Raw genomic sequence first — 144179 nt, 5'->3', positions numbered from 1 at the left:
GCAATGAACATAAGGGTGCATATACCTTTTCAAATTAGTGTTTTCATTTTTCTCAGATAATACTCAGAAATGGAATTGCTGGATCATATGGTAGTTCTATTTGTAATTTTTTGAGGAATCTCCATATGGTTTTCCCTATTGGCTCTACCAATTTACACTCCCACCAACAGTGAATGAGGGTTCCCTTTTCTTCACATCTGCACCAGCACTTGATATTTGTTGTCTTTTGGATAATACCAATTCTAGCAGGTGTGAGGTGATATCTCATTGTGGTTTTGACTTAATTTCTCTGATGGTTAGTGATGTCAACCATCTTTTCATGTACCTGTTGGCCATCTGTATGTCTTCTTTGGAAAAATGCCTTTTTATATCCTCTGACCATTTTTTTAATTGGGTTGTTTTTTTGATGTTGAGTTGTATGGGTTCTCTGTATATTTTGGATATATTGTTTGTAAATATCTTCTCCCATTCAGTAGGTGACCTTCTCGTTTTGTTGAGAGTTCCTTTGCTGTGCAAAAGTTTTTAGTTTAATGTAGTCCAATTTGTTTATTTTTGCTTTTGTTTCCCTTGACTGAGGAGACATACCCAAAAAATATTAGGAAGACTGATGTCAAAGAGTATTCTGCCTATATTTTCTTCCAGAAGTTTTATGGTTTCAGGTATAGCATTTAAGTTTTTAATCCATTTTGAGTCTATTTTTGTATATGGTCTGAGAGAGTAGTCCAGTTTGATTCTTTTGCATGTAGGTGTCTAGTTTTCCCAACACCATTTATTGAAGAGGCCATATTTTCCCCACTGTATATTAAGCCTCCTTTGTCATAGATCAATCACCAAAATAAGTGTGGGTTCATTTCTGGGCTCTCTATTCTGTTCCATTGATCTAAATGTCTGTTTTTGTGCCAGCAGCGTACTGTTTTGATTACTGTAGCTTTGTAGTATAGTTTGAAATGATGGAGAGTGATACCCCTAGCTTTGTTCTTCTGTCTCAAGATTCTTTTGGCTATTCAGAGTCTTTTGTGTTTCCATACAAATTCTAGAATCATTTGTTTTAGTTCTGTGTAAAAATGCCATTGGTATTTTGATAAGGATTGCATTGAATCTGTAGATTGCCTTGGGTAGTATGGACATTTTAATAATATTAATTCTTCTAATCCATGAGCAGGGTATGTCTTTCCATGTTTTAGTGTCATCTTCATTTTCTCTCATCAATGTCTGGTAATTTTCTGAGTACAAGTCTTTTACATCCTTCGTTATATTTATTCTAAGATATTTTATTATTTTGATGTGGTTGTAAATAAGATTGTTTTCTTTTTTTTCACATGCAAGATGTATCCTTATTTATTTCTTATTAAAATATAGTTGATATACAATGTTATATTAGTTTCAGGTGTAAAACATGGTGATTCAATATTTTCATAGCTTATACTCCTTTTAAAGTTTTTACAAGACAATGGCTATATTTTCCTGTGCTGTACAATATATCCTTGTTACTTATGTATTTTATACATAGTAGTTTGTATCTCTTAATTTCATACCCCTATTTTTCCCCTCACCCCTTCCTTCTTCCCATTGGTAACTAGTTTGTTCTCTATACCCATGAGTCTCTTTCATTCGCTTTCAGTTTTGTTATATACATTCATTTGTTTTATTTTTGAGATTTCACATATAAGTGATACTGTACAGTATTTGTTTTTCTCTGCCTGACTTATTTCGCTAAGCATAATAATCACTATATCCATCCATGTTGTTGCAAGTGGCAGAATTTTATTCTTTTTTAATGCTGAGTAATATTCCAGTGTGTGTGTGTGTGCACGCGCATGTGTGTGTACACCATTTCTTCTTTATCCTTTCACCAGTTGATGGACACTTAGGTTGTTTCCATGTCTTGGTTATAATAAATAATGATGCAATGAACATGGAGGTGCAGATATGCCCTCAAGATTGTGATTATGTTCTCATCAGATGTATACCCAGAAGTGGAATTGCTGGATCATGTGGTAGTTTTATTTTTAATTTTTTGATGAACATCCATAGTGGTTGCACCAACTTACATTCCCACCAACAGTGTGCAAGTGTTCCTTTTTCTGCACATCCTTGCCAACATTTGTTATTTATAGACTTTTTGATGATAGCTATTCAGACAGGTGTGAGGTGATATTTTATTGCTTTGATTTGCATTTCTCTACTAATTAATGATGTTGAACATCTTTTCATGTGCCTGTTAGCCATCTATATGTCTTCTTTGGAAAAATGTCTATTCAGGTCTTCTGCCCATTTTTTTGATTGGGTTGTTGCTGTTGTTGTTTTGATACTGCATTTTATGAGCTATTTATATATTTTTGATATTAACCCGTTATCTGTCATATCATTTGCAAATATTTTCTCCCATTCAGTAGGTTGTATTTTCATATTGTCGATGGTTTCCTTTGCTGTGCAAAGGCTTTTAAGTTGAATTACATCTTATTTGTGTACTTTTTTTTCACTTAAGAGACAGATTCCAAAAATATTGCTACAATTTATGTCAGAGTGTTCTGCCTATGTTCTCTTCTAGGAGTTTTATGGTTTCATGTCTTACTTTTATGTCTTTAATCCATTTTTAGGATATTTTTGTATAGGATGTGAGGAAATGTTCTTATTGTTTTACATGTACCTGTCCAATTTTCCCAGCACCTAAATGAAGAGGCTGTCTTTTTCCCATTGTATATTCTTGCATCCTTTGTTTTAGATTTATTGGCCATAGGTGTGTGGGTTATTTTCTGGGCTCTCTATTCTGTTCCATTGATATATGTGTCTGTTTTGTGCCAGTACCAAGATGTTTTGATTACTGTAACATTGTAGTATAGTTTGAAATCAGGGAACATGATACCCCCAGCTTTGTTCATTTTTCTCAAGATTGCTTTGGCAATTCAGGGTCTTATGTGGTTCCATAAAAATTGTAGAGTTATTCTAGTTCTGTGAAAATTTGCATGGGTATTTTGATTGGGATTGCATTAAATATATATTTGCTTTGGGTAATATGGACTTTTTAACAATATTTATTCTTCCACTCTGAGAACATGGGATGTCTTTCCATTTCTTTGTTTCACCTTCAGTTTCCTTCAGAAATATTTTATAGTTTTCAAAGTATAGGTCTTTCACTTCCTTGGTTAAGTTTATTCCTAGGTTATTATTATTTTTTTTGATGTGATTTTAAACAGGATCATGTTTTTACTTTCTCTTAGTAATAGTTAATTATTACTGTATAGAAAAGCAGCAGATTTCTTTATACCAATCTTATATTCTGCAACTTTACTGAATTCATTTATTAGTTCTAATAATCTTTTGGTGGAGAATTTAGGGCACTCTATAGAGAGTATCCTGTCATCTGCAAATAGTGAGTTTTACCTCTTCCCTTCCACTTTGGATACCTTTTATTTCTTTTTCTTGTCTGATTGAGGTGGCTAGGACTTCCAATACTATGCTAGATAGAAGTGATGAGAGTGGGCAACCTTGTCTTGTTCCTGAGTTTCAGATTTTCACCACCAAGTATGATGTTGACTGTGGATTTGTTGTAAACAGCCTTTATTATGTAGATATGCTCCCTCTATACCCACTTTGATGAGAGTTTTTATCATGAATAGATGCTGAATTTTGTCAGATGCTTTTTCTGCACTTAATAAGATGATCATGTGATTTTTATCCTTCTTTTTGTCAATGTGGTACATCCCATTGACTTGCAGATATTGAACTATTCTACCATCCCTGGAATAAATCTCACTTGATCATGGTATATGAAACTTTTAATGTACTGTTGGCCTTGATTTCCTAATATTTTGTTCAGTATTTTTGCATCTATGTTCATCAGTGATATTGGCCTGTAATGTGTGTGTGTGTGTGTGTGTGTGTGTGTGTGTGTGTGTGTGTGTGTGTGTGTGTCTTTGGTTTTGGTATCAGGGTGATACAGGTTTTGTAAAATGAGTTCAGAAGAATTCCTTCCTTTGCAGTTTTTTGGAATAGTTTGAGAAGGATAGGTGATAACTTTTCTCTAAATATTTGGTAGAATTCACCTGTGAAGCTATCTGGTCTTGTACTTTTGTTTCTTGGGATCTTTTAAAATTACTGATTCAATTTCATTACTGGTAATTAGTCTGTTCATATTTTCTATATCTCCCTGGTTCAGTCTTGGGAGATTGTACATTTCAAGGAATTTTTCCATTTCTTATGGATTGTACATTTTATTGGCATATAATTGTTCCTAGTAATCTCTTATGATTGTATGAATTTCTTTGGTGTTGGTTGTAACTTCTCCTTTTTCATTTCTGATTTTATTGATTTGGGCTCTCTCTTTTCTTGATGAGTCTGACTGAAGGTTTATCAATTTTGTTTATCTTTTCAAAGAAACAGTTCTTAGTTTCACGGATCTTTCTGTTGTTTGTTTTTAGTCTCTAATTCATTTATTTCTGCTCTAATCTTTGGGATTTCTTTCCTTCTACTAACTTTGGGTTTTGTTTGTTCTTTTTTATCTGGTTCCTTTCGGTGTAGGGTTAAGTTGTTTATCTGAGATTTTTTTCTTTCCTGAGGTATGCTTGTATTGCTATAACCTTTCCTCGTACAACTGTTTTTACTGTGTCCCATAAATTTTGGACTATTGTGTTTCATTTTCATTTGTCTCCAGATTTTTAAAATTTCTTCTTTGATTTCTTCAGTGATCCATTGGTTGCAGTTTTTTCTTTTAGTTGATTTTTATTCTTATAATGTTGTGGTTGGAAACGATGATTGATATGACTTTAATTTTCTTAAATTTACTGAGACTTTTTTAGTGACCTAGCATGTGATCTATTTTGGAGAATGTTCCAAGTGCACTTGAAAAGAATATGTATTCTGCTGCTTTGGGATGGAATGTTCTATATACATCTTTTAAGTTCATCTGATCTAATATGTCATTTAAGGCATATAGTTCCTTATTGATTTTCTTTCTGCATGATCTGTCCATTGATGTAAATGGTGTGTTAAAGTCCTCTACTATTTTTGTATGACTGTTGTTTTCTCTACTGTTTGATATTTGCTTATGTATTAGGTGTTCCTATGTTGGGTTCATATATATTTACAATTGTTATATCTTCTTCTTTGGATTGATCCCTTGATCATTATATAATGTCCTTCTTTGTCTCTTATTACTGCCTTTGTTTTAAAGTCTATTTGGTTTAATTTAAGTATTGCTATCCTGTATTTCTTTTAATTTCCATTTGCATGGAATACCTTTTTCTATCCCCTCACTTTCAGAATATTTGTGTCTGTAGATCAGAAATTAGTCTTGTGTAGGCAGCATATATACAGGTCTGGTTTTTGTATACATTCATCCACCCTATGTTTTTGGTTTGGAGCATTTAGTCCATTTATATTTAAAGAAATTGTTGATTCCTAAGTATTTTTTGCCATTTTGTTAATAGTTTTGGGGTTGTTTTTATAGTTTTTAAATTTCTTCTTCTTATGCTCTTTCCCTTGTGATTTGATGACTTTTAGTGTTATGTTTGGATTCTTTTCTCTTTTCTCCATTCATATGTATTATAGATTTTGGTTTGTGGTTACTATGAGGTTGTATATAACTCTATACATGATGATTTTCAGTTGCTGATCTCTTAAATTCAAACACATTATAATAACCCTGCATTTTTTACTCCCCCCTCAACTTTTACTGTTTTTGGCATCATATTTTACAACTTTTCTCTCATGTATCCATTATCTTCTTATTATGGATATAGATGATCTTACTCCTTTTTTTTTTTTGATCTTACTACTTTTGTCTTTTAACATTTTTACTAGCTTTATACATGGTTGATTTACTAACGTTACTGTATATTTGCCTTTAGCAGAGAGATTTTTCTCTTTGTAATTTTCATATTTGTAGTGGTGATATTTTTTTCCTCTTAGAGATGTCCTCTTCATATTTCTTGTAATGCTGGTTTGGTGGTGCTGAACTCTTTCAGCTTTTGCTTTTCTGTAAAACATTTTGTTGTTGTTTGTTTTTTTTTAAGTTATTTATTTATTTTCTTATTAGTCATCCATTTTATACACATCAGTGTATACATGTCAATCCCAATCTCCCAATTCATCACACCACAATCCACACCCCCAGCCGCTTTGCCCCTTGGTGTCCATACGTTTGTTCTCTACTTCTGTGTCTCAATTTTTGCTCTACAAACCAGTTCATCTGTACCATTTTCTAGGTTCCACATATATGTGTTAATATATGATATTTGTTTTCCTCTTCCTGACTTCACTGTGTATGACAGTCTCTAGATGCATCCACGTTTCTACAAATGACCCAATTTCGTTCCTTTTATGGCTGAGTAATATTCCATTGTATATATGTACCACATCTTCTTTATCCATTCACCTGTCAATGGGCACTTAGGTTGCTTCCATGACCTAGCTATTGTAAATAGTGCTGCAATGAACATTGGGGTGTATCTTTTTGAATTATGGTTTTCTGTGTGTATATGCCCAGAAGTGGGGTTGCTGGGTCATATGGTAATTCTATTTTTAGTTCTTTAAGGAACCTTCATAGTGGCTGTATCAATTTACGTTCCCACCAACAGTGCAAGAGGGTTCACTTTTTTCCAAAACCTCTCCAGCATTTGTGGTTTGTAGATTTTATGATGATGCCCATTCTAACTGGTGTGAGGTGATATATCATTGTAGTTTTGATTTCCATTTCTGTAATAATGAGTGATGTTAAGCAGCTTTTCATGTGTTTCTTGGCCATCTGTATGTCTTCTATGGAGAAATGTCTATTTAGGTCTTCTGCCCATTTTTTGATGGGTTGTTTGTTTTTTTAATATTGAGCTGCATAAGCTGTTTATATATTTTGGAGATTAATCTTTTGTCTGATGATTCACTTGCAAGTATTTTATCCAATTCTGTGGATTGTCTTTTCATCTTGTTTATGGTTTCCTTTACTGTGCAAAAGCTTTTAAGTTTCATTATGTCCCATTTGATTATTTTTGTTTTTATTTCTATTACTCTAAGAGGTGGATCAAAAAATATCTTGCTGTGATTTATGTAAAAGAGTGTTCGTCCTATGTTTTCCTCTAAGAGTTTTATAGTGCCCAGTCTTACATTTAGGTCTCTAATCCATTTTGAGTTTATTTTTCTATATGGTATTAGGGAGTGTTCCAATTTCATTCTTTTACATGTAGCTGTCCAGTTTTCCCAGCACCACTTATTGAAGAGACTGTCTTTTCTCCATTGTATATCTTTGCCTCCTTTCTTGTGGATTAGTTGATCATAGGTGTGTGGGTTTATCTCTGGGCTTTCTATCCTGTTCCATTGATCTATATTTCTGTTTTTGGGCCAGTACCATATTGTCTTGATTACTGTAGCTTTGTAGTATAGTCTGAAGTCAGGGAGTCTGATTCCTCCAGCTCCCTTTTTTCCCCTCAAGACTGCTTTGGCTATTTGGGGTCTTTTGTGGCTCCATACAAATTTTAAGATGATTTGTTCTACTTCTGTAAAAACTGCCATTGGTAATTTGATAGGGATTGCATTGAATCTGTAGATAGCTTTGGGTAGTATAGTCATTTTCACAATATTGATTCCTCCAATCAGAGAACATGGTATATCTCTCCATCTGTTGGTATCATCTTTAATTTCTTTCATCAGTGTCTTATAGTTTTCTGCATACAGGTCTTTTGTCTCCCTAGGTAGGTTTATTCCTAGGTATTTTATTCTTTTTCTTGCAGTGGTAAATCGAGTGTTTCCTTAATTTCTCTTTCAGATTTTTCATCATTAGTGTATAGGAATGCAAGATATTTATGTGCATTAATTTTGTATCCTGCAACTTTACCCAACTCATTGATTAGCTGTAGTCATTTTCTGGTGGCATCTTTAGGATTCTCTATGTATTGTATCATGTCATCTGCAAACAGTGACAGTTTTACTTCTTCTTTTCCAGTTTGTATTCCTTTTATTTCTTTCTCTTCTCTGATTGCCGTGGCTGGGACTTCCAAAACTATGTTGAATAACAGTGGTGAGAGTGGACATCCTTGTCTTATTCCTGATCTTAGAGGAAATACTTTCAGTTTTTCACCACAGAGAATGATGTTTGCTGTGGGTTTGTCATATATGGGCTTTATTATGTTGAGGTAGTTTCCCTTTATGCCCACTTTCTGGAGAATTTTTATCATGAATGAGTGTTGAATTTTGTCCAAAGCTTTTTCTGCATCTATTGAGATAATCATGTGGTTTTTATTCTTCAGTTTGTTAATATGGTGTATCACATTGATTGATTTGCATATATTGAAGAATCCTTGCATTTCTGGGATAAATCCCACTTGATCATGGTGTATGATCCTTTAAATCTGTTGTTGGGTTCTGTTTGCTAATATTTTGTTGAGCATTTTTGCATCTATATTCATCAGTGTTATTGGTCTGTAATTTTTCTTTTTTTGTAGTATCTTTGTCTGGTTTTGGTGTCAGGATGATGGTGGCCTCATAGAATGAGTTTGGGAGTTTTCCTTCCTCTGCAATGTTTTGGAAGAGTTTGAGAAGGATGGGTATTAGCTCTTCTCTATTTGATAGAATTCACCTGTGAAGCCATCTGGTCCTGGACTTTTGTTTGTTGGAAGATTTTTAATCACAATTTCCTTACTTGTGATTGGTCTGTTTATATTTTCTACTTTTTTCTGGTTCAGTCTTGGAAGGTTATACCTTTCTAAGAATTTGTCCATTGCTTCCAGGTTGTCCATTTTATTGGCATAGAGTTCCTTGTAGTAGTCTCTTAGTATGCTTTGTATTTCTGTGGTGTCTGGTGTAACTTCTTTTTCATTTCTAATTTTATTGATTTGAGTCCTCTCCCTCTTTTTCTTGGTGAGTCTGGCTAATGGTTTATCAATTTTGTTTATCTTCTCAAAGAACCAGCTGTTAATTTTATTGATCTTTAGTATTGTTTTCTTTGTTTCTATTTCATTTATTTCTGCTCTGATCTTTATGATTTCTTTCCTTCTACTAACTTTGTGTTTGGTTTGTTCTTCTTTCTCTAGTTCCTTTAGGTGTAAGGTTAGATTGTTTATTTGAGATTTTTCTTGTTTCTTGAAGTAGGCTTGTATAGCTATAAACTTCCCTCTTACAATTGCCTTTGCTGCATCCCATAGGTTTTGGATCATTGTGTTTTCATTGTCATTTTTCTCTAGGTATTTTTTTGATTTCCTCTTTGATTTCTTTAGTGATCTCTTGGTTATTTAGTAATGTATTGTTTAGCCTCCATGTGTTTGTGTTTTTTACATTTTTTCCCCTGTAATTGATTTCTAATCTCATAGGATTGTGGTCAGAAAAGATGCTTGATATGATTTCTTAAATTTACTGAGGCTTGATTTGTGACCCAAGATGTGATCTATCCTGGAGAATGTTCCAGGAGCACTTGAGAAGAAAGTGTAATCTGCTGGTTTTGGATGGAATGTCCTGTAAATATCAATTAAATCTCTCTGGTCTGTTGTGTCATTTATAGCTTGTGTTTCCTTATTAATTTTCATTTTGGTTGATCTGTCCATTGGTGTAAGTGAGGTGTTAAAGTCCCCCACTATTATTTTGTTACTGTCAATTTCCTCTTTTAGAGCTGTTAGCAGTTGCCTTATGTATTGAGGTGCTTCTATGCTGGGAGCATATATATTTATAATTGTTATATTTTCTTTGTAGATTGATCCCCTGATCATTATGTAGTGTCCTTCCTTGTCTCTTGTAACATTCTTTACTTTACAGTCTATCTTATCTGATATGATTATTGCTACTCCAGCTTTCTTTTGATTTCCATTTGCATGGAAGATCTTTTTCCATCCCCTCACTTTCAGTCTGTATGTGTCCCTAGGCCTGGAGTGGGTCTCTTGTAGACAGCATATATATGGGTCTTGTTTTTGTATCCCTCCAGCAAGACTGTATCTTTTGGTTGGAGCATTTAATCCATTCACATTTAAGGTAATTATCTATCATGTTCCTATGACCATTTTCTTAATTTTGGGTGGTTTGTTTTTGTAGGTCTTTTTCTTCTCTTGTGTTTCCCACTTAGAGAAGTTCTTTTAGCATTTGTTGTAGAGGTGGTTTGGTGGTGCTGAATTCTCTTAGCTTTTGCTTGTCTGTAAAGCTTTTGATTTCTGCATCGAATCTGCATGAGATCCTTGCCAGGTGGAGTTATCTTGGTTTTAGTTTCTTCCCTTCCATCACTTTAAGTAGGTCATGTCACTCCCTTCTGGCTTGTAGAGTTTCTGCTGAGAAATCAGCTGTTAACCTTATGGGAGTTTCCTTGTATGTTATTTGTCATTTTTCCCTTGCTGCTTTCATAAATTTTTCTTTGTCTTTAATTTTTGCCAGTTTGATTACTTAGTGTCTTGGTGTGTTTCTCCTTGGGTTTATCCTGTATGGAACTCTCTGCACTTCCTGGATTTGAGTGGCTATTTCCTTTCCCATGTTAGGGAAGTTTTCAACTATAATCTCTTCAAATATTTTCTTGGGTCTTTTCTCTCTCTCTTCTCCTTCTGGGACCCCTATAATGCAAATGTTGTTGCGTTTAATGTTGTCCCAGAAGTCTCTTAGGCTGTCTTCATTTCTTTTCATTCCTTTTTCTTTATTCTCTTCCACAGCAGTGAATTCCACCATTCTGTCTTCCAGGTCACTTATCCGTTCTTCTGCCTCGGTTATTCTGCTATTGATTCCTTCTAGTGTATTTTTCATTTCAGTTATTGTATTGTTCATCTCTGTTTGTTCTTTAATTCTTCTAGATCTTTGTTAAACATTTCTTGCATCTTGTCCATCTTTGCCTCCATTCTTTTTCTGAGGTCCTGGATCATCTTCACTATCATTATTCTGAATTCTTTTTCTGGAAGATTGCCTATCTCCATTTCATTTAGTTGTTTTTCTGGGGTTTTGTCTTTTTCCTTCATCTGGTACATAGCCCTCTGCCATTTCATCTTGTCTATCTGTGAATGTGGTTTTTGTTCCACAGTTCTCCAGGATCATAGTTCTTGCTTCTGCTGTCTGCCCTCTGGTGGATGAGGCTATCTAAGTGGCTTGTGGAAGTTTCCTGATGGGAGGGACTGGTGGATGGTAGAGCTGGCTGTTGCTCTGGTGGGCAGAGCTCAGTCTCTGTAAAATTTTGCTCTCTATCAAGTCTGAATGAAAGCCTTGCCAGGTAGAGTATTCTTGGTTGTAGGTTTTTCACTTTCATTGCTTTAAACATATCATGCCACTCCCTTCTGGCCTGTAGAATTTTCATTGAAAATTCAGCTAATAGTCTTATCAGAGTTCACTTGTATATAACTTGTTTTTTTCTCCCTTTCTTCTTTTAATATTATCTCTTCATCTTTAATTTTTGCCATTTTACTTAAGTGTGTCTTGGTGTGGTCCTCTTTGGGTTGATCCTGTTTGGGACTCTCTCTGCTTCCTAGACCTGGGTATCTGTTTCCTTTTTCAGTTTAGGTTATTTTTAAGCTATTATGTCTTCAAATATGTTCTGTTTCTTTCTCTCTTCTCCTTCTGGGACCCTATAATGTGAATGTTAGTATGCTTGTTGTTGTCCTAGAGGTCTCTTGCCCTGTTCTGATTATTTTTTCTGCTAAGCTTCAGTGACTTCCACTACTCTATCTTCCAACTCACTGACCTATTCCTGTGTATTATCTTATCTACTGTTGATTCTTTCTAGTGTATTTTTATTTCAGCTATTGTATTCTTTATCTCTGTTGATTCTTCTTTATATTTTTTAACTCTTTGTTAAAAACTTCCAAATCCTCACTGTGTTCATCAAATCTTCACACAAGTTCACTGAATATCTTTACAATCATTACCTTGAATACTTTATTGGGTAGATTGCTTATCTCCTTTTGATTTAGTTCTTCTTTGGGGTTTTATCTTGTTCCTTCATTTGGAATATATTCATCTGTCACCTCATTTTGTCTAATTTGCTGCTTTTATTTCTATGTATGTGGTAGGTTGTTTATATTTCCCAACCTTGGCCTTTTGTAGGAGACTTCCTAGGTGGCCCAGCAGTGAACCCTCCTCTGGTCACCAGGGCTATATGCTCTAGGGGTGACACCTATGTGGGCTTTGTGGGTCCTTGTGTTGTTGTAGGGTGACTTCTGTGGGCAGTTTTATAGTTGTGGCTGGCCCCTAGTCTAACTGGTTGCCAGGCCTTGCCTTGCATGGAGGCTGCTGGTCTCTCATAGGTGGGACCTGGTCACAAGGTGGCTGGCCATGGAGCCTCAGGGGGTCCTGGGCCTAGCACTGGTCTACTAGTGGGTGGATTTGTGTTCCAGGATGGATGGTTGTGGGGATGGGGGTCCTGTATCTAGTATTGGTCTGCTGGTGGGTAAGGCCAGTTCCTGATATTGCTGGCTACAGGATCCAGTGTGTCTCAGGGCTGGTCCCAGCCTTCTGGTGGGCAGATCCTTGCCCCTGGGGGTCCTGGGGCTAGTACCCACCTGTAGGTGGGTTAAGCTAAGTCCCTGGATGAAGGGCCCTTGATGAAGGGCCCTGTGGGTCCCAGTGCTGGTGTCAGTCCACTGGTGGATGGGGCTTGTTCCTGACACTGCTGGCTGCAGGGCCCGTGGTGGTCCAGAGCTGATGTTCACATGCTGACTTACATGGCCTGTGCTCAGGGTGTCCAGGGGCTGGTGCCGGCCTGCTGTTGGGTGGGCTGGGTCCCACCATGGAACACTGTAGGGCTGTGGTAGTCCTGAGGCTGGTGTCTCCCTGCTGGTGTGCAGAGTCATGTCCTAGACCCTCTGGTGGATTGTGCTGTGTCCAAAGGTGGCTATGGGTTCAGGAGGTCTTAAGGCAGCTGGCTTGCTGCTTGGTGGGGCTGTGTCCTTGCCTGGCTAGTTGCTTTGCCTGAGACTTCCTAGTACTGGTACCCACAGGCTGGTGGACATGGCCAGGTCCCAGAGCTAATAAGCTAGGTGGAAGATTCCAAAATGTCACTTGCTAGCACTAGTGTCCTCTTGGTAGTATGAGCTCCCAAATATGGATGCTGCCAGTGTCTGTGTCCCTAGTGTGAGCTCCAGTCTCTGGGAAGCTCTCCAAGATCAGCAGGTGGGTCTGACCAGGCTCCTTTCAAATTATTGCTTCTGCCCTGGGTCCTGGAACTTGTGAGATTTTGTGTGCTCCCTTTAAGAGTGGAGTCTCTATTTCCTACATTCCCCTGGTCTCCCGAATATAAGTCCCACTGGCCTTCAAAGCCAAATGTCCTGGGGTCTTGTCTCCCTTGTGCAGGACCTCCCCAGGCTCAGGAGCCCAATGTGGGGCTCAGACCCCTTGCTCCTTAGGGAGAAGCTCTGCAATTGTAAGTATCCTCCCGTTTGTGTGTCACCCACCGCAGGGTATGTATGTGTCTTACTATACTGTGTCTCCACCACTCCTACCGGTCTCATTGTGGTTCCTTATTCATGTCTTTAGTTGTAGAAGATTTTTTCTGCTCATCTTCTGGTCTTTCTCATCAATAGTTGCTCTGCCAATTGTTGTAACTTTGGTGCCCATGGGAGGAGGTGAACACTTGCTATTCCACTATCTTGGCCACTACTCTTAAACTGATATTTTTTATTAAAGCTTTTGAATGGTCAAGAGGGTGATCAAAAGGAGGAAAGGAGGACTGTTGAAATAAATGTCTAGTCCCAGAATGGGACCACTCCTGCCTGGGGTGCCACATCATCAAAATGAAAGTTTGATAACTTACAGAGGTAAATGCTTTTCTTGACCAGGCATGCAGTGTATGCAGTCAACTAATCCCCAAATGCCAAGTCAGCTCTGGGGCTTCTCACTGCAAATAAGGTTGACTATGTGGCCCCAGCCAATCAGATATTTTCCACTTGTCTCTTCCTTGTTCTTTATTCTATAAAATTTTACAATAGTATTGTGTTTGACTGCTTTGTCTATATTCAAATTTTCAACTAGTCTTGTATCATGTAAATGTACCTATTCAGAGAATAATTACATAGCTTTTTATTTCCCTTACCCATAGTCACAAAGTTCAAATGACTTACTATTAAGATTATAGACCCATATAAGAAATTTAATCTTCTTTTCTCCTAAGTTCACCCTGAATATTTTTAATAAAAGGTGGTAAGAAATCAATAAAGGCATCAAAACATAGATGTTTTGCCCTATTCAAACAGAGAAAAATGAGAAAATAAACTATGTATGGACACTATTTTAATAAAGGCATTTAGTAAAAGCCTATCTTTAGATAGATATATAGGTAGGTAGTAGGTAGATAGAGATGTAAATATGTAGTATCTATCTATCTATCTATCTATCTATCAGTCATCTCTCCTAAAATATAATGGGGTAGCTTGGTTATTTTTCTTGAAGATAATTTTAATACCTTGTCCTGAGATAAGCCTTATAAAGAATGAAAAACACATGTATAATTATATTCCCTAGATGACTAGGTAGACACTCTTGCCCTTTCAGTTCAGTTTCTCATATCCTTATTTCCAAGACTAGAACAGGAAAAAAGTATATCATCTAGGAGTAGCTCAGCCCACATACATGTAAATATACATAATGCACACACATACTTATATGTGCTACCTTACCCCAGCCTAACTCTTCTGAGGAAAAAGAAAAGGTCTCTAGAAAACAATGCTGTTCCTTTTAAAGTTCAGAGATTCACTTACTTGATTTAAATAGATTGTCTTATTTCTTTTTTAACAGAAGAAAACTGAGTGACCTGTTTTCAAAATTTGTAAGATGAGTTTGTAGATGTAGTCTTTCTTCTCCACTGCTATGTTACTTAGTGTCTAGAAGAGTACCTGGAATGTAGGAGACATTCAATAAACAATTGTTCAGTGAATAAATAAATTCCACACTTACATAAAAGATAGCAAATGCTGGCATAAGTTTGTTGCTTTGGCATGCATTTATTGACAGAACCAATTTACCATCCAAGAACTTAGAATGTTTCATTTAAGATCTCTTTTCAGAGAAAAAAAAGGATAAATATTATTACAATTGCCTTACCACCCAAATTGTGATAGTTGAAAGTAATTTAAACACATTCTCTTTTTCAACTCCATCTCTCAAAATTAGCTATGTGCATATAATTATCCTAAATTTTTTCTGGAGTGTCAGAAAAATTGGCTCTCTAGAAAGAAAGGAAGTCCCTTTAAAATATTTTTTAATGATTGTGGGTGAATAAAATATAGTCGCTATGAACTATGAATAAGTTACATCTCTTATTTTGGGCCATTTAACTAAGTAGTAGTCTTTTTTCTCTCTGTGATTCCTCCAGTTAAACCCTATGGAGGTAAAACAAAGTGAAAAGTAGATTTATGTAATTTGACCTTTTTTTTTTTTTTTTTTTTTTTTTACAAAAATCCACCCATCCCTAAGCATAGGCAGATGAAGAATCACGTAAATAGTTCTGTTTGTTTTGTTTTGTTTTGTTTTGTTTTTTAAGGCTGGCAATAAGATCTGTACTCAAAGCCAGTGACACATCTTGTATCCTGTATTGGGTCTCTAGGGAGCTACAGTTTAAAATCAGAGTGCAGGGGAGAAGGCGGAAGATGGCGGAAGAGTAAGACGCGGAGATCACCTTCCTCCCCACAGATACACCAGAAATACATCTACACGTGGAACAACTCCTACAGAACACCTACTGAAGGCTGGCAGAAGACCTCAGACCTCCCAAAAGGCAAGAAACTCCCCACGTACCTGGGTAGGGCAAAAGAAAAAACAGAGACAAAAGAATAGGGACGGCACCTGCACCAGTGGGAGGGAGCTGTGAAGGAGGAAAAGTTTCCACACTCTAGGAAGCCCCTTCGCGGGCGGAGACTGCGGGAGGCGGAGGGGGGAGCTTCGAGGCTGCGGAGGAGTGCACAGCAACGGGTGCGGAGGGCAAAGCGGGGAGATTCCCGCACAGAGGATCGGTGCCGACCGGCACTCACCAGCCCGAGAGGCTTGTCTGCTCACCTGCCGGGGCGGGCGGGGCTGCGAGCTGAGGCCGGAGCGCAGGGAGAGGACTGGGGTTGGCGGCTTGAACATAGCCTGAAGGGGTTAGTGCACCACAGCTAGCCGGGAGGGAGTCCGGGGAAAAGCCTGCACCTGCAGAAGAGGCAGGAGACTTTTCCTTCCCTCTTTGTTTCCTGGGGCGTGAGGAGAGGGGTTTAAGAACGCTGCTTAAAGGAACTCCAGAGACGGGCGCGAGCCGCGGCTAAAAGCGCGAACCCCAGAGACGGGCGCGAGCCGCGGCTGAAAGCGCGGACCCCAGAGACGGGCGCGAGCCGCGGCTGAAAGCGCGGAATCCAGAGACGGGCGCGAGCCGCGGCTGAAAGCGCGGAATCCAGAGACGGGCGCGAGCCGCGGATGAAAGCGCGGAATCCAGAGACGGGCGCAAGCCGCGGCTAAAAGCGCGGACCCCAGAGGCGGGCGGGAGACGTTAAGGCTGTTGCTGCCGCCACCGAGGGGCCTGTGTGCGAGCACAGGTCACTCTCCACACCCCTCTTCCGCGGAGCCTGTGCAGCCCGCCACTGCCGGGGTTCCCGGGATCCAGGGACAACTTCCCCGGGAGAGCGCACAGCGCGCCTCAGGCTGGTGCAAAGTCACGCCGGCCTTTGCCACCGCAGGCCCGCCCCGCACTCTGTGCCCCTCCGTCCCCGCCGGCCTTAGTGCGCCAGAGCCCCCAATCAGCGGCTCTTTTAACCCCATCCTGTCTGAGCAAAAAACGGACGCCCTCCAGCGATCTACACGCAGTGGCAGGGCCAAATCCAAAGCTTAGCCCTGGGAGCTGTGAGAACAAAGAAGAGAAAGGGAAATCTCTCCCAGCAGCCTCAGAAGCAGCGGATTAAAGCTCCACAATCAACTTGATGTACCCTGCATCTGTGGAATACCTGAATAGACAACCAATCATCCCAAATTAAGGAAGTGGACTTTAGGAGCAAGATCTATGATTTTTTCCCCTTTCCTCTTTTTGTGAATGTGTATGTGTATGCTTCTGTGTGAGATCTTGTCTGTATAGTCTTGCTTCCACCATTTGTCCTAGGGTTCTATCCGTCCATGTTTTTTTTAAAATTTTTTTTCTTAATAATTAATTTTAATAACCTTATTATACTTTACCTTCGTTCTTTCTTTCTTTCTTTCCGTCCTTCCTTCCCTCCTTTAGACAACGAATCATCCCAAATTGAGGAGGTGGTCTCTGACAGCAAGATTTAGGATTTTTCCCCATTTACCTCTTTTAGTGAGGGTGTATGTGTATGCTTCTGTGTAAGATTTTGTCTGTATAGCTTTGCTTCCAACATTTGTCCTAAGGTTCTTTCCGTCCCTTTTTTTTTTTTTTTCCTAAATAAGAAGTTTTTAATTCAATAACTTTATTATACTTTATTTTATTTTTACTGTATCTTCTTTCTTTCTGTCTTTTTTCCTTCTTTCCCTCCTTCCTTCCTTCTTCCCTCCCTCCCTCCCTCCTTTCTTTCCTTCTTGCCTTCTTTCCTTCTTTGCTTCTTTCTTTCTTTCTTCCTTCCTTCCTACCCTCCTTTCCTTGTTTCTTTCCTCATACTTCTACTAATTCCCTCTACTTTTTCTCCCTTTTATCCTGAGCCTGTGGATGAAAAGCTTTGGGTGCTCCAGCCAGGAGGCAGGTCTCTGCCTCTGAGGTAGGACAGCCAACTTCAGGACACTGATCAACAAGAGACCTCCCAGCTCCACATAATATCAAACGGCGAAAATCTCCCAGAGACCTCCATTTTAACACCAGCACCCAGCTTCACTCAACGACCAGCAAGCCACAGTGCTGGAAAACCTATGCCAAACAACTAGCAAAACAGGAACACAACCCCACCCATTAGCAGAGAGGCTGCCTAAAATCATAATAAGGCCACAGACACCCCCAAACACACCACCAGACGTGAACCTGCCCACTAGAGAGACAAGATCCAGCCTCATCCACCACAACACAGGCACTAGCCCCCTCCACCAGGAAGCCTACACAACCCACTGAACCAACCTTAGCCACTGGAGACAGACATCAAAAACAGGAGGAACTACAAACCTGCAGCCTGCAAAAAGGAGACCCCAAACACAGTAAGATAAGCAAAATGAGAAGACAGAAAAACACACAGCAGATAAAGGAGCAAGATAAAAATGCACCAGACCTAACAAATGAAGAGGAAATAGGCAGTCTACCTGAAAGAGAATTCAGAATAATGATAGTAAGGTTGATCCGAAATCTTGGAGATAGAATGGACAATAGATTGGACAAAATGCAAGAATCAGTTAACAAGGACCTAGAAGAACTAAAGATGAAACAAGCAACGATGAACAACACAATAAATGAAATTAAAAGTACTCTAGATGGGATCAATAGCAGAATAACTGAGGCAGAAGAACGGATAAGTGACCTGGAAGATAAAATAGCGGAAATAACTACTGCAGAGCAGAATAAAGAAAAAAGAATGAAAAGAACTGAGGACAGTCTCAGAGACCTCTGGGACAACATTAAACGCACCAACATTCGAATTATAGGGGTTCCAGAAGAAGAAGAGAAAAAGAAAGGGACTGAGAAAATATTTGAAGAGATTATAGTTGAAAACTTCCCTAATATGGGAAAGGAAATAGTTAATCAAGTCCAGGAAGCACAGAGAGTCCCATACAAGATAAATACAAGGAGAAATACACCAAGACACATATTAATCAAACTGTCAAAAGTTAAATACAAAGAAAGCATATTAAAAGCAGCAAGGGAAAAACAACAAATAACACATAAGGGAATCCCCATAAGGTTAACAGCTGATCTCTCAGCAGAAACCCTACAAGCCAGAAGGGAGTGGCAGGACATACTGAAAGTGATGAAGGAGAAAAACATGCAGCCAAGACTACTCTACCCAGCAAGGATCTCATTCAGATTTGATGGAGAAATTAAAACCTTTACAGACAAGCAAAAGCTGAGAGAGTTCAGCACCACCAAACCAGCTTTACAACAAATGCTAAAGGATCTTCTCTAGGCAAGAAACACAAGAGAAGGAAAAGACCTATAATAACGAACCCAAAACAATTTAGAAAATGGGAATAGGAACATACATATCGATAATTACCTTAAATGTAAATGGACTAAATGCTCCCACCAAAAGACACAGATTAGCTGAATGGATACAAAAACAAGACCCTTATATATGCTGTCTACAAGAGACCCACTTCAGACCTAGAGACACATACAGACTGAAAGTAAGGGGATGGAAAAAGATATTCCATGCAAATGGAAGCCAAAAGAAAGCTGGAGTAGCAATTCTCATATCAGACAAAATAGACTTTAAAATAAGGAGTATTAAAAGAGACAAAGAAGGACACTACATAATGATCAAGGGATCGATCCAAGAAGAAGATATAACAATCGTAAATATTTATGCACCCAACATAGGAGCACCTCAATACATAAGGCAAATACTAACAGCCATAAAAGGGGAAATCGACAGTAACACATTCATAGTAGGGGACTTAAACACCCCACTTTCACCAATGGACAGATCATCCAAAATGAAAATAAATGAGGAAACACAAGCTTTAAATGATACATTAAACAAGATGGACTTAATTGATATTTATAGGACACTCCATCCAAAAACAACAGAATACACATTTTTCTCAAGTGCTCATGGAACATTCTCCAGGATAGATCATATCTTAGGTCACAAATCAAGCCTTGGTAAATTTAAGAAAATTGAAATTGTATCAAGTATCTTTTCTGACCACAACGCCATGAGACTAGACATCAATTACAGGAAAAGATCTGTAAAAAATACAAACACATGGAGGCTAAACAATACACTACTTAATAATGAAGAGATCACTGAAGAAATCAAAGAGGAAATCAAAAAATACCTAGAAACAAATGACAATGGAGACACAACGACCCAAAACCTGTGGGATGCAGCAAAAGCAGTTCTAAGGGGGAAGTTTATAGCAATACAAGCCCACCTTAAGAAGCAGGAAACATCTCGAATAAACAACCTAACCTTGCACCTCAAGCAATTAGAGAAAGAAGAACAAAAAAACCCCAAAGCTAGCAGAAGGAAAGAAATCATAAAAATCAGATCAGAAATAAATGAAAAAGAAATGAAGGAAACAATAGCAAAGATCAATAAAACTAAAAGCTGGTTCTTTGAGAAGATAAACAAAATAGATAAACCACTAGCCAGACTCATCAAGAAAAAAAGGGAGAAGACTCAAATCAATAGAATTAGAAATGCAAAAGGAGAGGTAACAACTGACACTGCAGAGATAAAAGAGATCATGAGAGATTACTACAAGCAACTCTATGCCAATAAAATGGACAATCTGGAAGAAATGGACAAATTCTTAGAAATGCACAACCTGCCAAGACTGAATCAGGAAGAAATAGAAAATATGAACAGACCAATCACAAGCACTGAAATTGAAACTGTGATTAAAAATCTTCCAACAAAGAAAAGCCCAGGACCAGATGGCTTCACAGGCGAATTCTATCAAACATTTAGAGAAGAGCTAACACCTATCCTTCTCAAACTCTTGCAAAATATAGCAGAGGGAGGACCACTCCCAAATTCCTTCTACGAGGCCACCATCACCTTGATACCAAAACCAGACAAGGATGTCACAAAGAAAGAAAACTACAGGCCAATATCACTGATGAACATAGATGCAAAAATCCTCAACAAAATACTAGCAAACAGAATCCAACAGCACATTAAAAGGATCATACACCATGATCAAGTGGGGTTTATTCCAGGAATGCAAGGATTCTTCAATATACGCAAATCTATCAACGTGATAAACCATATTAACAAATTGAAGGAGAAAAACCATATGATCATCTCAATAGATGCAGAGAAAGCTTTTGACAAAATTCAACACCCATTTATGATAAAAACCCTGCAGAAAGTAGGCATAGAGGGAACTTTCCTCAACATAATAAAGGCCATATATGACAAGCCCACAGCAAACATCATCCTCAATGGTGAAAAACTGAAAGCATTTCCACTAAGATCAGGAACAAGACAAGGTTGCCCACTCTCACCACTATTATTCAACATTGTTTTGGAAGTTTTAGCCACAGCAATCAGAGAAGAAAAGGAAATAAAAGGAATCCAAATCGGAAAAGAAGAAGTAAAGCTGTCACTGTTTGCAGATGACATGATCCTATACATAGAGAACCCTAAAGATGCTACCAGAAAACTACTAGAGCTAATCAATGAATTTGGTAAAGTGGCAGGATACAAAATTAATGCACAGAAATCTCTGGCATTCCTATATACTAATGATGAAAAATCTGAAAGTGAAATCAAGAAAACACTCCCATTTACCATTGCAACAAAAAGAATAAAATATCTAGGAATAAACCTACCTAAGGAGACAAAAGACCTGTATGCAGAAAATTATAAGACACTGATGAAAGAAATTAAAGATGATATAAATAGATGGAGAGATATACCATGTTCTTGGATTGGAAGAATCAACATTGTGAAAATGACTCTACTACCCAAAGCAATCTATAGATTCAATGCAATCCCTATCAAACTACCACTGGCATTTTTCACAGAACTAGAACAAAAAATTTCACAATTTGTATGGAAACACAAAAGACCCTGAATAGCCAAAGCAATCTTGAGAACGAAAGAAGGAACTGGAGGAATCAGGCTCCCTGACTTCAGACTATACTACAAAGCTACAGTCATCAAGACGGTATGGTACTGGCACAAAAACAGAAAGATAGATCAATGGAACAGGATAGAAAGCCCAGAGATAAACCCATGCACATATGGACACCTTATCTTTGATAAAGGTGGCAGTAATGTACAATGGAGAAAGGACAGCCTCTTCAATAAGTGGTGCTGGGAAAACTGGACAGGTACATGTAAAAGTATGAGATTAGATCACTCCCTAACACCATACACAAAAATAAGCTCAAAATGGATTAAAGACCTAAATGTAAGGCCAGAAACTATCAAACTCTTAGAGGAAAACATAGGCAGAACACTCTATGACATAAATCAAAGCAAGATCCTTTCTGACCCACCTCCTAGAGTAATGGAAATAAAAAGAAAAATAAACAAATGGGACCTAATGAAACTTCAAAGCTTTTGCACAGCAAAGGAAACCATAAACAAGACCAAAAGACAACCCTCAGAATGGGAGAAAATATTTGCAAATGAAGCAACCGACAAAGGATTAATCTCCAAAATTTACAAGCAGCTCATGCAGCTCAATAACAAGAAAACAAACAACCCAATCCAAAAATGGGCAGAAGACCTAAATAGACATTTCTCCAAAGAAGATATACAGACTGCCAACAAACACCTGAAAGAATGCTCAACATCATTAATCATTAGAGAAATGCAAATCAAAACTACAATGAGATATCATCTCACACCAGTCAGAATGGCCATCATCAAAAAATCTAGAAACAATAAATGCTGGAGAGGGTGTGGAGAAAAGGGAACACTCTTGCACTGCTGGTGGGAATGTGAATTGGTACAGCCACTATGGAGAACAGTATGGAGGTTCCTTAAAAAACTACAAATAGAACTACCATATGACCCAGCAATCCCACTACTGGGCATATACCCTGAGAAAACCAAAATTCAAAAAGAGTCATGTACCAAAATGTTCATTGCAGCTCTATTTACAATAGCCTGGAGATGGAAACAACCTAAGTGCCCGTCATCGGATGAATGGATAAAGAAGATGTGGCACATATATACAATGGAATATTACTCAGCCATAAAAAGAAATGAAATTGAGCTATTTGTAATGAGGTGGATAGACCTAGAGTCTGTCATACAGAGTGAAGTAAGTCAGAAAGAAAAAGACAAATACCGTATGCTAACACATATATATGGAATTTAAGAAAAAAGTGTCATGAAGAACCTAGGGGTAAAGCAGGAATAAAGACGCAGACCTCTTAGAGAACGGACTTGAGATTATGGGGAGGGGGAAGGGTGAGCTGTGACAGGGCGAGAGAGAGTCATGGGCATATACACACTAACAAACGCAGTAAGGTAGATAGCTAGTGGGAAGCAGCCGCATGGCACAGGGATATTGGCTCGGTGCTTTGTGACAGCCTGGAGGGGTGGGATGGGGAGGGTGGGAGGGAGGGAGACGCAACAGGGAAGACATATGGGAACATATGTTTATGTATGACTGATTCACTTTGTTATAAAGCAGAAACTAACACACCATTGTAAAGCAATTATACCCCAATAAAGATGTTAAATAAATAAATAAATAAATAAAAAAATAAAATAAAATAAAATCAGAGTGCACTCATAGAATTAAGGCATGTTAAGCTCTCATCCTTTAAGATTGAAACTTGAAAAGTTTATCAGACACATTCTTCTATATGTCAGCCTTAAGCCAGTGAGACAGGCCAGGGAAGTTTTGATGAAAAGTTTGTAAAAGTTTTAGAATAGAAAATGCTTCTAGAAAGGTCCTGGGAAGTCTGGGGCAGCATTAACAGATTGTGCATGTGGGCTGGGCAGCAGCAACCAGGAAAAGGGGAAGGGCTGTGTGTAACAAAGTATGAGGGTTAGGAATACCAGCTGGTTCACCTTTTACAATTTTATCTGGCATTTATCCCTGGTTTGTCTTCAAATATTAATTGGTAGCTCTGTGATTGAAAGTTAGAATGAAATTAAGGAAAAAAGGGGAAGTTTTCTAAAGAAAATATTTGTTTCTCAACATTAAAGAGACTTCCCTGTGGCTTAAACAGGCCTCACTTCCTCACATTCAAATAGTTGTCAGAGATTTTATGGCAAACTTTAAGGGAAACCAAAAATCACTCAAACTCTAGAGAGTTTTCACAGATTAGAAATAAATGTAGCCATAACTAGATTGTCTAACTTACTTGGTGTTTATCATTTTATTACTTTATGGGAAAAAAGCAATCACTTCCTTTTGTCATCTTCTGTAACACAGAATCTAGGAAAGCTTTCATCAAGGAACCATTAATTCTACTTTGTGTTTGTATCTGATCACTGAACTTATGGCATGACAATATTTCCATCACTGTCCTGGTTAAAAAATGTCAATGCCTCCTCTTCAACAAGTAATAGTTATCTTTATTATGCAAACACATATCTTAAATTCCTAAAGAGTAATTCATTCAACTCTTCCTTAGGAAATAATACTTATGTGTAGTTGTTGTTGTTGTTTTAACCAGCACTTTCTAAACAGGGCAATGATTATTTCCAAATTTGATGCTCAGTGGTTTTTTTTCTTTTTTTAAACATCTTTATTGGAGTATAATTGCTTTACAATGTTGTGTTAGTTTCTGCTGTATAACAACGTGAATCAGTTATATGTATACATATATCCCCATATCTCCTCCCTCTTGTGTCTCCCTCCTACCCTCCCTATCCCACCCCTCTAGGTTGGTCACAAAGCACCAAGCTGATCTCCCTGTGTTATGTGGCTGCTTCCCACTAGCTATCTATTTTACATTTGGTAGTGTATATATGTCAATGCTATTCTCTCACTTAGTTCCAGCTTACCCTTCCCCTTCCCCATATCCTAAAGCCCATTTTCTACCTCTGCACCTTTATTCCTGTCCTGTCCCTAACTTCATCAGAACCATTTGTTGGTTTATTTTTTAGATTCCATATATATGTGTTAGCATATGGTATTTGTTTTTCTTTCTGATTTACTTCACACTGTATGACAGCCTCTAGGTCCATCCACATCACTACAAATAATTCAATTTCACTTCTTTTTATGCCCGAGTAATATTCGATTGTATCTGTGTGCCACATCTTCTTTTTCCATTCATCTGTCGATGGACACTTAGGTTGATTCCATATCCTGACTATTGTAAATAGTGCTGCAATGAACATTGTGGTACATGTCTTTTTTGAATTATAGTTTTCTCATGGTATATGCCCAGTAGTGGGATTACTGGGTCATATGATAGTTCTATTCTTAGTTTTTTAAGGAAACTCCATACTGTTCTCCATAGTGGCTATATCATATACATTCCCACCAACAGTGTAAGAGGGTTCCCTTTTCTCCACACCTTCTCCAGCATTTATTCTTTGTAGAAATTTTGATGATGGCCATTCTGACTGGTGTGAGGTGATACCTCATTGAAGCTTTGATTTGCGTTTCTCTAATGATTAGTGATTTCAGCATTTTTTCATGTGTTTGTTGGAAATCTGTATATCTTCTTTGGAGAAATGTCTAGTCTTCTGCCCATTTTGGATTGGGTTGTTTGTTTTCTTGATATTGAGCTGCATGAGCTGCTTGCATATTTTGGAGATTAATCCTTTGTCCGGTGCTTCATTTGCAAGTATTTTCTCCCATTCTGAGGGTTGTCTTTTTGTCTTGTTTATGGCTTCCTTTGCTGTGCAAAAGCTTTTAAGTTTCATTACGTCCCGTTTGTTTACTTTTGTTTTTATTTCCATGTCTCTAGGAGGTAGATCAAAAACATCTTGCTGTGATTTATGTAGAGTGTTCTGCCTATGTTTTCCTCTAAGAATTTTATAGTGTGTGGTCGTACATTTAGGTCTTTTATCCATTTTGAGTTTATTTTTGCGTATGGTGTTAGGGAGTGTTCTAATTTCATTCTTTTACATGTAGCTGTCCAGTTTTTGCAGCACCACTTACTGAAGAGGCTGGCTTTTCTCCATTGTATATTCTTGCCTCCTTTATCAAAGGTAAGGTGACCATATGTGCATGGGTTTATTTCTGGGCATTCTATCCTTTTCCATTGATCTATATTTCTGTTTTTGTGCCAGTACCATACTGTCTTGATTACTGTAGCTTTGTAGTGTAGTCTAAAGACAGGGAGCCTGATTCCTTCAGCTCCATTTTTCTTTCTCAAGAATGCTTTGACTATTTGGGGTCTTCTGGGTGTCCATACAAATTGTAAAATTTTTGGTTCTAGTTCAGTGAAAAATGCCATTGGTAGCTTGATAGGGATTGCATTGAATCTGTAGATTGCTTTGGATAGTATAGCCATTTTCACAATGTTGATTCCTCCAATCCAAGAACATGGTATATCTCTCCATCTGTTTATCTTGTCTTTAATTTCTTTTGTCGGTCTCTTATAGGTTTCTTCATAGAGGTCTTTTTCTCTTTAGGAAGGTTTATTCCTCGGTATTTTATTCTTTTTGTTTCAATGGTAAATGAGATTGTTTCCTTAATTTCTCTTTCAGATTTTTTGTCATTAGTGTATAGGAATGCAAGAGATTTCTGTGCATTAATTTTGTATCCTGCTACTTTACCTAATTCATTGATTAGCTCTAGTAGTTTTCTGGTAGCATCTTTAGGCTTCTCTTTGTGTAGTATCATGTCATCTGCCAACAGTGAGTTTTACTTCTTTGTTTCTGATTTGGATTCCTTTTATTTCTTTTTCGACTCTGATTGCTGTGGCTAAAACTTCTGAAACTATGTTGAATAATAGTTGTGAAAGTGGACAACCTTGTCTTGTTCCTGATCTTAGTAGAAATGGTTTCAGTTTTTCACCATTGAGAATGATGTTGGCTGTGGGTTTGTCATATATGGACTTTATTATGTTGAGGTAGGTTCCCTCTATGCCCATTTTCTGGGGAGATTTTGTCATAAATGAGTGTTGAATTGTGTCTAAAGCTTTTTCTGCATATATTGAGATTATCATATGGCTTTCATCCTTCAGTTTGTTAATATGGGGTATCACATTGATTGATTTGCATATATTGAAGAATCCTTGCATTTCTTGGATAAACCCCAATTGATCATCTTGTGTGATCGTTTTAATGTGCTGTTGGATTCTGTTCGCTAGTGTTTTGTTGAGGATTTTTGCATCTATGTTCATCAGTGATATTGGTCTGTAGTTTTCTTTTTTTGTGACATCTTTGTCTGGTTTTGGTATCAGAGTGATGGTGGCCTCATAGAATGAGTTTAGGAGTGTTCCTCCCTCTGCCATATTTTGGAAGAGTTTGAGAAGTGTAAGTGTTAGCTCTTCTCTAAATGTTTGATAGAATTCACCTGTGAAGCCATCTGGTCCTGGGCTTTTGTTTGCTGGAAGCTTTTTAATCAGTTTCAATTTCAGTGCTTGTGATTGGTCTGTTCATATTTTCTATTTCTTCCTGGTTCAGTATTGGAAGGTTGTACTTTTCTAAGAATTTGTCCATTTTTCCAGGTTGTCCATTTTATTGGCATGTAGCTGCTTGTAGTCGTCTCTCATGATCCTTTGTATATCTGCAGTGTCAGTTGTTACTATTCCCTTTTCATTTCTAATTCTGTTGATTTGAGTCTTCCTTTTTTCCTTGATGAGTCTGGCTAATGGTTTTTCACTTTTGTTTATCTTCTCAAAGAATCAGCTTTTAGTTTTATTGGTCTTTGCTATTGTTTCCTTCATTTCTTTTTCATTTATTTCTGATCTGATCTTTATGCTTTCTTTCCTTCTGCTAACTTGAGTTTTTTTTGGTTGTTCTTTCTCTAATTGCTTTAGGTGTAAGATTAGGTTGTTTATTTGAGATTTATCTTGTTTCTTGAGGTAGGATTGTATTGCTATTCACTTCCCTCTTAGAACTGCTTTTGATGCATCCCTAGGTTTTGGGTCATCTTGTTTTCATTGTTATTTGTTTCTAGGTTTTTCTTGAATTCCTCTTTCCTTTCTTCAGTGATCTCTTGCTTATTTAGTAGCTTATTGTTTAGCCTCCATATGTTTGTATTTTTTACAGCTTTTTTTCTTGTAATGGATATCAAGTCTCATAGCACTGTTGTCAGAAAAGATACTTGATATGATTTCAATTTTCTTAAATTTACTGAGGCTTGATTTTTGACCCAAGATGTGATCTGTCCTGGAGAATGTTCCAGGATCACTTGAGAAGGAAGTGTATTCTATTGTTTTTGGATGGAATGTCCTATAAATATCAATTAAGTCCATCTTTTTAAATGTATCATTTAAAGCTTGTACTTCCTTATTTATTTTCATTTTGGATGATCTGTCCATTGGTGAATGTGGGGTTTTAAAGTCCCCTATTATTTTTGTGTTACTATCGATTTCCCCTTTTATGACTGTTAGCATTTGCCTTATGTATTGAGGTGCTCCTATGTTGGGTGCATAAATATTTACAATTGTTATATCTTCCTGTTGGATTGATCCCTTGATCATTAGGTAGTGTCCTTCTTTGTCTCTTGTTCTAGTCTTTATTTTAAAGTCTATTTTGTCTGATATGAGAATTGCTACTCCAGCTTTCTTTTGATTTCTATTTGCCTGGAATTTCTTTTCCTATCCCCTCACTTTCAGTCTGTATGTGTCCCTTGGTCTGAAGTGGGTCTCTTGTAGACAGCATATATATGGGTCTTGTTTTTGTACCCATTGACTGAGGCTGTGTCTTTTGGTTGGAGAATTTTATCCATTTACATTTAAAGTAATTATCAATATGTATATTCCTATTCCCATTTTCTTAATTCTTTTGGGTTTGTTTTTGTAGGTCTTTTCCTTCTTTTGTGTTTCCTGCCTAGAGAAGTTCCTTTAGCATTTGTTCTAATGCTGGTTTTGTGCTGCTGAATTCTCTTAGCTTTTGCTTGTCTGTAAAGGTTTTAATTTCTCCATCAAATCTGAATGAGATCCTTGCTGGGTAGAGTAATCTTTGTTGTAGGTTTTCCACTTTCATCACTTTAAATATGTCCTGCCACAGCCTTCTGGCTTGCAGAGTTTCTGCTGAAAGATCAGCTGTTGACCTTATTGGGATTCCCTTGTATGTTATTTGTTGATTTTCCCTTGCTGCTTTTAATATTTTTTTCTTTGTATTTAATTTTTGATAGTTTGACTAATATGTGTCTTGGTGTGTTTCTCCTTGGATTTATCCTGTATGGGACTCTCTGCACTTCCTGGACTTGATTGACTATTTCCCATATTAGAGAAGTTTTCAACTATAATCTCTTCAAATATTTTCTCAGTCCCTTTCTTTTTCTCTTTTTCTTCTGCGACCCCTATAATTTGAATATTGATGCATTTAATGTTGTCTCAGAAGGCTCTGAGACTGTCCTCAATTCTTTTCATTCTTTTTTCTTTATTCTGCTCTGCAGTAGTTATTTCCACTATTTTATTGGTCAGGTCACTTATCTGTTCTTCTGCCTCAGGTATTCTGTTATTGTTTACTTCTAGAGAATTTTTAATTTCATTTATTGTGTTGTTCATCATTGTTTGTTTGTGATTGGTCTGTTCTTTAGTTCTTCTTATTCCTTGTTAAACGTTTCTTTAGTTCTTCTTATTCCTTGTTAAACATTTCTTGTATTTTCTCCCTTCTATTTCCAAGTTTTTGGATCATCTTGACTATCATTACTTGAATTCTTTTTCAGGTAGACTGCCTATTTCCTGTTCATGTGTTAGGTCTGGTGGGTTTTTACCTTGCTCTTCTTCTGCTACATATTTCTCTGTCTTCTCATTTTGGATAACTTACCGTGTATGGGGTCTCCTTTTCGCAGGCTGTAGGTCTGTTGTTCCCATTGTTTTAGGTGTCTGCCCCCAGTGGGTGTGGTTGGTTCAGTGGCTTGTGTAGGCTTCCTGGTGGAGGGGACTGGTGCCTGTGTTCTGGTGGATGGGGCTGGATATTGTCTTTCTGGTGTGCAGGTCCATGTCCAGTGGTGTTTTCTGGGGTGTCTTTGGCCTTATTGTGATTTTAGGCAGCCTCTCTGCTATGGGTGGGTTTGTGTTCCTGTCTTGCTAGTTGTTTCACATAGGGTGTCCAGCACTCTAACTTGCTGGTCATTGAGTGGAGCTGGATCTTAGCATTGAGATGGAGATCTCGGGGAGAGCTTTTGCCATTTGATATTACATGGAGCTAGGAGGTATCTTGTGGACCAATGTCCTGAACTCAGCTCTCCCACCTCAGAGGCACAGACCTGACACCTGGCCGGCACACCAAGGCCCTGTCTGCCACACGATTAACAGTTGGCAATAGAAAGCCTGTAAACCTCTCTTCATGGTATCATCTGGTCCTGCTTGTCCTCCAGTTTATTCATGATTCTGTCCTGGAGTACAGCCTGTGAGTTAAGTCTTAAGTGTTAATTCACTGCCTCCTCCATCTTTATAACAGAATTTGGCTTATATCCTACTCTACTAACATAAACTTTGCTTACAGACTGATTACCAGTGTGGAATGCTAACTCCTGTACCACAACAATTAATGGTCTTGTGATCTATCATAATTATGCAGAGTTAGACATCCCTCTTCACCAGCACTAAAATGCAGACTAAGATAAGAAATTTTCTAGTCATAACTCTGACAACTCAACTGACTTTAGTCAGGTCATCTGACAGATGACCACATTATCTTTATTTAATATTTAAGTCTAATATAGCTCTCACTGTGTGCTAGGAATGGCTACATGTACTTTATAAACATTAGTCCATTTAAACTTCACAACAGTGTGATGATTTAGATATGCTTATTTTCATAACTTAACATATAAGGGAACTGAGGTGCAGAGAATCCAAGTTACCCAGTGATGAATTGGGTAACTTGGAATCATAACCTGGCAGTCCAACTCCAACTCCTCACCACTACACTCTATCACCTTTCAGTACAGATTATTTTAAGGCAGCAATTATCTGAATGTTGGTTTTCTGTCTTTTCTATAAATTGGATTAAATAGCACTAAATGGTTTTCAGGGCACCAGGGATTACCCTTGGTTAGACCGTGGGTAGCAACAGGTCTTCAGATAATGCCAAAGGCTTTATCTTCAGTCAGTGGCCCCAGGAAGATCTCAAGGTGATATGAGTGACAACAGATAGATTCAAGAATCAGGGTGCTGTGCTGTTGGAAGTGATCTTAGTCAAGTTCCAGAGGGTGTCAGTATCATCTCAAGGTTACCAGATCACTTACAAGTACCAAAAGGAAAAAGAATTATCAATCATTAAGTAGTCTCCTATGGAAGGTCAATTAAGAGATACTAAACCATGGAAGAAATTAATAAGTCTCGTTTCTAAAAAAAATATCAGGCTCATGGATATTCATTATTAAAAGAAAATTTCCTATATTTTAAAGATAGGTGAAATCCCTCCATTTGAGATGATCATGAATAACAGAGGATCACTTTCATTTGGAGTTTCTTATTTACTTATCCAGATACTTGAGTTCTTAATTAGCCATGAAACTAAAATCGCTGACCATCTTCTTCAATTGGTATTCAGTACTATTTACAGAAACTAGTTCAGAAAACTCAGAGAAAAAAGTCTTAACAATCATGCAGTTCCAGTTTTAAATCATATGTTCATGACTATTAGTAGTCCTAAGTTCTTAAGTAGGAACTCACAATTCAGAAAGCTGTTCCAATCCAAGATAAACTCTTCTAGAGCTGGCTCTACATTACACTGACCCAACAGATTTAATTATTTTCCAGATTAGTATAACCAAATGCGATTCTACAGAACTGATATTCATTAAATTCCTAGGAAATTACTTGTATTTTCAACGAATTCTGAAGCTGAAACAGTAGCTTTTTTTCTTCCTAAAATCTTGTAAACTTAATAATTTACAAGTTTCTCAGTGTCAGATCTTACAAGGTTAACATTCTAGCAGATGAGGTCATACAAATTAATGTTGAACAAAAAGGAAAGACCAGATGAATGTTGCACTTCAATCATCTGTGACCTAATCGTCTTGTGACGTACAGAATGACCCAGGAAAAGGGAGAAATGATGGCACCAACAATTAAATCTAATTAAATAATTAGTAAAATTTGGCCAATAGATCTGATTAATCAAAAAATGCAAGATAAAAAGATCCAGTATAATAGTCAACAATGTCAGGGTCTGTTTGGACAATGTTTAGCAATTGATATCTTACAAATAATTCTGACGAAACTTAAGGTTATTACGTCTTACACCCTATCTGCCAAACTCAAGCCTCTCTTTGGCACCCTGAGCCTTCTATTTAATTCTAATTAACTTTCTCAGAGTAAATTTAGGATAAATATATTCTAGTAACTGTGTAATTCTAAATAAATGAATGCACATTCATATGAAAGAGATTAATTCCAGAATAGTCTCTGATCTCTTTTAGAAACAGTGTCCAGCACTAGACCATGCTTTTTCTTTGACCAAGTGAGTTTTTATTGGAAAAGTTTGCGATCAGTCCATGATTTACATTGAACAAGTATATCTATTACTATAACATGCTAAATACCAACTATAAAAATCAAAATACATATTTATCACTTATTTATTAATCTATCTCTCTATCTTTACTTTTGTCTGTGGTAATACTGTCTACCTTCTGACAATGAAAACAAATATGTTCAAGTCCTTCTCCATAAAGTATGGCCACAGAAAACACACCAAAAGATTTGCCTTGTCATTGTAGTTATATTACATTAAAATTTAAAAAAACCAATAAAATTTGAAAATCCCTAATTGGGAGAGATTTCAAACATAAAATGTTTATACATCTTAAATAGTTGCTTTATAAGTTTGTCAAATTCTCCTCTCTTTAGTATATCCTTATTTAGTATCTGTTCTTGTTTTCTACAGCAGCTTAGCTTAGAACATGCAGATATCTCACCAACTGAAAAGTAAATTAATAATAAAAAATCACACCTAAATCAAAGTGATTTTAGCTTTCACATTAAGACAGATCCATCATTAAAATCAATATCCCTCCTTGAATTAAAAACCTGTCAGATAACTGACAGGCTCAGTCCTTCATTCTTTTGGATCCAATGTATTTTTTAAAAGTCTTTTTGCAAAACGCTACTGTACTTTGCTTTAATGTTAATATTAAAACTGTAATTTAAATGTACTCTGTGTTAAAAAGGCACAATAAAAACAAATTATTACAAATAGCTCCACATCAGAAATTTCATTTGTCAGCTACTAAAATGAAGAAATTAGTATTCAGAGGTAAACCTCCTAAAATGATCAAAATATTAAATTGCTATTTTATTTCCTAACTTTATTATTTGATATTAGTTAAGTATAATATACTTACTGTATATTAACTAAAATTAACAAGTTTATAAGTTTTTTTTAAGTTTCAAGAAATACAATCGTGTGACATATGGTTACACAAGCTTATTCAACATTCACATTAATTAACCTGTGCTAATTTAAAAATCAGATAAAAGTACAACTAGGAAAAACAAATCACATTTACAAAGGCCATTAACCCATAATACTCGGTAAACTTTTTAATTTCACTATATAAATTACCAAAGTTTTCATAGGATTTGTAAAATTTTCTTTTACAGATACCCCGAGTGTAATCAGATTCCTTTCATCAACTGCTTCTAAGAGATTGGGTCAAGATCTAGGAGCACAAAGGAAGAACTTTACCAGAGATACTCTGAGAAGGAGGCTGACAAGATTTTTCTGCTAATCCACACAACATTACAGGAAATTATAGGACAAGGCTTATACACCTCTTTGGTGTAAATCACCTATACCAGACAACAGCTCAACAGATTGGTCAACTACTGAAAATCAAGTGGACATAATAATGCCACCAGCTGAGATGATTGTGCAGATCCTTCTGTAAGATTTCTTTAGCATCTGAATTTATATAAAGCTGCCCTGCTCAGACAGAACCCATCTCATGTTGGAGGACTAATATTCCAATCCTGTGAACTGTGTCACTGGGAAGTGACAAATTCCATGCTGTACCGAACTGGCTCTTAAGAACTAAGACTGCTCTTAGAAGTGAGAGAAAAAGAGACACTGGTTCTCAACAAATTCCACTGAGGTGTAGACACATCTTTCCAGTGTGTGATAGACTTCTAGACTGTTGCTAAAGTTAATCCTAATATTAATAATATCCTACTTAAATACTTCTCCCTAGTATTCCTATTTAATGTCAGTAGGTTTATTTATCATTTAATGTACTGAGAATTTACAAAGTTAAAATTGTTAACTAGATCATTATTATTTTGTGGATAAGATGTTCTTCCATTGTTGTTACTATATTTTCCTGGATATAGAGGCTGAAAACTAAGGGATAAGTAAGCACAAAGTGTATTTTTTCAGACTTAAATCTTAAGTCTAAAGTTATTTTTGTAATAATGAATTAATACCCCTGTAATATTTAATGCTGTTGTTTTTTGTTAACTAATTCTACTATCTTGCAACAAAGATGCCTTTAGACAAGTGGTGTTGCCCTGATTGTAAAGAGCCATGTCTCCCTACTCTGGCTCTAGGTCATTGGTTACTACAGACTAGACTTGTTCAAAATGATTATTCAGAAGCTGACCTAGATCGAATGTTCAGAGCTAGTTTTTGCCCTCAGTGTCACCACTCAATTACAGGCCTTACTCAGCCTCCTTTTCCCATTGAGTGGGCTCCCTCAAATTTTACCAGGTGGACACATGAGAAGGCCTTTCATCCCATTCACCAAGGCCCTCCACTGGTTAGGAAAAATATATATCAGTCCAAACTGGTTACATTTAATGCTGCATTGCATTTTATTTTGTCCAGGACCAATAAAGTCTTAGACCACAGGCTTGGTGGTTATATTGAAATGGCATCTGAAAGAGAAATAACATTAACTACATCTTCAGTTCCTTTATTGGATGACTCTGTTCCTGAGGGTTCTGCCACGGAGTACACAGACTTAACGCCATCAAATGATGGCTTTATTTCTGAGGAGTTTTCATGGAGAAACCAGACTACTTTTAAATAGCTCTCTTATTCTGCTATCCAGTTAGTTCCAGATAAGATCATTGCCTCTTTCTATAGTCATAAGTCTAATGTTATGTTTCTAATTACTGAGGTTAAAAATGTAATCCAGGTATAGTACCTAGAACTCTATTTAAAAGGTACTATCACAGTGCTGTCTTAAATAATTATAACTTAACATGATATAAAGTGAAAAGGACAATATGCTTTTGTTAACTGCTATAAATTTGTTCTTAGAGCTTTCCAAACTATTTTAAATATAGTTTTCTCTGAGTTATTTTAGGGCTTAATATGTGGCTTGTGTACATCACCTTCACATATATAAACTTAAGTAAAAAGCTTTATCACTTGGACATGATTTAACATAATTCTGATTTGCTTCTTATATCCCTGAGGCTTATTCTCTTAATGCTAAGCATAACACTTTGGGACTAGGTAATTTACATCTATTAAAAACCTCACTCAAATACAATGGCTTACAATGAAGATAGTACATACCTTATAGTTGCCTACTTGTATAAGATTTTTCCTCAACAGTTCCAATGTTCAAACCAAGGAAGACGACCAAACATATCACAAGTGTAATAATTGTGGTAAAATTTATGGGAAGCGAAGGGAAAGCATTTGGACATATGAGTGAATTCCAAAATAAAAAATAATCATAATATTTCTGATTCTTACAAGTATGCAGAGGTTTGTTTGGTTTTCTTTGTTTTCTTTAAACTACTGTTTGGAGAAAGAAATACTTCCCCATTTCTGTCGCATTGTATTTACCCTCAATAATTCAACTGTTTACATACAAATTTCCAGAAAGTTTTTTAGAATTTTATTTTAACCGCATGGGTGAGGTTTCTTATAATGATCTAAAACATCAAGATGTTCTGTAAAAAAGAGCCCAATGAGATGTACTAATAATACCTGTGTCTCGTCACATTGTTTCAAAGCTTTCTTCATCTTTGTTGTCAAAGTTATTCTTGCCTATAAAATAAATGTTTGCTTACAGATGAATTACCAGTGGAGAGTGATTAATAATTTCCTTTTTCATGAAAAGTATTTAGGGCCATCAAAATCTTTAGATTCATTCCTTTGCCTCCTATTTAGTGTAAATGAAGATGTGCCACAATGCATAATACTCTTTTTTTCCCATTTACTCATTCATTCAATAAAGACATGAGTTCCTATACTTTATCAAGCACATTGTGAGCACTAGAGGTATAGTGTCAAGCAAAAACATGCACAATCCCTGCCCTCATAGTATTTAAAGATATAGTGGTGGAGACAAAAAATAATCAACTAATGATACAAATTAAAGCAAAGTTACAACTCTGATAAAGCCTAGAAAGAGTTTCACAGAGCTCTGAGAGCAGTTAGTGGTGGGTTTGGCCCAGGCAATGCCACTGAGATGACATCTGAAGTATACACAGGAGTCAGGTGAACAAGTGAGTGAAGAACATTCTATGCAGAGGACAAGTGCATAGCTTTATAAGACAAAATAGGAAAAAGATTATGAGAGGGTGAGACAGGGTCATTGTGGTTTGAGCATGGTATAACATGAGGCTAGACAGTAGGTAGGAACCAAACCATTTGGGGACTTTACACCTCGTGCAGTTCTGTCTTGATCCTAAGAGCAAAGGGAAGCCAAAAATCATCTATAGACCATTCTTCTGAGTTTCATGACTGACATACTTTCACATTAATATGGCAATGCTCTTCTGAAACTTATCAGGGAAACCTGTGGGAAACTAAGTTTATCACTTTGAAAAATGACAATGGCAAATAATGCATAGCACTTTCTATCGAGGTACTGTTCTAAGTGTTTCACATACATTAACATATTTAATCTTCCCAATAATGCCCTGACATAGATCCTATAATCATCACCAGTTTACAGATGAGGAGACGAAAGCACCGAGACCTTCAGTAACTTTTCCCAGTTCACACTGCTATTAAATTGCATTTGAACCCGAGTGATCTGTCTCCTGAGATTCTGTTTTTAAGAATTATGCTTTTTATGCCCCTCATACCAATAAGCATATTTTGGCACTAGTATTCAGCAACACTAAAATCGTTGTAAGTTTATTACTGTTTTCATACAAAAAGTTAGTGTGATTCTGCATGAAGAACTGGAGAAGGTTTTTTATGTTTGGTTGGTTTTGTTTTGTTGTTTCTTTCTGCATGGGGTTGGAAAAGGGGATATCAGGGATTTTGATGTAGTTCTGGCAGTCAGTAAAATGACAAAAGAATCTTTGGAACCTGAATTTCTTGTGTTCAGCTGCTTAGCTTCCAAATTTTGAAGTGGATTTACATCCATCATTTAGAGAAATGCCTGTGATTAGTTGAAACAGAGACCACATGAAAAATGATATTTCATGGGCACATTTAAAAAGAAGTTAAAAGCCAGAGTAACAAACAAATGAAAAAAATACATTTCAAGCTTTAGACAATTAATAGCTTGGGATAAGATTAAGTCGTACTGTGAATTTAATTATAAGTTATGAAAATGTATTAATATGTAATATTATCATCAAATCTCTAATATAGTGAATGTGTGCAGAACCTTGTGTGATAATGCATTGCTATGTTAAGTGCAGTTTCAGTTTTGTGCTGATACTTGAAAAACAGTCATATAGGTTATTGTAACTGTCTTTTCATTCTCAAGTTATCTGTATGTTGTAATTAAATGAATTCATATTTTCAGAACACCACGATGATTGGAAAGTAGAACCTAGAAATCTATTTATCACAATTATGACAACATAATTGCAATTGGGTTTTTACCTGTAAGATCGGTTTACATGCTCACTTTTAAAGATAGAAGATTTTTTTTAACTTAGACATTTAAAACTATAAATTATAAATTATGCTTTTTAGATAACATTTTATGGCAATATAAAAAAGAGATCTAGATAATATATTGATTAGTTTTATGGGACTGACATATACCAACAAAAATAGATACTGGCAGCCAATTATACGGGACTATACAGTGAGAGACTTCCTGACTGTGTACTATTATTCTTTCTTTCACCAACAAAAGGTCTCATTTGGAAAGAAATTTCATGCCAACTACTAATAATCAACTACCTTAGTGAAAATGGAAAAAGAGATGACCTGCTTTCACCTGGTAGACTTTTAAATGCCATATCAACATTTGGGGGGGGATTTTTTTTTAAGCATGAAATTTGTTATATTTTTATTGGTTTGTTCTGTCTCTTCCTCTGTCTCCCTATCTCTGCAGTTGTTACTATACTACACAGTGGTAAATTATGTGTAACTATATATTTTAATGCTGCAACACATTGGATCAATGATTGAACAGACATTATGAACCGATACCTGGTATGTTATGTTTAAATATATCAATCCCTAGAGGTCTACACTCTGCTGCAAAATCTGTTTGGATAACTTACTAGTGAGTATTCATGAAAATGTTTTCACAGTAAAATGTATAGGTTACATTGTTAGATAATGATCTGTACCTGTGGATTATCCAAGAGTGGAAATGGAGAGCCAACATAAGGATGCCATGCATCTAGTAAGATGCTGAATGCCAGCTATGCTTTCTCCACTACATCATGATGAAGATAGTGCTCCTCACCCAATAACAGCCATCAGACTTTCTCTCTAAATTATCTTCCTCCAGTTCCTCTCCCTATATTCTAGGACATTAAAATCCTCTTTCAATAAATCCATGAATATTGGAAGACAGGGATTGAGCTAGAATCTTTTATAAATATAATATAACATGGGGGAAAATGGCATTAAGCCATATGGACTTGATAAAATTTTGAAATATGTTGGTTACATAATTCTCTCCAAAGGGAGATTTTAGGCAAGGACCATAGACACTCCTTTTTATATTTCCCTTTGTTGTTTCTCCTGCTTTATTTCCTATAAAATGGTATTCATTGTTTAGATAAACACAATGTGCTGTTCATTGACCAACAACCCATCAGAAGAACATCCATAAGGATGAAACTAGGACATTTGCATTGATTAAAGAAAAAAACCAGTTTGGAATATAACCTGGAATTAAAATCAGTTAAGGGACCTAAAATACACTTCATAGTACCAGCTTCTTTTATGTATTTTTATTTTTTATAGAAAACTGGGATTGTAGAAAAATTCTGAATATAAGAATCAAAGACAAACTGTTTACATTCTCTTTCTCTAATAATGTGGTGTGATGAGCACTTGACAGTGCACATATAGTAATGAACAAATAAATATTAATTGATCAACTACTATGTGCCTAGCACTCTTGGTGCATTTATGAAGCTTATGCTTTGAACAAAGATATAACACATACAAATATGTAATAAAGTTCATTTTGAGACACTATACTCAGAAATTCCTAATTATCAAGCGATCCTTTTAGGAAGTTTGAGTAAACCTGCAGGAGATTATTGTCTAGAGTTTCAGGGTAGAGTTAGGTCAGTGGACATGGCTGCTCAGGATGCTATGAAATTTGTACTATCTCCAGAACAACTTTTTATATGTGAAGAGAAGTCCAGCCCTTGGAAGATCTCAAGGCCAAGTCTCTTTGTAGTTGGTGGGCAGTCATAAAAGCAAAGTTGTATAGTGAAAATAGCACTGGACCAAGAACTTGAAATTTGGATTCTAGTGTTTGTTCTTGTATTAAATAATTTGGGACCCTGCATACATTACTTAATTTTTCTGTGATTTTTGTTCCTCATTTTTAAAGAGGTGCTCGGGAAGAGAGAGGTATGTTAAGAGAAAGGTATGTTGAAAATAGGTGACCTCTTTCCAGAAATAAACATATGTTATTCAAAAACACAAATGATGATATTTCTGTTATTGCAAATAGATGGAACTATCTAGGGCCCCTGTGTTCAGCGGCACTGACTATACACTGAATAATAAAGGAAATCATTGACATTGACTAAGACTGATGTTGTGGCCATTCCATAGAAGCAGGGTGGATTTCCCCATATTCAAAATGTAGTTCAGGGCTTCCCTGGTGGCACAGTGGTTGAGAGTCCGCCTGCCGATGCGGGGGACACGGATTCGTGCCCTGGTCCAGGAGGATCCCGCATGCCGCGGAGCAGCTGGGCCCCATGAGCCATGGCCGCTGGGCCTGCGCGTCCGGAGCCTGTGCTCTGCAACGGGAGAGGCCGCAACAGTGACAGGCCCGCATAACGCAAAAGAAAAAAAAAAGTAGTTCAGATGTCAAATGATGAAAACACATACACACACCAAGAAGGTATTTTAAAAGTTTCTTATTTTTAATGAAGCTTTCTAGAGAGAACAGAGTGATTCCCAAGCTGGCCTGAAAATGGCTTGAGAGGTCAGGGAAAGGAGATTGGCTTGGGGTGTTTTTATGTGATTAGTGGTTGAGGTCAGGGTTAGGGTTCTTAGAAGCAGTTCAGGGTTGGTGTGGTTTTAACTTCCTGCTGGTACCCAAAAGGAGAGAACACTGCAGCTTTCTTGTCAGCTTGCTCAGATGTGGGATAGAAGGGAAAAGGAAGAGTGGTGGGACTTGAAACCTGTCAGCAGTGAAACATCAAAAATGATGTCAACCTTTTTTATTACACACAGGAATGGTGCCTCCTAATGTCATGCAACTTGGAAATCCTGAATTTATTTTTTAAAAATGTTTTAACTTATATTTGTATAGCATTTTGTCTACATGTGGTCTTCTTAGTTTCATCTCCCGATTTTATAGATGAAGACACTGAGTCTTTGAGAGGTAAGTTTCTCGTCTATAATCATAGCTAGTAATATAAAGGTATCAAGCGTATTATTACAAATGCTCCTCAATTATGGAATTACTATGTTTGAGTATGCAATTATTATATTGTCCAGAAAACAAACAAACATATAATTCCTCATTCAAATGTTTGTGCTGTAGAGCTAGGCAACATGTTTTTCTACTTCTGCAGTTTATTCCACAGACCATTACTAAGATGCTATTGTATTCAAAGCACTTTTCTAGGTGCTGAGGGAATACAGAGATTAATGAAAAGAGACTTCTAGGAGCTTATTGTTTAACACATTGTTTGAGTAATCATTTGGTGATGAATTTGCTTAGTATAGGATGCAAATATAGATAATCCAAGCCGACAGAAAAGACTCTATAATGTTAATTTATCATAAATTTAGTTGAAATCTTTTCTTATTTTGCTTTCATAGATTCCACACTAATTGCTCGGAATATATTGATTACAAGACCTATGCCCACAGTAATTCAGCAGCCCAAATGTTCTGAAGTTTGAGTGAAGCCACAGTTAATTATTAGAAACTGTGTTTCATATTACAAATTATAATATGGTACTAAGTATAATACATTCTCAATTTGTATGCTTCAAGAGATAGATATTAACTGATAAATCATTTAACTTATTGTCTGAATTTTTATGGTACATGTTAATCCATATTTCCAAATGACATTTTGACGCCAACAGAAGTACACTAAAATCTTATTTTTTTTAATTGGAGTACAGTTGCTTTGCAATATTGTGTTAGTTTATATTGTACAGCAAAGTGAGTTAACTATATATATATACATATATCCCCTCTTTTTTTGATTTCCTTCTCATTTAGGTCACCACAGAGCATTGAGTAGAGTTCCCTGTGCCATACAGTAGGTTCTTATTAGTTATCTATTTCATACATAGTATCAATAGTGTATATATCTCAATCCCAATCTCCCTAAAACTCTTATTTTTTATCATTGCCATTTTATGCCATATATAAATATTTTTATTTTTATTTATTAATTTATTTATCTCTGCCAAAATAAAATTTAGGGCCAAAGTTAAAATGTTCTTAGTAACCTAGTTTGAATTTGTTTGACATTGACAAATTAAAATACTAATATTAGTGTGATACTAAAGAAGTTTTCTATAATAAACAATAGAGGAGTTACTTATTTTATGAAAAAATTGAAACAAATATCATAATTGATGCTTCCGTCAATCTAGTCTAGTCAATAAATATCTCAGAGTGTGGATATGGCATGCCAATCCTTACAGTATTTTAGTTTATGTGAAAGAGAATTGCAGCAAAGTAGTATTAAATTAAATTATGACTATTCACAACAAAAGATATTAAAATAACATTATGATTTCAGGATTCAGGAAGTTATTATGGCAGAAACTTAACATTCTTGGAAGCTTGAATAATTAAAAGTAGAAAATAAAGTGTATATAAATATGGTAACAATAGCAAGGTAATACCATATTTTATCAAATCTAGAATGCCATCAATTATAAGATGCATTATATTTTTATGTCAAGAAAGAAAAAGATTCTACTTGCTAAACTCTGATATACCATTAATTTTAAGGGGCATCTTGATTTTGGGGATGCTAAAATGTGAAAAAAACAATGAAATATGGTTTATCCTGAAATCTTCAAAATTTTTAAATTTAGCAATATCCATTTAATGGAGCTCTGTTCTCGATCCTCTACAAGATTTGATGATTAAGGCACAGTATGGATCTTATTAAAGTCAGTGTTTCTTGTAAGTCTGTACATTTACAACAATGTTTCAAATGAAATTTTTAGCATGAACAAAAATGAGATTCATAATATGGCTTCATTGTGTATGTTGAAAATCTTGCTCCTCCCCCCATTTCCTTCAGTAGTTGTGTTTCATATCATGACTTTGAATAGATTGCTTGAATTTGCTTTAGCTACCTGATTTAGAATTTATCTTTTCTATATTTTTGGTATGAAATCACAGCACTACTTATTATGCCCCTAGGCTTTAGAAGTACAGGGAGAAGCAAGAGGCATATAGATTATGGTGAAAGTTCACTCATTATGAAGTGATCATTATACAGGTTAAGTTCGGGGTCTAAAGGGAAGAAAATATAATAGAAAGTGATGAAAAAAGTTAAATCTTTCCTCTCAAGAATTCTCGCACTGAATCTCAAAGCTATGATACTCATTGAAGTACTCTGGAATGATCACTAAGGAGTATGGTTCCAGAAATACCATATGCTCCCTATGAAACAACTAGGGTAGAAATTACCTGTTTCCTGGTTCCAGGGCTATTGGGTTACAATCTATAATTAAATGATCAGGTTTTTAAAAGAAAATTAATTTGAGAACTAATTGGTTTTTAGATACTGATGTTCACAGTACAATTCATAGTTTTTCTAGAGGTAAATATTGAATCCCTTAGCCCTACAGAAGACCTAACTCAAAAAGAAGACGTTTTCAGAAATAATTGCCTCAAAAACAAGCAGGAGGAAAATAGGACAGTGTCCACTTTATGTCTTTGGTATAGGAGACATATCATTTTTTAAAATAAATTTATTTATTTATTTACTTACTTTTGGCTGCATTGGGTCTTCATTGCTGCGTGTGGCCTTTCTCTAGTTGTGGCGAGCAGGGGCTACTCTTTGTGCAGTGCATGGGCTTCTCATTGTGGTGGCTTCTCTTGTTGCAGAGTACAGGCTCTAGGTGCACAGGCTTCAGTAGTTGTGGCACATGGGCTCAGTAGTTGTGGCTCACGGGCTCTAGAGCACAGGCTCAGTAGTTGTGGCTTCCGGGCTTAGTTGCTCCGTGGCATGTGAGATCTTCCTGGACCAGAGCTCAAACATGTGTTCCCTGCATTGGCAAGTGGATTCTTAACCACTGCACCACCAGGGAAGCCCAACATATCATTTTTTATAGCTTGTCTTTCTTTCCCTTTCACAAAAAAATGTATTCTCATGTGAATTTTAGAAAGACAAAAAATTATAAGAATAATCCATTTGAATATTAGTGCCATTGTCTATTACATATGCTCTCTCTCTTCTCTTTGCCATGGTGGTCCATATCTATACTATCAGTGCCATTTTTATGTCTTACTTTTCAACTGAGTCTACTATTGAGTTGAAGAGATGTTAAGCAAAATGAACGGTGAGAGGAATAGATCTAGATCTAGCAGTTGGAGCAGGAAGTAAGTTGAAATTAAAACCACTAGGGACTAGTAGATATTGAGGAATAACTAAGAGAAGAAGTGAAAGAATATGAAAGGAAGGAAATTAAGTTTCTCTTTGCAACAATATAGGAAAGCTTCTCTACAGTTCATTTACTTATTTTCCATGCATAGAAATGTCTCTTTTTGGGGAAGTGAATCATGAAATTGCAAGCATGAAATAATTGTCCCTTAATGAATCTTATTCCTTTAGAGTTTTACTGAAGTACAACTTCTATTTCTGCTGTCCCTAAAGCAACACAAAATCTCTTGTTTTGTTAAAGACAGCTAAGTTGAGGGTGTTTTGTTTTCTGGAGTTCAATTGTTGCTGTGTTCTTTTTTTTAAAATAAAACATGCCAAAGTTAAAAACAACATGGCCACAGGAGAAGCATTAGAGAAAGCTGCATAGCTGAAAGTAAATTAAAAAAAAATTATGAGCACAACATGATGCTAATACCCAGTACCTGTTTCTGTACTCTGTGCCATGCCTGCAGGTCAAGACCAATCTCTTTTTCAGCCTGGTATTTCCCCCTATTCAAATTGGGAAATGAGTCTCCTGTGATGTTACCTAGAAGTACTATCACCCTTAACTCACTTTCTTTTAAAAAAAGTATCTTTTCCCTCCTGAAATGCCATGTTTGCTGTGTCTTTTATTACCAATGGGTCATTGAATGGCATGTTATTCTATTATTTGCCTGATCAAAGAGGAAAATATGTGTGTGTGTGGGTTTATGAGAAAAAACAAACAGTTTTTTATATAAAGTCAGACTCATATGTAGATGCAGTAGACAGGAGCCTTCTTACAATTTGAGTTGCACAAAGAAAGTGCAACCTAATTGTCCATTGACAGATGAATGGATAAAGCAGTTTTGGTACATATATACAATGGAATATTACTCAGCCATATAAAGGAATGAAATTGGGTCATTTGTTGAGACGTGTGTGGATCTAGAGACTGTCATACAGAGTGAAGTAAGTCAGAAAGAGAAAAACAAATATCATATATTAACACATATATGTGGAACCTAGAAAAATGGTACAGATGAACCGGTTTGCAGGACAGAACTTGAGACACAGATGTAGAGAACAAACGTATGGACACCAAGGGGGAAAAGCAGTGGAGGTGGTGTGGTGGTGCTGTGATGAATTGGGAGATTGGGATTGACATGTATACACTAGTATGTATAAAATGGATAACTAATAAGAACCTGCTGTACAAAAAAATATAATAATAAAATTAAAAAAAAAGTTCATCACTGCTAGTCATTAAGGAAATGCAAATTAAAGCCACAGTGAAACATCATTACGCACCTATGAGAATGGCTAAAATTAAAAAAGCACTGACACTTGGTAAAGTGTTGATGGGGTTGGAGAGCAAATATACATTGTTGCCAGGAGTGTAAAATGGTGCAGCCACTCTGGAGAACAGTTTGGCAGTTTCTTACCAAGTAAATATACACTCACCATATGAACCATCAGTCCCTCTCTTGGGTATTTGCACTAGAAAAGTGAAATTTTCAGTTCACACAGAAATGTCACAAACTGGAAACAATCCAAATGCCCTCCAGTGGTGAATGAGTAAATAGAGTGTGGTATATCCATACCATGGAATAAGTCAGTGATAAAAATGAAAGAACTGCTATTGATATACCAATAACTTGGATGAATCTTAAAGGCATTATGCTGAGAGAAAGAAGCCAATCTCAAAAGATCCGTTTATGTGACGTTCTCACAAAGAAAAATCTCAGGGATAGTGAACAGATCAGGAGTTTTCAGAAGTTAGGGGTGGGAAGAGATTGTGACAACAAAGAGAGCACGGAGGGAGGTTTTTGGACTGGTAGAATTGTTTTGTGTTCTGATTGTAGTGGTGGCTGCGTGAATCTAGACCTGTGTTAAAATTCATTGCATTGTACACCAAAAGGTCAATTTTACTGTATGATAATGTTTTTAAAGTAAAAGAAAACCAATTTTAATGAGTTGGAATTTAGTTGAATATGAAGCCTTATAGAATTTGCCATCTCTGTTTCTGTTGAATATAAAAAATTTTGAGCTGCTGCGTATAAAAAATTTTGAATAAAAATATTTTTGGTGTATTTAAAAAAGAAAACAAATAGTCACAGATGTAGGAAGCAATCTAATGGTTACCTTGGGGGAAGCAGGGGAGGGATAAATTGGGAGATTGAGACTGACATACACACACTACTATATATAAAACAGATAACTCATAAGGAGCTACTGTATAGCACAGGGAACTCTACTCATTACCCTGCAATGACCTATATGGGAAAAGAATCTAAAAAAGAGTGGATATATGTACATGTATTACTGATTCACTTTGCTGTACAGCAGAAAGTAACACAACATTGTAAATAAACTCTACTCCAATAAGAAAATAATTCTGGTGACATGACTTTTAATCACTATATAACACTGTCTTCAACAATGAAATATAAAAATGAATAACATTTTCTGTCAATAGTCTATTGATAGATTATTTTATAGCCCTACCTTGAATGATGCCAGGCATGGTGAGTTGTTAAATCGGAAAACATTTATGTTTTCTATGGATATGTAAGTGATTGATAAAAGAATTAAAATTCTTAACAGTGTCCTTCTGGTGGTACAATGAAAGCCAAAAGAATAAATTTCCAATGACAGAATGTCAGACGTTATCACAGGATAGTCTATCAGCCAGAGTGCTGGTGGAAAATAGCTGATAATCCCCAATTAAATAATTTCAGGGATTAATAATAAAGGGCCTATTTACAAAGCTGTAAGCCTGCCATACAAAAACCGTAAGGGATGGTGTAGGGTTCTAGGATTAATAACACGGAGTTAGGGGTGAGAGTGACAGTTACCTTCCTAGGTCTGAAAGGTCAAAGGAGAAGGAACAGAGAGAAAAGGAACTGTGTAGGGAGAGCTTCCTGATATGAGCTGCGACCTTTAGTCAAGGGTACAGCCAGCCCATGGAGTCTATAGGGAGAAAGACAAGAGAGTAAATTTGCCACCTTCATTCTCCTCACACCTGCTAGTCTCCTACCAGGGCTCCCCATTAATCAAACCCAATCTAAAGCTAGAGGAGAAGGGGACTATGTTCATATGATTCTTGCAGGTAAGTCTCCTGGAACACAGGGTAAGGTATAGCATAGATGTATAGGATGAATGAAAGATATCCAGAGCAGATGGTAGTGTAAAAAAATTTTTTTTAAATTTCTATAACAACTGTTAAGTCACATCACTCTTTTTCCCATATAAGGCCAGCTCTGCTTCTCAATAGTGCCAATAAGAACAAGAAAATATAAAAGAGGGTCATGGTTTGGGATTTATCTTATTTGTTTAAATAAATGACCCACTAAAATTCCAAACTTTCAAGTCTGTTAAGATAGACTCTGTGTCACACTTATTTGAATTCTTGGAAGATGAGTGAAGCCTCAAGTTTCTCACCAGAAAGGTGCTATTAAAATTCAAGGCATTGCACTAGCATCATTAAAATAATGCCTCTGGCCTCCACTCTGATTTCTGACCCAAGGTGCATTGAATATAGATAAGAAAAACTAGTGCTCCACCTGGTTCCCATTATATTTGTATGTTGTGGAGTAGCCCTGATAATACATAATATTCTTATGCAGAGTTAGAACACAAATGAAGTTTCAGCCTCCAACTCTTTGTCACACAGAAAAAAACTGCTTGCTTATTTGCTGAACATAGTAAACCTGTCTTGGCATAAGTTAAATTGGCTGATGCTTTCTTAAACTTAATTTAATTAATTAATTAATTTTTGGCTACGTTGGGTCTTCGTTGCTGTACGCAGGCTTTTCTCTGGTTGTAGCGAGTGGGGGCTACTCTTCATTGTGATGCGGGCTTCTCATTGCAGTGGCTTCCTTTGTTGCGGATCACGGGCTCTAGGCACGCGGGCTTCAGTAGTTGTGGCACGCGGGCTCAGTAATTGTGGCTCGTGGGCTCTAGAATGCAGACTCAATAGTTGTGGTGCACGGGCTTCGTTGCTCAGTGGCATGTGGGATCTTCCCGGACCACGGCTTGAACCCGTGTCCCTGCATTGGCAGGTGGATTCTTAAGCACTGAGCCACCAGGGAAGCCCCAGCTGATGCTTTTTGATGATCTGTTAGAGCACTCCATGTTATGGGTGCCAATTTCAACACCTGGAAAATGATAAAGAATATTATAAAATATTAATGAAAGTTGCACACCTTAAATTCCCAATATCCAAATGAATATTTACTCCAGATCTTCACATGCTGAGATCTGAACATTCCATCTTGATTAGTTCTCAATTTCTTCTGCTGAATTTTATATTGCTGAAATTAATAATGCCAATAATTATATAATCAAGCAGGGATACTAATAATGGCTGTCAGGCATAATGTTTTGAGAAGGTTGGCTGGGAAAAGATGAGGATATAAGACAAAAGATATAAAGCTATTATAATAGAGGCTCAAAGGAAATTGAACATGGCTTTAGAAATTATTTCAAATGAGGGAGTTTTGGGGAAAAGAATCTCAAAACCCAAACCTTTTCAACCAATCTTATTAGTGATAGTTTAATTACATTTAATTTTACTTTGATAAGCACTGGACATTTTATTTACATTTAAAACTAATTCTTGGACTTCCTTGTGTGGCTCAAGTAAGAAAAAAGTTGGATTACTCACATTATTCCATTTACAGACTTGCTATAAAGCTACAGTAATCAAGACAGTGTGGTAGTGGTGAAAGGATACATGCAGATAAATTGAATAAAATAAAGACTCCAGAAATAGACTTACACAAATAAACTGATTTTTGAAATAGATGCAAAGAAATTCAATGGGAAATGGATAGTCTTGTTAACAAGTGGTGCTGAAAAATTTGGAAGACCATATGAAAAAAAAATTTCTATACCTATACCTCACATCTTTTGCAAAAATTAACTCAAAGTGGATCACAGACCTAATTATAAAATTAAAAGAATATAAAACTTCTAGGAGAAAATCTGCATAACCTGTGTTTGGCAACGAGTTTTAGACACAGCAAAAGCATGAGTCATGAAGGGAAAACCCCAACATATTGGACCTTATCAAAGCTAAATGCTTTGATTTGCAAAAATATGTTGTTAAGAGAATGACAAGACCAGGAGTGAAAGATTAGGAGAAAATATTTTCAAATTATATACCTGATGAAAACAGTCAAATTTGTATCTAGAATATACAAGGAACTCTTTAAACTCAATAATAAGGGGAATAAATGAAAAAATGAATAAAAGACCTAAACAGACAAATATATACTAATGGCAAATAAATATATGAAATATGCACAACATCATATGTCATTAGACAAACACAAATTAAAAAAATATAATTGACAACACCAAATGCTCACAAAGTTGTGGAGTAGCAGAAACTCTCATTCATAGTGGGTGGGAATGCAAAATGGGACAGCCACATTGAAGACAGTTTAGTAGTTATTCATAAAGTAAAATACAGAATTACCACAATCCCATCAATCATACACCGAAGTATTTACCCCAGTGAACTGAAAATTTATATTCACACAAAAACCTGTACATGAATGTTTATAGCAGCTTTGCTCATGATCACCAGAAACGGAAGCAACCAAAATGTCTGTTTTTTACTTCAATAGGTGAATACAAAAACAAATTGTGGATATAATTATAAAGAGCATATTATTCAGTAAAAAAAAGAACTAAGTATTAATTCATGCAACAACATGAATGAAACTTAAATGCATTTTGTTAAGTGAAAAAAGATCAAAAAGGCTACATATTAAATGATTCCATTCCTATGATATTCTGGAAAAGGCAAAAATATAGAGAAAGAAGACAAACGTGGTTTCAGGGATTTGGAGGGGAGTGGTTGGTTACAAGGGTATGCACTGGCTATTCTTTAGGGTGATGTAATTTTTCTATGTGGTACTGATGTGGTAGATACATAACACTGTATTTGTCAAGCCACATAGTACTGAACATTGCAAAGACTGAACTTCAATGAATGCAAATTAAAAAAAAAAAGTCAACCAGTAGGTCAGGGATCCAAGGATGAAATGCAGAATCTAACTGTATTAAAACAGCATGAATTCACTGAAAGGAATGGGGGAAAAAAAGCTGACCTAAGTAAGTTTTGAAAATGGTGATTTGACTAGAAACTTTAAGGCTAAATATAGAAAGACCTATATATAAACATTGTTCTCTAGTTGGTAAAGTTGTTTCTCACAGAGGTATAGGTTACTACTGTACTACTATAGTAGTAGTAAACTACTTTACATGTATACTGGGGTTGAACTAAGTGGAAAGTGCATGGTAGCAACTACGTTTTTTGTGGTTGGAGAAGGAAGTTCCAGATAAGAAAGGAGAGAAAGGCTGGTATGAGCCATATGATATTGCATTGTGATTGAAGACATCAGCATGATGGAGATACAGATGGAGAGATAAAGAAATAATTATAGATAGGTGTGTATACATGGGTTAGTATACATACATGTATTTCCCAAATCCATCAACTGAGAGAACTGGGAAGCAATGACCCCAGTAGCATTGAGCACAGCAGTGCCATATCTAGGTTTCTAGGTACCATTCCCCCAATAAAAGAAAATCAAGGCTCCTAGGAAAAATTATTAGGTCTGGGGTAGGGAATATACAAATGAGCCTGGAACATCTTGTAGGGTCAGAAAGTAAGGTAGTGCTCAGAAAATAGAGTAGTGCTCAGAAAATAAAAGGATGAGGGAATATCAAAGGGACACAGGAGCCAACCTAAAATATCTCCTAATAAGCAAAGCTGGAACAATTTGTGCAACATAATAAACAATATAGTATTTGATTATAATGCAAAGAGTAAAACAAATCTCCACAAGTTCATACTGATATAGATAAATGATTGAATAAATATTAAATAAATAAATGTGGGAGAAGTGGGAACAGTTCCTTACATAAAAATTCCAAATAATTTTTTGTAGACACTCCTCTTTCCAAGAAGTACAGCTTAATCCCTCTCTTCCTATTGCACGTGAACTTTGGTGACTTGCTTGCAAAGAATAGAGTATAAATAATGGAAAAAAGTAAATGTTTTTGAAAAACTTGGAGAACACTACCAGGGGCAGGATATTATGTTTAACATCATCAGTGATAATTCATGTTGATACCATGTATCCCTGATGTGATGTGATGAAAATAGCACTTTACCCCTGTGGTATTATTCCCCCCTGAGAAAATTTTCTCCAGTCTAACACTGAGAAAAATAACAGACAAACCAAAATTGAGGTATTTTCTACAAAATACTTGATGAATACTCTCTAAGACTGTCAAGGTCATCAAAAACAAAGAAAGTCTGAGAAACTCTCACAACCAAAGAGCTTAAAGAGACATAATGACTAAATGTGATGTGGTTTCCTGGATGGGAGTTTCTGGAATAGAAAAAGGACATTAGATAGATCTAAGGGCACCCATACAAAGTATAGATTTTATATAATAATAGTTTATCAACAATGGTTTATTAGTTGTGACAAATGTACCATACAAGTGTAAGAGGCTAACAATAGGAGAAATTAGGCCTGAGGTTTATATGAACTCTCTGCACTATCTTTGCAACTTTTCTGTTTATCTAAAACTATCCTAAAAAATTAATTTTATCCTATTTTTAAAAATTTGTTTTAAAAACTAGAGACTCCCTGTTTCTGGTCCAGCATGCAAGAAGCTTAGAAGTCACCTCTCCATCCTAGAAACAAGTAAAAAGCTGAACAAACTGAAGAAAAAACATTCTTCTTTGATTCATCAAAGAAGTGAGGTCACAGGGCAAACCAATGCACCCAAATTGGAGAGAGAGACAGGCAGATACAGAGAATCATAATTTACAGAGCAGAAATCCATGAGCAAAAACTTCTGTGGGGACAAATTCCAGGGTAGGAAAACCTGAAGTGTAATTGACAAATGCTAGAGGCTCAGTGTGGACAACTCTGAGAGTTAAAACTCTAGGAGGACCCAGTCACAGAAGGGCCTATACACTTTTGTTAGATTTACCTAGAGGAGTTCTACCAGGTCCTCACAGTGAATACTGGAGAAAAATCCCCTCATGTTTCTGGCTGCAAGAGGGGAAAATGAACCATTTTGAAATATGGCAGAGCATTCTTTTCTTCTTAACGAGGCATGCCCCAAGTAGAAGCTATTTTACCGGAGAATAACTTGCAAGGTTTCTATCAGAGCCTAAGGGGAAAACTTAACTCCAGGTAGCTCTAGCCTTCTACATGGGAGAAGGGAAACACCCAACTCCAGCCTCCTGTAACTTTCCTATGTGGGGAAAGGGAATACATAATTATGGCCACCTACAGCCATCCTTTCCTACCTGAGGTTGGGAGGGAAGGACTGAGAACAGTGGTGATATCCACAGTTCAGGGGCACAGGCTCACCATTAGACTGAGACCTAATCACCTTACAGCTACCTTATTAAAGGCCTATATACTGCAGTTCTTTTCACACAGTATATTATGTCCAACTATGAACAAAAAATACTACAAAGCATACCAAAAAGAACAAACAAAAAAAAACTACAAAGCATACCAAAAAGTTGAAAAAAGATAAAGGTAGGGAATTAAGAGGTACAAACTACAACGTAAAAAATAAATAACCTACAAGGATGTATTGTACAGTACAGGGAATATAGGTAATATTTTATAATAACTTTAAATAGAGTATAATCTAGAAAAATTTTGAATCAGTCTGTTGTACACCTGAAACTAATATAATGTTGTTAGTCAGCTATACCTTGATAAAAAAAGAAAAGGAAAAACTATGATTAATATGCTAAGGGCTATAATGGATAAAAGTACACATGTAGGAACAGTTGGAAAATGTAAACAGGGATGTGGAATTCTAAGAATCAAAACAAATGTTAGATGTTGAAAACACTGTGACAGTGGAGAAAGGACAGCCTCTTCAATAAGTGGTGCTGAGAAACCTGGACAGGTACATGTAAAAGTATGAGATTAGATCACCCCCTAACACCATACACAAAAATAAGCTCAAAATGGATTAAAGACCTAAATGTAAGGCCAGAAACTATCAAACTCTTAGAGGAAAACATAGGCAGAACCCTCTATGACATAAATCACAGCAAGATCCTTTTTGACCCACCTCCTAGAGAAATGGAAATAAAAACAAAAATAAACAAATGGGACCTAATGAAACTTCAAAGCTTTTGCGCAGCAAAGGAAACCATAAACAAGACCAAAAGACAACCCTCAGAATGGGAGAAAATATTTGCAAATGAAGCAACTGACAAAGGATTAATCTCCAAAATTTACAAGCAGCTCATGCAGTTCAATAACAAGAAAATAAACAGCCCAATCCAAAAATGGGCAGAAGACCTAAATAGACATTTCTCCAAAGAAGATATACAGACTGCCAACAAACACATGAAAGAATGCTCAACATCATTAATCATTAGAGAAATGCAAATCAAAACTACAATGAGATATCATCTCACAACAGTCACAATGGCCATCATCAAAAAATCTAGAAACAATAAATGCTGGAGAGGGTGTGGAGAAAAGGGAACCCTATTGCACTGCTGGTGGGAATGTGAATTGGTACAGCCACTATGGAGAACATTATGGAGGTTCCTTAAAAAACTACGAATAGAACTACCATATGACCCAGCAATCCCACTACTGGGCATATACCCTGAGAAAACCATAATTCAAAAAGAGTCATGGGCTTCCCTAGTGGCGCAATTGTTAAGAGTCCGCCTGCTGATGCAGGGGACGTGGGTTCGTGTCCTGGTCTGGGAAGATCCCACATGCCGTGGAGCGGCTAGGCCCGTAAGCCATGGCCACTGAGCTGTGCGTCCGGAGCCTGTGCTCCGCAACGGGAGAGGCCACAACAGTGAGAGGCCCGTGTACCGCAAAAACAAACAAACAAACAAACAAAAGAGTCAATGTTAATTGACTCTTATTAACCAAAATGTTAATTGCTGCTCTATTTACAATAGCCAGGAGATGGAAACAACCTAAGTGTCCATCATCGGATGAATGGATAAAGAAGATGTGGCACATATATACAATGGAATATTACTCAGCCATAAAATGAAACGAAATAGTTATTTGTTGTGAGGTGGATGGACCTAGAGTCTGTCATACAGAGTGAAGTAAGTCAGAAAGAGAAAGACAAATACCATATGCTAACACATATATATGGAATCTAAGAAAAAAAAATGTCATGAAGAACCTAGGGGTAAGACAGGAATAAAGACACAGACCTACTAGAGAATGGACTTGAGGATATGGGGAGGGGGAAGGGTAAGCTGTGACAAAACGAGAGAGTGGCATGGACATATATACACTACCAAATGTAAAATTGGTAGCTAGTGGGAAGCAGCCGCATAGCACAGGGAGATCAGCTCAATGCTTTGTGACCACCTAGAGGGGTGGGATAGGGAGGGTGGGAGGGAGGGAGATGCAAGAGGGAAGAGATATGGGAACATATGTATATGTATAACTGATTCACTTTGATATAAAGCAGAAACTAACACACCATTGTAAAGCAATTATACTCCAATAAAGATGTAAAAAAAAAAAGAACAAAGGCAATAAATATAAAATAAAAACAAATCTGGTATTAATTCAAGTATATCAATAATTACTTTAAACATCAATTTTCTAAACATATCAATTAAAATACAGAGATTGCCAGAGTAGATAAAAAAATAAGACCCAACTTTAAGTTGTCTACAAGAAACTCACTTTAAATATAAAGACACTTGTAGATTAAAGTAAAGGGATGGAGAAAAGTATACCGTCTAATACTAATCAAAAGAAAGCACTAATCAAAAGAATGCAGGAGTATCTATATTAATTTCAGACAGAGGAGACTTCAGAGCAAGAAAATTTTCAGGGATAAATAGGAGCATTATATAATGATAAAATGGTAAATATTCCAAGAGGATGTAACAGTCCTTAATGGGTATGTGCCTAACGACAGAGCATCAAATTAAGTGAGGCAAAACCTGATAGAACAACAAGGAGAAATAGATGAATCCACTATCATATTTGGAGACTTCAATATCTCTCTATCATAAAATGATCCATCAGGTAGATAATCAGTAAAATGATCCCAGGAGCACCATTAATCAAATGGATATAATTGACATGTACAGTCAGCCCTTTGTATCCACGAGTTCTGCATCTGATTGAAACAATCAAGAATTGAAAATATTTTTTGAAAATTCCAGAAAGTTCCAAAAAGGAACCTTTGAATTTTCTGTGTGCCAGCAACTATTTACATAGCATTACATTGTATTTATAACTATTTACATAGCATTTGCATTATATTAGGTATTATAAGTAATCTAGAGATTATTTAAAGTATATTGGAGGATGTACATAGGTTAAATGCAAATACTGCATTATTTTATATAAGGAACTTGAGCATCCATGGCTTTTGTATCGACTGGGGGTCCTGGAACTAATTTCATGTGGATACTGAAGGATGCCTGTATAGACTACTTCATCCAACAACAGCAGTTCTCAAGCTCACATGGAACATTCACCAAGATACACCACATTCTGGGCCATAAAACACACCTCAAAATTTAAAAAGAGAATTTTTTAGAAATCATATAATGTCTGCTCTCAGAACACAATGAAATTAAACCAGTAATCAATAACAGAAGGATAACTGGAAAATCCCCAGATATTTAGAGATTAAGCAACACATATCTAAGTAACGCATGGGTCAGAAAAATCTCAAGAAAAATTAAAAATATTTTGAACTAAATTATAATGAGAGCACAACTTAAAATTTATGGGATACGGTGAAGCAGTGTTTTGAGGGAAATTTATTGAATTCATATATGAGAAAAAAAGATCTAAAATCAATCATCTAAACTTCTAGCTTAGGAAACTAGAAAAAAGAAAAAAAAACAAATTAAATCCATAGTTAGCATATGAAATAATAAAAATTAGAGCAGATGTCAATGAAATTGAAAACAGAAAATCAATAGAGAAAATTAACAAAATTTAAACTGGCTCTTTGAAAAGAACAATAAATCAATAAGCTTCTAGCCAGGCTAAGAAAAAAGAGACAAGACACAAATTACCAATATCAGAAATGAAAGAGAGAATATCACTATGGATCCCATGGGCATTAAAAGGACTATAAAATAACACTTTGAACTCTATGCCTATAAATTTGTTAACCTAAATCGAATTTAGAACTCCCTGAAAGATACAATCTTTCAGAAAGAAGAAATAGATAATTAGAATAGGCCTGTATCTACTAAAGAAATTGAATCAATAATTAATTACCTTCTAAAACAGAAAGCACCAGGCTAAGATGTGTTCCCTGGTGAAGTTTACCAAACATTTAAGGAAGAAATTATACCATTTCTCAACAATCTCTTTCAGAAGATAGAATCAGAGAGAATACTTTCTAACTCAATCTATGAGGCCAGCATTATCTTAATGCCCAAACCAGAAAAAGACACTACAAGAAAAGAAAACTACAGAACAATATCTCTCATTAACATAGATGCAAAAACCACAATAAAATAAAATATTAGCAAATTAAATCCAAAAATTATAAAAAGAATTATATACCATGACCAAGAAGGATTTATCCCAGGTATGTAAGTCTGGTTCAATATTCAAAAATCAATTTATGTAATCCATCACATCAACAGGCTAAAGAAGAAAATCATATGATCACATCAATAGGTGCAGAAAAAGCATTTCACAAAATCCAATACTGATTCTTGATTTAAATAAATCACAGTAAACTAGGAACAGAGAAGAACTTCCTCAACTTGATAAAGAACATCTATATAAATCCTACAATCTAACATCGTACTTAGTGGTAAGAAACTCGAAGCTTTCCTGTTATGGGTCAGAAACAAGTCAAGGATGCCCCCTCTCACTACTGTTGTTGTGCATCACACTGGAAGTCCTAGTTAATGCAATAAAGGAATAAGACAATAATAGGAAATAAAAGGCATACATATAGGGAAGGAAGAAGTAAAACTATCTTTCTTCACAGATGACATAATTATTTATGTAGAAAATCCAAAAGAATTGACAAAAAAAACTCTTGGAACTAAAAGATGATTACAGTAAGATTTCAGGATACAGGTTAATATACAAAAGTCCGTCAATTTCCTATATACTGGCAATAAACAAGTAGAATTTGAAAATAAGATAATATTACCATTTACATGATCACTCTCCAAAAACGAAATACTTAGGTATAAATCTAACAAAATATGTACAAGATCTATATGAGAAAAAATACAAAACTATGATAAAAGAGATTAAAGAAGAACTAAATAAATGAAATGATATTCCACATTCATTGATAGGGATTTTCCTCTCCCCTAAGGGTTCACTTTGCTGCCTTTTCTTACTAACCACTACACATAGCTTCTGATAGACCTCTGCTATGTGGTACTTCCCCCACATACAAACAGATCAAATATCACCCAATAAAGCTTACATGTGCAACTGCAATCTCATGGTCGTATTTTTGACTTGATCAGTCCCAAAGTCCCATGACTCTCCTACAATTATTTAAAACATTCACATTTAATGTTATTATTGATATGGTGGGATTCATGTCTATCATTTTTATCTGTATAGCTTATATCTTTTTTCCTTGTTATTGCCTTCTTTGATATAAGTATATATTTTTTAGTATGGCACTTTAATACCTTTAAGAGTTTTAATGGTGTATTTTAAATTATTTACTAGTGATTCTCTAGAACTCACAATATGTACCTTAACTTATCAAAATATACTTCAAATTTATACTAACTTAATTCCAGTAAAATAGTGAAACTTTCATAGTATACAGCTCTCTTCACTGCCATTTTCTTCTTCCAATACAATTTTGCCCCCCCCGCTTCCTTTGTGATTTTATTGTCAAATATATAACATTTCTATATGTTTTTGATTCTTTAATACAATTTTATACATATTGTTTTGCACAATTTTAAAATCAGTTAGAAGACAGGGGGATAAATATGCAATTACACCATCCTGTATAATAACCTACATAATTACCTTTACTGTTGTTTTTTGTATATTTGTGCAGATATGAATAAATGACTGGTGTCATTTGCATTAAGCCTAAAGATCTCCCCTTAGTATGTCTTTTAAACTAGGTCTGCTGGCAACAAATTCTCTCAGTTTTTGTTTATCAAGGATGTATTTATTTACCTTTATTTTGGAAATATAATTTTGCTTGATATAATGTTCTTAGTTGACAGGTTTTATTTTTTCCCCAGTACTTTAAATATGTCATCACAGCGCATTTGGTCTCTATTGTTTCTGATTAGAGGCCAGCTGTTAAAACTTAGTTTCTCTGAACATTACAAGTCTTTTTTATATTGCTACATTTATTGTTCTCTCTTTGCATTCAGTTTTCAAAAGTTTGACAGTGGTGTCTTTTCATTTTTCTTCATTCTTATTTTTTTTTCCTGTATTTGAAACTCTATTGATATATCAGGCTCACTGATACTTCTGTCTGCCTATATCTGCTGTTGAGCCCCTCTAGTGAATTTTTCCTTTCAGTGTTTCAACTGAAGAGTTTCTGTGTGCTTCCTTAGTATCTTTTCTGAGTACTTATATTCTCTATTGAGACCTTGTTCTCATAATTTAGTTCTTTAGGCATGGTTTCCTGTAATTTTTGGAACATATTTATGACAGTTGATAATTATCTTTGTCTACTAAGTCTGATATCTAAGCGTCCTCAGGGGCAATTTCTTTTCATTTTTTTAACATCTTTATTGGAGTATAATTGCTTTACAATGGTGTGTTAGTTTCTGCTTTATAACAAAGTGAGTCAGTTATACATATGCAAATATCCCCATATCTCTTCCTTCTTGCATCTCCCTCCCTCCCACACTCCCTATCCCACTCCCTTAGGTGGTCACAAACCACCGAGCTGATCTCCCTGTGCTATGCAGGTGCTTCCCATTAGCTATCTGTTTTACATTTGGTAGTGTATATATGTACATGCCACTCTCTCACTTTGTCCCAGCTTACCTTTCTCCCTCCCGTGTCCTCAAATCCATTCTCTAGTAGGTCTGCGTCTTTATTCCTGTCCTGCCCCAAGGTTCTTCATGACCATTATTATTTTTAGATTCTGTTTATATGTGTTAGCATACGGTATTTGTTTTTCTCTTTCTGACTTACTTCACTCTGTATGACAGACTCTAGGTCCATCTACCTCACTACAAATAACTCAATTTTATTTCCTTATATGGCTGAGTAATATTCCATTAAAGATACGTGCCACATTTTCTTTATCCATTCACCTTTTGATGGACACTTAGGCTGCTTCCATGTCCTGGGTATTGTAAATAGAGCTGCAATGAACATTGTGGTACATGACTCCTTTTGAATTATGGTTTCCCCAGGATATATGCCCAGCAGTGGGTTTGCTGGGTCATATGGTAGTTCTATTTTTAGTTTTTTTAAGGAACCTCCATACTGTTCTCCATAGTGGCTGTAACAATTTAAATTCCCACAAACAGTGCAAGAGGGCTCCTATTCTCCACACCCTCTCCAGCATTTATTGTTTGTAGATTTTTTGGTGATGGCCATTCTGACTGCTGTGAGGTGATATCTCATTGTAGTTTTGATTTACATTTCTCTAATGATTAATGATGTTGAGCATTCTTTCATGTGTTTGTTGGCAATCTGTATATCTTCTTGGGACAAATGTCTATTTAGTTCTTCTGCCCATTTTTCGACTGGGTTGTTTCTTTTCTGATATTGAGCTGCATGAGCTCCTTGTAAATTTTGGAGATTAATCCTTTGTCATTTGCTTCATTTGCTAATATTTTCTCCCATTCTGAGGGTTGTCTTTTTGTCTTGTTTATGGTTTCCTTTACTGTGCAAAAGCTTTGAAGTTTCATTAGGTCCCATTTATTTATTTTTCTTTTTATTTCGATTTCTCTAGGAGGCGGGTCAAAAAGGATCTTGCTGTGATTTATGTCATAGAGTGTTTTCCCTATGTTTTCCTCTAAGAGTTTTATAAAGTCTGGCATTACATTTATGTCTTTAATCCATTTTGAGTTTATTTTTGTGTATGGTGTTAGGGTGTGTTCTATATTCTTTTACATGTAGCTGTCCAGTTTTCCCAGCACCACTTATTGAAGAGGATGTCTTTTCTCCATTGCATATTCTTGCCTCCTATATCAAAGATAAGGTGACCATATGTGCATGGGTTTATCTCTGGGGTTCTATCCTGTTCCACTGACCTATTTTTCTGTTTTTGTGCCAGTAACATACTGTCTTGATTACTGTAGCTTTGTAGTATAGTCTGAGGTCTGGGAGCCTGATTCCTCCAGTTCTGTTTTTCTTTCTCAAGATTGCTTTGAGTTTTCAGGGTCTGTTGTGTTTCCATACAAATTGTGAAATTTTTTGTTCTAGTTCTCTGAAAAATTGCAGTGGTAGTTTAATAGGGATTGCACTGAATGTCTAGATTGCTTTGTTTACTATAGTCATTTTCACAATGTTAATCTTCCAATCAAGTAACATAGTATATCTCTCCATCTGTTTATATCATCTTTAATTTCTTTCATCAGTGTCTTATAGTTTTCTGCATACAGGTCTTTTGTCTCCTTAGGTAGGTTTATTCCTATGTATTTTATTCTTTTTGTTGCAATGGTAAATGAGAGTGTTTCCTTAATTTCACTTTCACTTTTTCATCATTAGTGTATAGGAATGCAAGAGATTTCTGTGCATAAATGTTGTATTCTGCTACTTTACCAAATTCATTGATTAACTCTAGTAGTTTTCTGGTAGCATCTTTAGGCTTCTCTTTGTATAGTATCATGTCATCTGCAAACAGTGACAGGTTTACTTCTTCTTTTCCAATTTGGATTACTATTATCTCTTTTCCTTCTTTGATTGCTGTGGCAAAAACTTCCAAAACAATGTCGAATAAGAGTGGTGAGAGTGGGCAACCTTGTCTTGTTCCTGATCTTAGTGGAAATGGTTTCAGTTTTTCACCATTGAGGACGATGTTGGCTGTGGATTTGTCATATATGGCCTTTAATATGTTGATGTAAGTTCCCTCTATCTTACTTTCTGGAAGGTTTTTATCCTAAATGGGTGTTGAAATATGTCAAAATTTTTTTCTGCATCTATTGAGACTATCATATGTTTTTTACTCTTCAGTTTGTTAATATGGTGTATCACATTGATTGATTTGTGTATATTGAAGAATCCTTGTATTCCTGGTATAAACACCACTTGATCATGGTGTATGATCCTTTTACTGTGCTGTTAGATTCTGTTTGCTAGCATTTGGTTGAGGAATTTTGCATCTATATTCATCAGTGATGTTGGCATGTAATTTTCTTTCTTTGTGACATCGTTTTCTGCTTTTGGTATCAGGGTGATGGTGGCCGCGTAGAATGAGTTTGGGAGTGTTCCTCCCTCTTATATATTTTGGAAGAGTCTGAGAAGGATAGGTGTTACCTCCTCTCTAAATGTTTGATAGAATTCGTCTGTGAAGCCATCTGGTCCTGGGCTTTTCTTTTTTGAAAGCTTTTTAATCACAATTTCAATTTCATTGATTGTGATTGGTCTGTTTATATTTTCTGTCTCTTCCTGGTTCAGTCTTGGAAGATTGTGCTTTTCTAAGGTGTCCATTTCTTCCAGGTTGTCCACTTTATTGGAAGAATTGCTTTTATAATCTCTCATTATCGTTTGTATTTCTGCAGTGTCAGTTGTTACTTCTTTTTCATTTCTAATTCTCTTGATTTGAGTCTTCTCCCATTTTTTCTTGATGAGTCTGGCTAATGATTTATTAACTTTGTTTATCTTCTCAAAGAACCAGCTTTTAGTTTTATTGATCTTTGCTATTGTTTCCTTCATTTCTTTTTCATTTATTTCTGATCTGATCTTTATGATTTCTTTTCTTCTGCTAACTTTGTGGTTTTCTTGTTCTTCTTTCTCTAATTGCTTTAGTTGTGACTTTAGGTTGTTTATTTGAGATGTTTCTTGTTTCTAGAGGTAGGATTGTATTGCTATAAACTTCCCACTTACAACTGCTTTCTCTTCATCCCATAGGTTTTGGGTCATCGTGTTTTCTTTGTCATTTGTTTCTAGGTATCTTTTGATTTCCTCTTGGATTTCTTCAGTGATCTCTTGGTTATTAAGGATTGTATTGTTTAGCCTCCATGTGTTTGTATTTTTTACAAATATTTTCCTGTAATTGATATCTAGTCTCATAGCGTTTTGGTCAGAAAAGATACTTGATACAATTTCAATTTTCTTAAGTTTACCAAGGCTTGATTTGTGACCCATGTTATGATCTATCCTGGAGAATGGTCCATGAGCACTTAGGAAGAAAGAGCATTCTGTTATTTTTGGATGGAATGTCCTATAAATATCAATTAAATCCATCTTGTTTAATGTAACATTTAATGCTTGTGTTTCCTTATTTATTTTCATTTTGGATGATCTGTCCATTGGTGAAAGTGGTTTGTTGAAGTCCCCTACTCTGATTGTGTTACTGTCGATTTCCCCTTTTATGGCTGTTAACATTTGCCTTATGTATTGAGGTGCTCCTATGATGGGTGCATAAATATTTTTAATTGTTATATCTTCTTCTTGGGTTGATCCCTTAATCATTATGTAGTATCCTTCTTTGTCACTTGTAATAGTCTTTGTTTTAAAATCTATTTTTTCTTATATGAGAATTGCTACTCCAGCTTTCTTTTGGTTTCCATTTGCATGGAAGATCTTTTTCCATCCCCTCATTTTCAGTCTGTATGTGTCCCTAAGTCTGAAATCAGTCTCTGGTAGACAGCACATATATGGATCTTGTTTTTGCATCCATTCAGACAGTCTATGTCTTTTGGTTGGAGCATTTAATACACTTACATTTAAGGTAGTTATTGATATGTATGTTCCTATTACCATTGTCTTAATTGTTTTGGATTTCTTATTGTAGATCTTTTCCTTCTCTTGCGTGTCCTGCCTAAGAAAGTTCCTTTAGCATTTGTTGTAAAGCTGGTTTGGTGGTGCTGAATTCTCATAACTTTTGCTTGTCTGTGAAGCTTTTGATTCCTCTGTCAAATATAAATGAAATCCTTGCTGGGTAGAGTAATCTTGGTTGTAGGTTTTTCCCTTTCTTCTCTTTAAATATGTCCTGCCACTCCCTTCTGGCTTGCAGAGTTTCTGCTGAATGTTCAGCTGTTAACCTTATGGGGATTCCCTTGTATGTTATTTCTTGTTTTTCCCTTGCTGCTTTTTAATATTTTTTCTTTGTATCATTTTTTGATAGTTTGATTAATATGTGTCTTGGTTTGTTTCTCCTTGGATTTATCCTATATGGGACTCTCTGTGCCTCCTGGACTTGATTAACTATTTCCTTTCCCATTTTAGGGAAGTGTTCAACTATAATCTCTTCAAATATTTTCTCAGTCCCTTTCTTTTTCTTTTCTTCTTCTGGGACCCCTATAATTCGAATGTTGGTGCATTTAATATTGTCCCAGAGGTCTCTGATACTGTCCTCAATTCTTTTTATTCTTTTTTCTTTATTCTTCTCTGCAGTAGTTTTATCCACTATTTTATCTTCCAGGGCACTTATCCATTCTTCTGCCTCTGTTTTTCTGCTTTTGATTCCATCTAGAGAATTTTTAATTTCATTTACTGTGTTGTTCAGGATTGTTTGTTTGCTCTTTAGTTCTTCTAGGTCCTTGTTAAATGTTTCTTGTATTTTCTCCATTCTATTTCCAATATTTTTGATCATCTTTATTATCATTATTTTGAATTCTTTTTCAGGTAGACTGCCTATTTCCTCTTCCTTTCTTTGGTCTGGTGGGTTTTTACTTTGCTTCTTTTCTGTGTGTTTCTCTGTCTTCTCATTTTGCTTAACTTACTGTGTTTGGGGTCTCCATTTCGCAGGCTGCAAGTTTATAGTTCCCGTTGTTTCGACATCTGCCCCCAGTTGCTAAGGTTGGTTCATTGGGTTGTTTAGGCTTCCTGGTGGAGGGGACTCGTGCCTGTGTTCTGGTGGATGAGGCGGGATCTTTTCTTTCTGGTGGACTGGTCCACCGCCGGTGGTGTTTTTGGGGGTGTTTTTAACCTTATTATGATTTTAGGCAGCCTCTCTTCTAATGGGTGGGGCTGTGTTCCTGTCTTGCTAGTCATTTGGCATAGGGTGTCCAGCACTGTAGCTTGCTGGTCATTGAGTGGAGCTGGGTCTTGGCGTTGAGATGGAGATCTCTGGGAGATTTTTGCTGTTCAATATTATATGGAGCAGGGAGGTCCCTGGTGGACCAATGTCCTGAACTCAACTCTCCCACCTCTGAGGCACAGGCCTGACGCCTTGCCAGAGCACCAAGACCCTGTCATCCACAGGGCTCAGAATAAAAGGGAGAAGGAAAGAAAGAAAGAAAGAAAGAAAGAAAGAAAGAAAGAAAGAAAGAAAGAAAGAAAGTTATTGAAATAAAAAATAAAAATTAAAAAGAAATGTAAAAAGTAATAAAATAAAGAAAGAAAGAAAGAAGAGAGCAACCAAACCGAAAAACAAATCCACATATGTTAACAAGTGCTAAAAACCATACTAAAAAAAATATATATATATATATATATATATATATATATATATATATAGGTCACACAGAACCCTCAGACAAATGGTAAAAGCAAAGCTATACAGACAAAATCACACACAGAAGCATACACATACACACTCACAAAAAGAGAAAAAGGAAAAAAAATATATATGTATCATTGTTCTCAAGTCCACCTCCTCAATTTGGGACGATTTGTTGTCTATTTAGGTATTCCACAGATGCAGGGTACATTAAGTTGATTGTGGAGATTTAATCTGATGCTTCTGAGGCTGCTAGGAGAGATTTCCCTTTCTCTTCTTTGTTTGCACAGTTCCTGGGGTTCAGCCTTGGATTTGGCCCTGCATTTGCGTGCAGGTCACCTGAGGGCATCTGTTCCCCGCTCAGACAGGATGGGGTTAAAATAGCAGGTGATTGGGGGCTCTGGCTCACTCAGGTGGGGGGTAGAGAGTGGTACGGGATGCGGGGCGAACCTGTGGCCACAGAGGCAGGTGTGACATTGCAACAGGCTCCTGGGAGGAGAGGTGTGGATAGTGACCTGTGCTTGCACACAGGCTTCTTGGTGCCTGCAGCAGCAGCCTTAGCATCTCATGCCTGTCTCTGGTGTCCGCGCTGATAGCAGCTGCTTTCGCCTCTCTGGAGCTCCTTTAAGCGGTGCTCTTAATCCCCTCTCCTCACGCATGGGGAAACAAAGAGGCAAGGAGTCTCTTGCCTCTTAGGCAGCTCCAGACTTTTTCCCGGACTCCATCCCGGCTAGCTGTGGTGCACTAGCCCCCTTCAGGCTGTGTTCATGCAGCCAACCCCAGTCCTCTCCCTGGCATCTGACCTCAGAATCCCAAGCCTCAACTCCCAGCCCCCACCTGTCTTGGCGGGTGAGCAGACAAGCCTCTTGGGCTGGTGAGTGCTGGTCGGCACCAACCCTCTGTGCGGGAATCTCTCCACTTTGCCCTCTGCACCCCTGTTTCTGTGCTCTCCTCCATGGCTCCAAAGCATCCTCCTCTGCCACCCACAGTCTCTGCCTGTGAAGGGGCTTCCTAGTGTGTGGAAACCTTTCCTCCTTCACAGCTCTCTCCCACTGGTGCAGGTCCCATCCCTATTCTTTTGTCTCTGATTTTTCTGTTTTCTTTTGCCCTACCCAGGTACGTGGGGGAGTTTCTTGCCATTTGGGAGGTCTGAGTTCTTCTGCCAGCGTTCAATAGGTGTTGTGTAGGAGCTGTCCCACATGTAGATGTATTTCTGATGTATTTGTGGGGAGGAAGATGATGTCCACTTCCTACTCTTCCGCCATCTTGAAGCTCTTCCCAGGGACAATTTATATTAACTGCTTTTTTACTCTTCTGTATGGGTTATACTTTTGTATTTCATTTCCATGCTTCAAATTTTTTTGTTGAGTAGTAGATATTTTAGGTAACACATGGTAGCAACTTGGATACTGATCCCTCCCACCCCACACTGGGGGGCGGGTGGTGGTGCTGCTGCTATTGTTTGAGTAGTCATTTATTAATTTATTTGTTTTATGTTTTGGCTAAAGTAATTCTGTGAAGTCTATTTTCCTCACAGTGTGGGGACCCTAATACTCCTGTCCAAATTATTTTTCTTATGTTTATGTTTTAGCTTTGCTACCCAAGTATCACCCCTGTGTCACCATAAGCCACTTATTGGTCAAAGGTTGTGCTTAAGCTACTTTGAGTAATTATATTTTTGCATTTTATCATTGGATCTGTGAGTGGCTTGGAGGCAGCTATTCAGGAAGTTTATTGTTGTTGCCCCATGGTCAGTCAAAGCCTAGTTAGATATATTTTCCTGAGAGGTTTCAGCCTCTGACATGCACACAGTTTCCGAGACTGCCAGGGATGCATCTGATTTTATGTTTACATCTGGCTTCCTTGGAGTTTGTACTGGGTCCGAGTACCTTATTGTTCAGGCAATGTTTTATTGGAGGTTATATGTAGGCCCCTCGTGCCAGTGAAGCTTCCATCCTTTGTTGATTGATATGCATATGACTTGGAAATGTTTTCAGGTCTGTCCCACATAATTCTCTTACTGTAATTCGGGTTGGGGATAATGGATTGGCCATGGCTGAAATGCAGACAGACTCTTTCTGTTTTATCAAGATTTATTAACTTTTCTTGAATGAATGTCTCTCCATTTGTTGTATACCCTTAGGATTATTTCCAGAGACATTAAGTAATTAAAAAAAAATAATTTTCTCCAGTTAATTTGTTGTTTCCTGGGAAGAGAGTATGTTTGCACTTCTTACTCCACCATTCTGGAAGTCAATCACAATTGATTTTTGTACATAGATTTTGCATCTTGAATTATTACAAGGTTAATTGATTGATTCTAGTAGCTTTTTTGATGGATTTCACCAGATTTTCTACATAGATATTCATATCATTTGCAAATAAAGACAGATTTACTTTTTTCCCAAACTTGTATGAATTTTATTTTTTTCTTATCTAATTTCCCTGGCTAGAAACCTCAGTACAGTATTGAATGAAGTAACAAGAGCTGACATCTCTGTCTCACTCATGGTCTTAGGGAGAAAACATTTAGTCTTTTACCATTAAATATGATGTTGACTGTGGATTTTTTGTAGATGTCTTTCATCATGTTGAAAAAGTTCCTTTTTATTCTTGATTGGCTGAGAGGCCTTTTGTCCACCACCCCCCTTTCAGTAATTCATATTGGATATTTTCAAATGCCTTTTCTTTTTCTATTGATACACTAATATGTTTTCCCCCTTTTAATATGGTAATACAGTGAATTGCAGTAATTGGTTTTCTAATGTCCAATCAACCTTGCATTTTGGGGCTACATCCCAATTGGTCATGTTATATTACACTTGAGATTTATAAATTTTGTTAAACTTCTTAAAGAAGATTTTTATTATTTTTTGTTTTCTATTTTGTTGATTCCTATTTTGAACGTCACTATTTCCTTTCTTGTTTTACTTTGGGTTTAATTTGCTCTTCTTTTCCTAGTCTTCGAGGATGGAAGCTGAAATCTTTGATTTGAGATGTTGCCACTATTCTAAAAAAAAATTTAGTGCTACAAATTTACTTCTAAGCTATGAACCCAGTTGAATTATATTTTCTGAGACCTAAACTGAAAATATGCTAAATGATAAATAAATGGTCCACTTTTCTTCTTTCAAAATACCTTTCCACATAAACACAACCTGGGACAGAGGATATGTTTATAGGTTGGCTTAGATTTTCTCTTAATGATTATAACTTGTTTTCATGCATTCTTACTTGTGTATAATTCTTTTTATACATGCTGAATTCTATTTGCTAATATTTTGTTGAGGATTTTTGTATTTATGTTCATGGGAGGTATCATTCTGTAGTTTTGTTTTCTTGTAATTGCCTGGTTTTGACATTAAGGTACTTCTGGCCTTATATAATGAGTTGGGAAGCACTCCATATACTTCTATCCTCTGAGAGAGATTCCAGAGAAGTTTTATAATTTTTTTCTTTAACTATTTGGTAGAATTCACCAGGAAACATATTCAAGCCTAGTACTCTACCTTTTGGAATGATAATTAATGATTCAATTTCTTTAATATATTTAAGCTTATTCAGATTGTCTATTTCTTCTTGTGTGAGTTCTGGCAGATTGTGTTTTTTAAGAAATTGGTACATTTCATCTAGGTTATCAAATTTGTGGGCATAGATTTGTTAATAGTATTTACCTTCCTTTCTTTCTTCCTCTTTCTTTCTTTCTTTCTTTCTTTCTTTTTCTTTCTTTCTTCCTTCCTTCCTTCCTTCCTTCCTTTCTTTCCTTCTTTCTCTCTCTCTCTCTTTCTTCCATTGTTTCCTTTCTTTCTTTTGTGTTTGCTGAGGGGGTATTTTACATACCCAGATGGGAGAAATTCTCATCTGAGACTAATACAGTTTAAGAAGCAGAATCTACAATTTTCTCATATTTTAATGTTTAATAATCAACAAAATTGGGCAACTTGAAATTTAACAGAACTCTCATGTTGCACTGGTTTTTGTCAATGTTGTAAATGTTGAAATTTTGCAAATTGTCCACCCTAAAGCTTAACAAGATTCACATTCCTGAATAGCTTCAAATATGTCCTTGATTTCATGTTTTATTTTTAATATACGTATAAGTGAGTCTTCCCAACTATTACTAGTGTTATTAAAAGCAACCCTCTCTTCTTCATATTATCATGTTATCATACAGCTCATATTAACTCCTTCTTTAAATCTTATGATGTTAACAGTCTTTAGGGCATAATTACCATTGATTTTCATATGTGTGGGCCATGATTCTCAAATTAGTTTTCAAGCACTTTGTGGATTAGAAGCTTTAAGTGCTTTTATAGCCAAATAACCCTGTTTTTAAAACAATTTGGTCATTAAATTATTTTATATCTTTCAATTTTTAAAAAATTGAGACATAATTGACATATAACATTATATTAGTTTTAGGTTGTAACATAATGATTTGATATATGTATACATTGCAAAATTATTACCACAATAAGTTTAGCTAACATCCATCACCACACATAGCTATAATTTTTGTGTGTGATGAGGACTTTTAAGGTCTACTTTTTGATCAACTCTCAAATATACAATACAGTATTGTTAACTATAATCACCATGCTGTACATTACATCCCAGGACATATTTCTCTTAAAACTGGCAGTTTGTACCTTTGACCACCTTCTTCCATTTCATCCATACCCACCCCTCACCTCTGGCAACCACCAATCTGTTCTCTGTATCTATGAGTTTTGTTTCCTTTTTTATTCCATATATAAGTGATATCATATGGTTTCTGTCTTTTCTTGTTTGACTTATTTCACTAAGCATAATGACCTCAAGTTTCATCCATGTTGTCACAAATGGCAGGATGTCCTTCTTTGTCATGGCTGAGTAGTATTCCATTGAATATATACACCACATCTTATTTATCTGTTCATCTGTTGACTGACACTTAGGTGGTTTCCATACCTTGGCTATTGTTCACAATACTGCAATAAACATGTAGTGCATACATACCTTTGACATACTGTTTTCATTTCCTCTGGGTATATACCCAGAAGTGGAATTGTTAGATCATATGGTAGTTCTATTTTTAATATTTTGAGGCACCTCCATATTGTTGTACATAGTGGCTGAACTATTTACATTCCTAACAACAGTGCAGAAGGGTTCCCTTTTCTCCACACACTCACCAACACTTGTTATGCCTTGTTTTCTTAGTGATAGCCATTATAACAGGTGTGAGGTGATAACTCATTTTGGTTTTGTTTTGCATTTTCCTGATGATTAGTGATGTTGAGCATCTTTTCGTGTACCTGTTGGCCATTTGTATGTCTTTGGGAAAATATCTGTTGAGTTCCTCTGCCCATTTTTCAATTGGATTGTTTGTTTTTTGTTATTGAGTTGTATCAGTTCTTTATATATTTTGGATATTAATCCCTTATCTGATATATGGTTTGCACATAGTTTCTCCCATTCTGTAGGTTGCTTTTACTTTTGTTGATTGTTTCTTTTGCTGTGCAGAAGCTTTTAAGTTTAATGTAGTCCCACTTTTTTCTTTTTAAATTAATATTGAGGTAAAATTTATATACAATAAAACACACTTATTTTAAACTACAGTTCAACAAGTTTTGGCAAATGTATATACCAGTGTAACCACCACTATGATCAAGATATAGAATACTTCTACTACCCCCAAAAGTTCCTTCTTACTCCTATGTTTTCAATCTGCCTGCTTCCACTCTCAACCCCAAGCAAACACTGACCTACTTTCTATAATCCCAATATTTTGAAACTGGATTACTCTAGGTACACATAACAACAATCAGGATCAGTTTAAAAATTGCATAATAAAACTGTTTCCAACATTTTAAATAAAATAAGAGAACCTAAAAATCTAGTTGTAATTTAAAAAGTTCAAGGAAATGTATATGCTTCAATGTTCTTGATTATGTATAATATTCTCAAATTATTACAATAATTTAAATGATAAAATAATGTCAGAAAAATTACTAAACTCTAATTGTACATTTTATACTTTTCTGTCTTAAGGCCTAGTTCCACATTCAACTTTAAAGTCCCACAGGAGCCAAGTCTTTTATTCAAGTTGATATTCCTGGTACCTAACACAGCACAGCAAATGTTCAAAAATTGCTGAGTTACTGATCTAGGTAACTAGATCTAATTTTATGCTGAAACTGAGTAGCTCCTAAACCTGTTCCAATTAACAAGTTAAATAACTGTTGCAGACTCAAACACCATTTTTAAAATGCTGTACAAGTAATCAGATCTTCCATAATTTTAGTTTTAACCAAAGAGCTTAAGAAAAAATGGTAAGATGCTGATAATACAGAAGAGTGGATTTTTAAATCCTATTTCCAAAAAATAATTCATTCTTAAGTTGTTTAGTACTAAAAGATGATAGATTTTGAGCTGGAATGTTCTCAGAGCCTAGATTCAGTATGAGCTAGTGTAAGCTCTAGGCTCTGAGAGTACCCCAACTCAAAACCACTTTTTGATTTTTGCTTTTGTTGCTTGTGGTTTTGGTGTCATATCCAAAAAGTCATTGCCAAGACCTATGTTGAGGAGCTTCTTTCCCTAAGTTTTATTCTAGAAATTTTATAATATCAGGTCTTATGTTTAAGTCTTATATCCATTTCAAATTATTTTTTTGAGTGGTGTAAGATAGGGGTCCAATTTCATTTTTCTGCATGTAATTATCTGATTTTCACAACACTATTTGAAAAGGTTATTCTTTCCTCATTGGGTGTCCTTAGCTCCTTTGTTGAATACTAATTGATCCTATATACAGAGCTTAATTCTGGGCTTTCTAGTCTGTTCCATTGGTCAATGTGTCTTTTTTTTTTCTAAAACCATACAATTTTGATTCCTATAATTTTGTAATGTAGTTTGAAATCAGGAAGTATAATGCCTCCAGCTTTGTTTTTCTTTTCCAAGATTACTTTAGCTATATGAAGTCTTTTGTGCTTTCATACAAATTTTAAGATTGTTCTATTTCTGTGAAAAATGCCATTAGATGTTTGGTAGGGAATGCATTGAATCTGTAGATTGCTTTGGGTAGCATGGACATTTTAACAATATTATTTCCTTTAATCCATGAGCATGGAATGTCTTTCCACTTATTTGCGTCTTTTTCAGTTTCTTTCATTAATGTCATATCTTTTCAAAGAATTGATCAATCTCTCAACTACATTATCAAATTTGTGGGCATAGAGAGTTGTTCAAAGTATTTATTATTCTTTTAATATCCATGGGATCTCTTTCCAATAGTAGTAATTTGTGTAGTCTCTCTTTTTTCTTAGTTTATTTTTAAGTTATCCTGACTAAAGGCTTATTAATTTATTGATCTTTTCAAAGAACCAGATTTTATTTTGTTGATTTTTATCTATTGATTTTCCCATTTTCAATTTTAGTGACTTCTGCTCTAATTTCTATTATTTCTTTCCTTCTGCTGTGGTTTAATTTACTCTTGTTTTTTTAGTTTCCTAAGCTGGAAGCTTAGATGATTGATTTTAGATTTTTTTTTCTTTCCTTATACATGAATTCAATGCTATAAATTTTCCTCTAAGCAATGTTTTCCCTACATCCCAGAAATTTTGATAAGTTGTGTTTTTATTTTCTTTTAGTTCAAAATATTTAAAAAATTATCTTGGGATTTCTTCTTTGATCCATGTATTATTTAGAAGTGTGTTGCTTAATCTTTACATATTTGTGGATTTTCCATTTACTTTTCATTACTGATTTCTAGTTTAATTACATTGTGTTCTGAAAGCAGATATACAATTTCAATTCTTTAAAAAATTTTAAGCTGCATTTTATGATCCAGAATGTAGTCTACCTTGGTGGGTGTTCTATGTGAGCTTGCAAAGAATGTGTATACTGCTGTTTTTGGATGAAGTAGTCTATAGATGTCAATTATATCATCCTGATTGATGGTGTTTTTGAGTTCAACTATGTCCTTAATGATTGCCTGCCTGATAGATCTGTCCATTTCTGATAGAAGAGTGTTGAAACCTCCAACTATCATAGTGGATTTACCTACATCTCCTTGTAGTTCTATCAGTTTTTGTCTTTCTTAGTTTGATGTTCTATTGTTAACTGCATACCTTTAAGGATTGTTATGTGTTCTTGGAGAGCTGACCCCATTATTATGTAATACCTGTTTTTATCACAGACCATTTTCCTTGCTCTGAAGTCTACTTTGTCTAAAATTAATATAGCTATTCCTGCTTTTTTTTTAAATTAGTGTTAGCCTGGTATATTTTTCTCCATCCATTTACTTGTATTCTATATATATCTTTGTACTTAAAGTGGGCTTCTTCTAACCAACTTACAGTTGTCTTATTTTTTGATCCACTCTGACAATCTGTGTGTTTTAATTGGTGCATGTAGAACATTGACATTCAAAGTAAATATTGATAAATTTGGATTACTACCTACCATATTTGTTACCATTTTCTATTTTTGCCCTTGTTCTTTGTTCCAATTTTAATTTTCTACTCTCTGTCTACCTTTTATGGTATTCATGCAGCATTTTATATGACTGCATTTTTCTCTCCTTTCTTAGTTCATCAGTTATACTTTGTTTTTTGCTTTTTTAAATGGTTGCCCTGGAGTTTGCAATATACATTTACAACAAATCCAAGTACCCTTTCATATAACACAGTACTGCTTCAAAGGTAGTGTGATTACATTATAATAGCAAAATAATACTCATTCCTCCCTCCTTTCCCCTGTATCATTCATTTCACTTCTTTATAAGCACACATAAGCACTTATTTATTTTTTTAATTTTATTAAAAATTTTTTTTAAACATCTTTACTGGAGTATAATTGCTTTACAATGGTGTGTTAGTTTCTGCTTTATAACAAAGTGAGTCATCTATACATATACATATATCCCCATATCTCCTCCCTCTTGCATCTCCCTCCCACCCTCCCTTTCTAAGCCCTCTAGGTGTTCACAAAGCACCAAGGTGATCTCCCTGTGCTATGCAGCTTCTTCCCACTATCCAGCTATTTTACATTTGGTAGTATATATAAGTCCATGCCACTCTCTCACTTCGTCCCATCTTACCCTTCCCCATCCCCGTGTCCTCAAGTCCATTCTCTACGTCTGCATCTTTATTCTTGTCCTGCCCCTAGGTTCTTCAGAACCATTTTTTTTTTTTTAGATTCCATATATATGTGTTAGCATACGGTATTTGATTTTCTCTTTCACACATAAACATTTATATGATATATACATAAGCATATATAATTGAGTACATTATTAGTATTGTTATTTTGAACAATATCTTATCTGTTAGATCAAATAAGAATAAGAGAAAATAAACATTTTTATTTTACCTTAACATATTCCTTCTTCATTTGTCTTCCTTTCTTTATGTAGATCTGAGTTGCTGACTTATTTCCCTTCTGTCTAAAGAAATTTTTTTTAACATTTATTGAAAGGTAGATTTACTGGAAACAAATACCCTCTATTTTTGTCTGAGAAAGTCTATTTCTTTTTCACTTTTGAAGGATAATTTCACAACATAGGGAATTTTGTGCTGATTTTTTTTCCTCAACACTTTAAATATTTTACTCCATTCTCTTCTTGGTTGCATGGTTTCTGAGGAGAAATCATATGTAATTCTTATATCTGTTCCTCTATAGTAAGGTGTTTTTCACTTTAGCTTCTTTCAGAATTTTTTTAAAAAGTTATCTTTGCTTTTCTGTAGTTTGAAAATGATATGCCCAAATGTAGGGGGGTTTTGTTTTTGTTTTTCATTTATCCTGTTTTGTATTCTCTGAGTTTCCTTTGTCTGTGGTTTAGTGTCTGATGTTAATATGGAAAAATTCTCAGTCATTATTGTTTCAAATATTTCTTTTGTTCCTTTCTCTCTTTCTTTTCCTTCTGGTATTTCAATTATACATATGTTACACCTTTAGTTTTTGTCCCAAAGTCCCTGTACATTTTGTTTTTTTTTTTTCTTCTTCTTCTTTCTTTCAGCCTTTGTTCTCTTTGATTTTCAGTTTTGGAGGTTTCTATTGGGATAGCCTTAAGTTCAGATTTTTTTCCTCAGCTGTGCTCAGTCTATTAATATGCCCATGAAAGACATTCTTCATTTTTGTTAGTGTTTTTGATGTCTAAATTTTTTTGGGGGGGTCTTTCTAGGATTTTCACCTCCCTGATTATGTTGCCCATATGGTCTTACATGCTATCTACTTTATCCATTAGACGCCTTAGTGTGTATATATATATATATATATATATATATATATATATATATATATATATATATATATATATATATATATTTTCCCTTAGTATATTAATCATAGTTATTTTAAACTCCTGGTCTGGTAATTCCAGATTCCCTGTCATGTAGTTCTGATGCTTGCTCTGTCTGTTCAAAATGTATTTTTTGAGTTTTTTGTATTTTTTTCTTGACAGCCAGACATGATGTACCAGGTAAAAGGAACTACTGTAAATAGGCCTTTAATAGTGGGGTGGTAAGTTTTAGGGGAAGAGGAAGCAGTCTATAGTCTTCTGATTAGATCTCAGTCTTTTGGTGAACCTATGCTTCTGGACTGTGAACTTCACAAGTTTCTCAGTTTTTTTCTCCTCCCTTAGGTTGGACAGAATGGCTACAGTGGACTGGGGTTGGGTATTTTGCTTACTTCAGTTAGACTCATAATACCCCAGCAGGTTAGGTTCTGATTAACAAATTTTCCTGAAGGCTGGCTTTTTTATGAAGAATGGAGCTCTGGAGTATTTCAAAATGGCTCTTTTTCCCCCTCCCACTGCCAGAAGCATGAGTTGATTTTTCTCTAACAATTATTGTGAGAACTTGCCCTACCTTCTGTATATAAAACTTACAAAATGTGGGGACCTCCCTATGACAGGGTCAGTCTGGGGTTTTCAACTATTAGAATTGACCATGGTGAGCCTATAGTAATTCATCAATTATAGTTCAGGTTTTCCTACCATGGCAGAGTTTCCTGAGGCAGTTTCTGCTCATGAGTGTCTGCTCTGATAAGCTGTGACTCTTCCTGTATTTGCTTGTCTTTCTCTCCAACCTTGGGCGTGGCAGTTTGCCCTGTGTTCTCTACTGTCTTATAGATCCAGGAAGAGTTGACTTTTCAGTTTGTTAGGATGGACTGGCAACTTCCAAGCTCCTTACATGTGGAACCAGAAATCTTCCATTTGAACCTATAGTGAGAGCAGAAGGATACTAATGGAAAGGATCTATGCCCATGGCTCTCTTCCTGTGACACTCAGTTTGATACTCTGCTTTTCTAGTTCTACTTTTATAAAAAGTGTTCCCTCTCTGCTTATCATGAAAATGAACCTCAGTTCCTCCAGTTTTCTTAGTTTACCCCACTACTTCTTTTAACCTCTTCATTTTCTGAGCCTCTTTTATTCTAGCTTTCAAAACTTACTTAGCTTTCAGCTAACATTTACTTTACTTGAAATTTAGAATCCAATTCTTTAACTTTGTCACTTCATTTCAGTCTTGTATTTGAAAAACAAAAATGGAAATATAACTTAATGGATTTCCTAAGCTCTAAGTAAAAGAAGCATTATTTACCTCTTTTTAAAAATTTTATATTGGAGTATAGTTGATTAACAATGTTGTGTTAGTTTCAGGAGTACAGCAAAGTGATTCAGCTATACATTAACATGTATCTATTCTTTTTCAAATTCTTTTCCCATTTAGGTTATTATAGAATATTGAGTAGGGTTCCCTGTGCTATGCAGTAGGTCCTTGTTGGTTATCTATTTTAAATATAGCAGTGTGTACATGTCAATCCAGGAGTTTGGCATTATTTACCTCTATTAGCAATCCTGGTGCTTTATTTAACTCTTAAATAGACCTCCTACTCTAGTCTCAGGAAGTTCTCTTGGTCATGGATATTCTGATTTTCATAGGCATGTTAAGGCGCGTTAAGATTGCCTATATTTGAAACATAATTCCTGGGCATACAGTGTAGTTCTGGAGAAATATGATGTTGGAGTGTTAAAGTAGAGACTGACCATCATTAACCGACATTTAATGAGAAGCTTACTATGTGTGAGACATTGTACTGGGTGCTTTATTATGATACTTTGTTTCTGACATATACCCTATGCTCTCTTTTCAAATAATATATTTGAGGCTTACAGAGATTTAACAACTTATTAAGTTTCTAAACGGTGAATTCAAACCTACCTACTTAGACTCCAAACACTAGGTTCTTTTTACTATATCACATTCCCTTCCAAAATAATTATAAGCCTATCCCTCCAAAGATCTGCTATTATACTGTGAGGTTTTTTCCCCATTACTATACATTTTCTAACCCAAAATAGCATGGAATTAAAATAATTGTTTCCAGTTAGTATAATCTCATTAGTTAACCTAAATTTTTATGCCACCCAATCTGAGGATTGTGTTTTTCATGACAACAAGAAAATGATAGCTATCATTTTTGGTAAGTGCTCACCCATTTGGAAATTTTTCCCCATCAGTCAAATAACAGCATTAACAGCTACCATTTAGTGAGAATCCCCTATGAATCACTTTGTATTTATCAACCACTAATCTCACAATAACCTTCCATGGTAAAGATTTTTCCTGCCACTTTACAGTTGGGCCAGCAGAAGTTATGTATTGCCAAAGTCAGGCAGCTAGTAAAGTGAAAAAAGCCAGGATTAAAACACAGATCCCTTTTACTTCAGAATCCCTGTGCTTTTTCCACTACATCATACTGATGATGCTACTCATCACCCAATAACATTAATAATTTCATCCCCCTGAACTACTTTCCCCATCATTGACAACTTTGTTTATTAGATGATTCTCATTTATTATAATTAATTTTCTTCACTTGTCAACCATAATTAGTTTATACCTCTTTCTACATCTTTTTTTTTTTTTTTTTTTTTGCGGTACGTGGGCCTCTCACTGTTGTGGCCTCTCCCATTGCGGAACACAGGCTCCGGATGTGCAGGCTCAGCGGCCATGGCTCACGGGCCCAGCCGCTCCGCGGCATGTGGGATCTTCCTGGACCGGGGCATGAACCCGCGTCCCCTGCATCGGCAGGCAGACTCTCAACCACTGCGCCACCAGGGAAGCCCTTTCTACATCTTTTTAAGCCACCCTTTTCCTGATGAAATGGAGCAAGAATCCCATCACTCTACCATATACCATCACCCCTCACATCACACCACTATGAGTGAATATCTATAGTAATTGTAGCCCCATAAAAAAATAAAACTGGTGTATCTCTTCTGCCCCATTGAACAATGACTATATAGCCATATTGGAATTTTGAGACATGGAAAAGCAAATTAAAATATTGATCATTTAGTTTCTGGCTGCATTAAGAACTATATTCAAATGTGTAGAATTAAGAGAAATTAGTTGCTTTGTATACACAGTTGCATATTGAGGTAACTAGTAAAGTAAGTATAGCTCAAACATACTGAGTTTACTTGACATCAGAGGTAAGTCTCTGAATAGGGAACATGTGTATATACAACTATCTGGCTATTAATCACTCTCCCTTCATACTTTCCCCTCCTTATTTAGTTAAGAATGAGTTACTTACATCTTCTTATTTTGCAAATTGTTTTCCCAAACCATCTAGCATATAGTAATAGAATTAGGAAAGACATAGTTTCAGGTATTTAGTGGTTTAAAAGCACAAGATATTCTCTTTTCCTTCCCACGTGACTTTACACCTTAAATGAAACCCAACTGAATACTCATTAGAGGCCACCATAGGTATGTGAATACCAGTTTCTTTATTTCCCAAATTTTAGACTTGTCATAGGACAAGGAGATTAAAAAATAAAATGTGTATTTGTTTCTCCTTCTTACAAAACACCTTGATATGTGCTAATATCTCTGTTCTTACCATAAAATGTAAGCAGGTTTTAACATAATAGTGTACAAAGACACACGATGGAATGCTGAAGTGCTCCATGGTGCTTTAATGTTCTTTTTTAATCACACTAAATCATTTATAGCTAAATTTCAACACTTGCTGTCATTAAAAAAAATGTGTAGCTCCCTCCTCCATTTGAGAACCACAGTAGCCAATGAATGGTTATTGATCTGAGATAACTAAAAGAGTAAAATGCAGAGATTGAAATTTGGATTGGCCTCTTTTTATTGGGCTTTAAGATTTCCCAAAGAAAAGGTCACATGGTCACAAAACAGAGGTCATATCACTTCCCTGATAGCATCGATCAGGTGTAAAGCAGATGACATTTAGGTGATCTTGTTTGGCTAACTGCAGCAATGAGCCTGATTGTCCCTTCTGCATCTGGAAACAAAGCACTGTGTGAGGGCAGAGATGATATTATTCATTTCCAACCCCTCTCTGGTATTTCTCTCTAGCTCCCAAAGCACACTGACAGTTAGGTGAGAATTCCTGTCAGCCCAGGTACTTATCTATCTGCACATTATGTGAGAATTGGTTCCTGGGGACTGATGCTGTTCACATATGGAAGTGTGCAAACCCCTTTTCCCCTAGGCTGCTCTCACTTTCTCAACATTATGGCAATCTCATCACTCTTGTTTGATATTTCATCACAAACAGCTACTCATGATCTAAATTTACTCAGTCCTCTTACTGCTAAATTTACTCAGTCCTCTTATTGCTATCACTCATTCCTTCTTTTCACCTCATTGCTAGTTCCCTGGTAAGGAAGTGGTCATATATGGTTAATATTCACTAGGGTGTTACTGAGTGACTACTCCAGGCTAATGCTTTACGCTTCTCAGTGATACTTATAATTTAGAGTAGGATTCTCAGAGAGATAAATATTCGAAGTCTAAATGTTATGCCCTGTTGCGAACCACGGTGAAGAAATATTTTCACTTGTTTACAGGGAGTAAGATTTATTGTGAAATAGTATACAAAGATAATAATTTACTTGTGCAAGAAACATGGAATGGTAAATTCTTACTATTAACAAAATCATTCAAGCTAACAAGTTATTTAGATTAGAATCTTCTTTGGAAATCTTCTTCACTTAGAATAAGCCAGGGTTACCTGCAACTAACAAATGCAGAATTGGTACTGGTATTGAAGGTTGCATGAACACAGAAATCTATAACACACTCTGTTGAAATGTCTAGTTACCATGAATGAAGAAGTATTAATATTCAGATATTTTCTCCCATTGTTTTTGAGGTTGAATCCACGACTATTCTGACTTTTTTCACTTAATTTTCATAATCCTTCTTATTTCCATGGAACAAGCTGATTCAGCCTTTACATGAAATGAAATTGTTCTAACAAGAATAAATAAACTTTGTCTGTTGTGAAATGATATTCTTATGAGAAAACTGTAACTTTCCACTACTGAAAGGCCTAGCTACACAGACAAAATACTACTGAGCAAAATATTATTTGGGCAAAAACATTATCTTCATTTTTTTCTCTATAAAATGAGAACTAATTATGCTCACCAACACTGTAGTAGTATTAATTCCAAGAGAATGGAAGATTCATCATTGAATTCTTGCAATGCACCATAATGCCAATGTAAGATGAAGATTAATGAAGAGAAAGTCTAATAAATAAAGACTTAAAGTTTCTTCACAAAAATAGAACACTCTGGGTATTGCTGTGTCTTTGTTATTCTTTCTTTCTAAGAATAATCTGAGCAGAACCAATTTTTACTGTGTAATCAATGTACTGAAGAATAAGATGTAAAATATTTAGTTTCCTCCTACAGAATCAGAGCCAACAATCAATAATTGAATGTGGGTTATTTTTTTTTCACTTTTGGGTAGTTTAAGATCCTCAAACTGTTTTAAAAACTATAAAAAAATATATCTGGCAATCATTTTGCAGGGAAGCTAGATCAAGGTAGCTTTTGCAAGTTATTTGCTTGAGAAGGTATCTTAAAATTTTGAAAGCACATGGCACATCTGATTAAGTAGCATTCAAAGAATAAATTGATTCTCATGATCTAGAGTATTTATGTTAGTCTGTGAAAGGACAGCTAGATCAGCTTAAAAGGGCAAATCTATGTGTGCATAACCCTATAGCAGTTTACTCTCTGCCTTTGCTGAAACCAAGGGTTAGATAAAACTAGGACTATTTTGTTTGATACTAACAGAAAAAAAGTTACTTAAAGTTGAATGAGTTAATATTTATAACAAGTAATAAATCTTTAGTTTACATTTAACGATAATAACTTTTTCCAGTTTGATATTGGAGAAGGTACGGTAATAGAAAGAGGTCATGGTATTAGAATGTGTTGGAGTTTACAGTACAGTGGTTATCAAACTTTAGTATGTTTCGGAATTGCCAAGATCGCTTGATTGAACAAAGATTGCTTATCCCCACCCCAAATGATTATAGGTCTGGGTTGGGGCCTGAGAATTTGTGTTTCTAACACGGTTCCAAGATGATACCATGTTATCTGCCCAGGGACTACATTTGGAGAACCACTAGTGTAGCATAAAGAATGAGCCAGAAGTAAAGAAATCTGGGTCCTAATTTATTGCAGTCACTGAGCAGTTTACCCTCTCTATGTATTTTCGTAAAATTAGTGAACAGTTATTGAATCTTTATTTTTGAATATATTAGTTTCAAACTCTTGACAGTCACTCATTAATTTGATAAATATTTGAATACCTTCAATGAGATAAACCATGATACTGGGGGTATAGCGATATAAAATAAATCCTTTTCCTTATGGAACTTACATACTAGTGGGAGAATATAAAATGAACAAATTTAAAAATATGCAATATAATGTCAAATGGTGATAATACTATTGGAGAAAAAATAAAGGCAAGTTGGGGGACTAGAGAGTGATAGGATAGGGAGGTGAAGGGTTAAAATTTTTAAATCTCATTTGATCATAAAACAATCTCCCTGTGAGATAGGCATTTGTATTCTCATACTGTTGCTGAGGAAACCTCAGCTCAGAAAAGTAATCTTCCCAGTATTACACAGCTAGCAGATAGTAGAATTACGAATTGAACATAGATCTGACCCCAAATGTTACTCTCTTAACTAATATTCTATCTCCTAAATAGACGAAGCATCTAGGCACAGTGACTGGCACAGAGGAATCATGCAATTAATGTAGTTATTATCACTGCTTCCATAACTGAATTTATTTATCACATAACAATCCTGTTTCAAATATGGAGAAACGAGGTCTCAGAAAGATCAAATGCTTCGCCTAAATTCATCCAGTTAGCAAGCAATAAATCTGACATAAAAATTCTGGCCTGATGGATGACAAAACGCATACTTTTTCTACTATGATAATCTGCCTTTTCTCCATAAAATGAGGACAACAGTATAATTTCACAGGAAAATCCACCCAACACTTGTGAATAGGCTTTGAAAAAATTATAGAATGGCATGTGTTTGTAAATTGTATGTTTATAGTAATTATTATTTTCTTTTGTATTAACAATGGTTAATATTTTGGATATTGGGGAATCTAGAATACCAAAGAAGGAAACATTTCTCATGTGGTTTTGTTAGGATTATTAAAAAGTTCACCTAAGCCTTTTAGCCTCATTCAATTATAAAGAATCTTTCAGAGATATATGATTTTAATTAAGGTATAGCTTTGCTGAGCATCATGAGGGAAATGAGCACATATGAGCATGTAAACACATATTTCTAGTCATTCCTAAGTGAAATGCAAGCTGAGGTTCCAAATCAGAATGTTCCTTCTTTGCAGGAGTCAAGAAAACTGGTTTAGCAGCAGTATTCATCAGGGTGATACTTCAAAATAGTGGGGAAGTTCAAACTACTCTAACCATCCTATTCATGGTTTTCAGCCAGCCTTTGGAAGTACTTACTGCCAGTTTTAAGATGGAAGTTGAAAGACTTCCCTCGCAGTATTGATCAGTTTTCCCTTTTCATTATATAGGAGCATTAGTTCCATTGAAACATTAAACTCTGTCAAATCTCCTGGGAAATATTGTATTCAAGCTAAACCTAAGGGTCATCTTTGCAATTGTCTTGCACTTGCAACATCCATAATTAGAAAATAATAAAACTAAGATATGCTTAGTGGTTTGAAGAGCTTGGAATCTGAATTACTATTTTAAAGATTTTGCTGATGGCATCAGCAAAACTGGGCTGTGGGAGACAGACACTAGGAGTTATTTTCTTAATTTCCTCAACTGGAAAGCACCAAACAAAAACCTTTTGGGGGTTAGTATTCTGCTTCCAACTCAGGGTGTCTAAGGGAAAATGTAATACTGTGATATGCTTATAGTTAGAGCATAGGGTAGTTGGAACAGCAAACTGAATTTCAAACTCCATACACATTCATATATGATTGTACCATTGAATGATTTTCCAGTGAGTTTTATCTGCTGTTCTTGGTTTTCTGATCATAGTTGATCATTAGGTTGCTTACACGAAAGTAGGAGGGGACTTCTTTGGACAAAAAAAAAAAATGAAAACTTTAAAGGAATTCTCTAATATCCCCATCCTCAAAAAAATTTAGTCCTTCCTGGGAAAGCAACATAAAGTTTGAACTTAAAAATAGCAGTTTTCCATTCTCTCATCTTGATGTGATTTAAACTTTCATCAGTAAAGAACAAGACATGTTATTTCAAATCAAAAGAAAATGCCAAAAATTCATCCTAAAAGGTAAGGTCTATGCATTGAAAAGTAATTGAGCATTTCATTCGAATCATTGAAACTTTCTCATTTTCAACAACTCTGTTTTGAATCTTCTTGTGTTTCCAATTCAGATGTTGAATATTATCCCCCCAAAATTTACCATTTTTGCTTTCCAGAAATTTATTGAGCCAAATATTTGACAAAGTTAGTATCTATAAGTGCTGAGATGCAGGTGTACATGGCTAGGTTTGGCACCCAGAGGTGGTCATTGATGCCAAACCCAAGTCCATTGTACTTATATTGCTGCGGGCACAACAGATGTAGGTGCAACTTGTTTTGGAAATCGTTCCTATTTTCTATAAATCTAGTTAGTGCTTCAACAACATTCTCCAATTATGAAACCAAGACAATTTAGAAAGTCATCACTGGTAAATATATAGAATTATAAAATATGAACCTCATCACAATACAGTGCTCATGTATTCGTTAGTCTTCTAGATCAAGTTCATTTCTCAGGGTAGTCAGAAATGAATGTCAAACTTGCAAGGTTTTAGAATTCTCATGCCTTTGTTATATAGCAGGTGGCCACATGCTGGTCTTTAAATAATGAGTGTGGCCTGAAAAATTGCTCATCTGTGCCTTGATGAAGATCTTATGACAGAGAGTTAGCATAAATGGTGCTTATTTGAATTGATCCTTATTCATAATCAGAGGCCAGTTGCAATCAGCCCTATGATTTGAATCTCCTTTTCAGCTCTTCTAAATATGCAAATCTTCGTTTCTTTTTACATAGATTTCTATGTTTGAGTGTACACTGGAAAACTTCGAGTGTTACAACTGCACATTTGACACCCTGTAGGAATTGAAGGCAAAACATTCTTTCATATCCCTGTTACAACACTGTTAGAGTTTAAAATTGGGTCAACTTAGTAACCTCTATTTAGGAGAGGTGGAGGTGGAGAAGAAGGATCATCTCACACTTTTTGATTTGCCAGTACACAGATGTAATTCTACTTGTGGCTTAGATTGTACATGCATCTTGGTACCTATATATTCTTTATTGTTTAAAGAAAATTTTATCAGACATGGATAAAAGTGTTTCTGTTAATTTTTGGCATATTATATATGACACTGACACTGAATTCTTGAAATAGGTAACAAATGGGAGGTAGATATCTGAGCTTATTTACTAGAATGAGCAAACACCTTGATGTGTAAAGGCTATGAAATTGGCTTCATGTAAAGCACACTCCAATTTGAGGGGTCATATCTCAGGCCTCTCTTTGATACAGTTAATCAGTCTGACCATGTTATAGAGTAGCCAGAGCCCAACAAGTCTATGAATTATTTTGATAGTGCAGTTTAGAAAAGAGATCTTTCCTGAGAAGCCATGTGAGTTGCAGTTTTTGAATTGATGTGGCTGGATGGGAAAAGGGTGTTTAGTTCAAGGTAACTTGGGATCACTGGAAAGCTATATGAACAAGTCAAAACATGAATTTCTTATGTATTATATCAACTGTTTTGATAGGTTCATATAAATTCAAGATGCTTGTTATCTTTGTAGCTCTCACAGATTTGCATGGGAGCCTCTTCATCTTCAAAAGGAATAATAAGCTTCTTAAGGAAATGTATGTACTTTTATTTCTATCAATGTCTAAGTATCACCTGGCACATAATTGGAGCTCCATAACTATTTGTTGAATGGATGATATTGTAGAATGAGTTTTGAGGAATTAGGAAATGTGGGCCTTTTAAAGCTGAGTTGTAATGATGAGACTCCATAATGATCTTATTTGAATGAATGGAGAGGAAAAAGTAGAGTGATAATGAATATGACCACAATTAAAAATAGCATCAGCTTTCAAAACTAGATAATCACTAATAAAATTATATTTATTTTGTGAAATCTATGAAAGGGCTCTGTCATTACAATACTAAAATCAAAGAAAAGTTCTACATTACCTTCTAAAGCAGAGTGGTTCTTTAAAATAAGGCTTTTTCAGAGGTAATGAATCATCATAACTTTATCATGCCTCTTAGTTTTAACAATTAAGTATCGTATCATAAACGAATTGTCAGCTTCATAGTGTATGAGTTAGTGACATAAACTTATGTTTGGTTTAAGTGCATGTTACATTTTATATTGTTATACAGATTGTCATGTCAGGCCAGATTGTTCATTTGTTCATATTCATATTATATGCTCAAAAAGCATATAATATGGTTGGTTTCTTTGTGCACATCATTAAATTTTTTGAACTGTTGACTTGAATTCATTTAAGTCTATTGTACTAATACAGCTATTTCATATGCCTATTAATTTTCTGATCTGCAGTAAAGATTGAAGCAGTTGTCTTATTTAAAGCCATGCCTATATTTCTGATACTCAAGAAACAGAATTATCATCATGTTTATATTACTCAACATAAAAGTGATTTGATTTTATTATGCATACTTTGGGTGTGGGATGCATTTGAATTATGAAGATTCTATTCAAAACCAGAAAATGGGTATTTCACGATAAGAAGTAAAGTAATCTTTTATTGAAGATCTAAGTATTTAAGTGAACTCCTTGCAATTTTTAAGGCACTGACACTGGTTGGTTGCAATTTATTTTAAACTGTATTGGTAAAGAAATAATTAGAAAAAGTTTTCCTTGGAACAGCACATTTGCTGAATTTCCATACACTGGGAATTTATATATTTTCAGAGTTTTACAAGTTTCTTGTGGTAGTTTCTAATGAAATATCAACACTCAGAGTAACTGTTGAGGTAAAGTGCTGCAATATTATTTTAGAATATAAACATTTTAGACAGGCTGCTGCATCACTGAATAAATTTCACTGCAGCACGAGCTCAAAACTGGCAGTGCAGTCTATCACATAAGGTAATGATTTCTAGGTTTTTCTCCTTTATTAACATATTAAGTACAAGAGTAATATATGCTCATTGTAACTAGTGAAACAATGCAAAGATATATAAAAACTATGCCAATAACCTTTCTCATCCTCTCTTGACACATTTCTCCATGTTCCTATAAGCATAGACAAATGTAATTATATTTATATGAGATTTTGTGGTTGTCTATTTTTAAAATCATATTCAAAATGTATACATTATTTGGTAGCTTGCTTTTCTTAGTCAACAATATATTATGGACATCAGTCAAGAACACTAGCCATAGATTTAAGATATTCTTTTTAATAATATGGATGTTCCATAATTTAATGACTCTCATATTAATGGAGAGTTAAATTGATTTACTTTTTTCTAGCATTAAATACAATGCTAAAATAAACATTTCTGCACACATATATTTATAGACTTGTGATTTTATTTCTGTAGGGACAAATGTATGCATTGTGGGTGATACCACAGGTATCTTTTTCAAAAATATTATAGTAATTAATATGTCCCCAAAGCAACAAGTAAGTGTAATTACTTCTCCATATTTTTGCCAGAATAAATGCCATTGATGTGTTAATTTTGCAAATTCTATAAATAAAATATGGTTCTCATGGTTGTTTTAATGTGCATCTCCCTATTAGTCTATAGCTTCATGTATATATGCAATATATACATATATATGTAACAATTTTTTCTTCCATGAATGTATAATCTTAGCCCTTTTTTATATTTGGCCTGTTTCTTTTTCTTAATAACGTATAGAAACATTATATACCAGAGAAATTGATCCTTTGTAAATGATATGCCCTACAAACATTTTAGTATATATGTTTTTTTGTTTGATTCATTCTTTATATCTTTTCCCTTTATTATTTTTATTATGAAATCAAATATATTTTTCTTCTCTTTATGTCTTATTTTTCTGACGTGTTTGGGAAGATTTCTCCCACTCTTAGATTATGAAAACATTTACTTAGATTTTATTTTAATACACACACCAAGACCATAAACATAAAATTCTTCTAGAATTTTTTTTAAATTCTATTACCCAGAAGAGAAGTCTGTCTTTTTTATTCAAAATGATTGGTCTATCATGTTAACTACATTAATTAAATGAAACACTCCTTTGGCACTAAATTGAAATAGCTCTGTACCAAAATTTAATTTCCCATAGACATTTAGACCTATTTTAAGTCAGTATGATCTCGGTGGCCTTGGCCTGCAGTGGCTAGAAGCAGGATTTCAGTTCCTGGCCAGAGATTGAAGGCAGGCTGCAGCAGTAAGAGCACTGAATCCTAGCCACTAGACTACCAGGCACCAATGGCATATGACAGGCCCTGGCCTGTCAGCTGTATAGAAATGAATTTCCACATAGAAACAGAAAGTAGTGAAATAAGTAAAGTGATTATTAGGAGGAAAAAGAGTACATGCGGATAGACACACAAGTGGGCTCAGAGAGAGAATCGCACCATCATGGTAGTTTGAATCACTTATATGGGGCATTTCTTCCCAGTTTCCTTTAACCAATCATATTGTTTTGCCTGGTTCTGAGTCCAGATTTGGTATATCTCAGGGTCCTCTGCTGTGTGCGTGCGCATCTCTTAGTCAAGATAGATTCTAGTGAAGAGGCCCATGAGTAGTTGACATCATTTACTATGCTGACTTACTTCACTCTGTATGACACACTCTAGATCCATCCAATTCACTACAAATGACCCAATTTTGTTCCTTTTTATGGCTGAGTAATATTCCATTGTATATATGTACCACACCTTCAGTATCCATTCATCTGTTGATGGGCATTTAGGTTGCTTCCACGACCTGGCTATTGTAAATAGTGCTGCAGTAAACATTGGTGTGGATGTGTCTTTCTTTTTTTTTTTTTTTGGTATACACGGGTCTCTCACTGTTGTGGCCTCTCCCATTGAGGAGCACAGGCTCCAGACGCGCAGGCTCAGCAGCCACGGCTCACGGGCCCAGCCACTCCATGGCATGTGGGATCTTCCTGGACCGGGGCACGAACCCATGTCGCCTGCATTGGCAGGCGGACTCTCAACCACTGCGCCACTAGGGAAGCCCAGATGTGTCTTTTTGAATTGTGATTTTCTCTGGGTATATGCCTAGTCGTGGGATTGCTGGCTCATATGGTAATTCTATTTTTAGTTTTTTAAGGAACCTCCAAACTATCCTCCATAGGGGCTGTATCAATTTACATTCCCGCCAACAGTGAAAGAGGGTTCCCTTTTCTCCACACCCCCTCCAGAATTTGTTGTTTGTAGATTTTCTGATGATGCCCATTATAACCACTGTGAGGTGATATATCATTGTAGTTTTGATTTGCATTTCTCTAATAATGAGTGATGTTGAGCAGCTTTTCATGTGCTTCTTGGCCATCTGTATGTCTTCTTTGGAGAAATGTCTATTTAGGTCCTCTGCCCATTTTTGGACTGGGTTGTTTGTTCATGCAGCTTATATATTTTGGAGATTGATCCTTTGTCTGTTTATTCGTTTGCAAAATTCTCTCCCATTCTGAGGATTGTCTTTTCATCTTGATTGTAGTTTCCTTTGCTTTGCAAAAGCTTTGACGTTTCATTATGTCTGATTTATTTATTTTTGTTTTTATTTCCATTACTCTAGGAGGTGGATCAAAAAGGATCGTGCTGTGATTTATGTCAGAGAGTGTTCTTCCTAGGTTTTCCTCTAAGTGTTTTATAGTGTCCAGTCTTACATTTAGGTCTCTAATCCATTTTGAGTTTATTTTTGTGTATGGTGTTAGGGAGTGTTCTATTTTCATTCTTTTACATGTAGCTGTCCAGTTTTCCCTGTACCACTTATTGAAAAGGCTGTCTTTTCTCCATTGTATATCCTTGCCTCCTTTCTTGTAGATTAGTTGACCATAGGTGCGTGGGTTTATCTCTGGGCTTTCTATCCTGTTCCATTGATCTATGTTTCTGTTTTTGTGCCTGTACCATATTGTCTTGATTACTGTAGCTTTGTAGTATAGTCTGAAGTCAGGGAGTCTGATTACTCCAACCCCGTTTTTTTCACTCAAGACTGCTTTGGCTATTCGGGGTCTTTTGTGTCTCCATACAAATTTTAAGACTTTTTGTTCTAGTTCTGTAAAAATTGCCAGTGGTAATTTCATAGAGATTGCACTGAATCTGTAGATTGCTTTGGGTAGTATAGTCATTTTCACAATGTTGATTCTTTCAATCCAAGAACATGGTATATCTCTCCACTTCTTTGTATCATCTTCAATTTCTTTCATCAGTGTCTTATAGTTTTCTGCATACAGGTCTTCTCTCTCTCTAGGTAGGGTTATTCCTAGGTATTTTATTTTTGTTGTTGTTGCAATGGTAAATGGGAGTGTTTCCTTAATTTCACTTTCAGATTGTTCATCATTAGTTTATAGGAATGCAAGAGAATTCTGTGCATTAATTTTGTATTCTGTAACTTTACCAGGTTCGTTGATTAGCTCTAGTAGTTTTCTGGTGGCATCTTTAAGATTCTCGATGTATGATATCATGTTATCTGAAAACAGTGACAGTTTTATTTATTTTCCAGTTTGTATTCCTTTTATTTCTTCTTCTTCTCTGATTGCTGTGGCTAGGACTTCCAAGATTATTTCGAATATTAGTGGTGAGAGTGGACATCCTTGTCTTGTTTCTGGTCTTAGAAGACATGCTTTCAGTTGTTAACCATTGAGAATGATGTTTGCTGTGGTTTTGTCGTATATGGCCTTTATTATGTTGAGGTAGGTTCCCTCTATGCCCACTTTCTGGAGAGTCCTTATCATAAATGGGTGTTGAATTTTGTCAAAAGCTTTTTCTGCATCTATTGAGATGATTATATGGATTTTACTCTTCAATTTGTTAATATGGTGTATCACGTTGATTGATTTGTGTATATTGAAGAATCCTTGCATCCCTGGGATAAATCCCACTTGATTGTGGTGTATGACCCTTTTAATGTGTTGTTGGATTCTGTTTGCTAGTATTTTGTTGACGATTTTCACATCTATATTCATCAGTGATATTGGTCTGTAATTTTCTTTATTTGTAGTATGTTTGTCTGGTTTTGGTGTCAGGGTGTTGGTGGCCTCATAGAATGAGTTTGGGAGTGTTCCTTCCTCTGAAATTTTTTTGAAGAGTCTGAGAAGGATGCGTGTTAGCTCTTCTCTAAATGTTTGATAGAATTCACCTGTGAGGTCATTTGTTCCTGGACTTTTGTTTGTTGGAAGCTTTTTAATCACAGTTTCAATTTCATTACTTGTGATTGGTCTGTTCATATTTTCTGTTTCTCCCTGGTTCAGTCTTGGAAAGTTATACCTTTCTAAGAATTTGTCTGTTTCTTCCTGGTTGTCCATTTCATTGGCATAGAGTTGCTTGTAGTAGTCTCTTAGGATACTTTGTATTTCTGTGGTAATTTCTCCTTTTTCATTACTAATTTTATTGATTTGAGTCCTCTCCATCTTTTTTTTTTTTTTTTTGCTAGGTCAAAATGAAGTATATTTTTTATTTTGTTGGATATTGCCAAGTCACTTTCTTCGGGCTTGTGCTCACATCAGCCATACAGAAGTATCTCTCTATCCAGGTCTCAACAGTGTGGAAGGGTCTTGGAGTACTACCAGAATTTACCTTTGCTGGGTAGGCCGGTTGAGTGGTATTACTGCATTGTAGTTTTAGTGCATAATTCCCCTCATTACCAGTGAACTTGAACATCTTACACATGTTTAAAAGCCATTAGTATTTCTTTTCCTGTGAACTCTTTTTTCTTTTCTTAAACTTTATTAAAGTTTAATACTGGGTTATCAATCTTTATTATCAATTTTTTTCTTTTATTTATTTATTTTTCACACACACACACACACACACACACACACACACACACACACACTGTATTTTATTTTTACAAAAGATAAATAAACTGACACCAAGCATTGTAAATGGATGAGCACAACAAAAGCAACAATGATTGCAATTACCAAACACAAAACACACTCATACTATGTCATAATGTTGACATTCAGTCCAGTAGACCTCCACTGTAACAGCTCCTTTACTTTGCAGTGAAAATTGATTTGTATAGTTTTTTCCCTTTGAGCCCTTGTGGGATTTTGTTTTTTTTTATTCAAACAGTAAGTCACAAAAATTATAATCATCCTCATCAGTTCACTCAGTCATATGTAATTAATTTTTTTTCATCTTTATCTTTTCTTAGCACTTTTATGAATTCATCAGTTTTCCATTGAGTTCTGAAAATACTTATTCATTCAGTTCAGCAGTATAGTCAGTTACCAGAAACCTGTACTTGTCAGAGTCTTTTCCATGAATTACTTGAAGAGGAAAACTTTTTATAGGAACATTTTTGCAAAAGCATCAGAGTACACCCAGAACTGTCTGTAAATGACAAAAGACTTAAAAATGATCACGGTTAAAGATTTGATGAAAGGTCATAATAATGCAATCGACAAGGAAATTTAGTTATTTCTTAGATATACATTTTAAAGCAATAACTAGAATTATGACTTATAACATTATACCACAACGTATAAGATTTTTAGAAATTTCATGAAATGTCTGAAACATTTATATTAACATATTTCCATACAAATAACCCAAAGAAAGTTTAGTATTAGTTGTTTTTTTGTTTGTTTGTTTGTTTATACTGCAGGTTCTTATTAGTCATCAATTATATACACATCAGTGTATACATATCAATCCCAATTGCCCAATTCAGCACACCACCATCCCCACCCCACCGCGGTTTTCCCCCTTAGTGTCCATACATTTGTTCTCTACATCTGTGTCTCAACTTCTGCACTGCAAACCAGTTCATATGTACCATTTTTCTAGGTTCCACATACATGAGTTAATATACGATATTTGTTTTTCTCTTCCTGACTTACTTCACTCTGTAAGACAGTCTCTAGATCCATCCACATCTCAACAAATGACCCAATTTCATTCCTTTTTATGGCTGAGTAATATTCCATTGTATATATGTATCACATTTTCGTTATACATTCGTCTATCAATGGACATTTAAGTTGCTTCCATGGCCTGCCTATTGTAAATAGTGTTACAATGAATATTGGGGTGCATGTGTCTTTTTGAATTATGGTTTTCTCTTGGTATATGCCCAGTAGTGGGATTGCTGGATCATACGGTAATTCTATTTTTAGTTTTTTAAGGAACTTCTGTATTGTTCTCCATAGTGGCTGTATCAATTTATATTCCTACCAACAGTGCAAGAGGGTTCCCTTTTCTCCACACCCTCTCCAGCATTTATTATTTCTAGATATTCTGATGATGCCCATTCTAACTGGTGTGAGGTGAGACCTCATTGTAGTTTTGATTTGCATTTCTCTAATAATGAGTGATGTTGTGCAGCTTTTCATGTGCTTCTTGGCCATCTGTATGCCTTCTTTGGAGAAATGTCTATTTACGTCTTCTGCCATTTTTGGATTGGGTTGCTTGTTTCTTTAATATTGAGCTGCATGAGCTGTTTATACATTTTGGAGATCAATCCTTTGTCCATTGATTCATTTGCAAATATTTTCTCCCATTCTGAGGGTTGTCTTTTCATATTGTTTATGGTTTCCTTTGCTGTGCAAAAGCTTTGAAGTTTCATTAGGTCCCATTTGTTTATTTTTGTTTTTATTTTCATTACTCTAGGAGGTGGATCAAAAATATATTGCTGTGATTTATGTCAAAGAGTGTTCTTCCTATGTTTTCCTCTAAAAGTTTTATAGTGTCCGGTCTTACATTTAGGTCTCTAATCCATTTTGAGTTTATTTTTGTGTATGGTGTTAGGGAGTGTTCTAATTTCATTCTTTTACATGTAGCTGTCCAGTTTTCCCAGCACCACTTATTGAAGAGACTGTCTTTTCTCCATTGTATATCTTTGCCTCCTTTGTCATAGATTAGCTGACCATAGGTGCGTGGGTTTATCTCTGGGCTTTCTATCTTGTTCCATAGATCTATGTTTCTGTTTTTATGCCATATTGTCTAGATTACTGTAGCTTTGTTGTATAGTCTGAGGTCAGGGAGTCTGATTCTTCCAGCTCCGTTTTTTTCCCTCAATACTGCTTTGGTTTTCAGGGTCTTTTGTGTCTCCATACAAATTTTAAGATGATTTGTTCTAGTTCTGTAAAAAATGCCATTGGTTAATTTGATAGGGATTGCATTGAATCTGTAGATAGCTTTGGGTAGTATAGTCATTTTCACAATATTGATTATTCCAATCCAAGAACATCGTATATCTCTCCATCTGTTGGTATCATCTTTAATTTCTTTCATCAGTGTCTTATAGTTTTCTGCATAGAGGTCTTTTGTCTCCTTGGGTAAGTTTATTCCTAGGTATTTTATTCTTTTTGTTGCAATGGTAAATGGGAGTGTTTCCATAATTTCTCTTTCAGATTTTTTATCATTAGTGTACAGGAATGCAAGAGATTTCTGTGCATTAATTTTTATCCTGCAACTTTACCAAATTCATTAATTAGCTCTAGTAGTTTTCTGGTGACATTTTTAGGATTATCTATGTATAGTATCATGTCTGCAAACAGTGTCAGTTTTACTTCTTCTTTTACAATTTGTATTCCTTTTATTTCTGTTTCTTGTCTGATTGCCATGGCTAGGATTCCCAAAACTATTTAGAATAATAGTGGCAAGAGTGGATGTCCTTGTCTTGTTCCTCATCTTAGAGGAAATGCTTTCAGATTTTCACCATTGAGAATGATGTTTGCTGTGGGTTTGTCGTATATGGCCTTTATTATGTTGAAGTAGGTTCCCTCTATGCCCACTTTCTGGAGAGTCCTTATCATAAATGGGTGTTGAATTTTTTCAAAAGCTTTTTCTGCATCTATTGAGATGATCATATGGATTTTACTCTTCAATTTGTTAATATGGTGTATCACATTGATTGATTTGTGTATATTGAAGAATCCTTGCATCCCTGGGATAAATCCCACTTGACTGTGGTGTATGACCCTTTTAATGTGTTGTTGGATTCTGTTTGCTAGTATTTTGTTGACGATTTTCACATCTATATTCATCAGTGATATTGGTCTGTAATTTTCGTTTTTTGTCGTATCTTTATCTGGTTTTGGTATCAGAGTGATGGTGGCCTCATAGAATGAGTTTGGGAGTGTTCCTTCCTCTGAAATTTTTTTGAAGAGTCTGAGAAGGATGGGTGTTAGCTCTTCTCTAAATGTTTGATAGAATTCACCTGTGAAGCCATCTGGTCCTGGACTTTTGTTTGTTGGAAGCTTTTTAATCACAGTTTCAATTTCATTACTTGTGATTGGTCTGTTCATATTTTCTGTTTCTCCCTGGTTCAGTCTTGGAAGGTTATACCTTTCTAAGAATTTGTCCGTTTCTTCCAGGTTGTCCATTTTATTGGCATAAAGTTGCCTGTAGTAGTCTCTTAGGATGCTTTGTATATCTGCAGTGTCTGTTGTAACTTATCCTTTTTCATTTCTAATTTTATTGATTTGAGTCCTCTCCCTCTTTTTCTTGATGAGTCTGGCTAATGGTTTTTGAATTTTTTTTTAATCTTCTCAATGAACGAGCTTTGGTTTTATTGATCTTTGCTACTGTTTTCTTTGTTTCTATTTCATTTATTTCTGCTCTGATATTTATGATTCCTTTCCTTCTGCTAACTTTGGGTTTTGTTTGTTCTTCTTTCTCTAGTTCCTTTAGGTGTAAAGTTAGACTTTTTTTCTGAGATTTTTCTTGTTTCTTGAGGTATTCTTGTATAGCTGTAAACTTCCCTCTTACAACTTCTTTTGCTGCATCCCATAGGCTTTGGATTGTCATGTTTTCATTGTCATCTGTCTCTAGGTATTTTCTGATTTCCTCTTTGACTTCTTCAGTGATCTGTTGGTTATTTAGTAACGTATTGTTTAGCCTCCATGTGTTTGTGTTTTTTACTTTTTTTCCCCTGTAATTCATTTCTAATCTCATAGCGTTGTGGTCAGAAAAGATGCTCGATATGATTTCAATTTTCTTAAGTTTACTGAGGCTTGATTTGTGACCCAATATGTGATCTATCCTGGAGAATGTTCCAGGAGCACTTGAGAAGAAAGTGTAATCTGCTCTTTTTGGATGGAATGTCCTCTAAATATCAATTAAATCTATCTGGTCTATTGTGTCATTTAAAGCTTGTGTTTCCTTATTTATTTTCATTTTGGATGATCTGTCCATTGGTGTAAGTGAAGAGTTAAAGTCCTCCACTATTATTGTGTTACTGTCTATTTCCTCTTTTATAGCTGTTAGCAGTTGCCTTATGTATTGAGGTGCACCTATGTTGGATACATATATATTTATAATTGTTATATCTTCTTCTTGGATTGATCCCTTGATCATTATGTAGTGTCCTTCCCTGTCGCTTGTAACATTCTTTATTTTAACGTCTATTTTATCAGATATGGGTATAGCTACTCCAGCTTTCTTTTGATTTCCATTTGCATGGAATATCTTTTTCCATCCCCTGAGTCTCAGTCTGAATGTGTCCCTAGGTCTGAAGTGGGTCTCTTGTAGACATCGTATATATGGGTTTTGCTTTTGTATCCATTCATCAAGCCTGTGTCTTTTGGTTGGAGCATTTAATCCATTCATGTTTAAGGTAATTATCAATATGTATGTTCCTATGACCATTTTCTTAATCGTTTTGGGTTTGTTTTTGTAGGTCCTTTTCTTTTCTTGTGTTTCCCACTTAGAGAATTTTCTGTAGCATTTGTTGTAGAGGTGGTTTGGTGGTGCTGAGTTCTCTTAACTTTTGCTTGTCTGTAAAGCTTTTGATTTCTCCATCGAATCTGAATGAGATCCTTGCCAGGTAGAGTAATCTTGGTTGTAGGTTATTCCCTTTCATCAATTTAAGTATATAATGCCACTCCCTTCTGGCTTGTAGAGTTTCTGCTGAGAAATCAGCTGTTAGCCTTATGGGAGTTTCCTTGTATATTATTTGTCATTTTTCCCTTGCTGCTTTCAATAATTTTTGTTTGTCTTTAATTTTTGCCAATTTGATTACTATGTGTCTGGGTGTGTTTCTCCTTGGGTTTATCCTGTATGGGACTTGCTGTGCTTCTTGGACTTGGGTGGCTATTTCCTTTCCCATGTTAGTTTTCAACTATAATCTCTTCAAATATTTTCTCTGGTCCTTTCTCTGTCTCTTCTCCTTGTGGGACCCCTATAATGCAAATGTTGTTGCATTTAATGTTGTCCCAGAGTTCTCTTAGTCTGTCTTCATTTCTTTTCATTCTCTTTTCTTTATTCTGTGCCACAGCATTGAATTCCACCATTCTGCCTCCAGGTCACTTATCCGTTCTTCTGCCAGTTATTCTGCTACTGATACCGTCTAGTGTAATTTTCATTTCAGTTATTTTATTGTTCATCTCTGTTTGTCTGTTCTTTAATTCTTCTAGGTCTTTGTTAAACATTTTTTGCATCTTCTCAATCTTTGCCTCCGTTTTTTTCCGAGGTCCTGGATCATCTTCACTATAATTATTCTGAATACTTTTTCTGGAAGGTTGCCTCTCTCCACTTCATTTAGTTGTTTTTCTGGGGTTTTATCTTTTTCCTTCAACTGGTACATAGCCCTCTGTCTTTTCATCTTGTCTATCTTTCTGTGAATGTGGTTTTTGTTCCACAGGCTGCAGGATTGTAGTTCTTCTTGCTTCTGCTGTCTGCCCTCTGGTGGATGAGGCTATCTAAGAGGCTTGATGGGAGGGACTGGTGGTGGGTAAAGCTGACTGTTGCTCTGGTGGGCAGAGCTCAGTAAAACTTTAATCCACTTAACTGTTGATGGGTGGGACTGTGTTCCCTCCCTATTGGTTGTTTGGCTTGAGGCAACCCAACACTGGAGCTTCCCTGCATTCTTTAGTGAGGCTAATGACAGACTCTGGGAGGGCTCACACCAAGGAGTACTTCCCAGAACTTCTGCTGCCAGTGTCCTTGTCCCCACGGTGAAATACAGCCACCCCCTGCTTCTGCAGGAGACCCTCCAACACTAGCAGGTAGGTCTGGTTCAGTCTCCCCTGGGGTCACTGCTCCTTCCCCTGGGTCTTGATGCACACACTACTTGGTGTGTGCCCTCCAAGAGTGGAGTCTCTGTTTCCCCCAGTCCTGTCCAAGTCCTGCAATCAATTCCCACTAGGCTTCAAAGTCTGATTCTCTAGGAATTCCTCCTCCCATTGCCAGAACCCCTGGTTGGGAAGCCTGACATGGGGCTCAGAAGCTTCACTCCAGTGGGTGGACTTCTGTGGTATAAGTGTTCATCAGTCTGTGGGTCAGCCACTCACCAGTTATGGGATTTGATTTTACTGTGATTGAGCTCTTCCTACCATCTCATTGAGGCTTCTCCCTTGTCTTTGGATGTCAGGTATCATTTTTGGTGAGTTCCAGTGTCTTCCTGTCTATGATTGTCTAGCAGCTAGCTGTGATTCTGGTGTTCTCGCAAGAGGGAATGAGAGCATGTCCTTCTACTCCACCATCTTGGTTCCTCCTCTTTACCTCCCTCTTTTTCTTAATGAGTCTGGCTATTTGTTTATCAATTTCATTTATCTTCTCACAGAACCAACATTTAGTTTTATTGATCTTTGCTATTGTTTTCTTTGTTTCTATTTCATTTACTTCTGCTCTGATATTTATGATTTCTTTCCTTCTACTAACTTTGGGTTTTGTTTGTTCTTCTTTCTCTAGTTTCTATAGGTGTAAGGTTAGATTGTTTATTTGAGATTTTTCTTGTTTCTTGAGGTAGGCTTTTATTTCTATAAACTTCCCTCTTAGAACTGCTTTTGCTTCACCCCACAGGTTTTGGATCATCGTGATTTTGTGGTAATTGGTGTCTAGGTATTTTTTGATTTCCTCTTTGATTTCTTCAGTGATCTCTTGGTTATCTAGTAACGTATTGTTTAGCCTCCATGTGTTTGTGGTTTTTTTCATTTTTTCCCTGTAATTTATTTCTAATCTCATAGTGTTGTGGTCAGAAAAGATGTTTGATATGATTTCAATATTCTTTTTTTTTTTTTTTTTTGCGTTATGCGGGCCTCTCACTGTTGTGGACTCTCCTGTTGCGGAGCACAGGCTCCGGACGCATAGGCTCAGCGGCCATGGCTCACGGGCCTAGCTGCTCTGCGGCATGTGGGTTCTTCCCAGACCGGGGCATGAACCCGTGTCCCCTGCATCAGCAGGCGGACTCTCAACCACTGCACCACCAGGGAAGCCCTCAATTTTCTTAAATTTATTGAGGCTTGATTTGTGACCCAGGAAGTGATCTATCCTAGAGAATGTTGCATGTGCACTTGAGAAGAAAGTGTAATCTGCTGTTTTTGGATGGAAAGTCCTATAAATATCAATTAAATCTATCTGGTTTATTGTGTCATTTAAACTTGTTTTTCTTTAGTAATTTTCTGTCTGGATGATCTGTCCATTGGTGTAAGTGAGGTGTTAGATCCACCACTATTATTGTGTTACTGTCGATTTCCTCATTTATAGGTGTTAACAGTTGCCTTATGTATTGAAGTGCTCCTATGATGGGTGCATATATATTTATAATTGCTATATTTTCATTTTGGATTGATCCCTTGATCATTATGTAGTGTCTTTCCTTCTCTTTTGTAATATTCTTTACTTTAAAGTCTATTTTATCAGATATGCATATTGCTACTCCAGCTTTCTTTTGATTTCCACTTGCATGGAATATCTTTTTCCATTCCCTCACTTTTAGTCTGTATGTGTCCCTGTTCTGAAGTTGGTCTCTTGTAGACAGCATATATATGGGTCTTGTTTTTCTATCCATTCAGTGAGCCTGTGTCTTTTGGTTGGAGCTTTTAATCCATTCATGTTTAAGGTAATTATCAATATGTATGTTCCTATGACCATTTTCTTAATTGTTATGGGTTTGTTTTTGGAGGTCCTTTTCTTCTTTTATGTTTCCCTCTTAGAGAAGTTCCTTTAGCATTTTTTTTGTAGGCTGGTTTGATGGTGCTGTATTCTCTTAGCTTTTCCTTGTCTGTAAAGCTTTTGATTTCTCTGTCCAATCTGAATCAGATCCTTGCCAGGTAGAGTAATCTTATTTGTATGTTCTTCCCTTTCATCACTTTAAATATAACATACCACTCCCTTCTGCCTTGTAGATTTTCTGCTGAGAAATCAGCTGTTAACCATTTGGGAGTTCCCTTTTATGTTATTTGCCGTTTTTCCCTTGTTGCTTTCAATAATTTTTCTTTGTCTTTAATTTTTGTCAGTTTGATTACTATGTGTCTCAGCTTGTTTCTCCTTGGATTTATCCTGCCTGGGACTCTTTCTGCTTCCTGTACTTGGGTGGCTATTTCCTTTCCCATGTTAGGGAAATTTTCGACTCTACTCTCTTCAAATATTTTCTCAGGTCCTTTGTCTCTCTCTTCTCCTTCTTGGACCCCTATAATGTGAATGTTGTTGTGTTTAATGTTGTACTAGAGGTCTCTTAGGCTGTCTTCATTTCTTTTCATTCTTTTTTCTTTATTCTGTGCCACAGCATTGAATTCCACTATTCTGTCTTCCAGGTCACTTATCCGTTCTTCTGCCTCAGTTATTCTGCTATTGATTCCTTCTAGTGTATTTTTCGTTTCAGTTATTTTATTGTTCATCTCTGTTTGTTCTTTAATTCTTCCAGGTCTTTGTTAAACAGTTGTTGCCTCTTCTTGATCTTTGCCTCCACTTTTCCCCCCTCACCCTGAGGTCCTGGATCATCTTTATCATATTCTTAATTCTTTATCTGGAAGGTTGCCTATCTCCACTTCATTTAGTTGTTTTTCTGGGGTTTTATCTTCTTATTTCATCTGGTACATAACCCTCTGCCTTTTCATCTTGTTTATCTTTCTGTGAATGTGGTTTTTGTTCCACAGTCTGCAGGATTGTAGTTCTTCTTGCTTCTGCTGTCTGCCCTCTGGTAGATGAGGCTATATTAGAGGCTTGTGCAAGTTTCCTGATGGGAGGGACTGATGGTTGGTGGAGCTGGCTGTTGCTCTGGTGAACAGCCCTCAGTAAAACTTTAATCTGTTTGTCTGCTGATGGGGAGAGCTGGGTTCCCTCCCTATTGGTTGTTTGGCCTGAGGCAATCCAACACTGGATCCTACCTGGCTCTTTGGTGGGGCTAATAGTGGACTCTGGGAGGGCTCACACCAAGGAGTACTTCCCAGAACTTCTGCTGTCAGTGTCCTTGTCCTCACGGTGAGCCACAGCCACCCCCATCTCTGCCAGAGACCCTCCAACACTAGAAGGTCCACTTCAGTCTCCTGTGAGGTCACTGCTCCTTCCCTTGGGTCCTGATGCACACACTTCTTTGTGTGTGCCCTCCAAGAGTGGAGTCTCTGTTTCTCCCGGTCCTGTGGAAGTCCTGCAATCAAATCCTGCTAGCCTTCAAAGTCTGATTCTTTAGGAATTCCTCCTCCCATTGCCGGACCCCCAGGTTGGGAAGCCTGATGTGGGGCTCAGAACCTTCACTCCAGTGGGTGGACTTCTGTGGTATCAGTGTTCTCCAGTTTGTGAATCACCCACCCAACAGTTATGGGATTTGACTTTATTGTGATTGTGCCCCTATTGTTCAGCAGTTAGTTGTGATTCCATTACTCTCACAAAAAGGAGTGCAAATCCTTCTACTCCACCATCTTGAACCAATGTCCCCTTCTAAAGTGTTTTTTTTTTTTCAGATATTGAATTGTCTATTTTTGATTGGGTCTATTTATGTTTTCTAGTTCCCTGTTAAAATGATCTGTGTTTAGATCAATTATTTTGCCTAATTCAGTTAGCATTTTTATTTACTTTTATCTGATAAATTGTTTATTTTTGTTTCTTTATGTATTTTTCACAGTTTTCCTCTTGATCTTTCATTTGAGATTAGTTCCTCTGCCTTTTCATTTTACTTAACTTTCTTTGCTCCCATGAATTTAGATGAAACAGTTAACTACTGTGGTTTTGAAATGTGTTCTTATGTGGGAACATCCCTATGCAGGCTGCATGTGCCCAGTGCCTTTGGTTGGAGAGCTGGATTTGATGTGAATCCAATCACATCTTTCCTCAGGGTGTGCTGGCAGCTATCAACTTGAAAGGGGGTGTGGCTGGAGATGAAGTGGATAGAACTAGTGCAGGGTGTGAGGTGGGACTTCCTATCTGCTCAGTGGCCATCACCACCCTGTCAGGGGCTGGGTCTGCTCACAAGTTGCTGTTGCAGAAGCCCTGAAGGGCAGATCTGAGTTGGCTCTGTTTCCTCCAAGTGTATGTTTTTCCTTCCCACAGCAGTGGGAAATTTGCCCCAAAGGAGAGGATTGTTGAGGCAAGTGGGGTTTGTGTGCCTAGAGTTTCAGTGGATGTTCTGGCTGTGTAAATGTCTGTGCCTCTGCTCAGATGCAGCTCACTGTCACATAATTTCCCCAGTCATGATCATCCCAGATTTAGTGTTATGCTCTGACTTGGAGTTTGCAGAGCTGGGGCATTTGCTTGGCTTGGGCTTGGGCACCCATTGACATGGTCACAGGAATCCCAGCAGTTGCTGGGGCAGGCTTCCCTCTTCCTTGCCTGGGGTCAAGCCAGCACCTGCCTGCTCCTCACAAGTAGAGTCTAGGTTTCTCTAGCCTTTCTATCTTTCCCAACAATTCTCCAACCAGACAATGGGGTTTGTCTCCTATGTGTGAGACCCCAGGACTGAGACACCCATTCTATGGCTCTTTCAGAGTGGTGTCCACCCATGCCATTCCCCTTTTTTCTTTGAGTCCCAACCCAGGGGCACAGATCCCAACCCAATCACTTCCCCCCTGCCCACTCAATTACATGTGTATGTTTCTTACAGCCTTGGTTCTACAGGAGTCCTTCTGCCAGTTTCCAGTTAGTTTTCAGTGAGAATTTGTCCAGATGTTGATTTATTTTTGATGTGTTTGTGAGGGGAGGTGAGCTCCACATCCTCGTCCTCTGCCATCTTGATCTCTTCTGATAGAACTTCCACTACCTTTCTAATAATATCTATGGTTACTCTGTTGGTTTTTCTTTTACTATTTCTTCTTATGTAAATTTTATTAATTAATTTTTTTCTGTGAAATCATCAGTAATATTCCCTTAATACTTACACCCCTTTTATATCTACAGTTATTACATATGCTTTATTTCTAATATTGAAAGACTTTAAGCTTTTCAAAGTTTTATTTCCAAGAACAAGTTTTTAATATTATTTATCCATTTTACTATCTTTCTGGTTATTTCATTACATATTTCTTTATGTCTTTTATTCCAGTTTCATTTGTTTTTTATTGATATTGATTTTATAATGTGTTAGGTTAATATTTAGTTAATTTATTTTCAGTTTAAAGCACCATATAGGGGCTTCCCTGGTGGCACAGTGGTTGAGAGTCTGCCTGCCGATGCAGGGGACAAGGGTTCATGCCCCGGTCTGGGAGGATCCCACATGCTGCGGAGCGGCTGGGCCCGTGGGCCATGGACGCTGAGCCTGTGCGTCCGGAGCCTGTGCTCTGCAACGGGAGAGGCCACAGCAGTGAGAGGTCTGTGTACCGCAAAAAAAAAAAAAAACACCATATAAATTTCTAATTTTAGGTGTGTCTCATATGTTATGATAATGGTTCTCTTTTTCATATGTTTACACATAATTTGTAATTTTTGTTTTTATTTGCTTGCTGATCAGGGGCTATTGGGAATAAATTGTTTATTAATTTTCATATATTTCAAGTTGTTTTTATTAATTTTAAATGTTACTGTGATTAAGAGAATATAACCTCTAAAAGTTTTACTTTGCTGAATTTATTAACCTTTTTAATAGATAAGCACATTAATTTCTGTAAATATTCCAGGATTATAAGAAAAATGTATGTTTTCTTTTGTAGGATAAAAAATGTTGTATAATTGAGCTTGTTGCATATATTTTCAAATCCTTACGTTCTTATTTGTTGATTGCTTGATCTCTCTCTCTCTAGCTTATGTTTCACATATATAAAGTTAATGTCCATCTTTTTTCTGTTTAATGCTATTTGACCATGGAATCAACTTTTTATGATAATAATGGTAACCCTTCTGCTGTCTTTTCATTTATATTCACTTGTAATATAATAGTCCATTTAAAAATTTTAAATACTTTTCCACTTTGTTTTAGATATATTTCTTGAAAACAGCATATGTTTTGATATGGGTTTTAACTACACCTGACTTTTTTATTTTAAAATATGTAGGTTAGGCATTTAACATTTAATGCAATAGCTGATATATTTGGCTTTCTTCCTTCAATCTTATTTTATATTTGCTATTTATTTTGTTGTTGCTGTTTTCCTCTGTTCTTATTTTTGCTTAATTGATCAAGATTTTGTTCATTACTTCTTCTTGTTAAATTTGACATTCTACTATGCTTTTTAATTCTGCAAGTGGTTACATTTCTATTCTTAAAAGTGATTTTCAAACAAACCTTAAGGCACTAGTTTTAAAAAATTAGTTCTAGGCTATAATATTTTCTTTTATATGTTTATTTTCTGTTTTAGAAGTCCTATTAAACTTGTATGCTATAAATTCTAAATTACATAAAAAGCATTAGTCTAAATTTTAAATACTTTAAGAAATACATTTATCACTATTTTTTCTTTACATTGCTCTTTCCCCTCTATTAATTTCTCTGTTCTAACTAAATTAGCATTTGTAACACTTTCTCACATATTTTCTTAGATTAGGGTTCATGCTGTTAATGATATATGAATGCTCATGTGTTCTTAAATTTTTTTTTCCTTTACAGATGAATAAAATTTGGCTGGGTATTATAGTTTTTGATTATAAAACTTTTCTCTCAGTGGTTTGTGGATCATTCCTCTTGTCCTCTAACCTTCAATCTCATCTTGCAGCTCTGAAGTCCTATAGGTACATTATAGGTAATGGCCTGATTTTATTTCCTTTGTAAGTAGGCTATTCTTTCCTTTGGTAAGCTTGTAATATTTTCTTTTATCCTTAAATTCAGAAATTTCACTATGATATATCTACATTATTTTTCTCATAAATCTTACCTGTTATTCAGTGAAAAATTTCAACCTACTCTCAGGTCTTTCTTCAGCTTGGAATAATCTTTTACTCTATGTTTAATCATTATTCCTCCTACATTTATTCCTTTATTTCCTTTTGGGAATTTTATTATTCATGTACTTGATATCCTGCACCTGTCCTCTGAGACTCTTATTTTCTTTTTAGTGTGTGTGCATGTGTCTGAGCTAGAGAAAGAGATTGGAAATTTCGTTTCTTATTTTTGTTGATGCTTTTATGCTTTGGAGACTCAAGGGGAAGGAGCAGAATACTAGGTTTTCTTCTCTATGGGGGCTACAGTGAAATAAGTGAAATTTAGGACTTTTGGATTCCCTGAGGAAGTTTGTTTTGCTGAGGCTCTTGAGTCTCTTTCAGTAAGTGATGAACTTACAAATTCTTTGGCTTACTTTGGTACTCTTAGAGATTTCCAATATTTTTACTCAGGCAAACCTGTAGGAGACCTGCACTGGTGAGGCAAATGGATTTTTTCCCTCTGATTAGGAAAGGTCTGCTACTTGAACTTGGAGAGGTCTGAGCATAGGCTATTGTTCTCAGACCCTCACCTGAGAGAGTGGTTTGTCATGTGTATTTAGTCAGATCACAGAAGTAGCAACTGCTCTACCTTCAACCACTTACTTGTGTAGTGCAGCTTGAGTGTGCCCAGTAACCTGATTTATATGGGTAATAAAAGAACACAAATCCATTAGCTGGCAAAGAGAACAAAACTGCAACCCACTTGAGTACTCGGGCACTTGAGGGAGAAAGGCAAAGCTCAACATAGAGCAAATGCTTCCACTGAAGGTGGAAAAGAGACAATGAGAATTTTAACAACAACAATAATGCAAGAGCAATTCTAGAAGCACTTAAGAGCACACATACATAAAAATAAATGTTTTATGGAACAAAAACATTCTTTTAGTTAAAAAATCAATCAAATATATATCCATTTGTCTCTAGGTAGTCCATCAAATCTGTTAAAGTATTTCTTATGCAACTAAGTGGCTAGACCTTTGTGAAGCACTACTCACAGATAAATTCTGTTCTCTTTGTCTAGTCCTGTCAGAGCAGATGTAAATTTTGACTATATTCTGGTGTAAACTTATATATATTTTCATGGTCTTCTCATCACAGTTCTTCATCTTTGTGTATAAGAGAATGTTAAGTGATCAGTGTATTTGCCATATTTAACCATTAATCTTAATGGGGTAATAAGAGCAGTGCTAGAAAGGAGAATGAATTTTTTTTCACAGACATAAGCTATGTGGAAATAATACTAAACAAACTTTAAATGTCATGCACATATGTTTCAATTTCCATTGTTTTTAAAGTCAGTGAAATGATTGTTTGATAGTAAATAGAAAAATAATCAGTTGATTCAATTATTTTCCATGGCATTTGTCATATTATTCAATTGAAGGGCAAAGTTTTATCTATTTTGTAACATAATTGAGATTAAATGTCTTCCTGCTTAAAACCTGAATGAGCCAGGTGGGAGCCTATACTGATGATATTACCTATAAAATTATAAACTTGGTTTTACTTTTGTTTTTTTAGGTTTTTCCTGTTTGATCTACTTATGGGTGTTTAGATAAATAGCATATGGAAAAATATACTTTGAACATGTATTTTTTAAAAAATTGGTTCCCTTCATTCTGCCTAAGTGGATACCAACATTATTTATGAATGCATTAAGGTAACTATATTAAGATTTATTTATGTGCTGTATGAGAAATTTTTTGACTTGTGCCATCTGTTATACATTTCATTTACATTTTTCACTTTATGCAAAAGTATTTTTAGATATTTTATGCAAAAATATGTCCTCATCACAATCTTTCCATATGTTTTTCCTACCTATTTCTATTGGCATGTCTTTCCTTTTCAGTTATTAGATACAAAGTGATAAGTGCAAGCTGATTTGTACCTGGTATCTTCTGAGAAATTACTGAGTATATGCTTTTATGAATCATTCCTTACTCTTTTACTTGGTTCTGTTTAATTAAAAACTATTGATGTAGTGCCAGCTGTGGGTCAGGCACTGTGCTAGGGAATAAAAAAGAAACAGTGTTCCTACCTTCATGGAGCTTATATTCTAGTGTAGAAGGGTAACTTGTAAGAATCTAAACATAGTGCTATTTAATCAGATTTATAAGCACTAAAAAGTAGATGGTTGTAAGAAATAAACACACATTTAGAACATTACCCCTATAAATAAGGAAGTATATTAGATTGTGGGTAATCAAAATTACATATGATGAAGTCCCAAATATCAAGGACTTTTCAAGTCTAATGTGGAAGACAGACAAATAACAGGCAATGCAAATAGGTGTCATAAGTGCTCTGGGAACACATAGAAGGACCACCTAGTCCCATCTTTGGAGCTCAAATAAGGCTTCTTAGAGAAGGGGATATCTAAGTTGATATCTAAGTTGATATGATATCTCACCTTTCTCACTAAATCAGTATAAAAATGATAGTTGTTGCTGTTGTTGTTAGCAATATTAATTACAGAGGAGGAATATCCAAATTTGGGTAGATATTATTTATCATAAAGAACAGCTATTAACCTGGGCCCCCTTAATATTTGCATTGAGGATCATTTTTAGTTATAAATGTGATCCTTTGTCCTTATGAGAATTATCATCCTATAAACATATCATAGGATGAACTAGTTTAAAATACCATCAACTTCATATATAGGTAAAATATGAGCTCAATAATCCTTAGCATAGGTAATAAGAAAAACCTTATTTAAACATATTAATCTGTTTTATAAAATATTATAATTTTATATTATAACATTATAAATATGGTTCTAATAATTTGCTTATATTTTAAATTTGTAGACTTTCAGTTTACATCAGCTTTCATCCTGAGATGGATCAGAAGTATCTCCTTTGTCTGCTGAGATTCTCTTGTAGAACTTACAACATGTCATGTTTTCATTTGCCTTCTTGTCTTTACTATTGTGTAGTACACTTAGGGAAAGGAAAGGTGCCATATTTCTTAGTGAATCTCTATAATACCTAACCAAACTCTTTGAATATAACATCTACATAAATGTTTATTGAATAAATGAATGAATGAATGAAGAGCATGCATGGATTTTCAACTATGTGTTCTCATCAATGTTATAAAATACTGACAATCATACCTCAGTCTTCTTTTTGTATTTGTGTATATAGTGACTATGAAATTTAACACCAATTTTGGAATAAAAATATGATTGACTCTCCTCCTGTTCCCTAATGTCCTGTTAGTTAACTCCTGCTTATCCTTCATATCTCATTCTAAATGTCTGTTTATTAGTGCTGCTCTTCCCTAGATCCCTAGAGTAGGTCATTCTCCTTTGTCACATGCATTCACAATAGTTTATTTCTCCTTTGTTTCACCTATTACTATTGTAATGAAATAATTAAGGTGCATCTATTTGCTTAATGTCTCTCTTACCTGCTAGACCATAAACTTCATTAGTTTTTCTCTGGTGCAGCACTGTATACCTACCCCCTTGAATAATGGTTTATATAGATGCTTAATAAATATTGGTTGAGTGAATGTATCAATACAGTGTCAATGTCTGTGTAGTCCAGTATATTACATACTTTTCTATGTGGTGGTTATAACTTAGATACTATACAATGTTTGTCTAAAATTCAGATAGATTTAATAAAAAGATAACCAAAACTATAATGCTGTAGGGTATATGTCACAAGTAGAGTTCTCCAAGAATCAGACTCTGAAATGGACAATTGCTTGCAGAAAGTTCATTGGGTTGTACTTTCTGAGTCAATATCTGTGAGTAAAGGAAGAAGGGCTGGGAAGAGAGGGAATTTAAGCTGTAAGGAAATCACAACAAAGATCTCAGCTCATTCCATGGGGAGCTCTGTAGCTGGGAAAACCCTTCAGATTTGTCCTTAACTGTGGCACGGAAACCAGATCTTTGTACTTATGCATCAATTAATCATTGGATATATGGACTATACCTCAAGGGGTTGTTTATCTTTAGTGAGGTAGCCCTCTTAAGCTGAGGGTACATGCTAGCAGATAATACTCAGCTGTGATCTTTCAGCTATCAACCTTCTCAAAGAATGAGTGCATCAGTCCCAAATTGGGGGGAGGGGGGTGTAATCTGAGAAACACATTATAGTACCCATTACAGTCTACTCTTGTCACATGGATCTATTTACTTCATTTAAGTTGGAGATGCAGCTCCTTCTGCATTCTAGTGGGCCTATTGTGTGAGGGGAACATTACAAGATGAAGGTGTGCTAAACAAACTACAGCCTCAACCACAGCAGCTGGTCTTGGTGCCACAAGTGTTATTCATTTTTCTCCCTTATTATTCATTTTAGATGTCTTTTATCTAGTGCCTCTGCTGGTCTACATGACTTCCTCATGGGATGACTCAAATGCTCATTCATGAGGGGTCTGGGTTTCTACTCAGCATGTCCCTTCTGAGGCTATAACTGCTTTGTTTGTTCATTTACCTTCAAAATTAGGAAAAAGTATTCCAAGAAATAATCAAATGGGTCACCTGAGTGCAAACATATTATCCATGCCCTCACTGAGTAATGACACCCCTACTCCCTCCTTGATGATCAGGGTCAATTACCCTGCAATGATGGTGACTCCTTTCCTTGTCTGCTGATCTCTTGGTAGAATGAGTCCAAAGTAAGAGAGTAGCAATGATAGTTTGAAATTTAAATGGGAATTTTGCTTTGTCTCTTGATAGATGCATTTACATCTTAAAGCCAAGACTCCTAAACCTACAGAGTTCAAAATTGCCATTTAGGGAAACATAGATTCTACAAATTGGTCACTGAAAGTGTCAGTAAGCAAGTTCACTCCCGTATTTTTCTCACCTTCATTCTTGGATGTATATATTCCACCAATCTGGGATACCAGCCCATGTAATTGTCATTAATTTAGAATATTCCCTGTGTCCTGGAATATGGCACTACCTTTTTCTCACAGGATAATAGCTCTAAATGAGTGCCTTAGCTGTGACTTTAACAGATTATTATATTGCTCTATCAGACCAGCAGCTTCAGGGTGGTGTAGCATGTAATTAGAACCAGGTACCCATTACTGTATCTTCTTTGCTTTAAAGTGGGCCAGTCTCTTGGTTTGATGCCACATTAGGTAATGTTCAATATCGGTGAAATACTCAATAAGCCTTTGCTTCAGGCTTTGTATGTAGTTAAGGCAAACATTTACCCAGCCAAGATGAATTAATATTCAATGTATTCAAGTTACTACTAAGTGGATGGTTGGTCTCCTCAAGGAACAGGGCCATATCAGTGATTTGAAAATAGTCTTTATTGCTGGCATGTTGGATATTTGGGAGCTACAGTTGTAATATCATCTTTGGTGTATGCCAGCTTATGCTGGTGGCCACCATAGGTACTCTGTTCTTTATTATTTTTTCTGGTTTTCATCCAGCCCTAAGTCTATTTTTTTAATTGAGGTATAGTTGATTTACAATATTATATTAGTTTCAGGTATACAACATAGTGATTCAAAACTTTTATGTATTACACTCCATTTATAGTTATAAAATATGGGCTATATTCACTGTGCTGTACAATATATCCTTGTACCTTATTTTATACATAGTAGTTTGTACCTCTTAAAGTCCTACCCTTATCTTGCCCCTCCCCCCTTCCCTCTCCCCACTGGTAACTACTAGTTTGTTCTGTATATCTGTGAGTCTTTTTCTTTTGTTTGTTTGTTTTATTCATTTGTTTGTTTTATTGTTTAGATTCCACATATAAATGAGAACATACAGTATTCCTCTTTCTCTGGGTCCAGGTCCATTTACATTGTTGAGAATGACAGAATTTTATTCTTTTTTATGGATAAGTAATATCCATTGTATATATATATGTATCATATGTTCTTTATCTGTTCATCTGTTGATGGACAAATTGCTTCCATGTCTTGATTATCGTAAATAGTGTTGCTATGAACATCGTGGTGCATGTATTTTATAAAATTAGTGTTTTCATTTTCTTCAGATATACAATGGGTACTCTGTTCTTCTGCACGTTCTGTCAGTACTATGTGCGTGATGACAGATACTTGCTGCTGTCAACTGGATGAATCATTCTATTGGTTGTTTAGTGACACTTTGGTGATGGGTGCATGAGATATAAACATCTTCACAGTTTGTTCCTATTCCCATAGGACCAATCACATGATTCTTCCCCAAGCCACCTTATCCTTGGTCTTCCAGTCTTCCTTCTTTCAGGCTCCCAACCAACTATCCACAACACTAGCTATTGTCTATGAATCTGAACAACTTCTAATCTCAGGCCACTTCTATTTCTACAAGTGGATAACCCAGTGTACTGACTAACACTCTGGATAATTTGAGATTTTCCCAATTCTGGATTGGAATAATTTCTTCCACATGGCTTTCTTTCATCCCTGAGTGGGTTTGTAGTATAGCTGTAGTCCAGTTTCTGCTTCCACCCACATGCTAAACCAACCCATCTATAAACCGAACTCAGTCTTTCTCTTCCTTTACCAGCTGGTTGAATGTGACCCACCTCTCCCAGTATCCATTAAGCATAAGCTGAAGGAGAGGTTCTAGGGTTACAGTGGCAGATGATATGGGGGTATAGGCCACATAAGGATCTATTTTGTGATTGATTCTCCTGTTGGGGTTTGCCATACCTCTGCATGGTCACTTTACTATTGCAAACATTTAAATACAATAGAGTCTTATGGATCACAGTAGTTGCTTACACTGCCGTCTGACTTTGCTACAGAGTGCTTTCTTGCTCTGAAGTCCATCCAAAGCTGATAGAGTTTTGTGATGCCCATTACATGGGTCAGAATAGTATTCCCAAATATGTAATATGATTTCCACAGAACCTGTAGAGGCCTAGCAGGATTTGTTCTTCCTTCTTAGTAGTTAGAAATGGGGGTTGCAATAATTTGTCCTTTATATTGGAAGGATATTCTGTCATGTTCCAGACCACTAGGCCCTTCATTATTCACTGATGTGGTTGGCCCTTGAACCTTTGTATATCCCCCACGTTCTGGAATGCATGCTTCCTACAAAGGTCTCTAATGTACTTTTGTACTTTCTCTAATGTACTTCTTGCTACCCCAATTTCATTAACATCATATCATGGTATGTTGGATCAGTAGGATGTCATGCATCATATTCAGATTGTCCAGATATCTTTAGACTATTTTATGACAGGGAGCAGGAGAGTTAACACAGCCATAAGGCAAGACTATAATTGTACACCGTGGTCCATCCCAAATGAATGAGATCTGCTTCTATCCTAACTTCTGATTAAGATTGAAAAGAACACATTTGCCATATCTATAACTACATGCCGGGTACTTGACGGCCTTGTTAACCTGCTCTATCAACAATATCACAGCTGGCACAGCAGCTGGAAATGGAGCTAGTACATAGTTGAGTTTGTCATAGTCCTCTGTCATCTTTTAGGATCCAATTGGTTTTTGCATGGGCTAAACTCAGACTAGTGAATTAAATACAGATATAATAGGGATCACCACCCCTCTATCCTTTAGGTCTGTATAGTTGGCATTAATCTGTACCACTCCCCAGGAGACACATTTTTTACTATGTTGTCTTGTATGGGAAGTAGACAGTTTGAGAGACTTTCAACTGGCATTCTCTACTAAAAGAACTTTAACCCAAGGAAACAATATGGAGCTACCTGCCAACTACCAAGTATATCCATTCCAATTATACATTCATGGATCATGAAAATGACCACTGGCTGGATGTGAACCCAATAGACTCACTGTAAACCAGACCTAGACCAAGACTCCTCCATATATTACCTGCTCACATATACCCCCACTCCATTTGGGGGCCATAAATGATACCTTGTGTCCCTGAGTATCAATGTTAATTCAGACCCTGTGCCCAACGGTCCTCAAAATGTTTGGTGTTCCTCTATGCATAGTATACTCTTATATAAGAAAATGGTCATAGGTTTCTTTGAGGAATGATTGGCAGAATCATTGCTATATGCTTGCCACATTGCAAGTTTCTTCCTCATGGAGACCTGGCCTCTTCTTCAGACAATGGGTTATAGGCTCAGTCTAGAAACTAGACAAATGATCATGACATTTTTGAGGCAGCTGCCCTCAGTAAACCTTGACTTCTTTCAACTTCATAGTTTGAGCTCTACAGGGCACAATATCCTTTTAACCATCTCCATTGCTCTCTGAAGATCATACTCCCCTCCCATACTGCTATGACCCTGTTGCTTATAGTAATTATACTTGCGTTGCTTCTGATGGCAAAGCAGGGAGTTCATTCTTAATAACATCTCCCACTGTCACAGTTGAGCTTCTCAGTGATGTTGGTGCTCCTCTCACCAGAAAGTTCTTTATTGTTTGATTGATGATATCTCTTCCAGGCCCTCCAATGGAACACAATTATCTGGTGGTTTTCTAGCTTTACCTGATATATCTATTCTAACATGATTAATTCTCTAAGACTTTTTTTTTCTTTTTATCTCTAAGCCTTTTGATCTATTATTTCATGTTCTTCCATGGCTGTTTTGCCATTTCTTCTTTACTTAGTGAGGTTAATTTCTTTCTCTACATTTCTAAGAGCAATTCTCGTAGCCTGGTAGTATCATCTATTGTGAATCCTTTTTATAGATCAGGTGTTAGCAAACTTTTTTTCTGTAAAGGGTCAGATAGTGAATATTTTAGGTTTTTCAAGCCATATAGTCTCTGGCTAAAGAAAGCTTTCTCTATAGAAAAAGGAGTGGGCTGTACTTTGCTGACCATCGTTATAGACTATATTCTGGGGTACTTTCATATTGATATTCTCTCATATTGATAAATTCTCTCTCATCCAAATTTATCTTTCAGCTTCCTTGAGCCAGTATCCTCAGAATCCCGGGCTATGTATTCTGTCCTGGCCACTACCAGTATATGCTGCCTAGGTAACACAGCTACTTTGGGGTATATGCTCTGTTTTCTCCTAGCCAGCACAACATTTCTCTGGCAAAATCATGTTGTAATTTAGCACTAATAATTGGCATAATTGACAACAGGAGAGATGGGAGAATGAGTATTTTAGTCCTGATGAGGGGAGATCTTAATGGCACACCACATCATTTGCTATAATTCAACATCTTTCTAGTCAGGTTAGTATGAGGCTGAGTAACTACAAATGCAAATGGATAAATAGTTATGAATAAAATCAAATTTAAGTATTCAGCCTACAAACCTCACTTTGGTATATAAATTCACCAAATTTGTTGTGTACATAAATGTGTTGTTGGAAGATGACTGTTATCTTCATTTCTATTTCTGAAATATGTAGCGCCAGTCTTATTCAAAACAGGGCCAGGCTTATTCAAAACAGTAAAGCAAGGAAAATATCACTAGTACACTAATTTCTGCAACTTTTCTCTATCTTGAGAATAGGAAATCCCTATCCCATCCTTCCCCACACCTTAATATCAGGTATCCAGTGTCATGTATGCTGCCTTTTCTTTTTTCTCACAATAAGGAATTTGATCCATAGAGCTTCACTGAGATTTACCTGACTGATAAGGCTTCTTTCCTTCCAAACATATTTAATATATTTGAGTCCTAACTTTGTGATGTTTTTTCATGTGCTAGGACTACAACATTGAGCAAATAAAGAAAATGCCTACCATGTTAAATCTTACATTCTAGTGTATATGTGGGTGACATAAGTTGTAAAATAAAATATTTCAGAGAACAAAATGTCTTACAAACCAAAAGGAAAGAGTGACTGGAGGTGGAGGTCAACTTTAGTTAGACTTGTTAAGTAAGGCTTATTAGCTAAAGCCTGAATGATGCTAAGGAGCTGGTCAAATGAAATTTTGAGATTTTTTTCCAGGAAATAGGGTAGAAGGAGAAAAGTCCCTGATGCTGGAATGTATTGAGCATATGTAAGGCCTATGAGAAGGTCATTTTGGTTAGAGGGAAGAAAGTAAGATGGAGGAACATAAGAAATGAAGCTAGAAAGACAGGAGCCAGATCATTTTAAACCTTGTTAATAAAGAGTTTGAATTTTATTATAATTATATTAGGAAGTCTTTGAAAGATTTTTCCATGGAAATAATATCAGAATATCATTTGAAAAGATTATTGTTTCTACTGTGTAGAGAATCAAAGCAATAGTAGAAGCAGAGTACTGGGAAGATGCTATTGTAGTCTCAGTGAGAGATTTTGGGACCCTCCAACTAGGATGGTAGCATTTTCAGGAATATTTTCACTGTCAATAAGGATCGAAGCTCTAAGTATGTTGGATAAAGCAATAAGGGTATAATATAAAGAACTAGCCAGTGGTGGATGGACATATATTTTAACAGAAAATACCCAATCCCATGCAATCTCACCACAGAGGTAGCTAGACAATGGGCCAGAGCATATATACAACTTTGAGACATTAAAACAAAAGCATGAACCTAAAAGATTCTGAAAATATATTGGTGGTGACTTTTTCTTACTCTTTAGAAGGAATTCATGTCAGATTTGGAGTAAGAACATTGTATTACAAAATATTTGTAGTATCATAATTAGAATCAACTTAGGGTAACCAACTTTCTACTCAGTGAAATGAAGTTCACCCCTTGAAAATTATTAAAATTTTATGAAAAAACTTTTCAAATATTTTCTCAAAATGCAAATATCTATAATTTTTATGTACTGTTCTTGTTATGATTGAAAAATCCTAAACTTTTCATTTTTTTGAACTCCTAAAATCATCAAAGTTTGACTAAATTTCTAAAGGAACTTGTTATATCATATTACATATCCCAAACTATAATTTAATATGTTTTCTCTAGATGTACTATTTATTGGTACCAGCCAGCATTTTATGTTGAGTTCAGATAAATATGTATACTGTGGAATCTTGGCTTATGTTCTAGAAATTTGTTGCAAAATGACTCTGGGAGTTACTAGAATTCCAAATTAAAAAAAAAAACATTTATAGATTTTCTGGTACAAAAATTCCTGTAAAAGTGGTTAAAGACCTAAGGCAAGAAACAAAAAGTTTGGCCTCATTAAACTAAAGACTTTGCCAACCTAGAATACCAAGAATTTAAGAACACTTAAGGAAAGTGACTATGGAAAGTTGAAACTAAGAGTGAGGTTAATATTTGGGAGCAATACTGTGTTAGTTTCTGTTGCACAACAAAGTGAATCAGCCATATGCATACATATATACCTATACATCCTCCCTCTTGAGCCTCTCTCTGCCACCCTCCCTAACCCACCCCTCTAGGTGGTCACAAAGCACTGAGCTGATCTTCCTGTGCTATGCTGCTGCTTCCCATCAGCCAACTATTTTACATTTGGTAGTGCATATATGTCGATGATACTCTCACTTCACCCCAGCTTCCCCCTCCCACCCCATGTCCTCAAGTCCATTCTCTATGTCTACCTCTTTATTCCTGCCCTGCAACTAGGTTCATCAGTACCATTTTCTTTTTAGATTCCATATATATGCATTAGTATATGGTATTTGTTTTACTCTTTCGGACTTACTTCACTCTGTATGACAGACTCTAGTTCCATCCACCTAACTACAAAAAACTCAATTTCGTTCCTTTTTATGTCTGAGTAATATTCCATTGTATATATGTGCCACATCTTCTTTATCCATTCATCTGTCAATGGACATTTAGGTTGGTTCCATGTCTTGGCTATCGTAAATAGTGCTGCAATGAACATTGTGGTACATGTCTCTTTTTGAATTGTGGTTTTCTCCAGGTATATGTCCAGAAGTGGGATTGCTCGGTCATATGGTAGTTCTATTTTTAGTTTTTTAAGGAACCTTCATAGTGTTTTCCATAGTGGTTGTATCAATTTACATTCCCACCAACAGTGCAGGAGGGTTCCCTTTTCTCCACACCCTTTCCAGCATTTATTGTTTCTAGATTTTTTGATAACAGCCATTCTGACTGGTGTGAGGTGATAGCTCATTGTAGTTTGATTTGAATTTCTCTAATAATTAGTGATGTTAAGCAACTTTTCATGTGCCTCTTGGCCATCTGTATGTCTTCCTTGGTGAAATGTCTATTTAGGTCTTCCACCAAATTTTTAACTGGATTGTTTGTGTTTCTTTATATTGAGCTCCATGAGCTGTTTGTATATTTTGGAGATTAATCCTTTGTTCTTTCATTTGAAAATATTTCTCCCATTCTGAGGGGTGTCTTTTATCTTGTTTATCATTTCCTTTGCTGTGCAAAACCTTTTAAGTTTAATTAAGACCCATCTGTTTATTTTTGTTTTTATTTCCATTACTCTAGGAGGTGGGTCCAAAAAGATCTTGCTGTGGTTTATGTCAAAAAGTGTTTTTCCTATGTTTTCCTCTAAGAGTTTTATAGCGTCTGGTCTTACATTTAATTCTTTAACCCATCTGAAGTTTATTTTTGTGTGTGGTGCTAGGTAGTGTTCTAATTTCATTCTTTTACATGTAGCTGTCCAGTTTTCCCAGCACCACTTACTGAAGAGGCTGTCTTTTCTCCATTGTATGTTCTTGCCTCCTTTGTCATAAATTAGGTGCCAGCATGCTCATGGGTTTATCTCTGGTCATTCTATCCTGTACCATTGATCTATATTTCTGTTTCTGTGCCAGTATCATACTCTCTTGATTACTGTAGCTTTGTAGTATAGTTTGAAGTCAGGAGCCTGATTCCTCCAACTTCGTTTTTCTTTCTTAAGATTGCTTTGGCTATTCGGTGTCTTTTGTGTTTCCATATGAATTGTAAAATTATTGTTCTAATTCTGTGAAGAATGCCATTGGTAGCTTGATAGTGATTGCATCAAATCTGTAGATTTCTTTCTTTGGGTAGTATAGTCATTTTCACAATATTGATTCTTACAGTCCAAGAACATGGTATATTTCTCCATCTGTTTATGTCATCTTTGATTTCTTTCATCAGTGTTTTGTAGTTTTCTGAGTGCAAGCCTTCTGCCTCCTTAGGCAGGTTTGTTCCTGGATATTTTATTCTTTTTGTTGCAATGGTAAATGGAAGTGTTTCCTTAATTTCTCTTTCTAAGTTTTCGTTGTTCATGTATAGGAATGCCAGAGATTTCTGTGCATTAATTTTGTATCCTGCAACTTTCCCAAATTTATTGATTAGTTCTAGTAGTTTCCTGGTGGCACCTTTCACATTTTCTATGTATAGTATCATGTCATCAGCAAACATTGACAGTTTTACTTCTTCTTTTCCAATTTGGATTCCTTTTATTTCTTTTTCTTCTCTGATTGCTGTGGCTAGGACTTCCAAAACTATGTTGAATAAGAGTGGCGAGAGTGGACATCCTTCTCTTTTTCCTGATCTTAGTGGAAATGCTTTCAGTTTTTCACAATTGAGTATGATGCCTGCTGTGTGTTTGTCATATATGGCCTTTATTATGTTGAGGTAGGTTCCCTCTATGCCCATTTTCTGGAGAGTTTTTATCATAAATGGGTGTTGAATTTTGTTGAAAGCTTTTTCTGCATCTATTGAGATGATTATATGGTTTTTATTCATTAATATGTTAATATGGTGTATCACGTTGATTGATTTGCATATATTGAAGAATCCTTGCATCCCTGGGATAAATCCCACTTGATCATGGTATATGATCCTTTTAATGTGCTTTTGGATTCTTTTTGCAAGTATTTTGTTGAGGATTTTTGCATCTATGTGCATCAGTGATATTGGTCTATAATTTTCTTTTATTGTGATATCTTTTTCTGGTTTTGGCATCAGGGTGATGGTGGCTTCATAGAATGAATTTGGGAGTGTTTCTTCCTCTGCAATTTTTTGGAAGAGTTTGAGAAGGGTTGGTGTTAACTCTTCTCTAGATGTTTGATAGAATCTACCTGTGAAGGCATCTAGTCCTGGACTTTTCTTTGTTGGAAGATTTTTAATTAATTATAGTTTCAATTTCATTACTTGTGATAGATCTGTTTATATTTTCTAATTCTTCCTGGTTCAGTCTTCGAAAATTGTAACTTTTTAAGAATTTGTCCACTTCTTCCTGGTTGTCCATTTTATTGGCATATAGTTGTTTGTAGTAGTCTCTTCTAGTCCATCGTATTTCTGCAGTGTCCGTTGTGATTTCTTCTTTTTCATTCTAATTTTATTGATTTGTGTCCTTTCCCTTTTTTTCTTGATGAGTCTGACTATGGGTTTATCAATTTTGTTTATCCTCTCAAAGAACCAGCTTTAGTTTTATTGATTTTTGCTATTGTTTTCTTCATTTCTATTTCATTTATTTCTGCTCTGATCTTTATGATTTCTTTTCTTCTACTGACTTTGGGTTTTCTTTGTTCTTCTTTCTCTAGTTGTTTTAAGTGTAGTGTTAGATCATTTAAGATTTTTCTTGTTTCTTGAGGTGACATTGAATTGCTATTAACTGCCCTCTTAGAGCTGCTTTTGCTGCATCCCATAGGTTTCAGGTCATCATGTTTTTGTTGTCATTTTTTTCTATGTTTTTCAAAATTTCTTCTTTGATTTCTTCAGTGATCTCTTGGTTATTTAGTACTGCACTGTTTAGCCTCCATGTATTTGTGTGTTTTACAGTTTTTTTCCTGTAATTGATTTACAATCTCATAGCGTTGTAGTCAGAAAAGATGCTTGATATGATTTCAATTATCTTAAATTTTCCAAGGCTTGATTTTTGACCCAAGATTTGCTCTATCCTGGGGAATGTTCCATGAGCACTTGAGAAGAAAGTGCATTCTGCCACTTTTGGGTGGAATGTTCTATAAAGATCAACTATATCTATCTGGTCTATTGTTTCATATAAAACTTGTGTTTCCTTATTTATTTTCTGTTTAGATGATCTGACCTTTGGTGTAAGTGGGGTGTTAAAGCCCCTTACAGTTATTGTGTTAGTGTCGATTTCTCCTTTCATGATTATTAGCATTTTCCTTATACGTTGACATGCTCCTATGTTGGGTGCATAAATATTTATAATTGTTATATCTTCTTCTTGGATTGATCCTTTGATCATTATGTAGTATCCCTCCTTATCTCTTGTAACAGTCTTTATTTTAAAGTCTATTTTATCTGATACTAGTATTGCTACTCCTGCTTTCATTTGATTTCTATTTGCATGGAATATCTTTTTCCATCACTTCAATTTCAGTCTGTATGTGTCCCTAGGTCTGAAGTGGGTCACTTATAGATAACATATATATGGGTCTTGTTTTTGTATCCATTCAGCCAATCAGTGTCTTTTGGTTGGAGCATTTAATCTGTTTATATTCAAGGTTATTAGCAACATGTATGTTCCTATTACCATTTTCTTAATTGTTTTGTTTTTGCTTTTGTGGGTCTTTTTCTTCTCTTGTGTTTCCCACTTAGAAAAGTTTCTGTAGCATTTGTTGTAAAGCTGGTTTGGCAGTACTGAATTCTCTTAGCTTTTTCTTGTCTGAAAAGCTTTTGACTTCTCCATTGAATATGAATGAGATTCTTGCTGGGTAGAGTAATCTTGGTTGTAGCTTCTTCTGTTTCCTCACTTTAAGCATATCCTGCCACTCCCTTCTTGCCTGCAGAATTTTTGCTGAAAAGTCAGCTGATAAACTTATGGGGGTAACTTTGTATGTTATTTTTTATTTAATTGTTTATTTATTTATTATTATTATTATTATTTTCTTTTTGCGGTACGCGAGCCTCTCACTGTTGTGGCCTCTCCCATTGCAGAGCACAGGCTCCGGATGTGCAGGCCCAGCGACCATGGCTCACGGGCCCAGCCACTCTACGACATGTGGGATCCTCCTGGACTGGGGCACGGACCCGTGTCCCCTGCATCGGCAGGCGGGATCTCAACCACTGCACCACCAGGGAAGCCCTTGTATGTTATTTTTTGTTTTTCCCTTGCTGCTTTTGATATTGTTTCTTTGAATTTAATTTTTTTTTTTTTAGTTTTATTGATATGTGTCTTGGTATGTTTTTCCTACGGTTTATCCTGTATGGGACTCTCTTTGCTTCCTGGACTTGAGTATTTCCTTTCCCCTGTTAGGGAACTTTTTGACTATAATCTCTTCAAATATTTTCTCAGACCCTTTCTTTTTCTCTTCTTCTTCTGGGACCCCTATAATTCGAATGTTGGTGCACTTAGTGTTGTCCCAGGGGTCTCTGAGATTGTCTTCAATTCTTTTCATTCTTTTTTCTTTATTCTGCTCCTTGGCAGTTATTTCCACCATTTTGTGTTTCAGCTCACTTGTTCGTTCTTCTGCCTCAGTTATTCTGTTATTGATTCCTTCTAGTGTATTTTTCATTTCAGTTATTGTGTTGTTCATCTCTGTTTGTTTGTTTTTTAATTCTTCTAGATCTTTGTTAAACATTTCTTTTATTTTCTTAATCCATGCCTCCATTCTATTTCTGAGATTCTGGATCATCTTTACTATCATTACTCAGAATTCTTTTTCAGGTAGATTGCCTATTTCCTCATCATTTATTTGATGTTGTAGGTTTGTACCTTGCTCCTTCATCTCTGACATATTGTTTTTGCCATCTCTCTTTTTTAAAAAAAGATTTATCAGTGGGATTTTGTTTCTGTCTTACTGGTGTTTGGCCTGAGGCTTTTTACACTGGAGTTTGTAGGCTGTTGTGTAGAGCTGGTCTTGGTACTGAGAGGAGGAAGTCTGTGAGACCTCACTCCAATGAATATTCCCTGGGGTCTGAGGTTCTCTGTTTATCCAGTGGTTCAGGCTCAGAGCTCCCATAACAGGTGCTTCGGCCCAACCTCCAACTCATGAACTAAGATGCTACAAGCCATGTGCAATGGCAAAAAAATAAAATAATATAAAATTAGACTAGGAAACTAACAGATATGTTAGAAAGAATGTAAAAATAAAAATATAGATGAATCAACAACCAAAACGTATATCAGTACTACAATAGTAAAAAAGAGGAGGAGGGAAAAGAAAAACAAAAAGAAGGAAGAAAAAAGGGGGGAATATCTTGGCTGTGGAGGGTGGGGCCTAAGCAAGAACAAGGTTTGGGCAGTGGCCAGGGCCTATGCTTAGGCCCAACAGGGCTGGAAAATGCCCTGGAGTTTTTGCGGGGTGGGGCTTCAGTTCAAGGAACAGAAGGGGCCCAGGCGTGCCCCCCACCCCTGGTCTCAGAGGGCAGGGGACTTCACCTGGGAGCCCAGCAGGCTTCCTGGGCTTGAGTGAGAAGGGCAATTGTCCTCCTCTACTTTCCTACTCCTCCAGTCTGGGAGGGCCCCTCCTGCCTGCCTCTCCTGATATCCCTGGCATCCCTCCTAAGCCCCCAGGACCAATGAGGCTGGGGGGAGAGGGAGGGACCTTGGAAGGCAAGGCACTGGCCTGGGAGCTCAGCAGGCTCCCTGTGGCCGAGTGGGTGGGGCAATTGCTCTCTGCTCCTCTCCCACCTGCCTCCCCTGATCTCCCCGACCTCCCTCCTATGGCCCCAGGACCCACACTGCCCAGATGGGGCTTTGGGGGGGGTACTGGCTTGGGAGCTCTGCAAGTTCCCCAGCCCAAGTGGGCCAGGAAATCGCCCTCTGCTTCTCTCCCACTCTTCCCAGAGAGTCCTTCCTACCTGCCTCTCCTGACCTCCCTCCTATGCCCCCAAGCACCCACATGGCCTGGAGGGGTCTTTGGAGGGCATGGGACCAACCTAGGAGCTCAGCAGCCTCCCCATGCCCCAGTGGGTGGGCAATTGCCCTCCACTTCTCTTTCGTTCCTTCCGGAGGGCCCTCCCACCTGCCTCTCCTGATCTCCCTGGCCTCAGGGGTGCCAGTCCTGTCTGGCCTCCACTTCTCCTCCCCTCTCAGTCCCCCCACATCCTACCAGTTCACTTGGGAGTTCCTCCTGTCTCCTTGGGCATCAGAGTCCCCCACCAGCAACTGGCAGGTACCCTAGTTGTGGGGAGAAGCTAACTCCACGTCTTCCCACACTGCCATATTGACTCAGCCTCTGACACTTTTTATAGATATAAGAAAATTCTTTCCTCAAAGGTTAAGTGAAATATCACTATGTCTAGAAATAGTTTCCTTTTGGTGAATTATAAACTTAAATCACCAGGGAATTAGAAATGATAAGATACTTTCTTTTTAGGTTCTATACAGCAAATCCCTGTGGCTTTCACTGAAATATCTAAAGTTCATTTATGTAGTACCTCTTAAAGTTATTGCATGGTTTAGTATCTGTCAGGGAACTTTATTTATTTATTTATTTATTTTAAAAGACAGTTATGTTTCTTTCTTTTTTAAAGATTTTTTTTGATGTCAACCATTTTTAAAGTCTTTATTGAATTTGTTACAATATTTCTTCTGTTTTATGTTTTCTTTTCTTGGCCACGAGGCATGTGGGATCTTAACTCCTCAACCAGGCATTAAACCCACACCCCCTGCATTAGAAGGTGAAATCTTAACTACTGGACCACCAGGGAAGTCCCAGTTAAATTTAATATACAATTACTTTTGCTTATGTGCTTTGCAATTTAATATTCTAAATTGTGCTTGGGACATTTTTGGAGATAGATAGGTAATCTCATGAAGATATATATATATATATATATATATATATTTCTTTTTTTTTTTTCCGGTACGCGGGCCTCTCACTGTTGTGGTCTCTCCCTTTGCGGAGCACAGGCTTCAGATGTGCAGGCTCAGCAGCCATGGCTCACGGGCCCAGCCGCTCCATGGCATATGGGATTTTCCCAGACTGGGGCACGAACCCGTGTCCCCTGCATCGGCAGGCGGACTCTGAACCACTGTGCCAACAGGGAAGCCCTTGAAGACATATATTTAAGAGTAATATATTGGTATCCACTGTTTCCTATTTTGGTTTGTGGTTTTTGAAATATGTAGTTTGGGGTTGACTTTAAAGTTTTGTACATTCTGTACGTATTTTCTCACATTCTAGATTAAGCTTTGTTTTTAAAATCACAGTCAAATACATGTCTTTTAGGGTTTTTTCCAAACTATATATTATTTAATATATATTTAGCCAGTTTCTTTCATCCCTTGCCGTTATTTATCTTTCCTAGTGATTTTAAGTATGTAAAATGAGTCAAATGCCTTGCTCTTGTGAATATTACAGTTTGAACAATAACAATGAATAATGTAGTGATGCAAGAATTTTAAAGGTGAGGATTAGAAAAGCATGCAAAGAAAATCACATAGGTTTTTGTCTGAATCCAGTATATGACAGCCATGTAACCTTAAAAAATTGTTCAAACTACCTGAATCTTTGTTTTTTTAAAAAATCCATAGAACAAGAATGATGATATCCTTCTTGCCTACCTCACCAGGTTCTTATAAGAAGTAAAAGTGTTAAAATAACTGAAGGGTTAATAACATAGTTTAAGACAATGAAAATGGGAAATTCCACTTGACATACATATAGAAAAAAAGCATATTCTCTTTTACATAAGGATTTGAAAACAAACTTACTATCTTAATAAGTATTTTTGATGTCTTAATGTGCAGGAGTCAGACACAGACTTTCTCTGAATGTGATCACATGCTTATGAAGGAGGCATTCAACTAAACAGAGAATAATGAAACAATATGAAACCCCTTGATGTAGATGCCTATTCTCTATATGAGCACAATATCATGTCACTATATCTATCTCTGAACTAACTTTTAAGGATTAGAAGAGAAAGTGGAACTTCTTAAAAAAGAAAGAAAAAAAAGAAAAATAGTGGTCAGAGATGTATGAGAAAATTTAGGTGAACTTGGAGTCACAGAAGCCAGGGAAGAAGAAGAGTTAAAGCAGATATCATCGGGCTTCCCTGGTGGTGCAGTGGTTGAGAGTCTGCCTGCTGATGCAGGGGACAGGAGTTTGTGCCCTGGTCCAGGAAGATCCCACATGCCACAGAGCAGCTGGGCCCGTGAGCCTTGGCCACTGAGCCTGTGCGTCTGGAGCCTGTGCTCCACAACAGGAGAGGCCACAACAGTGAGAGGCCCATGTACCACAAAAACAAAACAACAACAACAAAAAAACAACAAAAAAAGCAGATATCATCAATGTCAACTATAAGAGTGAGGACCATCAGGACATATACTAGAAAATGCCCATTGAATTTGGCAATTGGCAGTTATTGGTGAATTTACTTAGGCTGCTTTCAATAGAATGGGAAAGCAGAAACAAAATTACAGTAGATTGAGAATCCAGGAAAGTGTAAGGAAGTACAGGCATTGTATGCATATTATTCATTCAGAAAGCTTAGCTAAGAAGGGTAAGCAAGTTTGGGTAGTGACCCAAGAGGAGGTAAAGGATCAAGGGATAGCCACCAATCCTTTAACATTTATTTTAGGCAATTTGTAAATGTAGGTGGGTTGACCTCGTGTAGAAGTAGAGAAATCATTATTCTTTGAGTCTGGAGAAATCTATATTAATTGCATTGGTTTTAAATATGAGTCATTTTTAGATAGAGAAATATGAGTATGAGAAAATCATACTTTAACACCACATATTTCTCAGTGAAATACAATATTCAACACCAATTTATAAAAATTCTCCAGAAAGCGGGCATAGAGGGAACATATCTCAACATAATAAAGGTCATATATGATAAACCTACAGCTAATATCATACTCAATGTGAAAAGCTGAAAGCATTTCCTCTAAGATCAGGAACAAGAAAAGGATGTACAATCTCACCCAGTTTATTCAACATAGTTTTGGAAGTCCTCGCAACAACAATCAGAGAAGGAAAAGAAATATAAGGAATCCAAATTGGCAAAGAAGTAAAACTGTCACTGTTTATAGATGACATGATACTATACATAGAAAATCCTAAAGATGTGACCAAAAAACTACTAGGGCTGATCAATGAATTTGGTAAAGTTGCGGATACAAAATAAATACACAGAAATCTCTTCCATTCCTATACACTAGCAACAAAAGATCAAAAAGAGAAATTAAGGAAACAATCCCATTTACCATAACAACAAAAAGAATAAAATACCTAGGAATAAGCCCATGTAAGGAGACAAAAGACCTGTACTCAGAAAATTATAAGATACTGATGAAAGAAATCAAAGTTGACACAAACAGTTGGACAAATATACCGTGTTCTTGGATGGGAAGAATCAATATTGTGAAAATGACTATACTACCCAAAGTAACCTACAGATTCAGCACAATCCCTGTCAAATTACCAAGGGCATTTTATTCAGAATTAGAATTAAAATTTTTACAATTTGCATGGAGACATAAAAGATCCTGAATAGCAAAAGCAATCTTGAGAAAGAAAAACGGAGCTGGAGGAATCAGGCTCCCTGACTTCAGACTCTACCACAAAGCTACAGTAATCAAGACAGTATGATATTGGCACAGAAACAGAACTATATATCAGTGGAACAGAATAGAAAACCCAGAGATAACCCCACACACCTATGGTCTATTAATATATGACAGAGGAGGAAAGAATATACAGTGGAGAAAAGAGAGTCTCTTCAATAAGTGGTGCTGGGAAAACTGCACAGATATATGTAAAAGAATGAAATTAGAACACTCCCTAACACCATACACAAAAATAAACTCAAAATGGATTAAAGACCTAAATGTAAGGCCAGACAGTATAAAACTCTTAGAGGAAAACATAAGAACACTTTATGACATAAATCACAGCAAGATCCTTTTTGACCCACCACCTAGAGTTATGAAAATAAAAACAAAAATAAACAAATGGAACCTAATTAAACTTAAAAGCTTTTGCACAGCAAAGGAAGCCATAAACAAGAGGAAAAAACAACTTTCAGAATGGGAGAAAATATTTGCAAAGGAAGAAACTGACAAGCAATTAATCTCCAAAATATACAAACAGCTCATGCAGCTCAATATCAAAAAAACAAACAACCCAATTAAAAAATGGACAGAACATCTAAATAGACATTTGTCAAAAGAAGACATACAGATGGCCAACAAACACATGGAAAGATGCTGAACGTCACTAATTATTAGAGAAATGCAAATCAAAACTACAATGAGGTACCACCTCACACCGATCAGAATGGCCATCATCAAAAAGTCTAGAAACAATAAATTCTGGAGAGCATGTGGAGAAAAGGGGACCCTCTTGCACTGTTGGTGGGAATGTAAATTGATACAGCCACTATGGTAAACAGTATGGAGGTCCATTAAAAAACTAAAAATAGAACTACCATAGGACTCAGCAATCCCACTCTGGGCATATACCTGGAGAAAACCGTAATTCAAAAGGATACATGCACCCCAATGTTCATAGCAGCACTATTTGCAATAGCCAGGACATGGAAGCAACTTAAACGTCCATCAGCAAAGGAATGGATAAAGATGTGGTACATATAAACAATAGAATATTACTCAGCCATAAAAAGGAATGAAATTGGGTCATTTGCAGAGACATGGATGGACCTAGAGACTGTCATACAGAGTGAAGCATGTCAGAAAGAGAAAAATAAATATTGTATAATATTGCATTTATGTGGAATCTAGAAAAGTGATACAGATGAACTTATTTGCAAAGAGGAAATAGATACACAGAGGTAGAGAACAAACATGAATACTGAGAGTGGAACATAGGGGGTGAGATGAATTCAGAGATTGGGATTGACATATATACACTACTCTGTATAAAATAGATAACTAATGAGAACCTACTGTATAGCACAGGGAACTCTACTCAGTGCTCTGTGGTGACTTAAATGGGAAGGAAATCCAAAAAAGAGGGGATATATGTATGTGTATATCTGATACACTTTGCTGTACAGCAGAAACTAACACAACATTTTAAAGCAACTATACTTCAATAAAATTTAATTTAAAAAATCTGGTTCAACACAGAGCAATGAAGAGCATTGGGAATGGTAATTATATCAGTAAATATACAAGTGTTTTATTATTATTTAAATCTCTATAAAATGTAACTGACTGCTTAAACAAACAAATAAACAAAATAACAATTAAATTTGGTAATAGCACAAAGTCCAGGAGAGGAGGATTGGAAGTAAACGGAGTTTACATTATATGTGAAGTGTTATAGTATCACTGAAAATGGACTGTTAAGTTAACAATGCATCCTATAAACCCTAAAGCCAACAGTAAAATTAGAAAACAAAGAGCTATTGGTAATAAGCTATAAATGGTGATAAATGTTAATCATAAATATAACCACTTAGTCTAAAGAATACAGACAAAATAGGAAAAGGAAGACAAAAACAGATGAGACAGATAGAAAACAAATTGAAAGATGATAGACTTAAACCTAACCACAATAATAAACATGTTAAATGTTAATGTCTAAATACTTCCAATTAAAAGGAAGAGACTGTCAGATTGGATGAAAAAGATAGATCCAACTATATGTTGCCTACATGAAACCTGCCTCAGGAAACTAGAAAAAGAAGAGCAATTTTAACTTGAAGAGAAAGAAAATAATAACGATCAAAGAAAGAATCAATTAAATAGAAAACAGAAAAAAATAATAGATAAAATCAATGTAAACAAAAGCTGGTTCTTTGATAAAAATCAATAAAATTGATAAATCTCCCGTCAGATTTATCAGGGGAAAAAAGAATGAAGGCATGCCTTAAAAATATTAGGAATTAGAGAGATGATCTCACTATAAATTCTAAAGAGATTAAAATGATAATTTGAGAAATATATAAATAACTTTATGTCATCAAATTCAAAACTTAAAGGAGACATTTCTTTAAGGATACGTACAACCAAAATTTACTGAAGAAAAAAGAGACATTTGTTCACTAAACAAATTGAAATTTTAGTGGAAAACCTTCCTACCATGAAAACTCCAGTTTCAGAAGGTAGGTATCTCTGAAAATATCTACAAACTAGGAAGAAGGAATACCAATTATATACATATTCATCTACTAAATTGAAAAGGAGAGAATACTTTCCAATTTATTCTGGGAGAGGAGCATCACTGTAATTCCCAAATCAGGAAAAAAACATGCAATATTTCAAGTTAACTGAAGATCAATATCCCTCAGGAATCTATATGTAAAAATTTTAAACAAGATTTTATAAAATACAGTCCAACAATTCATAAAAACTATAATATACCATGACCAAGATTGGGTTAACGTTTTTAAATCAGCCAATGTCATTCACCATATTAATAAGCAAAAAAAAAAAATTTTGACAAAATTCAAGACCCTTTTATGATAAAAACATTCAACAAAAAAGGAATAAAAAGGAACTTCCTCAGCCTGATAAAGAGCATCTATTAAAGTTTTCTGGTATCATCATACATAATGGTGAAACACTGAATGCTTTCCTCTAAGATTAGAAACAAGACAAAGATGTCTGCTCTCAACAATTCTATATAACATTGTACTGAAGGTTGTAGCTAGTGCATTAAGGCCAGCAATTTAAAAAGGCAATCACATTGTAAGGGGAAAAGTAAAATTGTTTTAATTGGAGATAACATGGTTGTCTATGTAGAAAATTTGATGTGATTTATAGAAACATTACTAGAACTAGTAAGTAAATTTAGCAAATTTACAGGTAACAAAATCAATATACAAAACTCAACCGTATTGCTGTATACTAGTAACAAAAATTAGAAATTAAATTTAAGGTAATATTACTTCCAAGAGCATAAAAAATATGAAATAGCGGTAAATCTGATAAATATCTGCAAGCCCTCAACATTTCTGAGGGAATTTAAATAAGACCTGAGTACTTAGAGAGATGTGTCTTTTTCATGGTCTGAAGAGTCAATATAGATACAGTGTTAAATTTCCTGAAACTAATGTATGCGTTTAACACAATTCCAATCAAAATCTCAGCAGGATTTTGTATATTTGTGAATTTGACAACCTGATTTAAAGTTTACATGTAAATACACAGGACCTGGAATAGCTAAAGAACTTTGAAAAGGAAGAACAACATCAGAGAGGCAATACTTACCTGTTTTAAAGACATTATAAATAAAACTACATTAATCATACCTGTGTGGTACTGGTGTAACAACAAAAAATACATCAATGAAACATAATAAGTCCCTCAATAGACCCACACACACACTAAAAGCTGATTTTTGACAAAATTGCAAGGATAATTTAGTGAGGAAAGAAATGGTCATTTCAACAAATAGGGCTGAAACAATTTGATACCCCTATGCCCATATGCAAAAAACAAAAAAAACTTTGATTCATAACTCAAACCACATGTCAAATTAAACTCAGAATTGATCATAGACATAAATGTAAAACCTAAAACTATAAAACTTTTAGAAAAATAATAGGAGAAAATATTTGTGTCCTTGAATTATTCAAATATTTTGTAGGTATCATGACCATCTATGAAAGAAAAAAATTAGTAAATTGGACTTCATTGAAATTAAGAACTTCTCCTTTCTGAAAGATGCATTCAAGAGAATGAAAATACAATCCACAGACTGAGAGAAAATATTTGCACAGCATGTATCAGATAAAGTTCTTATGTCTGGAATATGCAAAGAACTCTAAGGAGTTGATAATAAGGAAAAAATAATAACAAAAATGTACAAAATATTTGAACAGATTATCATCAAAGAAGATACATGAGTGACAAATAACCTATGAAAAGAGGCTCAACAGCATTAGTGATTTTGGATATGCAAATTAAAAACACCATAAGATACCACTACATACCCATTAGAATGACCAAAATTAGTTTGACATACCAAGTGTTGTTGATAATGTGGAGTAACAAGGTATTTTTTAAATTGTATGTTAAATTCCCTTGCATTCTTGGGATACATCTCACTTGGTTATGGTATATAATCCTTATCATATGCTGCAGCATTTGGTTTGCAATTATACTGTTGAGAAATATTGCATCTATTTTTAAAGAGATATCAGTCTGTATTTTTCTTTTCTTATATCTTTGCATAGTTTAGTATCAGTGTAATTCTGGCCTCATGTAATGGACTAAGAAGTATAACATTTTCTTGTATTGTTTGGAAGATCATGAGAAAGATGGGTTAATTCTTCTTTAAAGTTTCGGTAGAATTCACCAGTGAAACTACCTGGTACTGAGTGTTTCTGTGTTGGGAAGTTTTCAATTACTCACTCAATCCCTTTATTTGTTAGAGATCTATTCAGCTTTTCTATTTCTTCATGATTCATTCTTTTTTTCATAAATTTATTTATGTTTATTTTTGGCTGCTTTGGGTCTTTGTTGCTGCATGTGGGCTTTCTTTAGTTGCGGTGAGCAGGGGCTACTCTTCGTTGTGGTGCACAGGCTTCTCATTGTGGTGGCTTCTCTTGTTGCAGAGCACGGGCTCTAGATGTGTGGGCTTCAGTAGTTGTGGCTCACAGGCTCTAGAGTGCAGGCTCAGTAGTTGTGACGCACTGGCTTATTTGCTCCAAGGCAATATGGGATCTTCCCAGACCAGGGCTCGAACTGGTGTCCCCTGTATTGGCAGGCAGATTCTTAACTACTGTGCCACCAGGGAAGCCCATGATTCATTCTTAGACTGTGTTTCTAGGAATTTCCATTTCATCTAGGTTATTGAATGTGTTGATCTACAGTTGCTTATTGTACACTCATAACTTTTTTATTTCTGCTAAATATTTAGTGTTTCCACTTCCAATTTCATTTTGGTAATTTGAAAGTTTTGTCTTTTTTCATAGTCAATCTACCTAAAGGTTTGTCAATTTCGTTGATCTTTTCAAAGAACTGACTTTTTGTTTAGTTGATTCTCTCCATTGTTTTCTATTCTCTATTTCATTTATCTCTGTTCTTATATTTATTATTTCCTTCTTTCTGCTTGCTTTAGGTATACTTTGCTTTTCTTTTTGCAGTTTCTCTAGGTTAGATTATTAAGATACTTCTTCTTTCTTAATATAGACATTTAAAGATCTAAATTTACGTCTAAGCACTGCGTTAGCTGCATTCCATAAGTTTTGTTACGTTTTCACTTTCATTCATCTCAAAATATTTTGTGATTTCCCTTTTGATTTCTTCTTTGACCCATTTAGGAGTGTTTTGTTGAATTTCTACATATTTGTGAGTTTCCCAAATTTCTTTATGTTACTAATTTCTAACTTCATTGAATTGTGTTAAAGAACATACTTTGTATTTCTTCTATTCTTTTAAACTTATTGAAGTTTGTTTTATGACTTAGCATATAATCTATCCTGGAGAATTTTCCATATCCACTTGAAAAAAGTGTATTTTCTGCTCTTGTTGAGTAGAATATTCTCTAGATATATGTAAGATCTAGTCAGTTTATAGGCTTAAGTCTTCAATTTCTTGTTGGGATTTTCTGCCTAGTTTTCTACTCATTATTCAGAGAGGGGTATTGAGATATTTCAACTATTTTTTTTGAATTGTCTATTTCACTTTTATTTTTTGTCAGAGCATGGTTCTTGTATTTTGGTGCTCTGTAATTAGGTATACATATGCTTATAATCATTCTATCTTCCTGGTAGATTGACGCTTTGTCATTATGAAATGTCACTCTTTATCTCTAATAACATTTTTCTTATTGTTTTAAAGTCCATTTCATCTGATATTAATTTAGCCACCCCAGCTATGTTGGTTGCTACTTTCCTGGTATATACTTACCCATCCTTTCACTTTTAATTTATTTGTGTCTTCAGATTTAAGTACTCTTTTATAGACAGCATCTAGTTGGATTATGTTTTTAAAAATCCATTTGGTCAGTCTCTGCCTTTAATTGGAGTGTTTAATCCATTTACAATTAATTTAAATGTTGATATGGAAGGAATTATTTCAGCCAGTTTTCTATTATATTCTATGTTATTGTTTTTAGTTCTCAATTCCTTCATCACTGCCTTCATTTGTGTTTAATTGATTTTTATACTGTACCATTTGATTCCCTTCCTCTTTCCTTTTCCGTATTTTTTGGTTTGTTTGTTATGCTCTTAGTGGTTATTTTGGGGATTACAATTAATGTCTTAAGTTTATAAAGATTTAGTTTATATTAATACCAACATAGCTTTAGTAGTATACAAAAATATCTCTCTGCTCCTATATATATACATGTTCCTCTTTATATGTTTTTATTGCAAAAAAATATCTTTATATATTGTGTGACCATTAACATAGATTTGTAATTATTCTTTTATGCATTTTTCTTTTAAATCACATTGAAGAGTATTTACAAACCAAAAATATAGGCTTTTGTATTTGCCAACGTAGTTACTTTTACTATGTTCTTTATTTCTTTATACAGCTTTGAGTTACAGTCTAGTGGCCTTTTATTACATCCCAAAGGCATCCCTTTACCATTTCTTACAGGACAGGTCCACTAGGGAAAAACTCCTTCAGCTCTCATTTATTTCAAAATAGCTGTATTTCTCCTTCATCTTTGAAGTATACTTTACCAAACATAGAATTGTGGCTGATAATTTTTTTCTTTAAGCACTTAAAAAATATTACCCCACTGTCTTTTCACCTCTTATTTCTCCTGAGAAATTGGTCACAATACTTTTTTTTTAACATCTTTATTGGAGTAAAATTGCATTAGAATGGTGTGTTAGTTTCTGCTTTATAACAAAGTGAATCAGCTATATATATACATATATCCCCATATCTCCTCCCTCTTGGGACTCCCTCCCACCCTCCCTATCCCACCACTCTAGGTGGTAACAAAGCCCTGAGCTGATCTCCCTCTCCTATGCAGCTACTTCCCACTAGCTATTTATTTTATATTTGGTAGTATATATAAGTCCATGACACTCTCTCACTTCGTCCCAGGTTAACCTTCCCCTTCCCCATGTCCTCAAGTCCATTCTCTAGGTCTGCATCTTCATTCCTGTCCTGTCCCTAGGTTCTTCAGAACCTTTTTTTTTAGCTTCCATATATACATGTTAGCATATGGTATTTTTTTCTATTTCTGACTTACTTCACTCTGTATGACAGACTCAAGGACCATCTACCTCACTGCTAATAACTCAATTTCATTTCTTTTTATGGCTGAGTAATATTCCATTTTATATATGTGCCACATCTTCTTTATACATTCATCTGTCAGTGGACATTTAGGTTGCTTCCATGTCCTGGCTATTGTAAATAGAGATGCAATGAACAATGTGGTAATTGTCTCTTTTTGAATTATAGTTTTCTCATGGTATATGCCCAGTAGTGGGATTGTTGGGTTGTATTGTAGTTTTATTTTTAGTATTTCAAGGAACTTCCATACTGTTCTCCATAGTGGTGTATCAATTTACATTCCCACCAACAGTGCAAGAAGATTCCCTTTTTTCCAAACCCTCTCTAGCATTTATTGATTGTAGATTTTTTGTTGATGGCCACTCTGACTGGTGTGAGGTGATACCTCATTGTAGTTTTGATTTGCATTTCTCTAATGATTAGTGATGTTGAGCATCCTTTCATGTGTTTGTTGGCAATCTGTATATATTCTTTAGATAAATGTCTATTTAGGTCTTCTGTCCATTTTTGGATTAGGTTGTTTGTTTTTTTTTGATATTGAGTTGCATGAGCTGCTTGTAAATTATGGACATTAATCCTTTGTCAGTTGCTTCATTTGAAAATATTTTCTCCCAATCTGACAATTGTCTTTTGGTCTTGTTTATGGTTTCCTTTGCTGTGCAAAAGCTTTTATGTTTCATTAGGTCCCATTTATTTATTTTTGTTTTTATTCCCATTTCTCTAGGAGGTGGGTCAAAAAGGATCTTGCTGTGATTTATGTCATAGAGCGTCCTGCCTATGTTTTCCCCTAAGAGTTTTATAGTGTCTGGCCTTACATTTAGGTGTATAATCCATTTTGAGTATATTTTTCTGTATGGTGTTAGGATGTGTTCTAATTTTATTCTTTTACATGTAGCTGTCTAGTTTTTCCAGCACCACTTATAGAAGAGGCTGTCTTTTCTCCATTGTATATTCTTAACTCCTTTATAAAAATATAGTGACCATATGTGTGTGGGTTTATCTCTGGGTTTCTATCCTGTTCCATTGATCTATATTTCTTTTCATGTGCCAGTACTGTACTGTCTTGATTACTGTAGCTTTGTAGTATAGTCTGAAGTCTGGGAGCCTGATTCTTCTGGCTCTGTTTTCCTTTCTCAAGATTGCTCTGTCTATTCAGGATCTTTTATGTCTCCATACAAATTGTAAAAATTTTAATTCTAATTCTGTAAAAAATGCCCTTTGTAATTTGACAGGGATTGCACTGAATCTGTAGATTGCTTTGGGTAGCATAGTCATTTCACCATGTTGATTCTTACAATCGAAAAACATGGTATATCTTTCCATCTGTTCATATCATCTTTAATTTCTTTCATCACTCTCTTATAGTTTTCTCCTTACAGGTCTTTTGTCACCTTAGGTAGGTTTATTCCTCTGTATGTTACTCTTTTTGTTGCAATGTTAAATGGGAGTGTTTCTTTAATTTCTCTCTCACATTTTTCATCATTATTGTATAGGAATGCAAGAGATTTCTGTGCATTAATTTTGTATCCTGCTACTTTACCAAATTCAGTGATTAGCTCTAGCAGTTTTCTGGTAGCACCTTTAGGATTCTCTATGTATAGTATCATGTCATCTGCAAAGATTGAAAGTTTTACTTCTTCTTTTCTTATATGGATTCCTTTTATTTCTTTTTCTTCTCTGATTGCTGTGGATAAAACTTCCAAAACTATGTTGAATAAGATGGTGAGAGTGGACAACTTTGTCTTGTTCCTGATCTTAGAGGAAATGGTTTCAGTTTTTCACCACTGAGAACGATGTTGGCTGTGGATTTGTCACATATGGCCTTTATTATATTGAGGTAAGTTCACTCTATGCCTACTTTCTGCAGGGTTTTTATCATAAATGGGTGTTGAATTTTGTTGAAAGCTTTTTCTGCATCTACTGAGATGATCACATGTTTTTTACACTTAATTTGTTAATATGGTTTATCACATTGATTGATTTTCATATATTGAAGAATCCTTGCATCCATGGAATAAATCGTACTTGATCATGGTGTATGATCCTTTTAATGTGCTGTTGGATTCTGTTTGCTAGTGTTCTGTTGAGGTTTTTTGTATCAATGTTCATCAGTGATATTGGCCTGTAGTTTTCTTTCTTTGTGACATCTTTGTCTGGTTTTGGTATCAGGGTGATAGTGGCCTCATAGAATGTGTTTGGGCATATTCCTCCCTCTGCTATATTTTGGAAGATTTTGAGAAGGATAGGTGTTAGCTCTTCTCTAAATGTTTGATAGAATTCGCTTATGAAGCCATCTGGTCCTGGGCTTTTGTTTTTGGGAAGATTTTTAATCGCAGTCTCAATTTCAGTGCTTGTGATTGGTCTGTTTATATTTTCTTTTTCTTCCTGGTTCTGTATCAGAAGGTTGTTCTTTTCTACCAATTTGTCCATTTCTTCCAGGTTGTCCATTTTATTGGCATATAGTTGTTTGCAATAATCTCTCATGATCCTTTGCATTTCTGCAGTGTCAGTTGTTACTTCCCCTTTTACATTTTGAATTCTATTGATCTGAGTGTTCTCCCATTTTTGCTTGATGAGCCTGGCTAATGGTTTTATCATTTTGCTTATCTTCTCAAAGAACCACCTTTTAGTTTCATTGATCTGTGCTATTGTTTCCTTCATTTCTTTTTCATTTATTATTGATCTGATCTTTATGATTTCTTTCCTTCTGCTAACTTTGGGTTTTTTTTTTGTTGTTCTTCTTTCTCTAATTGCTTTTGGTGTAAGATTAGGTTGTTTATTTGAGATGTTTCTTGTTTCTTGAGGTAGGATTGTATTGCTATAAACTTCCCTCTTAGAACTGCTTTTGCTGCATCACATAGGTTTTGGGTCATAGTGTTTTCATTGTTATATGTTTCTAGGTAATTTTTGATTTCCTCTTTGATTTTTTCAGTGATCCTTTGGTTTTTAAGTAGTGTATTTTTTGGCCTCCATGTGTTTGTATTTCTTACAGATTTTTTCCTGTAACTGGTAGGTAGTCTCATAGCATTGTGGATGGAAAAGATACTTGATATGATTTCAATTTTTCTAAATTTACCAAGGCTTGTTTTGTGACCCAAGATATGATCTATCCTGGAGGATGTTCTATGAGCACTTGAGAAGAAAGTGTATTCTGTTGTGTTTGGATGGAATGTCCTATAAATATCAATTACGCCCATCTTGTTTAATGTATAACTTAAAGCTTGCGTGTCCTTACTTGTTTTCATTTGGGATGACCTGCCCATTGGTGAAAGTGTGGTGTTAAAGTCCCCTACTCTGATTGTGTTCCTATCAATTTACCCTTAAATAGCTGTTAGCATTTGCCTAATGTATTGAGGTGCTCCCATGTTGTTTGTGTAAGTATTTGTAATTGTTATATTTTCTTCTTAGTTGATCCCTTGATCATTATGTAGTGTCCTTCTTTATCTCCTGTAGTAGTGTTTGTTTTAAAGCTATTTTTTCTGATATGAGAAGTGCTACTCCAGCTTTCTTTTGATCTCCATTTGAATGGAATATCTTTTTCCCTTCCATCACTTTCAGTTTGCCTGTGTCCCTAGGTCTGAAGTGGGGTTATTGTAGACAGCATATATATGGGTCTTGCTTTGTATCCATTCAGCCAGTTTATGTATTTTGGTTGGAGCATTTAATTCACTTACATTTAAGGGAGTTATCAATATGTATGTTCCTATTACCATTTTCTTAATTTTATTGGGTTTGTTATTGTACGTCTTTTCCTTCTCTTGTGTTTCCTGCCTAGAGAAGTTCTTTTAGCATTTGTTGTAAAGCTGATTTGGTGCTGCTGAATTCTCTTAGCTTTTGCTTATCTGTAAATATTTTAATTTCTCCATCGAATATGAATGAGATCCTTGCTGGGTAGAGTAATCTTGGTTGTAGGTTTTTCCCTTGCATCACTTTAAATATGTCCTGCTACTCCTTTCTGGCTTGCAGAGTTTCTGCTGATCGATCAGCTATTAAACTTATGGGGATTCCCTTGTATGATATTTGTTGTTTCCCCCTTGCTGCTTTTAATATTTTTTTTGTATTTAATTTTTGATAGTTTGATTAGTATATGTCTTGGCCTGTTTCTCCTTTGATTTATCTTGTAGGGGAATCTCTGTGCTTTTTGGACTTGATTAACTATTTCGTTTCCCATAATAGGGAAGTTTTCAACTCTAATCTCTTCAAGTATTTTCTCAGTCCCTTTATTTTCCTCTTCTTCTTCTGAGACCCCTATATTTCGAATGTTGCTGCTTTTAATGTTGTCCCAGAGGTCTCTAAGACTGTCCTCAATTCTTTTCAGTATTTTTTCTTTATTCTGCTCTGCAGTAGTTATTTCCACCATTTTATCTTTCAGGTCACTTATCCTTTCTTCTCCTCAGTTATTCTGCTATTGATTCCTTCTAGAGAATTTTAAATTTCATTTATTGTGTTGTTCATAATTGTTTGTTTGCTCTTTAGTTCTTCTAGGTCCTTGTTAAACGTTTCTTGTATTTTCTCCATTCTATTTCCAAGATTTTGGTTCCTCTTTACCATCAGTACTTTGAATTCCTTTTTAGGTAGACTGCCTATTTCCTCTTCATTTGTTTGTTCTGGTGGGTTTTTACCTTGCTCCTTCATCTGCTGTGTGTTTCTCTGTCTTCTCATTTTGCTTAACTTACTGTGTTTGGGGTCTCCTTTTCACAGGCTGCAGGTTCGTAGTTCCCTTTGTTTTTGGTGTCTGCCCCCAGTGGCTAAGGTTGGTTCAGTGGGTTGTGTAGGCTTCCTGGTGGAGGGGACTAGTGCCTGGTTCTGGTAGATGAGGCTGGATCTTGTTCTTCTGGTGGGCAGAACCATATCCAGTGGTATGTTTTTGGGTGTCTGTAACCTTATTATGATTTTAGTCAGCCTCTCTACTAATGGGTGGTCTTGTGTTCCTGTCTTGCTAGTTGTTTGGCATAGGGTGTCCAACACTGTAGTTTGCTTGTTGTTGAATGGAACTGGGTCTTAGCGTTGAGTTTGAGATCTCTGTGGGAGCTTTCACCATTTGATATTATGTGGAGCTAGGAGGTCTCTGGGGTATTAATGTTCTGAACTCTGCTCTCCCACCACAGAGGCCTAGGCCTGTTACCCGGCCAGAGCACCAAGACCCTGTCAGCCACACGGCCAGGTATATGGGGAGTTTCTTTCCTTTTGGGAAGTCTGAGGTTTTCTGCCAGCGTTCAGTAGGTGTTCTGTACGAGTTGTTCCACATGTAGATGTGTTTCTGGTGTATTTGTTGGGAGGAAGTTCATCTCCACATCTTACTCCTTCACCATCTTGAAGGACTCCTAACCCAACTTCCAATGCAAGGACATGATACAATGTAGTGTTCAATGGCAGACAAGATCTGGAGATGAGGAATTTACTCTTGGGTTGAGTGGCTTGACTTGCATGGGTGCCAACGGGGGTGAGACGGTGAGAGGTGACCTCCCAAAGCCGGTCAGAAACAAGAAAGTGTGTGAGTGGTGGGTCAGACAAGCAAGCGTCCATGGTGCCTGAGCCCCAGGAAGCTGGCTTCCAGTCACAATTCTTATTGATAACCCCTGTAAATGAGGAACCATATCTCTCTTGCTGCTTTCAAGATTTTTTCTTTATCTTTGCTTTTGAACAGTTTAATTATAATTTGTATTGATGTGGAATACTTTGTGTTTATCAGTCTTTGAGCTTTTAATCTTCTTGGGTGTGTACATTTATGTTTCTCATCAAATTGGGGAAATTTTGGCCATTAATTCTTCAATTATTCTTTCTGACTCTTTCTCACTCTCTTTTCCTTCTTGGAAACAGTCACCATTAACCTATATTAAACTAGTTTATATCTCTTCAATGCCTATCATAAGCTAGATGTGATGATGGTTGTTAGGGTGTGTGTGTGTGTGTATGTGTGTGTGTGTATCTCTGAACTTATCAAATTGAGCAATTTCTTTTATGTCAATTATACTTCAATAAAAATAGATAAAAGTGCAGTCTTTGCAAGTTGTCCTCTCATGAAAATATCCTTGCTTATATAGAGAAGGGGCAGAAAAAAAACTAAATTATTAGAAGAAAGCTCTTAATAGGCTAAGGACCATACAGATAAGATAAATGCTCAATAAAATGTTGTGAAGCTGTAAAGTGAAAATTTTGTATATATATGTTAGACTTTTTCCTGACTTAACACTAGCTATGCTATGTTTATGTTACATCTCTCACAGGATGCACCATAGCCCCAAGGATTTTATCTTTCATAAAGTTTTCAAGGTCTAATTGGAAAAAATATTTTCCCCAAATTCTTGGTACTCTGTTTTGGAGGAGGCCAGTCTCAATCAGTGTTTCATAGAAATCTAGAAATTCTGTTTGTTAAGAGAGAAACTTATATCAAGGGAACTCTGGTGAATGCAGTTTCATTACAGTAACTCAAATCCTGTGTGAGTTAGAGATCTTGGTAGAGCAAACACTTCCATGCAATAAATCTCACTTACCAATATAAGCATCTGTATGAAGATCCAAGTGCACACCACCTCTTACCAACCTGCACACAGATAAATTTCTATGTATATGTAGGTATTTTTCACAAGACTCCTTCACAAAACATCATTGTTAATAATACTTTTCTTCTAACTGTATAATAATATATGTCTACTATTGTGGTCAAAATACCTATTAAAAACATAAGCTAACTCTTATAGTTTATATATATATATATATATATATATTTTTTTTTTTTTTTTGAGGTACATAGGCCTCTCACTGTTGTGGCCTCTCCCATTGCGGAGCACAGGCTCCAGACATGCAGGCTCAGCGGCCATGGCTCACAGTCCTAACTGCTCTGCGGCATGAGGGTTCTTCCTGGACCAGGGCACGAACCCGTGTCCCCTGCATCGGCAGGCAGACTCTCAACCACTGCGCCACCAGGGAAGTCCAGTTAATATATTTTAAAATTAACCTATTTAGCTTCTACATTACACTGAATATAATAAGAGTGAAAGATGAAACAACAAAGTCCTACTGTATAGCACAGGGAGCTATATTCAATATCCTGTGATAAACCATAATGGAAAATAATATGAAAATGAATTTACCTATGTAAATTTACCTATGCTGCTGAAATAGCATATATTTGCCAAATAGTAGAATATAGATAATTAAACATTACAACATTATTTTAAATACCGTAGGCTAACACATATATATGGAATCTAAAAAAAAAAAAGTTCTGAAGAACCTAAGGGCAGGACAGGAATAAAGATGCAGAGGTAGAGAATGGACTTAAGGACACGGGGGATGGGAAGGGTAGCCTGCGACAAAGTGAGAGAGTGACATGGACTTATATATACTACCAAATGTAAAATAGATAGCTAGTGGGAAGCAGCTGCATAGCACAGGGAGATCAGCTCAGTGCTTTGTGACCACCTAGAGGGGTGGGATAGGGAGGGTGGGAGGGAGACACATGAGGGAGGGTACATGAGGATATATGTATACATATAGCTGATTCACTTTGTTATACAGCAGAACCTAACACAAGATTGTAAAGCAATTATACTCCAATAAAGATGTTAAAAAAAAAGTGCACTACCTTACCTCTTGAAGTTCTTTGCTCACAGGTGAATTTGTGAACTCCACTGATGGGGTTTGAAATCTTGAAAATGTCTAATTCATATTATACATTTTTTTTCTATCCAGAATTCTTGCTTTTAAAAGAAACATTAATTTGATCCAATTTTCCTAAGGGATATGAAGGGCTGAGAATGAAAGAGAGATTTTCATCTTCAGGGAAATTTTGTATTTATTTACAAGAACAAACTTCAACATCCTTGGGGGTGCCATTAATACAAAGAAGAAATCCCAATGATATCTTTTATGGGTTCATTAAAATTAGGTTGTGGAAAGGACCTCTGTTTAGTCAGAAGGGGAAAAGGTCAAATTTCTTGGAATACCATTAACTGGATAATTTTCCTAGAAGTACAGAGAGTTGGTGAGGTAAAGGAATTGATCATTAAGTGGTTTCCTTTGATAACAAAGGAGAAATAAAAATTATAATAGACCCTGGGCCTAATCTTTTACCATTTTTAGAAGATATCATGAAAGTTGATTAATAGCTTGTTTTAAAATATAAGTAAGGAAGAAGTGTTTTTTTAATTAATAATTTTAGTATCTTTAGAAAAATCAACATAGATATAGATATGTATCTCTAAGATATTAGAAATACAATAAAATATTATAATATGTTTGGCTAAGAAGAAAAGTTCTAATAAGATTCATAAAATATTAGCTTTGGATAATACTTTAAAATGAATGTGAAATCCGAATTGTAGATCACTGGTAAGGATATTCAGTTTATTACTTTTAGCCATAGTCTATAATAGTAAAATAAAATAAGGTAAACTAATCACAAAACTCTTCAAAATAATTGATCACAATACATAATAGGATATTATACCAAAAATGTTCTAATATACAGCACTTATTTCTAACTTTGTGAATATTAAACTTTATGAATATTATGCTTTATAAATCATATAACTGGAATTAATGCATTAAAAAATGATGCACTATACTATAATAATGTGTGTCCCTATATATACCTGGGAAGATATATCAGCAAGAACCTCAGCAATTTTCTTAATTCCTTGGCTGAACATTGCTCATTATGCTTTTTTAGCCTTAGGTTCTTACATACAAGTCAGCTGCACAAATATTCCATTAAAAAAACAAAACAAAACAAAGTAACAGTTAAATTTGCAAAGTTACCCATTTACTGTGGTCATAATAAAGATGCCTCACTTCCTTCCGAAAGTATTAACTTATATATGTTAAGATATTGCATTTAAGTAAGGGATCAAATAAACTTTCCCACTGAATTTTTAAATTCCCCTCCTATCTCAACTCAGATATTCTCCACAGGAAAGATAACTGGAAGATTATGCTATATTTTCTGGTTAGATTATGAAATGAAAAAAAAAAGAATTAAGGTGAAAGAAGCACTGAAAGAAAGCACAACCCCCCCTCACAATTTTACTTGGTGTAATGTTGAATAGATGTTCTTTGAATCTGTGATGGTAATTGTGGGGGGTTTAAGTATATGCAGTCCCTTTTTTTCCTTCTAGACACAGCCTATATTTATAGATCACTGATTCTTGATAGGAAAAATAAATAGCAAAAACAGTTTGGTGCTGTGGGAAAGATTGAATTTCTAATTTAAATTTCACTTAGATTCATCCAAATCATTTTATTTCTTATTGCCTTAGCTTCTCAATTTATAAAAAAGATAGAATAATCTCTTTATTTTGGTGGGATGTGTGAGTATCAAATAAAATACTAGACAACAAAGTGTGCTGGAGAAAAGTGAAAATATCATACAATTCCAAGGAATAATTATTTATATTTAAATTGACCATTGGTAGCGTGATGTTTTAAATTAAAGAATTTGCTAATATATTCTCTACTATATATTTCAATAGAATAGATTAGCTGCAGAAGTCTCTGTTTCCTCCTGATCATGGATGTTGGCCCTATCTTTGGAATCAGAATATTAACAATAATTGTGATCTATTTTTTATTATAACAATAATAATCCCATGTTGTTAGAATCCTCAGGGATCTAATAGAAATATATGTGTGTGTATATACATACATATATATATATATATATATATATATATATATATATATATATATATATATATATATATATATATACACATACTAGTCCCAGTTAGGTAAATTGAAAACTTTAGCTTAAATAATTTTAAGGCAATCATTGTATGGGGTAATAAATGGTCTCCCCCTACCTTTAACACAGTATAATGTCAGCTAGATAATTTTTACTACAAACTGGTTTGGTAATCTTTTTTAAATGAATAGGAAAGCATAATAAATTATAATAAATAAAGATGTATATTTAAATGGGTTAATGAATATTTGATCATTTCTGCTGCACTTGCACATAGGACTCTCATAGTAGATGTGAGGATGATTTGTTCATTGTGTTATTGAACAACAGGCTCTGTGGCTTTTAATTAACGTATATTGAAATATGATATTGAGCAAAAAATGAAAACTTTAAAGTTAAACCAAGATTACTATCACTCCACATGTCATGCATTTTGGTGCCACATGCTTTATTATATATAGAAACTAAATTCTAACTTATCAAATGATGAGAATGTTGATGCAATCATTAAAAGTTGATATTAGTGAATGTGGATTGAAAGTGTCAAAGTAAAACACATACCATAGTAACATTTTTGTGGCACTATAGGACACAAAATACTACAAGTATTTGACAGAAGTACTGAAATTGCAGTGAAAGCATTCCCATATTGATGTAAAAATTCTAATGTAATTTTAATATTGCTTTCAACAAGGGACAGATTGAAATATAAATAGAACATTTATGAAAATGCAGGGAGGACCAAGGAGTGTAGAAAAAATGTCTTGGTAGGTAAAGCATTCTTGTCTCAGATGTCAAGCCAACATTGGTCAAACAAGATTTTTAACAATCAACATAGAATGTTTTAAAAAATTAATGAGCTGTTTCAATGTTTCTGTGGCTATATCACACTTGTATTTGACAAAATTAGGACATTATAAGGCAATATGTTGCAGAGAAAAGTGATCAGGCTTTGGAGTCTCCACAACTTGGAATTGAATCCCACCCAACTCTATTACTTAATACTGCATGATATCAGGCAAATTACTTCATCTCTCTGAGCCTCAGTTTCCTTATCTGTAAAATACATCTGAAAGCACTTTGTTAAGGACTCTAATGTCCTATTACTAGAATACATAGCTTTAAATCAGTTTGGTCAAATCCCCGTATGTATTTGTGTTGAGATAAATTGATAATCATTTAGAAGGAGAATGTCTTATAGCAGAACAAACATTGGGCTAAAAATCAAATAACCCAATTCTTCTAATAACTGTCTGTGCTATATTACGCATGTTCTTTCCCCAATCTGAATTTTTCCAATCCATAAAATGAGGAGGGAGAACTAGATCATCTTCAAATTCATTCTCTGTTCTTACTTAAAGTACACAGAATAATTATATATTTGCAGCTCTGTGGAATGATAGCTGACTGTTTAATGAACATCTTTTCTTTAACCACACAGTACTAGGCACCATTAAATATATTATTTCACTTTTTAAGAACTGAAATTAATTGTTAAGTGTGTTATTTGTCACATACATACATAATTATGTGCAAATTATAATTATACAACTTATTTTTATTAAGTTTACATATTTGTGTAACCAACACCCAAATTTTGTTGGTTTGTTTGTTTTTAATTTTTGTTTTATACTGGAATATAGTTGATTAACAATGTTGTGCTAGTTTCAGGTGTACAGCAAAGTGATTCAGTTATACATATATATATATCAATTCTTTTTCAAATTCTTTTCCCATTTACGTTATTACAGAATATTGAGCAGAGTTCCCTGTGCTATACAGTTGGTCCTTTTTGGTTATCTGTTTTAAATATAGCAGTGTGAACACGTCAATCCCAAACTCCCAATCTATCCCTCCCCTCTACCCTTTTCCCCTGGTAACCATAAGTTTGTTCTCTATGTCTGTGAGTCCATTTCTGTTTTGTAGATAAGTTCATTTATATCATTTTT

Source organism: Orcinus orca, chromosome X, assembly GCF_937001465.1.
Source record: "Orcinus orca chromosome X, mOrcOrc1.1, whole genome shotgun sequence".
Taxonomy (NCBI): Eukaryota; Metazoa; Chordata; class Mammalia; order Artiodactyla; family Delphinidae; genus Orcinus; species Orcinus orca.
This window is presented reverse-complemented; position numbering follows the sequence as displayed.